The sequence below is a fragment of the Pithys albifrons genome, chromosome 1, assembly GCF_047495875.1.
Source record: "Pithys albifrons albifrons isolate INPA30051 chromosome 1, PitAlb_v1, whole genome shotgun sequence".
In the NCBI taxonomy this organism is placed as follows: domain Eukaryota; kingdom Metazoa; phylum Chordata; class Aves; order Passeriformes; family Thamnophilidae; genus Pithys; species Pithys albifrons.
The window spans coordinates 21,457,142-21,601,320 of NC_092458.1; the positions used below are offsets into that span (position 1 = coordinate 21,457,142).

At 41.5% G+C, this 144,179-nt stretch overlaps 1 protein-coding gene and 3 long non-coding RNA genes across 13 annotated transcripts; 2 read left to right on the top strand and 2 right to left on the bottom strand.

Annotated features, from left to right (window-relative positions):
- The first annotated feature begins 17,818 nt into the window (after positions 1–17,818).
- On the top strand, positions 17,819–26,996 carry LOC139678767 (uncharacterized). Of its 4 annotated transcripts, none has more exons than XR_011699102.1 (3): positions 17,819–17,838; positions 22,690–22,802; positions 26,547–26,996. It is a non-coding gene; the product is annotated as an uncharacterized lncRNA (long non-coding RNA). The 4 variants fall into 4 exon arrangements; XR_011699103.1 differs by lacking the exon at positions 17,819–17,838 and adding an exon at positions 17,863–17,918; XR_011699101.1 differs by lacking the exon at positions 17,819–17,838 and adding an exon at positions 18,202–18,443.
- A 1,734-nt stretch (positions 26,997–28,730) lies between these two features.
- On the bottom strand, positions 28,731–34,526 carry POU3F3 (POU class 3 homeobox 3). The gene is made up of 2 exons (XM_071577197.1): positions 34,269–34,526; positions 28,731–34,170 (listed from the first exon to the last, which is right to left on the bottom strand). The coding sequence occupies exon 2, from the start codon at positions 33,385–33,387 to the stop codon at positions 32,068–32,070; it is 1,320 nt and encodes a 439-aa protein (XP_071433298.1). The 5' UTR covers positions 33,388–34,170; positions 34,269–34,526; the 3' UTR covers positions 28,731–32,067.
- Positions 34,527–36,556: 2,030 nt separating this feature from the next.
- LOC139682744 (uncharacterized) lies at positions 36,557–76,267 on the top strand. Of its 7 annotated transcripts, none has more exons than XR_011699681.1 (6): positions 36,557–36,785; positions 52,440–52,521; positions 61,393–61,478; positions 70,543–70,666; positions 73,477–73,701; positions 74,547–76,267. It is a non-coding gene; the product is annotated as an uncharacterized lncRNA (long non-coding RNA). The 7 variants fall into 7 exon arrangements; XR_011699694.1 differs by lacking the exon at positions 73,477–73,701 and having other exon boundaries at positions 74,547–75,234; positions 75,691–76,267; XR_011699690.1 differs by lacking the exon at positions 73,477–73,701 and having other exon boundaries at positions 74,547–74,699; positions 75,141–76,267.
- On the bottom strand, positions 38,415–40,057 carry LOC139682929 (uncharacterized). The gene is made up of 3 exons (XR_011699697.1): positions 39,881–40,057; positions 39,372–39,513; positions 38,415–38,638 (listed from the first exon to the last, which is right to left on the bottom strand). It is a non-coding gene; the product is annotated as an uncharacterized lncRNA (long non-coding RNA).
- Positions 76,268–144,179: the final 67,912 nt, after the last annotated feature.

Here is a 144,179-nt window from a genome sequence, read left to right on the forward strand (position 1 = left end):
GGGAGAGAAAGCAGAACAGGTCCCAGAGCTTCTCAAGCTATAGGAGTGGAGAGGAAGAAGTGAAACATGTCAGAGAGCCATACATGGATGTTGCTGTCACTAGATAACTGAGGAGATGACTGCTGATCCTGGGAGGAGCAGCAGGTTCCCAGACACATACTCTGACTTCTCATTTTGTAAGCCTGGCTTTCAAGCATGCAGGACATCAGTTAAAGGGTATTATAATAGCCCATTATAACACAGACAAAGGTCAGTCTAGCCACTGCTTTCATTTTGCTTATGTTAACATTTGGCCCTTAACAGAGCTTGGATTTGTCCACACATACTGCCTGTCCACTGACCCAGCAGTTTGAAAATCCAGCCTAGAGAGTGGCATTCTGGCTTTAGAGATCAGCAGCAAGTAAATTCCTGAGCTAAGGTATAGGCAATATACAGGTAAGATAAAACTTAAATTTCCTTGACAATAACTTGGGAAACCCAGCGCTTGGAAAGTAACCATGTAAAAATGTGTGTAGTGAGACCTCTGTCTGCCCCTGTGGGTACCCATATAGCTACAGCTCTGTACCTAAACTCACAAACCTTATTTCCTGGAACAGAATGCCATAAATACATTTGGCCTGTATCACAGTTGGAGAAGGGCTGTTGATCCATACTCACATACTCACCAATTTAAATATATCCTAAACATGGGCACAGCACAGTAAGGGTACCACCAAAGCCAATATGAAATCCCAGTGAGGGGAGTTTTTCTCCCCATCAGAGCTGCAGTTGTTTGCCTTTGAACACTAGCTTCTGAACTGGGCTGGGCTCTATTTAGCTACCTTAGATGCATATTTGGAGACAGATGGCTTGACTCTTTTCTCCTTTGTGATGAGGTTCATAGTGATATGCTTTTAGGTAATACCTAGCTGAATATGTGCACCAGAAGTGGGACTCCAGACCTGTCTCAGAAGATTTAAAACAGTGTAGAGAATGTGGTTTGATCAGAAGGATATAGGTGAGAGTGGGAATAGTGATTAGAGAGTGCTTCTGTTTTCTCTATGCTAGTTGGATCACTAGGCAGCAGAAAGCAGAGCGCATAAAGCCAGAGGTAGCAGAAAGGAGTGCTGTGAGTGGTGCATGTAATGAGTATTCCCACTGAGAATGGGAAGCTCTGAACCCTGGGGTTGGGTCTATGCCTTTCCACAAGCAGTGCAAAAGCAGTGCCCCATCTTTGCTCTATTTATCTCTGCAACTTCTGACTTGTCTGCACCATGGCTTGCCTCAGTGCAAAGGGGAATGTGATCCTTTCCTCCACTACCACTTCTTCCTCAGTGAGAGTCTCCTTAAGGAACCTTCAAACCCATGCCTTAGAATAAACAGAAGTGAAAACTTTTATTTTCCAAAGCATTCCAGCAGCCAGGCAATTGCACAAAAGGTAGACAGCAGTTATCACATTTGAAAGGAAGTGGCTGAGAACACTGAAACCAAGAGCATATGAGACTATGCTGACATAGTCTTTTACAGATGGAGGTGAGTCTATTTTGTCCTTTCTCCTAGCCAGCTGGGAACTGCTTTACTTTAAGCTGATTCTGAGTAATGAAACTATATGGCTTCATGTTCAAAAGCTTCTAGTTAGCATCATGTGGCCAGAAAACAAGCACAGAAGCTCTCAATTGCTATCAAAAGCCAGAGTAGTATTATATTATGGTCCTGTAGACCTTTGGGGCAAATCTTGTTGGTTCTAACCCAACAGGTATGAGGTAGGGAGTGCCCAGATGGTGGAAGGAAATATGAATTGTTCAGCTATGTAGCCCTGTAGCAGGGCCAGTTCAATATGTAAAACAAGCAGGCTGTTGTTTTTAATGCCTTGGGTTGCAAAAATTATCTCCAAGCCCAAACCAAACCAAAAAACAATAGTACCACTTTGCTTCAGTCAGAACCCAGGAAAATGAGACAGAAGGCTGCATCTTGGAACAACAACTGATACCTCTGATTCTTTATTTCTCTGGAAAGACCACGAGCCTTGTTCTCCTAAACCCTCTTGTCCTTCCTCATGCTCTGTCCTTGCTTTTACTGTACCTTAGCATTTTCTGATGCACAATAAAAGAGGCCCCAACTCCTCTGCCTCCAGCAAGGCTACACTACTTTTTACCTTAGCTGACTGTGGGGGGGAGGGGTGGGACACAAAGTGAAACTGTACCAGGCAGCTAAGGAAGTGCCATCAAGTAACATACAACAGCCTGGGAGATTCCTAATCAAGCTTGGTGGGATTTTTTTTGTGATCTTCAGCATGCACCTACATTCTGCATAAGTTGTATCTTAGGCACATAAAAGATGACTTGGGATCATGCTCATGCTCATCTCATGGTGCCCTGAAGAAGTTCTGCCTGCTTACCTGCAAAAAGGAGACTTTATTCCACCCCCTCCTCTCTCAGTGGGGGATCCAAGGAAGAAGGAAGTATCCTGTGTGTCTGGATAGTACAGCAGAACAAGAGTCAGAGAAACAGAAGGCAAACTGTGTGGGCAAAATCTCAGCCCCACTGAAGTGGCATCAACAGCTTTCTATTCTATGGCTGTATGTTCTTGTGTCTGACTGCAGACCCTTTCAGTGGTACAGTCTTAGGAAGTTGTATGAATGCTACAAAGGGTGGAACATGACCTTCACCATTTTTATTATGACATTACTCTGAGTAGAAAGCAGCATCACTTTACATCAGAACTTGGGCATCAGATAATACAGGAAGACTACTGTATTATTAAGGAAGTGTTTATCTCACAATGTAGACTGACCGACATTAAATCTTTTCTCTTCCTATTCTACCATGATCCTCTCTGCTCTCTTGCATTTTCGGCCATAGATATGCTGCATTCACTGAATATTCCCATATTCAGCCTCACTGACTTCTGTTTCAGTGCATCACTAGAGATGCTAGAGCAGGAGTGTGGTGGACTGTATTTATAATCACAGCTCTGATATTTATCCATTCAAAAATAGCACAATAAATTTTTGAGCTAAAATAATATTTGGTACTTTGCCAAGAGAGACTATTTTTTTTTCTGGAGTCACATGCCAGCCATTCCTCAACAAAATTCCTCACATTATTTTTTCATGGGTTCAGAGGGCAGTTATCAAGTGTAATTTCCACCTGTAGGCACTGATTTAGTTTTCTTTTTATGATTCCTCTTCCAGATTTGTAAGAGAATTTAATTAGGCGTCTTATAGATTTCTTTGGCAATTTTTGAATATATATATCTATCTCCTTCGTGATTATGATCCCCTTTAACTCACTGGATGTCCCAAATTATAAGCTTTGCATGGAATCAGTTGCCTTTGGCTATGTTTGGTATTATGTTACCTTCTGTTCAGTTAACGGTGTGGAGATAGGCCATAAGCACTGGAAAAACCTCAAAGCTCTTTTCTGCTGTTTTGAAATGAAAGCAGAAACATAATTGCTTTTGTTGGATCACAATCCTGAATAGCAAAAGACTTTTTAAACATCTGCCCTTCCTTTGATTGGCTTTACATCTTCTCTCTTTTTTTGTCTACAGTTCATTATTCTGCATTTTATTCACTAATGAAAAATTCTATCCATGACAATATTTTCATATACTGTAAGATGACCGGGATTCAATGCATTTAATCTGATCTAGCCCTACAGAAAACCTTAATAGAATGTGACAATATATGTTAATTCTGTGAGGTTTGTATTTCCTTCTTGCTCATGTAATATCTGATCTGTCCTGTCTACAATCTCAGAGCTATCTCCTGCAACCCTGACTTTTAACAGAGCCAGAGTCTAACTCCCAACACGTATTTGCAGCACCTATTGAAGTCAAATAACATTGCACAGCTATACGGGAAACAAATTTTGCTTTCTTTGTCACTGGGGCCCTGCTCTCATTCAGATCTGCAGCAAATCAGCACTGATGTAAATTCCACCAAGATCATGTTAAATTTTACATGGGATTCGCTCTGAAGTGAGAATTTGCTTGTGACTCCACGTGCTGATCTCCTGCTCCCTCTTTATCAGTAATCGAATGACTTGATATGTCTCTCTCTCACTCTTTTTTTCTTTTTATTACCATTGTCAAATACCTGTCATGATATTAGTATTCATTCCCAGGGAAATGTAGCAGCCAGAAATAATGCTGATCTCTGAGTGGACCAGAATAATCTGTTCATTCTGCAGGGAATAGCTATCCCTATTCAATAATAATATTGAAATTAAGAAATAACATTCTGTCTTTAACATGGTAAGACAATACAAATAATTGGGAGATTTCCTAATGAGTCTGTTATTAAAACAGTATCTAGAGGAAACCTGAGCTTTCAGCCAACTGAAATGTGTCCCTTTCTTTTTTTTCCTGGTTTGAGCATAATGCCTGACATCAATACCACAAGTATTTTCAGTCCTACCTGGGAATAAGGGGGAATGAAGGCAGGAGGCTTTTGAAAAGTCACTTCTGATTTTGCTCATTTAAAAGCTACGTATTTAAAAAGCAATGAGGGCCAAATTTTCAAGTGCCAATAGTCCCCAGTTGGATCCAGATTTTCAGAAAGATTCCATTCTCATTTACACTTCTCAATAGAGCATTTTTCCACAAGTGCTCAGCAGCTAGCAATTCTTTCTGGCCAGGAAGCCATTGAGAAAACTGGTCTTTTTTTTTTTTTTTTTTTTTTTTTTTTTTAATTCAGTGCCTAAAAGGGAACGGGGAGTTCTTTTGTAAATCAGGTTCTTCAGACAAGTTATGAATGATGAGCCTGGCTCTGAGGAAAGAAGTGAAGTACAGCTTTCCTCTCTGAAACCTCCAGAGGCTGTGGGTGCTAGAAGGACCCCAGTCTACTGTTGGGCAGAGATAGTTCTGAGAGAGCTAGCTTGGAGACTGGAAGCAATGGAAAAACCCATAATTCCTCCTGGAGCTTTGCATATGTGAGGGAACAAGTATTTCCATGAATAGCAGAATTATTCCAGAAGCCTAGTTTCCAGTGGAGTTAGTGTTTCATGGGTGACTGACATTTTAAATGAATTATACTATTGCGGCAGTGTGAATTCTGCCCTTATCAGACACTGGAGAATCCATAGGGGAGAGAAGTCTTGGTTGTAGAGTGGATTCCCTTATATCTAATAAGGTATAAGCTCTGACTGAAGCTTTCCTTCACATACATCCAGTCTCTTTCCCAGATGGATTCTCTCCGTGTCAAATGAGAACTGAGTGTGGGCTGCAGCCTCTCTGTCAGTAGAAAAACTCTTCAGTTTTCTATATTCACAAAAAATTACCAACCTGACTATCTCTGAAACTTCTGCCTTTCTGCCAGGTACATCTATAATTGCCCAATGGGTACACAAGGGCAAAAGTTTGTAGAGAACTGTACATGTGCACACACACACACACTGCAATTATATGAGCTGTGTTTCCTCGTGGAGCCAGGCTAAAAACATCCACTGATAGACTCTGAATGACTGAAGCCTGTTGTGTCTCTGAGCGAGTTGGGAAGGCTGTAATAAAGAACTGAGTGGAAGGAGAAATAAATTATTCCAAATATCTCCTGTCCCATGTAGCAATCAGGCACATGTCTCTCTCCATTGCTAAACATAGGGTCTCCCTGTCAGACGTGACCGCTGCAGAGCCCCTCTGGCATGGAGTGCACTGGGGGGGCTGTCAGGGGAGCTGGAAGTGTTCCTGGCTGGTCTGCCAGTGTGAAGAATTGGCAGTGTTTCTTGCAGTTTCCTTTCCCATGAGCAGCTAGCAGCAATCAAATACAATCTAGCCCTTATTATTTGCCGTTAGTTTCTTTGATTGTGATTTGGAAATACGTTGCTAAGGAAAGCAAAAACCGTGGTTAACTGATTGATAGAAAATAAGAGTCATAGAAAACATCTGGAGAGCCAGATGAGTACAAGCCATTGTTTAGTTTAATACTCTTATAATATTTGCTACAAACAGCCAAGCTGAAGGGTGGATTCTTCATCATTTTTATTATGTGCTTATTCCAAAATATAGTGAAGGGGCTTTGGCAACAATGTTTGATCAGCACCCTTTTGCCCAGACATTACCCTGGGTTGGCTTTGTGAGGCTTTGTAGGGCTGAATTACCAGAACACCATATCAAAATCTAAGAATGGTAATACTGGATCATACTAACATCCCTCTAGACTCTTGTCTCTGATGGTGAGTAATAGCAGATGTTTAGGAAAAATTACAAAGTCAAAAAATGCAGCCGTTGTTCTCCAACTTCTACTGATTAGCAGGTAGAGAACAAGCTAAGCCATAGGTAGTATACTTGTAGTCAATGTGGATAGATGGAATTTTTTTTCTTCTGGAATCCTTCCTCTCAGCCTTTAAAGGTAGAAAGTGGTAGGTTGTGTTTTGTCTAGGGAAAAATACTGAGGGAAATCCTACAGCTGAAAACTTTCAGAGGTGCTTTCAGGAAATGAACTTCATCAAGCTGCAGGGGTATGTCCAAGTCTAAGTTAAGGGAAGAGAGGCTCAGCTTCTGATTTGTACTTTTGGTGTTTACTCTTCAGCTTAACCATACAGCTGTTGGACAGTAGAAAGTAGGAGGAAACAGGATAAGGGTGAAAGCAGACTGCAGTTGTCCAGAACATCCCTTCAGTCAGGAAAGGAAGAGGGAACAGAGAAGACAATCACATCCCCTCGCTGACCATACAGCTCACCAGTTGCAGCCTTGGGAGCCAACAATCTTTTTGAAACATGGTCTTCAAACACCTTTAAGCAGAGTGGTCTCTGAGTACACAGACATAGCTGACTGAAATGTGGTTAATGGCTAACTTACTTTAAGTCTTTCCAGGTCCATTCCCATGCTGATCAGAGTTATTCAACAACTGTGCTTTACACCTTTGTCAGCGCATTGTGGATTTGCAGACCCAAAATGACAGATAAATGTTCATATTTCTGACTTTACAGATACTGAGACAGAGTTGAACCACTTGTCTGAAGTTCAGAGTGAACTGGTAACTGGACCAGGTATAAAGAATACTCACTCCTAACTCTCTCTTTTCAATGGCTAGCTATCATGTCCTTTCACCTACTTTACTGTTAAATCTAGAGGCATAACCCAGAGATACATAGACACATATACCAAAGGGGCTATTTCCTCACAGAACATTACTCACTATTGATAGTATATGCTTATGATGGTGATCATCTAAAATACTACATTGTTTTGACTCTTTAAGTGGTATTTTAACTAACAGGAATTGTTGTATAAAAAAATGGGCTGGCATTTCCAGAAATACCATGTTTTTTTCTGAATTCACACATCAGTTCTGAATTCATTACAATACAAAGCTGCTTATAGTGCCAATACATTTTTACACTTCATTCAATCAAATTTTCCTGTGAGTTTTGATCAACCATGTCATCTCACATTCCACAGAAATATGAGCCTTTTAGAAGAGGGGAGAGGGGGGAGAGGGGAGAAGGGGAGGGGAGGGGGGGGGGAGAAGGAGAGGGGAAGAGAGAGAGAAGAGAGGGAGAGGGAGAGAGAGAGAGGGAGAGGGTTAGGGTTAGGGTTAGGCAGAGGGAGAGAGGAGGAGACAGGAGAAGAGGAGAGGAGAGAGGAGAAGAGAGGAAGAAAAAGAAAGTGTGGAAGGGAAGGAAGAAGGCAGAGAGGCAAGAATGAAGGGGGGAAGCAAACCTTGGATGTGTTTTGTCTGCCCAAGTGTCTACCTTACTTCTTCAGGTTACCTCATAATTACTTTTGTTGTTTTCTTACATATTTGCCATTGTTATGAAGTCACTCATATTCTAACTAGGTTTTTTTATAGTCTAACACAGCCAAAACATTAGCTTGTCAGAAATGGCTGCTGAGCTTGTGTTGTGACCATGGCTCAGAAACACTGACATTTGAGGAAATTCTGTGAGCAAAGAACACTCATGAGGGCATCCTCGGTAGTCTTTTTTTAATTCTGAGAGGGCTGTTCCTGCTTTTTCTCACATCACATTCATTTCTACCCAAAACTGATGTGATTCTAAAGCCAGCAAAATCACCTTCCAAAGCAGAACAGACACAGAATAGTCCCTGCTCTCTGCTATTTCATTAAACTTTGTCCACTACATGTGAAAGGTTTTCCAGCAAACCTACAGTAATATAATGCCAACAGAAGCACCTCAGTGGAACCATTTTGATGAACAAAATAATAAACCAGGAAGAAGACTCTTTTTTTCCCCTGCTATGGTTCTGTCTACCTCAGGCAATTGTTTTTATGCTTCTGACTGACACAACAAGGATGGCAAAACTCTCTGCATAGACAAGAAATCCTGAGAGGACTGTAACAGAATATTCACTGCTGGTTGTGGTTGCAGCTTAGTTGTCTCTCTGGACTGGTTTCTTGCATGAGGAAGTTTACTTTTAGAACGATTACTGGAGATTTGGGATAGATGCCATTATATTTTTTAATTTCACTTCATAATATTGCTTATTTAAAGGAGCACCAGGATCTAGCATTTACTGGTGCTACAGGAAATAAAAACTAGGCCAAAACCAAGAGTACTTTAAGGAACATTGACCCATAGCCAAAGGACTGGCAGTGTTTGACCATTGGAATGTATTTCCTGAAAGAACACCCTTTTTGAAGGACAGACTCTGCCTGAGCAACTGTGGAAACAGCCTTCTGGAAGCAAATCTGGCAGAACTGATAAGCAGAGTTTTGAATGGAGAAATGAAGGGTACAGAGTCAAAGACTTGAATAATCTCAACATGCCCACAGAACAACAGAGGAGAAACCCTAGGTACACGAGGGTATGCCAGAGGATAAAGAAATTGAAGTAATCAGAATGGCAGGGAATAAGAAGAGAGAAAGTACAAACTGTGAAAAGAGCTGCTTCCAAGGTGGAAACACAGTGACTGCCAGGTGCAGGTCTTGTCAAAACTGTGGTTATGGGGTAGAGAAACATGTACCAAAAAAAAGGAAGAGCATAAACTAGGCTGGCAGGGCATTAGACAGGACAGGTATACACTGGAAACAGAACAGAATAGCAATCACAGTTGGAACACTGGTCTCAAAGCACATGCATTATTCAAAAAGACAGAGATAAAGGTGAAGGTGGTGGCAGAGAACTTCACATTTATGATACAAAACACTGCGAAGAATGATGCACAGAACAGATAGCATGCAAAAAGCAGGATTTGTTCCAGCTAAAAACACTGTGTGGAAATATGGTAAAGTACTTGAACAGTGCAATCCCCCTGATTTTTCTCTGGTTATGGGTACAGTCATCAGTAATGTCAATAGAAAGGCAAGTTCTATTGAGTTTGTATCATTATATTTTTACCTTCATAAATGTGGATGAAAGAACAAGCATCACTAGTGATGACAAAATCCAGATGTTGTCATCAGCAAATATCTTAAAATTCTCTCAGAACCAGTAAAAGGTGATGCTGATTGACACTTGGTTTTCGTAACCAATGGCTTCAGCGAAAAGAAAGGACCTTGGCTCAAGTGATCAGAGACTGACACTTCCTAATTAAATGGAACAGATAAATGAGTCTGTTAATAATATTTTGTATTTCAAAAGGGCGAAATTTGGTAAACTTGTGAATTTGATTAGTAAAATCAGATAGATTGCAGAGTTCAGGCATTAAATGTAAAAGAGGCCTAGAGCTTCTACAGGTCTGAGCAACTAAAAGTTTTGGGAATCTGCATACCAGCAAAAAGAGAAAGCCTGGTTGTGTAACCACATCAAGAGACATACTGGCACATTCACTTACGTATTTTAAAAGATCAAGCCCTAAATAAGCAATGGACTTAAATGTGACAGAAAAGATCACACCAAAGTCTTCCTAAACTTTCTTGGAAAAACTAACATCCTACACAGAGACAGCAGGGTGATACTGTCTACTGGGTTTCACCACAGTTTTGGCACAGAAGCACAGAGGATGTTACTTGTTAGCTGGAGTCTTTCTGCAAAAAAACTGTTTGTGTAATAAGGGTCCAGCTCACAGCATACAGGCAACACTGAAAAAAAGCATTACAAGACTGGACAGAAGTAACTAGGAAGGCACATCAAACTAAATGTTGGAACCAATCTTGTTTAATATTTTCATAAATGATCATGATACTAGTACAAACTTCTAAATTTTTAATGATGCAGCATTGAGAGGTGTCATTAATGCAATTAAAAGCATATAAAGAATCCAAAAACTGGTAAAGATTAAACAAAAATGTAAATGCAAAGCCAGGACTAACTACAATTTTCCCTAAATGCTCCAAGTTTATAAGTGAGCAGCAATACCTGGCCACACTATGCAAAGTGATTCTTCTGCTACAGTATGACCCAGGTATCAGAATGGATAACCAAAATCCAGTGAGACAGCGACTGGAAAGTATTAATGCTTTAGCACAAAACCTGATAAAACCTTGTGTGAAGATCTGACCACCCATAAAAAGCTCAACTTCAGCTGTACAGAAGCAAGATTATACCAAAGTTGCATGCTTGATCCCATATGTACAATTCACATTAGAGTTGGACTCTCTGATCCTTGTGGATCCCTTCCAACTCAGAATATTATGTGAATGACATAACTTAGAATCATAAGATCATCATAGATCTTGTGATTATTGTCTATTCAAGGATCATTGAAGTCCAACTCCTGGCCCTGCACAGGACAACCACAAAAGTCACACCACATGCCTGTTATTCAAATGTTTCTTGAACTCTGTCAGGTTTGATGCTGTGACCACTTCCCTGGGGAACCTGTTCCAATGCCCAGCCACACTGTTGGCAAAAAACCTTTTCCTAATATCCAACTTGACCAAGAGGGAACAAGAGGCCTAAATAACTTGGCTTATTAAGTTAGGGGAAAGAAAAAAATAAAAAAAAATAAAAAATAAAAATTATAACAAACTAATAAATAATAACAAACTAATAGGACTGAGAAGAAGCAAGCCAGGTACAAGAAATCAGCAAAAGCAGAAAATATTTCCTAGCTCTTAGAGTCACCAGTCTTGCTGTGATGGATAGTGAGCAGCAAGAGTCTAATGGCATTTAAGGCTGAACCTGACACATTGTTGAAACCAAATCTATGTGTTTGTGATAAGAGAAGGTCCTGCTAGTCTGAGAAGCCTCTTTAAGTCTTGTGGGCCTAACTGTGGCTGAATATCTGAGGGAGAGATTAAGAGGAGAGATTTGTGTGATGAAAGAATACTTTAGGTCTCCTTCAGTGTTTGGCAAACATTTTCCCAGCTTTTCAATTAAAAACTATTGCTAGTTTGCCAAACACTAACTGAAACAGAAAGAAAAATCTTGAAGAAAATTTCATTTCAAGTTGGAGAATATGCTGAAGCTTGAGTCATGTAAAAGGAAGAATGTGGGCTTCCACGGAAAATTTAAAACATTTTTCTCAGACTTATCTGACTACTCAGCTGAACTTCACCATCTGAAATAGTCAAACTGACTATGTCCAACAGAGACAAAATGTCCTATTCACTACCTACCTGCTGACCAAACATCATCAAAAGTGAAAACAAAGTAGCCTAGGATATTTTTCTAATTTCTATCTCATGTCTATGCAGTGTTGCTGTTTGCAGTTTGAAGCTAAAACCTACTAGCAGAGTTGAAGACCTTTTGCAAGAGGCCATAGAAAATTACCCATTGACTTCACTGGGATCATATATATGGAGTTCTTATAACTTAGCAGGTGGATATTCTTTTCCACAGAGTCCATCTGCTTCTGCTGTTTCTCCAGAGAGAGGTCCTTGGAGTGAAATTTTCAATAAAAGTGACAGCCTCCTTATTCTTTCCCGCAAAATATGTTCTTCTGAAGGAAATGGTGCTTGGTTATTCTTCCGCTTCTGCCAATGCTAATCAGCCATTCTCTGTGTCATGCTTTACTCTTGGGATTCACCTGTCTAGCCTCCATCTTGCACCATGACTGGCAACTTGCTGATTTCCATCCCAGTGCTGGAGGCTAACTCAGACTGCTACACACCCAATCTAAGTGTGATTGATCCCATCACCAAGTGGCTCTGCTTGACATATGAACCCTTGGAGCATAACACCCACAAAAGGCTTTGGGATATGTATGTCTCTTCCACCTCTGTCCAGCCAAACAGCTCCCTTTCCTTCATAACTCACAGTTCATGAGGTCTTGCTAACTTGGAAAGAGAAAGAAAAAATATTAGTTTATTATGGTGTAGCTCCAACTCCGTACAAAGAGTACATGCTAGGCATGGGTAAAGAGGTGCATTCCTATATTGATTTCTTCCTGGTTTTAGTTTGGGTGTTGGAGGTCTTTGTTCTGTTCAATGCCTGTCTCCTAGACTCAATTGGTTACGCAGAAGATATTTGGAAAAAAAAATCACCCTGTCATGAAAAAAATATAAGACCTCACACTTCAGAGAAGTACTCTGGTCTGGATAGCAAATAAAGGAGTGTGAAAATAAAAACGCATGTTAGTTGATATCACTATAAATTGATCAAATGAGCAGCAGGCTGGGGTCAGTTTTCCTGAACCTGTTCGATAGGTATTGTTTGTTATGGACAAAACACATTTATACTCAGGAATAACAGGTCCTCTTGACTAGTCCTGAGCCCTGAGCCAGTGCTGAACACTGTATGTCCTTATCTGCAATGCCTACAGAGAGGTAGGACAGGACCCACCTACACTAACTTCAGCCATCTGCTTAGGTATGATATAACTAAGCTAACTGCCTGTCTGCCTCCTATAATCGACTGAGCAATGCAGGCAACTTCAAAAGGTGACTCATCTCTCCCTTTAATAGGTGCCTCAGATGACTGGCATGGATTGCCCTCCATCTTTCTCCATTGAATACAGAAGGAGCACAGACTTGGCCTACACATTAACCAGTATATGGCTAAAGTTAGTGAAGATAAATCCCATCTGCAGCTGGTGCTGGATCTGATAGCTCAGCTGGTAAAACTCCACCTGAAATGCAGGCATTTCTTTCAGAAATAGGTGTTTGTATCAGATGTTGTCCATAAATGGGCAGTTCTAAAGGGAAGCTGGGGTAGGGGGAGGGATAGTAACCCCTTGATTGTGAAATTACATGATTACTAAATGAATATGATTCTTCAGCAGGCTGTTTTTAATGTCAGGGTTGTGTTTCTAATGAAGGAAAACATGTTGTATCACTGATCCATATCACAGTGCTCATGATGTCTGCTATCAAGAGAAGGCAAGGTCTAAACACAAGATCTCTCAGATTTTTATTCATACCTGCAGAAATAAAACCAGAAGGTTGTTCTTTTTTAAAATCAAAATAGTCTCTGTGCAGTGTATCTGATTCAAACCATATTGCTAACAAGGTGGAACCTTGAAAACATTAAAATTTTTCTATGGTAAAAGTTAAAGATTAGAGGGCCCTGAGGAAACAGAACACATAGGCCAAAAGTTTTAAACTCAAATATTCAGGATATTCAGCCAAGTCAAAACATTGGCATCTACATGAAGGGATCATGAATTACAGAGAAACTGAGCACCCGCTGAGTCTACTTATTCCCTAGCACTTCTGAAAACTACTCCAGTTTTAATTAAATACTTTTATGTGGATGAATGCTTCAATTTTGTACAAAGGAATACATGTGCTCCTTGCTCTGCTAGAAGAACACCAAGAGGGTTTGGCCCCTTATCTTTCTACATTGGATTGGGAAGAATGATGAGAGAGAAGCCTTTGGTGCTGATGGGTTTTTGAGTTGAATCACAACTAACCCCTCAGAAAACTAAACAAAACCAACCAAGCAAGCAAACAAACAAAACCCACAAAACCCAAAGAGGTCTATCACATAATTCACCAATGGCTCATCAAAAGGATTTTGGAAGAACAGAAACCTCAGCAAGTTCAGAACTAAAAGCTTATGATGGACTTACTCCCATGAGTTGCACAGTGAGAGGTACCTTTGTCATGCCACAGCCAATCCTCTGCCTGTGGCCCTCCTGGGACTGACCTGGCAAATGCATTGTCTTGAATTAGCTCAAAGAGCTGTTCTCATATTTCAAGTATGAGGAAACTCACAACACTGGAGTAATTTCAAAACCAAAGCTTAACTCCTTTGAATGATAAAGAAAATACCAAGATGCTCTAGATTATATAGTAAGAGAAAATAGGTGTCATGTTTTAGGCTGAATTACAATCTTCATGTCTCATCACAATAGAAACTATACTGTACTGTACAGCTGAAAGTTGGTGTCCATCACTAGTGTCAGGAGGACCTTTCCTAAAGTGGAAGTTGTGACAGAAAAATGTGCCATCTGCCATCCTTTGGGTTTTGCACTCCTTGTGGGATGAACAACCATGAGGAATCCTCCATCTGAAAGACATTTGACAGCTGTCCTTCCATTGCTCTTCCCATAAAAGTGGAGGAAAACCTTATCCTTTCTTAGTATAAAAAATCCTCTCAGCTGAGACCAGTAATTGCTATTTCCCAATGTAGCCACAAGCCTGGACTTCTCTGCTGTTCCTGTCCTTTGCTGGACAATATGGCTTTGGATAAGGCACAAAAAAAATGTCTGAATGCACCTCCTTAATTCATAGTATTGCCAAACACAACATCAAGGATGCCAGTCTTAGGGAAATGCAATTGAAAGTTAAGTACTGAGACAACTAACTTTTAAGACGTATCTTTCACTGCAACTATCCATAAACCTCTCTAGCCTAACTCTTCATAGGTGGCTAATGAACTGGATTGTGTCTCATTTTTCATGCCTACTCTGAGACATCCTAGCCAGACTGTCAGAGGTTTTCTATTGCCTGTAAACTCAAAAATTCATTTTTCTTTCAGCATAGACAGAAATTGCTCTTCCTCACAGTCACTGAATAGGAGCAGCATTCCCAGACTCAAGAATGAAAATCTGTTCCTCTCTGTGGATATGCACACATTAACATTTCTTGACTGTAAAACCAGTTCAGTGGTGGTATTCTGTTTCATTTTTATCATGTGAGGCTTACTCTGTATTTACAAACCTTGTTTTGATACTGGAATAAATTTGTGCTATTTGTAATTGTTGGTGTTCATAAGGTGTCAGAAAATTAGATGGGACAAGGACTGTGATCACACTTTCACCTCTGAAAATGCAAAACCTCATAAAATTTGACCAAGCAGCAGAGTATTGATCAAGCAATCCTTACTGTTGCTTAATTGTTTGGTTTATGTAGTGGCTTGTGGTGCAGTACAATTAGGAAAGATAAAGTCCTGGTCACCTTGCACTTCAGATTCCTTCTGGTGTGTAGGAATGATAAAGTGGGAAAGAACACCTAAAATGTTGGTTTCTGGCTATCAAGGGACTTCAGAGCTGAATTTTAAGATGTAGGTTTTTCAACATATTTAGTCATTCTGTTCAGAAGGGATAGGGAACCTAGTTGGATGAATCCCAGTTTTAAATTATACAGGTCCCATCAAAGCTGTTTCAAGATATTACGTCAAAATAAAGAGGGATGTGGTAACTATTTTTTTCACTATGGGCTTTAAGAATGAGATCTTTAATACACAATGAATAATTTTGAGCAAGTAACTCTAGTTTGAGCCTTTATCTCCCTATTGGTGTCTGGAGGAAATCAGGATCTCAGACAGGAATTGCTAGCCTAAATCTTTTGTTTGCGCTGGGCCTTAGGGGTAACATATTTCAGAGTCAATGGATGTCAGTGCCATTGAGGTACTTAACCTGCCAAAATCACTTGGGTAAATGTAACCTGGCCATCTAAGTAACACAGAATTTGCCACACACAGAAGTGACATCCAAGGGCATTGGACAACCTGGGCTGAAAAATAGATACAGCTTGAGTGGCCCATGAATATACAGTTGTTGTCAGCCAAAGGCTACACTTCCATTTTATGACTTGAGGTATGAACAGGAAGATTGCTGTGCTTCTTTGGAACTCCCTGCCAACATGCATGTACAGAAGACCTCAGTAAACAGTAACACTGGTATGTGGATTTGAAGACTTAGCTCATATTCTGCACCTGTAACAGAAACACAGAAACAGAATAAAACAAAACTTCAAACCTAAAGAAAATTTTCTATCCTGTTCATCAGAAATACCTGTATTCTCTAATTCTAACTTCAGCCCTTAGAGATGGCAAGAGTTCCAGCAAGGCAGGCACCTGTAGAGTTTAGCTGTGACTTTATGAGCCCAAACATGTTATGGAGAGTCTGCTTCTTTTTGCTGCTCATGCCATGGGCCTGGAGTGAGCAGGCTCCTAATCTGGGCAACTAATGTGGTGCCTTAACAGAACTGGGGTGACCAAGTCAGAAACCTCCCATCTGGATGTGGACAGAGGCATTGCTGAATTGCCCTGTCAAAAGGGCAGCATCAAAATTGAAGCATAAAACTTAGCATGGGCCCAAAAATTTTGGAAACAGAAAGCTTCTTGCAATACTAAAGAAGCAGTAGAAATGGGGGTCCTGCTCAGTTGTAAAATGCAGCGGCTGGCTGGGGTCCTCCCGGACCTCCCAGAAAAGTGGAAGAAGTCAAACCTGCTGGGTTGGTAGGGCCTCTTCCTTTACATCCTCAACTCTGTCAAGCTCTGCTGGGATTTATTCATTCCTCCTCCCTATCCTGCCCACCCCCAGTACCTCCTTAAAAAAAAAAATAATTCAACAAGTTCTTCAGAGTTACAGTTTTTATTTTAAAATAAATAACAATAACACCACAGAAGCTGGGGCAAGCTCCTGGAGGATAATCTCTAGTCGGGTTACAAAGCACCTTTCAGGCAAGTTTTATGCACAGGATCAGTGCCTTTCCTCATGCCAGAAGCACCTCCAAAGAGCAATCCCACCCAAGCCCCCTTCTCTGTCCTGGGCGGCGTGGAGCGGACCGGCCTCCGCCCCCCGTTAGATGGCGCTACAGACTTTACAACCACGTGTATAGACGGGAGCTAAAACGAATAATAATTTTGAAACCCCCACTGTTATTGTCCGAAACGCGGGCGGCCGGCCCCGCGAAGCGCCTGGGGGAAGCGGCGCCCGGCGGCGGGATGCTCCTTTCCCGCGGGGAGCACCCGGGGTCGTCCGCACCCCCTCGGTGGCTGCCGGGGGCCGGTGCCCCGGGCCCCCAGGGCAAAACGAAGGGCAAGTGGGCGAGCGAGAGCTCGGCGCAGACGTCTCTCCTACCGGGAGAAGATCCTGCCAAGGGCGAGGAGGGGGTCCAGCCGGTTCCCGACGGGGGAGTTGGGCGAAACCCACAGGCAGTCTCTCGTCCATCCCCCGCGTTACTTCTCCTTTCCAAAAAACTGCTCATGCAATCTCCGCAGCCTGCCTGGACTCTACTGGCTCGGTGTTTAATTAGTCCCTCTGCTTCCCCCCGATGCTTTTTCTTCTTGTTTGGAGTTCCGCGTTTCGCCTGTTTGCAGAACTCCGCACGTTTTCGGGCAGCCGGTCGGTGGCTGCCGCAGGGGTCCCCCGAAGCGGGTCTGCCCTTAAGTGGGCAGCTCGGCCTCTCGCGCACCCTGGCCGAGGACAAGAGGGACGGTGTGTGAAACCGCAGGTCCGCAACTCACTGAGACCGTGACCGACCCGCCAGCACTTCTCCCCGCTGTCCCCAGCCGAAGGGCGGGCGAGTGCCCTCAGCCCTGACGCTGAACATGTAGGCGATCACCTTGAGAAGGGGTTAGGGCAATCCTGGCACAAAGGCCATCCCTGGTCCCCCTCGCCATGCCTGGCGTCGGGCTGTGAACTTTCTAGTGGGGTAAGTTCTCCTTTAAGAAAGCGAACTGTTCCTTATGCATATTTAAGGTTATTTGTCTGCAGCGCCCAGCTGACGCGGGGCTGGAGGCTCACACCCGGCACCCGAGCTCTGGGGCAGTAAATCATCCCAGTTTAAACGCACCCTCTGCCGGGGCTCCAGTTGGGAGCTCCTTGTCATTGCTCTAAACACATGTAAGCCAGAACGGGGTCGAGGGCGTTGGATGGCTGGGAGCAAGCAGGAGAGGGAAGACTGAGCCTAGTTAGGGAGATGGGTAAGGTATTTTGGTCATTTTCATCACTGACATCTCGCACACACACATGCACACACAAAACCAAACCAATAAACAAAGATAAACCATTTAGGCAATAAATCTTGTCCTTGAATTTCTTATTATTATTATCATAATTACTATTATTATTATTATTTCTTGTTCAGCCTAGGGGTTCCTGCCCCCCTTAGGACGTCTATATCCTTAAGGCAGCCGAGCGGTGGGGCTTCGAGACTCCTTCCCTCCCTTTGCCCTTCCCGAGAACGCTTTTATGGGCACACAGGTGTGTGTGGGGGAGTGGAGAGTAGCACCGGGAGGGTAAGTGAACCCCTTCCTTCAGCCGGGGAGGGCAGGAGCAGACCTCTCACGTCACCCGCGGATCAAAGGGCTCTTCTGCCGCCCCGGGGTGGGATCCCGAGCAGCGTCTTCAGCCTGCAGCGAGCGGGGGAGCCTCCTGGGGTTGCAAGCGCCTTGGAAAAGCCCCCTTCATGGCTAGGCACTCTGCTACCTCCGCGCGTGTGCACTTCTGTAAGTGTGTGCGAAACGACCAAGTGTATGTGAAGGTCAGGAGGGCGATCTTCCACTGCCGCTCAAGTGGGAAGGAGCAACTTTCAGTGCTGTGCTCTTAGCGGTTTCCTGCCTTTTAAAGTGAACTTGTTCGAGTGTGTTATTCAAAATGTGGTTCAGTAGTTATGCCTTCAAATTAAGTTGCTTCTCGGTCCTCATCGGGAAAAGCAGATATGTGTCCTCAATTGTATAGTATATATATAAAAAAATCTACTAGGTACTTTATGATTCCATCTGGAGAAATTAAAAGCCCAGAGCTGTAATGTTTATTCTTACATAGTTTACAAAAAATGGGGAAATGTGTGAGACACATGTCTCCAAATATAACCAAAGTGCTTTCTCTTCTGGTTAAAAAGTTGCATGCGAATGTTTTCATTTTAACACTCCCTGACACCTGTGTACTTCCAGGGAAACTTTTCTTGGCCGTTAGTGGTGAAGAACCAATTGTACCTATTAATGAATTAATTATTATTATGGCTGCTGAATTGACTTAAAGTGCTTTGGAGGCCAAACTAATACACGTTAATCAGTTACAATTAATTGTGTTTCAGCTGCTGTTTTAAACACAAAGGCGAGGAGGCTGTGTAGGGGATATAGGGCAGGGGGGTGATCCAGAGACCCTTTCTGGCCCGCGGCACCGAGCCCCCTTGATCTGAGATTTCCTTTTGGGTTGTGAAACCGGCACAACGTTGTCCCGCCTCGCGTCACACAAAAGTGTGAAGGGAAAGTTGGATGACAAACTCCTCTTTTCTCCCTCCGAAAGCTGCAAAGATTAAGGGAGTCCCGGACATAGGAGCCCAGCCCCGAAGGGAAGTTTCCCTTCGGAGTTAGCGTTGAGGGGAGGGCAGCGGGCGTAGACTTTGCTGTACTGTCTTTGCTTGGCCGCTTTTGTGTTGGCGACGGAGACAAGGAGACAGCGGTGGGCAGCGAGGCTGAAGGGCTCCGTAGAGCCCTCTCGAGAGGGGGGCGGCTGCAGCCCGTGGCCAGGAGGGTCTGGGAGGAGGCAAGAAAAAAGGAGGGGGACAAGCGGCAGTTGAGCTGGGCTTTATGCGTGCCAGGGAGGCCAGAGGGGCGGTCGCAGGGCCAAGGGAAGGAAAAACTGGGGCAGGCAGACAGGCTGCCGAGATGCCAAGGGCATGGTCATCCCCTGCCCTGCCGCTTTCCTCCTGCCCCGACGCCGACAAGACCTGTGTGGCAGGAGTGCCGAGCTCAGCTGGGCTGCGGCGGAGAGACCTGGGGAAGAGTAAGGCCGGGGAGAGGAGCTGAGAGTGTAGGGCAAAGACTGGGAAAACCCCCACGGGCGATGTGCCGCGGGAAGGCCCGAGGGCCGCCGTTTGGCCAACTCGTCGCAGGTTGTCCCATGTTTTGCTCAGCACTACGACTGCAGGGCAGCATCCCCTCACGAGGGGTGGAATACAAAAGTGGAGTGGACACTGGCTCAGGTGAACGGGCCGAAGACTGGAGGCGACTCAGGGACACTGGGGGTCGCGCACTGATTGCTTGCACTCCCAATGGCAGTTGGTGGCGGGAAGCGGCTGGAACTCAGCTGCCCCTTTTTTTGCCAGGGAAACGAACTTTTCCTCAACGATAACGACCTCTCTTCACAAAGTTAGGGGCGGGAGAGAGGGAGAGCCAGTGGTTCCTTCTGGACTGGGCGCCGCGCCCGCGCCTTGCCTGCCTCTCGGTCTCCCGCGACCCAGAGGGACACCAGACGTCACCAAGGATTTCTCTTCCTTAGAAACTTACACTCACAAAAGTTAAGCTCTCTCCTGATCCAGCCTTCAGTGCGGGTTTTGGTTTGTTTGTTTGTTTGTTTCTTTAATGCCAGTCGGGAGAATAGCAATTGGAAAAACTGTATGCTCGTTCTCCCGTTCTCTCTGGGATTGGGTTGCTGGGATTTTTTAGCGAATTGAGGGGTTTTTTTCCTTTTCTTTTGCCACCCCAGCTCTTTCTCAAAGATTCCTCTCCTTTCTCTCTCTCTCTCTCTCTCTCTCTCTCTCTTCCTCCCTCCCACTCCCTTCATCCCATTGACTCTACTCAGCTTTTGCTTAAGACAAAAGGACATGGAAAAAAGCAAACAACTCTACCCCTATACGTGCAAAGAGACCTTTCGTGGAAGGAAGTGAAACAAACAAAAAAACTTTTACCTGCAACAGAAGAGAGGGTACAAAATTATCCCCCCCCCACCCCCACCCCCATCCCCGTCCCGTATCGAATACAGCTGTAATTATTGGAAAATTGAGGAAAGAAAAATGTTTTCCACGTGGGAACATAGTAACTAAAGTGGTAGCTGTCGGTCGGGTAGGTAGGACACTTCGTTCCTGCTCATCATGCGTGGAATCGTTTTATCCATCTGGAATGGGTGCTTGTGCAGGTCTCGCAGAGGTGCAGGAAGCAAGTCCTCGGCTCTCTTATATCAGAAAACCACGATGCTCTGGATGAAATACGCGTACTAACCAACTTTCTCCCTCCCTAGTTTTATTTGTTTCACTTGGTTGAGGAACCTAGATGGTTAAAAACAAACAAAAGCACTTGAGTTTGTGTCGGCACTTTGTCGTCGGGGCAGCACACGCGCATTAGATTATTGCCAGGGATTTATTTGCATGCAGCTGCAAGCCCACAACCCGGTTGCTGACCGCTGCGCATAAAGGGCTGCCGGGGCCGGCCCCTGCCCGGCCGCCGCGGCTCCCGGCGGGAGCACGGCCTGGGGTCCGGGAGTGGGGGGAGTATTTGGGAGTCCCCAGTGCAGCCAAAGGCTGCAGGTGCGGGGGGTGGGGTGAGTCGGAGGCAACCCCGGCCCGCAGCCCCCCTCCCCGCCACCCGGCTCTCCCCCAAAGACAGCCGCAGCTCCGGGAAAAGCTTTCTCTAATATGTATGTCCGGGGGAAAAAGGAACCGGTGGCGGATCCTTGGGATTTCCCAGAGCTATTTTCAGTGCTTTGAAATTTGCAGTAATGTTGATGTTCTTCTTCCCCCCCCCCTTTTCTCCTCTCTCTATGGCCCAGTAGCGTTTGGCAGCGTTTGACGAGGGAGCTCTTAACCTTTGAATCAAAGACTTTAGGTTCAAACTACCTTCTTCGCTACCCCCTATAAGCCTCCCCTCTCCCTCCATAAAGAGACTTTGGGAGGATGGATTTGGCTGCATCTGGGATCTGTCTCCTTAGGCCTCCCTCTACCTCGGGCTACGCCACTAGGTCTCCTTCATCTTCTCGCGAAGACTCAGGCAAAGGCGCAGGGTTCCCGGGACTTGAACTTGCTCCCCTCCGAGTGCAGTGGGAGCAAAAACTGCCTCCGAGGTGGGGCCGGCTCGGGGGCGAGTCCCACGGCAACGCTACCGTGACCTGGCCAGTCTCCCCTTCCATGCGGGGAGGGATGGGGTCAAACCAGCCCTCACAAACCTGGGGGGACCTCTCTCGGTCCCTCTGCTCCGACGGTCAGCATGGGACTGTAGGAGAAAGGGAAAGACAAGACTGGGTTCGGGGAACTTAAATATTTTGGCAGAGGAAAGAGATGCTCCCACTCCACCCAGACTCCTTTGACTGCACGTGAGCAAGGGTGGCTGCTCCGGGCTTTTCTGCCAAACACAGGGAGCAGGAGCTACCAGATCAGGAGGGCCCCTCCGTGGGGAAAACCATTCCAGGAGGGCGAAGCTGGAAGGACAATAAAGATACACAGACACACACAGGGACACGTGCGTCCCCCGCCTTTCTCGCATCCCCGCCGCGGTGCGTGGGGATGTCGCGCTGGCCTTTGGCCAGGCCGCGCCACCGGGAAGGGGTGAAATCCTCCTGCCTGCTGACAGAGCGGGGCGGGCGGGCACGGCTGGGGCGGTTGGAGGGCAGCCCACCCCGCCGGGCCGGCCCGTCTAACTCGAAGTCCCCGGGTGCGGCCCGGTCGCCGAAGGGCTGCGGCTGGGCTGAGCAGGCACAGGAGCGCGCATCCCCCCTAACTGCCCCGCATTGCACAGAGAGGGTGTCTCCAACCCCATTCCCCCTGGAAACTGGAGAATAGGAGGCTACGGGTGCTTGCGCAAACTGGGGTACGCCTGTGGGGTACAGCGGGCAGCCCTTGCGGAGAGCGGGTCAGTAATACGAGTGACCAGGAAAAGCGCGGGGAAAAGGCAGGAGAGGATGAAACCATTCACAAGCTCCTTGCGGAGCGGGCGTGTGTTGTAATCTTTGTTTTGGTTCTGTTGTTTTGTTTTCCAGGAGATTGGGACAATAGCTGGAGTGGATTATGCATTCCCGTAGGCAATACTTCCCTGTATGGGCTTCAGGATGCAGTTGGAAGCTCGGGAACAAAGCGGGCATCGAATATCAAGGTAACTGGTCCCCTTCCTTTGTTTAGGCTATTGTTAATGACGGGGCTCACTCAGCCCTGGTCTCAGCCGTGCTGTATGGCATTAATATTGACTTGAGAGAATAGACAGGGCAATTAAAAAGCAAACCAACCCCAAACCCAGAACAACAGCAGCATCCAGCTCAAGCCCAGTTCTTCAGGTAAAACACGCCTCTTCTGGACTATTGAGATTGATATTGTCATCTCACCTGGTATTCACAGAAATGCACATACTGTTTGAAAAATTAAACATATCTGTACCGATCATTAACACCCAGGGGAGACACCGTAACCCTGTTTTTCAATCCAAAATAAAAAGGGAAAGGACATTATTTTCAAATACCCACTATTACAGCATGAGGGAATTCTCATCATGGTAAAAAAAAGAAGTTTAAAAATCCAATAAAATTTTTCTTTTAATTATGATACTCTAAAAGTAGCAGAAACCTGAGTGTTTATTGACTCGTTTTCTTCTTCTTGAGCTAGTGGATGGTATTTAAAGTTCAACATTTCACACAGCTCCTTGTTTAGTTTAATTTCCTCGGCAATCTATGCAATTTCAGCAAAATGAGTTAAAAATTTTGGTACACATCTGAGTATGGATCTGCATAAAAAAGAAGGGTGACAGAACTGGGGAGAAGATGTCTTATTATTTTAGGAAGAGAAGGGAGAGTATGTTTGTATGTCTGTGAGGATGCCCATGCGTGAAAGAGAGAGAAACAAATTTAGAGATTTTCACCTTACATGTGGTTTGTAGCTTTAGTGTGGACTCTGGAACAAATATCTTATTACATTTCTCTGAGAAATGTCCCACTGGGGTAAACAGACCCCCATTTTGAATGAGAGCTTCAGGAGATAAAAGAAATGTATGTTACTCCAGAACAATTCTTTACCAACCCATTTTTTTCCAGAAAGATTAATTTCAGCTCTGCTATCCTGGGCCCATTTTCCGTCAGGGAAGGGATATAATAATGATCAATGCCTGGCACTTCTCATATCTTTTGTACTTGGTAAATATTCGCAATGTCTTGAATGTGGAAGGGAGGTGAAGAGATGAACCCAAAGTCAGCTTCAGACTCTCTGCATTCACACAGAGGCAGGAAAATTCCAAACAACCAAACCAACCTTTCAGAAGACCCTCCAGCCCACAGGTCCACTACAGCCACACGCTAACCTTTTGTATTTTAGCTGCCTGCTTGGTGAAGTAGTCTCCACACATCCGGATACCTGGGTTTATTTGACTAGCTCAGGCTGTACATTAGTAGTCCAGTTGAAAATGGAGCCTGGAGTTGTTAAGTAAACAGTTCCTTGTCGACTGTAGTGTGGACTGAATGCTGTGTAGTCAGCTCTATGGAGCAGTGGCAGGGAAGTAGCACCAAGCATTTCCAAGACTAATAACAAAAGGGTTACTATATATAAAATGTTTATACAGCTCACATTTCCTCAAGTTATTTAAATTTTGGTTTGATGCACATAAATATAGCAGCCATACCAGGTTCCCCATTAGCCAGTCCCTGCTTTTTCAATTAATTTCAATTTGAAAGAATGGCCTCATACACAAGACAGTCCAACAACTCTTTGACTTTCTCCACTCAGTGTGGACCTCAGAAAGAAATAGCATCTGTCTTTGTCATTTCACATGCGTATCACAGTGTCTTGACATTGTTTTTTAAGAGCAGGCCTACTATCAGTGAGGGTAACAGTCCCCAGCTGGTTCCCCTTTTCTAATCCATTTTTCTCCTTCTCATCTGAAGCTCATTTTGAGGAAGAAATAGTTCTGCTGAGTCCCTGTGCCTGGACTTTGGGGAGCATGGTGCAGTGGTCTCATATGAAAGCGCTGTCCCTGTGGGTAGAAACTCTCCTCTGTACCATGTGCCTGCAAAAAAGGCAGTGAAGGGACATTTGGAGTAACCAAGCATCTGGCATCAAGCAACAACAATCCACTTCAAGCAGTAGCGGAGGAGTTTGTTCCCAACCCAAATACTTCGTGGTGCTCAACACTGGTGTCAAATTGGTTTGAACTGTCCCAAGTCTAAAATAAAGATCTCCATTGTGGTATACCAGTGAACTTCTCTTGCTAAACCTTCCCTTTTTGTGTTGAAGGTATAGAGCTGATACAATGCTGTCTTTTCACCCCACAGATAGGTGCAATGGGAAAAATTCAGAAAAGTTCTGTTTAGTTTTTTTTCTCTTATAGTTGAAGAAATGCAAGCTATCAGAAACAAGCTTAAGTTTGAAGGTACAGATTTCAACATGTGAGCTGGAAACATATATACTGGCACTATTCAACAGCTCTGTAAGGGCTGTGCTCTAATTCTGGCTTTTAATCTCATCTTTGTTAAAGAGAGATGCAAAATGGAATGGAATCTGTTTATTTATGCTGTAGCCTTGTGATACTCATCCTATAACCGTTGAGGAGAGAAGCAAAACACTCTGCTAAAGCTTTGGATGAGCCTGAGTTTCAGGGCGACTCTACTTTTCACAGGTGCTCACTTCACTGCCTTTCTTCCTTTAGTATTTGTTGTATGGATTTTTTTTCCTGCCATTCTACATTTTAAAGTGAGTAAAGACTAAATCCTGCCGAGGGGGCAAGCTCCCTTCATCACAAACTCACGTTTGGAAAATGCCTACCCCTTTTGACTGCCCCCCTTCAAGTCATCATCTCCCTTTCAGGGGAGAAGAGAATACCTTAAAAGAAAAAGAGAGAAGCAGAGGTGGGGGGCGGGAGGGAACCCCTGATTCCTCAGTGATCTGCGCAGCTCGGACAGACCTCCAAGTTCCCTTTACCTCCAACAGACGAGCCCCATCAGAGAAAAAAAAACCAAAACAGGCCTGAACTTTTCACGTGGGGGAAAAAAAAAAGGGAAAATAAACTTTGGATTTAACTCTTTGTTGCAAAACCCACCACAACCAAAACCCTAGCCAACAGCAAAAGCGACCGGCGACAGCCAGCGCCCGGTCCCGAGGCGGCCCTCACCGCCACAAAACGCCCCAGCCCTAACTGCCAGCACCCTGCGTGCAGCCGAGCCCCGGGGCTCCCTTCGCTGCCCCGCGGAGAAGGCCACCCTCCCTTCGAACACTGCGGGGGAAGGCAGCCCTGCCTGGGGTCTGCGGGGCTGGCAGGGAAGTTTTTTGGTACTCCTAAAGGCATACGCGCGCGCGCGCGCGCACACACACACACACACACACACACACACACGTATCTATCTATATCATACACACACATCTTTATATATAGATTTATATGTAGGTGTCTAGTCTATGTTTAAATTATTCTATCTATACACACAGTCCTCCTCTGATGAGGTCATTCTCCCATATATACGAGACTAGCTGCATGGTGCCAGAATCTAACTCCAAGATCTTATCTCTGCCCATATAAAAGCAATATAAAGTAAATGTTAGCAGAAGGGGAAATAAATTTTGGTGAGAAACATTCAACAAGGTGTCCCTGAAGGCTTTTCCTCCGCCCTCCCCAGCCGATGTACCCACGCACTTTATGCCAAAGAGACCCATTTCACAGCAAGAAACTCCTGCTTTAGAGCAAGGGCAGGCTGCACCCTGCATCGTGGGTCTGTGCCTGACTGGGGCTGCACCTTGACATTTTTAATCCCCTCTTCGCCTTTCCAAGCGATGCTCTCCTCTCTAATGCGCTAATCGGTTGCAGCTTATTTATTTTTATATTTTCCTCTGTGGCTCCAAATGTCTTAATGTTTTTTGATTTCAGGAAACTCAAAACGGAAGGAGGGATGCTACTTGAAAGTGTGACTCAAAAAAAAAGGTTTCGCTTTGCAGCCATCAGTAGCACCAGGAGACAGCTCCATTAAAAAAGTAGTTTTCCACTGCTCTTGAAAAGCCGTTATTTTTTACATCGCTTTTAGGAAGATAGATTAACAAAACATCACATTTCAAGCCACTCTGATCTGTAATTAAATGGAGGAGCCGGTTTGTATTCTCCTATGGCTTTTACAGAAGTTGCAGTGATCCAAAGTCAGGTTGCTGTGTCAGAGTGGCATTTTTATTAATGAGAATACAAAAAGCTTGCATATTCTTAGCCCGGCTTGAATTTAGTTGCTAAGCAACCGCTGTATGGTAATTCATCCGCGAAATTTAAATCTTGGAGAAAGGATCCTGCGTTTTGCTGAATGGTCGCCACGAGGAAAACAACTTGTGGGACCCGCGGCAGCTGCCGCCGCGGCACCGCGCCGCCCGCCCTCTGGCTCCCCCGGGCCGCCCGCCGGGGAGGGAGCGCAGCCGGACACCTGCGGCCGTCCCGTCGGCGCTGCCCCGGACCAGCCTCCCACGCGTGGGGAAACGCGGCACCACCGTTTCCCCGCGCTTGGCGCGGCTCGGGCCCCGCCGCAGCCACCCCGTTGGGGAGCGGTGAGGAGGAGGCAGGTCTCGTCGCGACCCCAAGGGCGAGGCCCCGCGGGTGCCTCCGCGGACCCATCTGCTCCTTTGGTGTCGGGAAGGATGGGATGGGCGGTGAACCTATCCCCGCTCGGCCTTCACCTCTTAGCTTTTTGTGTCGCCAAAGCCTCTCAACCAAAGAACTCCCTACTGCTGTGTCATTGACACTGCGGGGCCTCTCGCCTCCCTCCTCTGCTCTCGCTCCCACCGCCTATTGAGGGCTGCGCCCACTCCATTGTGCCAAACTGCAACTGAAAACACCGATGGGGCAATAACCGCCTGCCTCCTTGCATCTCCTCCACTCCCTCCATCCATCCATCCATCCCTCTCGCCACAGGTGACCAAGTTTCTCTCCAACCTTGGTTTTAGCAAAATGGGTCCCTGTCCTCAAGCGTCGTCCCACGCCTGCCTCCCAGACCGGGACTTGTTGCATCCCTTTTAGAGTTTTATTAATTACCCTGGAACTTAAGCAAACTAAAGTTTGGCGAAGAAGCTCACGCCTACAGTTTGGTCCTGCAGCCTGCCAGTTACAGAGGTAATCTTTACACTCTCTTCCAAATCGGAATGAGCATCTCTGCGCTTCAGAAAGGTATCCTTGCACAAATATATAGAAGTATCGATTTTGCTGTAACTTGAAGATGTTGATCATTTATTACAAAAATAAACGAATAAATACAACAATATATTGTTGCTTTCAACAGGATAAATATTTTACAAATATATAATTTAAAAAACAAATTGAATTGTTAAAATTATTTAAAATAGTACACTTATTGATAAAATTATCAATAGTATATACTGCATTTCATATTAGAACCAATTATTCTCTAAACGTTCCAGTTAAAACCATTCATACAAACAAGTTATGAGCATGGTGATGTGCAAACACGAGTCACTACAGTAAAGCAAAGGTTTCTGTAACGATCACTTTCTGATAGGAACCGCTGCATTTTAAAACTGAAGTAGAGCTCTTTGCTAAATTTCGGAAAATACGTGGACCAACAGCAGTGAGATGACTTTTTGAATACACCTGAAAATGATTTATTGTGTACAGACTCGACGGGGGAAGAATGGGATGTGAGAAGACTGGGATGTAGTGGAGGATCACAGGATTTGAAAACGTAAACTATAAATAATCACATCTCGGGATTACCCAGTCTGATCAAACATAATTTTGTAAAACATTTGGCTTTCCTTTAGGTAGAGGGAAAAAAACCACTAATGAAAACTATGCCAACTCCGTTACCAAGCACAGAACACTGATATTTTAAATGAATACAATTACTAAATTCATTAAGAGATCTGGCGATATATAACAATATTTTCATTATTTACACGTGTAACAATATAACCCTTAGCGCAAACCCTCTCACTTATTATCTACCTCTTGCTATCTCAGAGACTCACAACCCTGAAATTCCTAAATACATTCAAAGGATTCAGTTTCTCGGGGGGGGGGGGAGGGGGCGGGAGGGGGGGGGGGTGGCGGAGGCGGGGGGAGCGCCCATGGCCTCACTTTTTGTGCATGACAAGTCCACAGAACGGGCATATTTTGCCAGTCCCTTCGACCACACGTTCCTCCTCCAGCCTAACGCCCAGCTTTTCGGAGGCAGCAACCCGCAAATGTTGCCTTTTAATAGAAAGCAGCGTGAAGCCTAACGTTAGCTCTTTGTTGCCATCCAAATCAAGTAACCAAATACCGCTCCGAAATTTAAATAGACTTTCTCCGCGGCTAATAAAACCGTTCCCCTTCGCGTGTGAAAACAGGATCCCACCTGACGTGTCGGTGGTACCCGGTCCCCGGAGGGGTGCCCGACCGGCCCGCCTGCCCGCCGGCCCCCGCCCGACCCTTTTTCCCTACCCAGCAGCAAAATCAGCCAGCAGCTTCTGCTGAAACGAACAAAAGAAAGAGCGTCCTTTACCCCTTCGGGTTCTCTTTGCCTTTGTTGAGTTGGCTTCTCCCCCCCCATCTCTTTTTTTTCCTCCGTGTAAGTAGGGCCTTTCGGATTACACAAATCAAACCGACGGTAACATTTACTACGAGGTGGTGTTAAAATTACGCATCCTGGTGCGCTGCTCTCAGGTTGGCTTTAATTTATAGACTGACACAAGGCCTATCTGTTCCTGCAGCAGTTTTCTGGGGGTTTAACCCCTACCTCAATAGCGCTTAGAGAAGCAAGGCGAAGGAGGGGGGGCGCGGAGGAGAGGAAGAAGAGGAAGGTGAGGAAAGAGCCACGGGCGAGCTGGATCATAAAAGAAAACCTTATTCTCCAGCAGACTATCAGTGGAGACGGCTGGATGCAGTAGATGCAGCTCTCTACTTCCCATAACCTCCCCGCTGCAAAATAAAGAGAGCTGAGACGGGCATTCACTTGTCCCTATATTGCAATAAATTATAGCGGATAAGTATGACAGGTCAGCTAGTGCATCTATTGGCATCTCCAACGTTACTGACACACGCGTGTGTTTGCAAAGAAGGCATGGCAGCGCTATGGCAGAGTGGAGGAGAAAACGAGGCTACATCATTTCACACCCCACAGAAAAACCCTAAAACAACAACAACAGTCACAACAACATCAACAACAGAAATGGTGAACTAGGCAGACCGCACGTAGGATGCTGAAAGTATTATTATTCTATGTATTCCGTCAGAAAAAAATGGGAGTACCTTTTCCTTAAATTATAAAGATAAATTAAATACAAATATTAATACATATGTAAAATGCATAAAAATAATTATAGCTTAGCCCCCCTTCCCCTTCTTTGGCCCCCCAGGCCTCAGTTTGGAAAGAGCGGAAACAAGACTGAACTTTTGGAAACATCCCTCTCAGCATCTGCCACGCGGGACCAGAGGACGCGCTCAGGTATCACCAACGCCCAAGTGACAGCCTAAACCGAGCCGACACAGCCCTTTCTGGGAGAAGGTGGCCTCTGGTCATCTCTAATCTTGCAATCCTTCCCGATGACACAGGGTCCCCGGGCTGATGAAGGGGCCGCGGACACGGGCTCGGCGGAGGGGCGGGCAGGGGATGAGCCCTGCGCCGGGCCGGCAGCGGCAGGGGTTCGGCGGGGCCACTGCCCAGGAGCATAGGACCGTGTAGCTGGCAGGTCGGACCCTCGGTATTTCTCTCACTTCAGCAGTATGTCCCTTCAGAGAACTTTTTTTTTTTTTTGGACACAGTGTTTATGCATCAGACACAGACTATTTCATTCTAACAAATTTATTTTCTCAATCAGCTCTTACGGAATCACTACTCAAATTAAATTACAATCAAATTATCACATCAAAAGATACCCTTATTACCTAACAACTGTCCATATTTTCATTTCATTTTGATTTGTGCTCGTCTGAAAAAAACACGTAATACAAGATCTGGGGAAAAAATAAATTACCGTTTTGCAGCAGTTCATAGGTATTCTGAATAAAATATTAAAAGAAGTCATTTAATGAAAATATAAAGCAAATTTTTTTTAGATCAACAACGGATCTAACAATTCTATATTGCCGTCTTTTTGAAAAGTCTGTTTATTAAAACCTACCAAAAACACTGCTTGGAAATGGCAGTATTATATAATCACATCCACAGCACCCATTCAATCAAAGTTGGCAACGGATTTAGGAGAGAAGTTCAGATAAGTGCAGCTGCAGATGCTCAGTCCTTCTAAATCCCTTTATCTGAATCAGTCCAGAAATAAAAAATAAAAATATTAATAAAAAAAATATTAGCAGTGGATTTTTTTATGACTCTTCCATGATGATTGGCAGCCGTCAGGAGCAGGACTTTGACAGCCCTAAATTATTTCCCTTTCTCTCGCTGGTTCCCTTAATTCATGCAAAGTCCTTCTACAGAGCTTGAACTTTAGGTACCAACAACCTCTCCTTCTCCCACCCTCCCCTCGGCGTCTGTCCCTCCCCCCTTTCTCCTCAGGGTCAGTTTTATTGGTGTGTGGGCATTTATTTCCATATTTTTGTTCTATAGCTATACCTATATATATAGATAAATATATATATATGTATTTGCTTCCCTATTCAGTCTGCTTGTTTTTAGTGCTGTGTGCATATTTTTTTCCCTGGAAAAAGTGGACCCTTTCATTAAGCAGAATATATAGAGATATAGATATATATGTTTTCAGTGTGGATGTCTGCCTTGCACCAAAATTCTACGGTTTGGCCAAGAAAAACAAGGTGTTGGAATGCAGCAGGCACCTCTGATTAACCAGATTATTTTACTTCTGCTTCCCTTTTTTCTGATTGCTCCCATTGGAAAAAAAAATAAAAAGAGAGGGAGATAGAAAGGAGAAAAAAAGTTTCTGTGATTCAGAGAAGAGAGCCCTTCTGGGGATAGGGGGAAGAGTGCGGGGAGGGGGGAGGAGGGGAGAGAAGAGGCGCAGACAGTGGTGTCCTTGCTGGGAGAGGGGAATAATTTGGAGAAAAATAAAAAATATAATTTAAAAAAAATCCCAATCCCACCCATCCAAGCCCTCTCCCCACAACCAACTAACCCCCCGGCACATCTGCGGTTTTGGTGCATTACGCATCTCCACCCCGTTTTCCCAACACGGTCTAAACGCTCTCGCTCGGATCGACCTTCTCCACCGCTCCCTATTGGTATCGATCTTATATATATATAGATGCACGCATATATCCATATATATATAAACACAAGCAGTCTGAACGAGCCTGGATCGTGTGTGTGTGTGTGTGCGCGCATGTGTGTGTGTCTGTGTGTGTGAGCGTGCGGCTGTGCGCGGCGGTGCCGGTGGCGGTACCGGCGGCGGTGCCCGGCCCGGCCCGGCCCGCGCTGTCCCCGCGCTCCCCGGCCCGCCCGCGGTGCCCCTCACTGCACGCTGGTCTGCAGTCCGTGGTGAGGGGGAGGCGTGTCGGAGTTGACGGTGCCGACCTGGGAGTAGACATCGTCGGGGGTCTGCTGCTGGATCCCTGGGGGGGTCATCCGTTTCTCTTTCTGCCTCCGATTGCAAAACCAAACCCTGACCACCTCCTTCTCCAGCTGCAGGCTGTCCGCTAGGTTCGTAATCTCCTGGGCGGAGGGCTTGGGGCATTTCAGAAAGTGGCTCTCCAAGGCCCCCTTGACACTCACCTCGATGGAGGTCCGCTTCTTCCTCTTCCTGCCCTGGGCGGCGATCTTGTCGATGCTGGTGGGGCTGCCAGTGGAGGAGTCGGCTTCCTCTAGCCACTTGTTCAACAAAGGCTTCAGCTTGCACATGTTCTTGAAGCTGAGCTGCAGGGCCTCGAAGCGGCAGATGGTGGTCTGCGAGAAGACGTTGCCGTAGAGGGTGCCCAGCGCCAGCCCTACGTCGGCCTGGGTGAAGCCCAGCTTAATCCGCCTCTGCTTGAACTGCTTGGCGAACTGCTCCAGGTCGTCGGAGGTCGGCGTGTCCTCGTCGGAGTGCGGGTCGTGGCTGTTGACGCCGCCGTGGTGCGGCGGGTGATGCCCGGGGTGCTGGTGGTGGTGGTGATGATGGTGCCCGGGGTGCTCGCCCAGCTCCGGCGTCTCGCCGCGCACCAGCCCCGGGTGCACCAGGGTCTGCCCACCGGGGGGGGGACTCAACATGCCGTTCACCGTGAAGCCCCCGGGCTGCGAGTAGAGGAGCGACTGCTGCTGCTGCTGCCCGCCGGCCATAGAGGGCAGGTGGGCGGCCGCCGCCGCCCCCCAGGCCGCCGGGTGCCCCTGGTGCGGGGGGCCCAGGTGGGGCGGCCGGTGGTGCAGCGCCGCGCCCGAGTGCAGGTCGTCGCGCCCGCCGCTGCCCTTGACGTCGGGCGGCGGCGGCGGCTGCTGGGGGCTGCCCGTCATGCCCACGGGGCTGCCGGACCAGGGCGAGCCCGCTTCGGCGGCAGCAGCGGCGGCGGCGGCGGCGGCGGCGGCGGCGTGGGGCAGGGCTGTCACCCACTGGTGGGCATGGCTCAGCATATGGCCGCCGTTGCTGGCGGCCATGGCGCCCGGCATGAAGTCGCTCTGGACCATCTTGGCCGCCGGGTCGCCGCGGTAGCCGCCCGCCACCGAGGTGACGGCCACACTCCCCGGCTGCATGCCACCGCCGCCGCCGCCGCCGCCGCCGCCCGAGTCGGCGTGGACGATGGAGCCGGCCGCCAGGATGCCGTTGCCGGGGAGGTAGGGGTTAGAGGTGGCCGCGGCCATCCCGCGCCTGCCGCCCGCCGCTCGCCCCCGCCGCGCCGCGGCCGCCGCTGCGCCGCCGCCGCCGGCTGCCGGGCGCCCGCCGCGAGCGCCCTTGCCCGGCGCTGCCGGGGCCGCCGCCCGCGCCGCCGCCGCCGCCGCCGCCTTCCCAGCCTCGCCGGGGCGCCGGGGCGCGGGGTTCACCTGCTAGCGCTCCGCGGCGCGCTCTCCTCCGCTCGTCCGCCAGCCGTCCTGCCTCCGCTCCGCGGCGCGCTCGTTGCGGTCGCCGGCTCTCGCTTCGCCTTTTATATTTTTTTTAGCCTTTCTTTTTTTTTCCAAAAACCCCAGAAATATTTAACTGTATATATATTTTTCCTCCGCCGCCTTCTCGCCCGGGTTTGCTGCTCGGAGGGACGAAACCAAACAAAGGCTAAAAAGCAAAAAAAGGGGGGGAGGGGATCAAAAAGCCCCCGTGCCTTCTCCCCTTCGCTCCCCTAGGAGTACATCTCCTCCTCTCAGCCTTCCCCTCTCAGAGAGAAACTTTTCCTTTTCTTCTTCCTTTAAGGCTTTGTGTGTGGGTATATTTTCCTTTTTTTCTGCCTCTCTCTCTGTCTTTCTCTCCTCGGTTCCTCGATCTCCTTTTGCTCTTTTATTTGCAAGTTTTGTTGGTGTCCTAAGAAAACTTCCTGTGATGATGGTGGTGGTGATGGTGGTGATGATGCATTTCTCAAAGTTGTGCTGTTGCTGGAGCACTTTGTCCCCTTTGAAACAAGAGTCCTGCCGGAGCCTTCTTGCTAGAGTCACGCTCTGCATAAGACATTTTTTTCTCTCTACCTTTCCTTTAGGCGGTTGGGAAAAAAAAAAGTAGTAAAAAAGAAATATAAAAAGTTGAAATTTCTCGTTACCTCGCGAATTGTTTCTTTCCCTCTCCCGCTCGCTCTCTCGCTTGGTTTGTTGTCTTTTTTTTTTTGTGTGTTTGTTTTGCTTTTTATTTTAATTCCAGCAGTTGGTCGAGGGAGGAGGCGGAGGAGGAGCGCCTTGGTGGAGAGGTGTGTGTATGTGTGTGTGCATATATGGTATCCTTTATACACTAACTCCAGCGGGGAAGTTGGCTGCCGGGCTGGCAGCGCGCACTGGCGATGCCGGAGTCCCGCCGCTCGCCTCTCCCCGCCTCCCTCTCCCGGGCCGTGCCCGCGCCCGCACCCTCCCTCCTTTCGTCCGTCGTCCCTCCCTCTCTCCTCCCTCCCTGCCGCCGCCGCCGCCGCCCGCGCCGCCACCGCCCAGCCCCGCCGCAAGGAAGCGGCCGCGCCGCCCCCGCCGATTGGCTGCGAGCCCCGTGACGGACAGCCCGCCGCCGGCCGCGCGGCCCCCCTTCCGGCCGTTCCGATTGGCTGCCTTTTAATTTAGGCAAAGTGGCGTCGGAGATGGAAGTTGCCCCCCTGTTCCCTCTATCCCTCCTCCCCTCCTCCCTCTCCCCTTCCTCCTTTCTCCTCCCTCCCTCTCTCCTCCCTCCGCCTCTTAACTCTTCCTGGCCGGCGGATACACGCACCTCGGAGCTCTCCCGCCGCCGCCTCTCGGGCAGCGGCGAGCGCAGGCGGTAATAATTAAAAACAACAGTAATAACGACAGTAATAACGACGCCGCAGCCGGGCGGAGGTCGGAACGGCATTTGTTCGGAGGTGCCACTGCCGTGCACGCACACCCGTCTCCCCATCCCCGGCGGTGCCCCCACGGGCACTGAGAGCTGCCCCCCCGGCGCTCGGCCCCAGAGGCGCCCGCCCTCCGCCCGCTCCCTCCTCCCTTTGTCCGGCCCCGCACCCCGGGGTGCGCCCCGAGCCCCGGCAGCCCCCCCGCAGCCGTCACTCTGGGAGGCCGGCCCGGCAGCCCCGGTGAAGGGCCGCCCCGTCGGCGGGGGAGGCGGCGAGGGGAGCCCCGGCTGGGCTTGCCCAGCGCGCCGCGGTCTACTCGCAGGGAACCAGCCCCGCGGCATTAAACGCTGTAATATTTCTCGTCCAGCGGAAAGAGTTAAGGGGGGCGGGGGAAGGCGGGGGAGAGATGCGACCGAGCGGAAATGCTGCGCGCAGGCAACCTCAGTGAACCACAGAAGAAGAGAAAGTGGTAACAAAAACAAGGGCAAATTGAACGCTCCTCAGGGACTGCCGGTGCGCTAACACCGCTCGGACACGGAGGGGACACGGCGCTGCCAGTGACCGCCGCGCCGCGCAGCGCCGTCCCACGCGCTCTTCCCGGGTGGCGGGGACCCGCTCGAGGAAAACACGCGCGATGCGGGCATGAGCATGGGGAGCGTCACCCCCCATCTGGCCCTGCCCACCCCGCTCCCCTCCTCCGCACGCCCGGGAGGCGGTAAGCTGCGTCCCGCTGGCAGCGCCCTCCGCGCCGCCCCGCTCCCGCCGCGCTCGGCAGCCGGTGCTCGGGGCTCTCTCCAGCCCCCGGCTGGCACGGCACAAAATACCATGGTACGTCGGGTTAGAAAAACCATTCAAGTGAAGCGTACGGATCTGAAGGGCGCTGGTAACTAAACACCAAACATAATGATTTTACACATATATATACATATATATATATATATGTGTGTGTGTGTGTGTGTGTGTGTGTGTATTTGTTCCCAGGCGTCCTCCAAAGGTTTCTTTTTTATGTAGAAAAGATGCAACACAGATTTCATTGAATAAATCTGAGATCTCCAGGTGCAGACGTTTGAATAGTCAGTGCCAGAACCCCATGTTTTCCTTTCCAGCCGATTTTGCTTGGATCAGGCTCAAAAACCGAGTGAGTCTCGTGGTTTTGTTTACACTGAATGGGGTGGATAGGAACGGTGCCATGGGGCCGTCTTTCATTAATATACAGTGAGGATTTTGTCTAAATTACTGCTATGAATTTCACAGTACACGCTTTCAAAAGCCGTCTCAGGTGGCCTGATGAAACGTGATAGCGCCTCTGCAAACAGATCTACTTTCTTCATAAAAAAGGAAGGTGGGGGTGTGGAGAAATCCCCCCAAAATAAAAAAAATGTACATCCTCATAACAGCGACAACAAAAAAAATAAAGCTTGAGCTGGAGTAATGTCTTTTATTTTTAAAAAATATCCTAACAAAAAACAAACAACCAACTTCGTTTCCCAACTCTTCCCACCCCCTCCCTTGCAGAGTGAGATTGTTTTGTCTGGAAAAAAATCCAAAGTATAACAAGGGGAGAACAGTTAGTGCTGATTTTCATTTGCATAAATTTTCATATATTTTGGTGAAAATAATAGACTAGTGGAGAGCGGGGCTTAGTGGAGTCAGTGCAAAGGAAAATCTTAACATGGATCGTTTCGCTGGAGTTGAGAACATGCTTTTTTCCCCCTGTCACCTTATTAAAATCAAAAATTAAAAAAAAATCTCTAAATCCTGGAAGTATGATCGGTAAGTGTTTTACATTTTTTTATCTACTTCTGTTTTCTTTAAAGTCTTCTGGATATATATTTTCAAAAGCTTAGGACAAGACAGGGAAACCTATGGCAACTGCCTGGAAGGAAACAGGCTGGATGAAAAAGCGAAAGGAAAATAAAAATCCCACCAAGCTACAAAAAGCACCTTAGTGAAATGTTACATAAAAAACGTGGATTCATTCCAAAGCTCAATGCAGTAAAGCAATTCTTCAGCGCTGGAAAGTCTTTCTGGTTACTACTTCACTTTTCTGGGCACTGTTAATTATTGTAACACCAGGACTCGGGGAGGCTGGGGCGGGCGAAGGGGGGCGAGGGATGAAGCGGCGGGGAAAGCTCTCGAAAATATTGCAGATTTGTAAAGGGAAGGTGAGGCAGAGATGCGAGCTGTTTTCAAACGCTGCTTCGCGGGGGAGCAGGGGGGATCTTCTGGCGGGCGGGAAGGGGGGTAGGTCGGTGCAGCGGGCGGGAGAAGGGCCAGGGCAGGGCCGGGGCGCGGGTGACCCGAGCACCTGCCGGCGCAGGGCCGGGTGCGAGGGGAGGCAGGAGAAGGTGCGGAGCAGCGGTGCGCGCAAAGGGTTAATATTGTAACTAGGGAACAGACGGTTAAGCACAACATCTAGAGCTCTGTAGTGAAAGTCCATCAGAAAGAGTATAATCAATCAAAACTAACCAGGACATCCCTTCATTTTATTCTCCGAGGAGGTTGGGACTGGAGGATTACAGACCAGATTTCACTTTCTCTCTCCTGACAGTCTTGCCTGTCTCTCCTCTTTCCCTGAATTCCGTCCAGTTGAAAGGTGTAGTCTAATGATGTGAAACTCTTTTATAGTGTTTGGGTCCGTGTGATAAATAATGTGATAAATAATGTAGGATTAAATTAATAGGCCAGATACCGCTCCTGAAAACTTTATAGAAGCTTAAATATCCTATTATGTGACTTTAATTTATTTTAATTTTAGCGTGTTATTTGCATATTTTTCTTTCCCTCCTCTGTTGCTGCTCTTTTGGACACACAATAGCTGGTGATCATTGTAATTTCCTAGAATTAGTTACTTCTTTGGAAACGGTCGATAGCCGAATCAATAAAATGGCTTGTAAAACTAGGGAGGTATAGTTTTCAATTTGGGGTTGGGGGGAGAAGAATCGCTCATTTTCCACTTCTTGTTGACGTGCCTAGCGTCTCTTTTGACTGGGGTTAACTCTGTGTGCTCCATCGGAACAGATGCCGTATAGAGCTGCTCCCTCAAGATCATTTGTTTCCTTGATGGGGGAACATTTCTGAGCAGAACATATTGGTTGCCATAGAGAAAGAAATAAAAGGAAGAACACTAGTCACATTAAGCTATATGTTTGTGCACTGGGCTTTAGATAAAAGGACCCCAGTTCAAGCCAGAGAGAACGGGGCCAAACCAGAGCTTCTTAGCTTCACTAAAACTAGCTTTATTTTGTTTTGGACTTTTACGGTTGAAACATGTAAGCTAATTTTATTGGCTGTCGTTAATTTCATACGATACGGCTTGTGAGCAAAATCAACTTCGGCCGCGCTCCGCCAGACACCGGTCGGCCGCCAGGGGGCGCCCTGCAGCGCACCCTCCCGCCGGGCCCTGTCCCGTCCCCGCACGGCCCCGGGGCGGGGGCGCCGCGGGCACCCCCGGGCTCCCCAGCTCTGCATAGCCCCGCCGCGGGGACACCCCTGCTGAGGAGGCAGCCCCCGAGCCCCCGGGGCCGGCAGGGCCGCGGGCAGGGAGGGAGGAGTGCGGGGCTGCTGGTTCAGAGCCCGCCGCGAAACTGTCCCAGTTGATGCGGTGCCTCCGACGGACCCGGGGCCTGCGAGGGAGGGAGAGCGGTAATTAAACACAGGCACGGGCACCGCGGCTTGGGGCAACCTGAGTGCCACACTTTTTTTCCTTTTTTTCCCTATTTCTGTTCGAATAAGGCGCTTAAACTTCTGGAGATGCAATAAAACGACTCGTGGATTTTTTTTTTTACTTAATTTAATATTTAACCGCCATGTTAAACCTGGAAAAGTGGCTTCTTCCCTCTCTCTCTCTTTTATTTTTTTAATTTTTCCCTCCTCAAGCTAGCCGCTCCTCCCCCCTGCATCCCCTCCTGACTTCTGTGTCTACGCGAGCCAGCGGCAGAGGCAGCGCCGGACTCCCCCTGTCTCCCGCTCTGTCCGCACCGGCCGCACTCCGGCCACGAGTTGTCGCCGTCCAGGACACTCGCAGACGTGATCCTCAACTAAAAACAACATCGACGGCGACCACAGCTTAGTTCGACAGAGTTCGGCTCTCAGCCCCGTACCCCTTTCTCCACTTTCCTCCCTAAGTGGTTGCAAGAGAGGATAGAAGTGAGAAATGGAGTCTTGGGGTTTGGGTGGTTTTTTTGTTTTTTTTTTGTTTGTTTGTTTGTTTGTTTGTTTTTTGGTTTTTGGTTTTTTTTTTTTTTTTAGTAGTAGTATTCCTGCCTAAACACGTACGTTTCTCACCCCCGCTCCCCGTTCGCCGGCAGGATGCTGGGCACGGGCGGACCCGCGTGGCTGCAGCATCCTTTAACGCACCTGCAAGCGGAATGTCCCAGGCAGCCCCCGGGATGGGGAGGGGGAACTGCGGCCACGAGGACGGGGGAGGTTGAAGCCACTTTGTTCTCTCACGCTGGAGCCCCAGTAGTTTCCGTGCGACTGGGAAAGTTTTATTTCTTGCCTCCATAAAGGAAAGACCAATTAGAACCCTGGAAATCACACAGCCCAGACCTGTGATAGAACCTGGCAAGATGAACTCCCCGCCTAAAAAGGTAACACATGCACACACACACACACACCCAACCACACCCACCCACACCCACACCCACACCCACACCCACACCCACACACACACACACACACACCCTCAAAAAAAAAGAGAGAGAGAGAGAGAGGTAATCACAGAGTGAAAATGACCGACAAGAAATTACATTTTTCATTTAAAGTGTTTGTGGATATTCATTTGGAAAACGCAGTCAGGTCTCCGTGTGTACAGACCGTGAGGGAAAATGGTTGAGATATTTACATGAACAAAACTTTCCACCTACCGTGTTTGGCCCAATAAGCACTAGCAATATTCCAGAGTAGTAAAGCACATTTCCAGAGCGCAGTTCTCAGAAACGTGGTCTATTGCTTGAGATTTGCTGTAGTTTAAGAGTTTTGGAGGTGAAAGACCCCAGCAAAACTCAGAATTCCGAGGTCGGGATTGAACGGATTTCTCCCTCAGCTTTCCTCTCTCCTCCCCCCTCCCCCCACCTCCCAGCCCCAACCCTCCAAGCGTAACCTGCGTTATATTTTAAACTAAACAGGAGTTAGCAGCGCTCTGCTGTATGCCCACACCAGTTAGCAACAGCAGGCTGCGAGGTACCGCAAACGGAAAGTAAAACTAACGCCAAAAAGAGCAACAAGTTAATTCGGCAAAACTTAAACTTTGCTGGCTGCCTTTGGAAGAGTCCGGTCTGGCCAAGATTGCTGCCTCCAAGTCTGCAGCGGCATCCCAATTGTAAGAGTGCTACAGAGAGCATTTTTTCACCCTCTTCTTTTAATAAATGCCTATTTTGTCCTAATGGATGCCTTTGGAAAATGAATGTAGAAGCACTACTGTCGTGGAGGTAGGGAAAAGAAAGTGTTTACCGTATTTAGTATTCATTTACTTTTAGTGGGAAATGATTAGGTATGTACTAATATAACCGTGGAGACCAACTGCCTAATTAGCATTTACAAATTAAAATGTTAAACATAAAGACATATTCCGTATACAGTCTGCTATATGTAAAACACATTCGTGCATAATACGGCAGTCAGCTGCAAACGTGAAGTTGACTGGCTTCCAGATATGTAGCGTTCTTGGCTAATGTGATCTGCTCTGGGTTTTTCAAGCTTACCCATGCTGTAGTTCATAGTTCTTATGACCAGATTGTTAGCTGCACTAGGGATATTACACTAACCAGTCTGGACAAAATAGGAAAATACACAGATTATTTTTAAGAGCCGATGATAATAACGATAAACACAATAGGCGGACAGATCATTTATGCATACCTTTTATTCTGAAGGCTTCACTCGGAACCTTATTTATTGTTTTGAGCATAACAAAGCATTTCGGGTCCTGTAATAAATTAGAACAATAATACAGAACTGCACATGCAAAGCAAGATAGCTTTTAAAATAGGGGTCCTTTCTTTCCCAGCTGCATAATTTTGATATTACCCAATGTGTCGTGCTCAGGGTTCACCTCACAAAGACTGTAATGAGAGTTGTGAAATGAATGGAACAATCTATCTGTTGACTTGAGCTCAACGTAGACATATTACATATGACGGAAACCTAATGCTCCCACCGATGTTAAAATCAGAGGGATATATAGTTCGAATCCAGACCCTTGAACATGTAGATTTTTATTTATCAGAATAATTGTGCACGTAGCGACATAAAAAGGGGATTTACAAGTTGCAGTCTTTTAAAAGAGACTGTGAAAACCTTAGCCCTGCTTTTATTAGACATGATATCATTCCGATTTGCGTGCCTGCCATCTCAATGGCTTTTCACATGTGAAAAAAAAAAAAGAAAAAGATCCATATGCATTACATAGATTTTCTTTTGCGTGCATAAGGACTGGCAGTCTTTTAGTGGATAAGAGGGTGAATAATTGTGATACACCAGAAAACAGTTCGTGCAGTTTGGCAGCTCTGGTTATTATTATTAGATTTTTTGACATTTGAACTTGTCTATTGTCTAAGGAGCTCTGTGCAGATTGCAGTAGGTCAACCTTAAGGCTGCTCTTTTTGGCATTGCACACAAACATCCACACGCTGTCTGTTCTTCTTGTGTGAATGCAGCAGCTACGGTTTTATCGTGCCTTTTTTTAATGCACATCTATTTATGTTTATCTAATCCTCTTGGGGTTTTCACGGTCGTGTGATTAGTTTGTACGTGCCTTCATTTTACACCCATTCCTTCAATCTGTATATTTCCCTGATGTTGGATACTTTAAAGTACTCAGTTGCCTTTACAGCAGTATAATTCCAGCATACCGACGTTTGATAAAAGGGACTTCAGTAGCCCTGGGATTAAATGACATATTTCCCCGCAGCTTCGCTCAACTCCATCATGACTCCTACAGTCAAAAGTTAACGTCATTCATCATCTCCTTGCATTTATTCCCTCCTCCCCTCTCTAAATTCAGCCCCGCCACCCTACTTCTGAAACAATTTCTTGCCGTCTGCTAAGAGCTGGCGGGGAGGATTGTGGAGGGCGGAGGCTGGGACCCGAAAGCCCGGTGGGGAGCCCACCGGCACCTCCTGTCCTTGGGGGCAGCCCCCGCTCCGCCGGCGCGGAGCTGACCGCGGCCATGCCGAGGACCCGGCAAACTCCCTCCCGGGTGGGGCGAAGGGAAAGAGGGAGACTCTTCAGAGAAGGAAAATACGAAATAGGGATGGATCCCCCCAGGGCGGGAGGGGGAAGGGGAGCGGGAAAACTGGATCAAACCCGGTAGGAGAGTCAGTTTTGCACTGGGAAAATCTAGAGATTGCGCCTAAATAACTTTTCTCTGGAGTGATTTGTGCCTCTTGCTTTTTCTTCCCTCGTTTGGTTAGTGCTATTTTAAATTGAGTCTCTTTCCTCATCTGCCTGGATGAAGGCATTCGGGCCGAACAACAGCCCATTTCTTCTTCTAACAGTTTGTCATTTAAATATGTATCTATATGCATATATAAGTGTGCGAATATATAGGTATATGTACATTCAGGCATGCACAGAAGCTTATACGTCTGGATTTGTTCCTCTCTTTGCTTCCCTTTTCCCTCTTTAACAAGTGCCTGATAATGCGTTTAAGGCTTGTTATTTGAACTCTCAGATCAGCATGCAGAAATGTAATTGCAGCGTTTTTCATCAGGAAAGAAAAGAAGGAGGAAAGGGGGAGGAAACCTCCCCCCAACCCCCTCACACACAGACATCTAGTGCTCGGTAATCGCTGAGTCACCGTATTGGGGATCAATGGGTAAACACGAAGGAGAAAGAGACCAGCAGCGTATTGAAAACCGCGGCGCAAACCGCATCCCTCCTCATCTCCAGCCTCAAGATCCCTCCCCTCCTTTCCCCCCTGGATTTATTAATCTGGACTTGGGATAAAGCGGCCCAAGTGCGGCCAGAGCCCTTTTTTTCTTGAGGCTGGATGTCCTCCTCAGGCGTAACGGGACTCATTTCATTCCAGTGGGGTGGAGGGAAGAAGTTAAACGTCAAACTGCTATTTGGGCTGCCGGTGGTGGGCGTCGTTTAGTGGGTCAGAGGGGAGAAGGAGGAAAGGGGAAACACCAGCCAGTTCACCTAAGGATGTAAAGAAAGGGAGAGCTTTCTCTGGGGCTGGACTCCGATCTGGGCATGTTTATTCCTGTTTAAACGCTATTGTTCCTGCCAGCCTTTGACACAAACAGAAGGGGCGGGAGTGGTGATGGAGGGGGGCGGGGAGTGGGGTGGTGGTGGCTGGAACAAAGCTGCTGAAACCCCAGCAACCCCCAAAGGTAGAGAAATACTTTCTTCCCTTTAAAAATGTATGACAAGACTTTGAGTTAAGCGACTGTTTTCTGGGTTCTCCCACTCTCCCTATGAGCTGAGCATAGTGCCTGGTGGTGATTCACTTCGTTTAGAGAGGTATATGCCCCCCAGGTGAGTGCCAGGGACCCTCGTGGGGACAACGTCTTGGGCTTGTGCACTGCCAGGGGTTTGAAGGAGCAGACTTGAAATTGGTTTGTGGTAAGGCCTGCAGTGGGAAACAAAGAGGCAGAAATGTTGGGAGCCCAAGGAGAGCCTGAAATATAGAGAAACATTGAGCTTCCCAGAGATGCTTCAGCTTCTCAGTGGGGGACATAGCAGGATCGTTCTTGGACTGTCTCTGTGCATTTGAGGGCTGGACTGTACAGTCCACATTGAATCAGAGGCATTGTGTGTAAATGAATAAGTGCACATTGTTTTGAGATGCTGCTATTGTATTTGGGGTTGGGGGGAGGAGAGGGTCATATTTCGTGTGTGTGTGTATGCTGGTTTGTGTGCTTTCGAAAGGTGAGTGCAGATTGCAATAGTTGCTGCTCTGTTTTTGTTTGTCAAACAGGGCCCTTCTCTTGGGAGAGGGGCATGTGGCGGATCCCAGCCCAGGATTACATTAATCAAAGCATTATTTCCCCAGGGATGTGCAGCACAAATGATAGTAAATCCTAATAAAATTGGATCGCTGAGAAATTGAACGCTTAAAGTAATCTGCTCTGCCTGATAAAAACTTCAAATTTATAAGATATTATGCATCTCCACCTCCAGACACCTTAGGTATCATCACTTTGTGTGTATTATACATCTGTCTGTAGGAGAGAAATCACTGCTCAGTTTAACAAGCTCATCACTATTGAATATATAGATAGACACAAATGTATGTGTATGTGCATGCACAAATACATTGCACACACACATGCACTCATGAGCGGAGTCATAAAATAAGCTAAAATCTATATGCACATAACAATAATGACTATGGTCAACATTTTAAGTACTTTGCATGCAACACCTTTGCTGTGGCAGGTGTTGTAAAAGCCTTGGACGATGCTGTATGTAGTTGTGCACCAACACTTTAATCTTGCCTGGGGACTCAATTCTCTTTTGCTTTTTACTGATGCTTACCATGGGCCTCCATGATGGCACCTGTGATCTTAGCCCACCAAGAGCTTTTTAAACTTGAGACCACAGGGATGGTATGGAAATAATTAAAAAAAAAATAGTGAACATGAGCATTTGAAGCCTTTGAGGAGATGAGCTTCAGAAGGAAACTGCCTTGGACCAGGCCGGCATACTTGAAAGAAGGAAAGGTGTTCCCAGTCCAGTTAATTTATCTCAAACATGCAGAAGGCTGCATGCACAGTCTCAGAGCAGGGCCAGGCCCCCACCTCCCCTGCCCCTCGGCATGGGCCAGTGAAGGCCAGGGTAGCTGCTGGCCATTCATGAGCTTCAGACCCTCGGTCTCAGCTACTTCCTTTCTGCAGAAGGAAAGTTTATTTATAATTGCAGCCATAGGACGTGACAATAGGCTCAAAGAGTTCCACTGTCCAGCAGGAAGAAGGAAAAAATTGCTTTCCCCCTCCTCTTCCCCCTCTAAGACCGCTGTGGTCCCAAATGTGAAAGGGACAGAAGGCATTTTCACTCACCCAGCTGAAACTCTGAAAGGCTGTGAGCCTCCCCTTCGTTATAAATGCCGATCATTCCTTCTACCCCCGCCGTCCTGGGACCCCGGTACCCCCGCGGGAGTCGGCCCTATTCGTGACCAGTCCCGCCAGCTGCCCTGCGGCTGGCGCGTCCCGTATGCCTTTCCCTACCCCTGTCTTTTCTGACATTGCTAGACAGACCGAAGGCAACTTATCCCTTTCCCTAACGTGGGGCTTTCCTGACCCGTCCCGGCCCCGGGCACTTGCGGAGAACGGCGAGCGGAGGTGGCCCCGACCCCACAGCGCCCCGCACCCTGCCCCGGCCTGCCGCTCTCTGTCCCCTCTACCTACAGACAGGGAGGCGACGGGCGGGAGCTGAGCCCTCTCCCAGCCCCGAAATGACGCAGCCGTTGCTCTCCAGCATCGTCTCCCGTTTGGGCTGGCTCCATTTCAGGAGCTCCGTCTCCCCCCACCCCTTTCTTCCCAGCCTTCCTCCTTCCTCCTCCTCCTCGCCTCACCGTCACTCTCAAACAACCCCCCCTGCCCCCCACTCCTCGCGTCCGCTTTCCCCCGCCGCCCCAAACTCCTTCCTAAGGACCGTAGGATGCTGGTGAGCTCTGGTGAGAGTTGCCGGTCTCCGTTTCCAAGCGGGGAGCCTCCGGGAGCGGTGAGGCAGCCGGGCCGGGGAAGAGTGGTCGGGGGGTTAGGGAGACGACGAAGGAAGAAGGGAGGGGGGGCCGCGCCACGCACACCCTTATGCCCCTTTTTGGCGCACCCCGCTCCCGGGAAGGTGCAGCCCCGCGCCCCGCCCGCCTGGGCCGGCGCTGTCAGCCCCGCAGCGGCTCCGCGACCCTCACTGAGGGCAGCGCTGCCCGTGCCCTCGACGGGGCTCTCGGCGCGCCCCGCACGACTCCCTTCGCCCTCCCCCAAGCGTGTGCGGAGCGTTCGAGGACCCACTCACCTCCCCACTGACGGTTCCACTTTTCCTCTATCCCCCGTCTTTTCCTAACCCCCAAACCGACTCCCCCCCCAAACCTAAAAATCCAAAGCAACACCCCCCACCCCATCAACCCCCCCCCCCCAAAAAAAAAAAGCCATTTGCATACCTTTTGGAACCCTTGCTCGGTGTTTCCCCCCAGCCCTCCCTTTTTTTATACCCCCTCCACAACCTCCCCAACCGACCCTTCTTCCCCACCCTGATCCCCCACACTCCGGGTGCAACCGGGTGGCAAAAATCAAAGCTGGCTTCAATTTACCCCAGTTGTCTTCCTTTGAACACTCATAAGGTAGGTATGGTGGGATGCTACGCTCCCACTCCCCATGTGCTCAGTGAGGTGCCTTCCTCTCCACCCTCTTTCTTCCCCCCCTCCGCAGCCCCGCTCTCTATTCCTTAATTGGCTCTATCTTGATGTGCACTTGTTTTGTTTAGCCTATTTTACCATTGCGGACGACATAGGCAGAAAAAGGAGCGTTTGACTTGGTATGTCTCTCTGATTTTTTTCATTCCTCTCCCCCCTTCTGAGGTAAATTTGCATTCGAGGTCTAATTCATATTTCAAAATCTTGGCACTTGAAGACCTTACAGGAATAAGACATTCATTTCTATTTTTGAGGAGGATCCTTTCCTGCATTTTCTTCTCTCTGTATAATTTCATTGTGTTCACAAGTGATAGGAATTTGCATCAATTATTTTGAAATTTATTTTTTGAAAGAGTTGGATCAAATTTAAGGAAAAAAAAATCTTATTTTAAAAATTGCCAAGGGGCTGAATACCAGGCATTAAAAAAGAGCATACACTATTAAGTTGCAAAATTAAAGTTTAAGGCACAGACTATATATTCATATACACATATGAATCTACATTCCTTGGAGTTGAATTTCTGACTACTGAACATCTGATTTTGATAACAATCAGAGAAAGTGGACTATGGAAATACTGAGGTGTGTTTAAAGTTCCTCACATCTATTTACAAGTGATTTTACTGCTGTTTGCTACTCTTGCTCCAGCGCTTTGTAATTATTTTGCTCCTGCAAGGCATTTCATAGGATTAGATGTTGCTTTACTCATTAAAGACTTTCAGCCTATCCAGCTGTAACTTTCATCCACATCTTTGGAAATAGTTACATGGCCATGTGGACTTCATGGAAAGACTACAAAAGATACATGGACATATAAAATATTGGTTTCTATCCATGGTTCTTTCAGTTCTTTGGATGTGATGAATCCATCTACATTTAGGCCCTAATAGGTCCTTTAAGGATTTCTTCCACATATTTTATTCATGTCTATTAAATGAATTTTCGTTATGTATGTAGAAATTACATGAATCGCATATATTGCATAATATGCATATGAGGCCTTTCAAGTATTTCTGCATGCACAAAAATTAATTTTTCACAAATATATGTGTGTGTGTATGTGCATGTTTATACGTGTGTGATGAAAAACATACTGGAAGAGAAAACTGCCCAAAACAAAAGGTGTTCATAAAGAAAAAACTGTTAAGGTAGTTCACTGGGAGTTTGCATCTGGTGCCTTGCAAAAGTCACGTAAGTTACAGACTTTACTGTAAATACCTGCATACACCCCCATCTCAGTATAAAAATTTGTCTGCATGTATTTGCCCTTCTATAACTAACTAAATGGGGCTATGAATGATGCCTAAAAAGATGCCACCGATATAAAAACTTATAAAATAGTAATGGAATATGGAATTTTATATAATGCTGACAACTTTAGCATGATTCTTGGCATAAGTAATTTAGTGCAATTTCATTTGTCTGAACCAGAATGATATTACAAAGTGAATTAATAGAACATTAGTACTGAAAAAAAGAAACACTTCTTCCTTTGAAATATGAAGTGCCACTAACTTGAGATGAAACCTGAAAGTGGGTGAATAATATATGGGAAATATTAATATTTTAAATGTATCATATTTAAAATTGCTGTGAACTTAAACAAGGTTTCATATCAAGAAAAAACAAGTAATTCATTTAAGGTTCCAATTTTGTATGCAACATCTTAAAAATGAAGCAATTCACTAAAGAAGGAAAGTCAGGTCTGTAAGCATATTTTGTTACTCTGCACATGAAATACGGTCATTATGGAATATGAATTTAATTTGGGAAATGATAAAAAAGAACATTTATTTTATTTTTCCTGCTGCACTGCAAGGAAAACATTTTTAAGTAGCTGATTAAGGAGATGAAATGAACTGATACAGCCCATAATAACTTCATGGGCTTTTATACCTTGTGAAACCGCACCACAACGGGACTTTTATAAAAAGTATGAAGCCAAGTAATGCAATCATATTTTATATTTAGAACTGGAGTTGATATGATTCAGATTAATATTGTAAAAAGTGAGCCCTCTGGCACTTGACATTATATTATTTTAAAATTACTCCTGTAAGGAAAGTTAGTAGAAAAAGTGTAGCAGACTTGAAGCCTGGCACTGAAGTTCAGGGGCAAATTGGGGTGCCACTGCCTGCCTTGCCGTTGGTTTAAGTGGGGACAAAGTGTCACCCTTGGTCCTCTCCTTAGTTCAAGGTCTATTGGCTCCAGTGTTTCACTGCCCTGCTCCAATAAGCAGGTACAGCTCAGCCTTTGGAAGCCAAACCTGTCCTCCCTATGATGGGTCAAATCCTCCTTGTCCCATTCATTGAAGACACCTGGAGTTTTGTCTGATTTGAATGATATGTAGGATATGTATGACTGGGCATTTTGAACAATTGGAAAAAAAACCAAAAACCAAACGTGTCTTTGCGTCAATGGAAAGTGCTGAATGCATCTGAGCTCAGTGAAAAGGGCAGTTGTGTGTTCTGGGAAAGACTAAGGCTGCCATGACTGTCAGCGCCTATAAACTGTCTTGTTGAAGGACAGAAAAGTCTAGTTAGTCCATAGCTTGGTTCCCATCCACCTAGTTCCTCCCACTAGGAGCAAGCTGCAGGTAGCCACAGAGGAAGACAGGTTGGTTATGGGTGGGGAGGGGACATGGTAGTCACTTGCCATACAAGCAGATCTCTTTCTGGCCACTTATGCCCAAAGCCCTGGGACATTTGCTATGGCTGTCTCAATTATCTCCCATTAATTTCAGTAGCTTGTGTTTTCATTCCAAATGCCCAGTGTCCTTTGGAAGTTCTTTACAGATATTTTAAATTCAGAATAACTGTGATGGGGAAAAAAAGCATGCTTTCCTTTTTAATAAGTTTTACCACTTAATCAGAGTTTGTTTAAATATACATTTCTCTGCTGTGGAATTACTCTTCTTTCCACATTTATACCCATGTGCACAATGCTAACGCATAGAAGAAAAAGCATTTTAGAACACTGTGTCATGCTTATAGGATAATTATTAATCTTGTCAGAATAAAAAGCATGCTGAAAGTATTCCATACAAAGGTTTGTGCCTTAATGTTTTTGAAAGTTTTTTTTAAGTAATCAGAGATGTCATAACAGAGGGAGAAAGCATATGATATATAGCTTGTAGTAAAAATATATGACTCCTACAGAACTATTTATAAATATACAAAGCTTATTTTTTCTCCTTTTGGTTAGCAGACTACTTGAGGAAAAGGTATGTTTTTATTTTTATTCATGCTTGTGTCTTACAGTTCTATGAAGACAATGGGAAACTGCAAATTCCAAATTTTAGTAGCTGCAAATGGTGTAAAAAGAGGGAAGAGAAATGTTCATGATACATATCTGGAGGGATAAATACACAATAATCATGCAACCTGATAGTAGAAAGAATAATTATTTGACTCTAAACCCTATGCTAAGTACAAGCAGAATAATATTGTTCCAGCAAGGAATAGAGCAACTAAAATGATACAACAAAAAGGTGCTTTTGAAACTCCCTCTATGTTTAGACCATTTCCAATTGAATGTACCTTTTTAATGTTTGTGACTGCTGAGATATGGTTAGTGAACAAGCCAGTCAAACCTTTTCTGTCTTCATTTTCTTATCCTATATCTACAAATCAAAAAAAATGTAACCTGTAGCAATTCCACTTGATGTTAGGAAGGTGATTTGCCTGTTTGTTGCTTAGGTTTTGCTTAGGGCTTCATTTTAAATACTCTTACTCATGTACTGAAATTTCTGGGGCATGTGAGAAGTGTTTGTAGGATCATCTACTTATTTTGTGTGGGAGGGACAGCTTTTTCCTAGTGGGGGTTCATTCAGGAACAGGAAAGGGATACTGCAGAACAGGGACTATTTTTCAAGGGCATTGAACATTTACCCCCTCATTTGACTTCAGTGAGAACTCTGAAAGCTCAGTATTAAAAAAAAGTGCACAGTTTTCTTTAGAAAGTAAAATGTGGATATAGAAGTCTGTCTTCTTTTATCTCTAACTGAAAAAAAGGTAAAATGCTATAGCTGAAAATGTTTGGTTTTATCTTTGTATAGGTTTAGTGTCAGTCCTTTGAGTATAAACCACAAACTTACCTTTCCCTATGTGATAACTGTTTGCTTTACCTTTTCCTCCTGAAGTCAAAGAAGTGATTAAACCACTAGTTCTCTGACACCCCTTCCCCCCCTCCCCGAAATAATCAAAATTAAGAAAATAAGAAATCTGGAATCTGCATAGGGTGAATTATGACTTTATGTGCTGCTGATAAGACTTTCTGAAATTAGGATCTTTATACTGAACTCATCCGTCTAGTTTCATTACTCTTAGGAAAGAATATGTTGCAAATTTCAAAGACCTGTTAGAGGGACATCTTTTTGCATGTGATGCGCTGAAACCCAGAGAAAATATAGTAAATGTTTTGAGAAGCAGCCAGTGTCAGGGGAAAGGAAGGTATCCATAGGTACCTCTGGATTAGTGAACCCTGTAGCAGGCCTTGTGCACCTGGGGCTACAGTTTTCTTTTCAGAAGAGGAGTAGCAGGAGAACCAAAACACAACTGGTTATTGATCAAAGTCCCCTCAGTGCAGCACTGTCAAGTTTTTGGGATCAGTTTGGCTAGATGGTGTCAAGCTGCAACTGGGAAAGGAGCCCAATCCAAAACTCTCTATGTCCCCAGTGCCCACACTTGGGGGATAATTTCTTTGTCTGCAATTGGTGGTTGAAGCCATGACCCTCTTTCCAGCAAAATCCAGGACAACCTGGGCCCATGGCTCCCAGAAGGATTTGTGGTCCCTCGCTTGGGAACAGTGCAACACTTTGTTGTGTGGAACCCACAAGGACAGGGCTCCCCTCTGCATCCTGATGCCAGTTTTGCTCTTTGGTTTCATCTCTAACCTCTCTGGTTTTTGTGGTTTGGTTTTATTTTTTTTTTTTTTTGTTATTTTAAAGCCTGGTTTTGTCTAGAAATGATTGGGCTGTGTTCAGTACCAGCTGTATTGATAGGTTTGAAATTCCTGGGAAACCTCAATACTGGCATTTTCTTAACACAGCAATTAAAACACAGTGGAATATTAATGGGTGAAGCACATTTTAAAGGGGCAACACCACTTTGTAATTTTGTCTGTTAAAATATATCAGTTAGGGGCAGCTTGGTGGAGTTGCAGCACAGCCACAAGTGTTCTACAGTATTTAAAGCTTCTGTGTTTTTAGTTTTTTCTGTTTCTCTGCCACTGTGAAATGTCTCTGGAGACAATGGGGCTGTGACACTGAGTAACATGTTATCCTCATTGCTCAGGGAGCACCATAAAAACCACAAAACGAACACACAGAATAAAATACAACACCCCCCACTGTCCCTTCCCAGTTTGCCTATTTTCTGCTGTTACTGTAGTTATGTTGCATGAGCAGTGGGTAAAAAGGAAAAAAAAGCCAGATGGAAATACGGTCTCTAAATTGACAGAGCCTCTGCAAATTTGCTTGAAGAACTGTCTTAAGGAAAATAATAATAACAGTAACAACAATAGTAGAAATTCTACACTGTTACGGATTTTATTTATTTGAACACAAATTTATGGAGCTGGCCACACACTAAAAATTGGAGAGTTTAGTACTGCAGTTGCTTTGGTGTATTTTTCAACATTGTAGTGGGCTACAGGGAGACAAAGAAGAATATGAATGCATGACAGTTGGTATTTAGATTTGGGTGACATTTTTGCTTGTTGTAACTGTCTTTTTAAAAAGTCTACTTTCCTTCTACCATGCTATTGAATTGCAACAAATGTTGATATAGAAAAACTGAAATTATTTAATAACCAAAATTAGGAGTGATTTTTGTAGTATATTTCTCTTTACCAACCTCTTGACTAATAAGAATCCTGAGGTCTGACTTTAACTCACCCATGGGGTAGAAAGGGCCATGAAAGAGTGAGATCCTAGATGGACATATTCTTCACCTTTCAAAACTGATTTCTTTATAAAACAGTGGAAAACAAACCCTTTCATAGAACATCGAAAAGCAAGCTCAAGCATGACACTACTATCCCACTTTTCACAATATTTTTTTCAGGAGTCTGCCCCTGATTTTAGTCTAAAGGAGCTGCTTTTGGAAATGGCGTGTCCGGCTTTGGCGCTTGCCGTCTGAGGAAGAGGTATGCCCTTTGTCCCTCACCTGCAAATGGCTTGGATGCTTTTACTTTCCTGAGTCGAGCACTTCCCAGTGAGCTGCATTCAGAAAGTGCTTTTCATAGCATTAGTACAGAACCAAGTTACAAAAGAATATTAATCTAATACATTCCAAAATTCAAATATGTGTGATTAATAAGCATTATTATCTATAAATAAGGCTCTAATGATACTTTGGCAGTGTTGTAAACACAAGAATCAGAAGCAATTATTGTCATTATTGTTCTGCAAGTACTTTACATGAATACCAAATGGATATTACTGTCCAGCTCCTTGGCACATAGAAATCCTGTAAAGAAACAGTTGTCAGTCAGTAAGGCCTGGCCGGCTGCTGTTTACTACATTTGTCTGAAATGCAGTGTACCTAAAGACAAAGCCATGAGTTATTGAAAGCAAGATGGTTGATTAAAAAATTATTCTTTGTCTTTTGCAATCCCCCAAATGATGTTAAATAAAGCCTATGAAAAAGTTTTCACATCCTGTGAGATGAACTGTTTGTGTGATGGCTGTGATTAAAAATGGAAATAGATTCTCTGAGAAAATACCCTACCCTTCTTTATGTGAAATGCATGAAGGTGAGAATGTCCCAGCCAAAAGGTGGTGTGTAAGTAATGACATATCCACCCCCCAGCTGTCAGAGGTAGCCCTTGGCTAGTTTTTAAGGGCGTGGGATGAAAGGGGTGTTTATCCTCAGCACATTTACCTCTCCCCAGTTTGTACAAGTCCTGTAGAATGGAGTCACGTTGTCAGTGGGGTCCCACTCTCTGTGACACCCCCACTTGCCTGCCTTTGGCAGTCTCACCTTTCTCATCAAACCTCACTGCTTTAGACGGCGCCAGCCAACAGCAGCATTTTGTGGTGGGTGTCATGTTGTTCTTCAGATGCCAGGGTGTCATCGCGAGCAGGAACAGTGTGGGTCTGACTCTCTGAATATGGAGAAAGAGAAAGTAAAAAAACTCCAACCAAACCCCAAACAGCAAGCTTTACTTTCCAAATGTGTTCAATTCTTCTTTCCTCTCCTTGATATTTGGGGCGTGCAGCACCCTAGACCATGTGGTTTAACATTTTGTTCTCTATTTGTAGGTCAACATTTCCATGATTAAACTTCATCCTTTATTCAGCCTGCTCTGGCTAGGCTTTGCAGCACATGTGATATAAGCTGTTTTCACAGCTAGTAGGCCAAATCTTACTCTGAATAAGGGAGCCAAACATATGTGACTGAGTCAGACACTTAAATCAACTCCCTGGTAAATGGGAGATAACTCCAGGTGCAGTGATGAACACTGAGAACCAAAAAAGTGGGAAGGGAGGCCAGTGTTTCTCCATGTAGGAAAAGTGATCCTATGCACATAGGCAGTAAAATCATAGTCCTGCCCGAATTTTGCTCTCTCACATTTGCCTAAGGATACAGAGTCCTCTTCACTGAAGTTATTGGGAATTTTTCCATTCAGGGTCAGACCAGCCAGGAATAGGCTCAGCTGCAGCTGGGCGTGGGACAGGCTATGCAGGAGGGGGACAAGGTGGAAGAAAGTCAGCCCTCTCCTGAAGAACCCATCTTGCATTTGCAGCACTCACAAGGAGGTTGCTGGGGGAACATGGAACACTTCAGCTATGGCATTATGTTTCTTTCACTTGCCCTCTTTTCATTGCCTTTACCTATCTCATTTACTGACCAGGGTTGGTGTCTCGTCTTTCACATGGTGGCAGGTATTGGTTGCTCTAAGTCCATGGGGTTGGACTGGGTGACCTATCCACATAAATCAGTGGAGTAATTCCTGGAAGCACTGGCCACTCAGAGTGAGTGTTACCCAACCCAGTAATCCTCAGTGCAGAGGATTTGTGTTAAAGGACTCTTTCTGGCCGTGTGGCTAGCAGCCCTCCTCCTGTCCTTCTTTGCCATTGCCTGGTAACTATTAAGTGCTGGGAAGCCTGCAAGGCTTGTCAGGCACAAACAGAAGTGCCAAAGGAGTAGGCGAGTGTCATATGTGACCCATACCTGCTGCGTTGTTGCTGTGTGACATTCCTACCTTCACCAGGGCTGGATTGGTCTGAGCTGTCAGGTTATTATACAGCAGGTACCAGAGTTGACTATAGTGGACAGCAAAAGAGAATTCCTGCAGTCACTACATACAGAGAGGACATATTTTCCTCTGATGGACCTGGCTGTACCCATAATACTGCAGAGAGAGGACTGCGCTTCATCTATACATCGATAAATTGGTGTTGAGCTGCAGCATCACAGAAGAGAGTTGGTAATGAACCATTTCCCTCAGGAACAAGCCTTCCAGACCTCCACTTGGGCTGCCTCCCTCAGCTAAAGGAAATACAGGCAATGTAGATAGCAGGACTTTCAGTGACTAGTTTTTTTATTTTTTTAGGCACCTCTTCTTTAGCTTTTTATTCATTTACTTTGATTTTTTTCAATAGCTTTTTTCATTTAAGAATAAAATGTATCCTGTCTAAAGCTGCTAGATCTGCAGTGGATAAGCTCAAATAATGACTACTGTGGCTGTGTGAGTGCTGCATTATCCACAGTTTAAGAAGTCCTGTTATGATAATGCACACAGTAGCACATAGAATGAAGTGTATGCACTAGCCTGAGGCTTTGAGGACCAGCCTCATGGTTGGGCAAATCCCTGGACATGCATGCAGGCATCTGATCCACTTCCCTGCCATTGCATTGGGAAGAAAAGCTGGCTACAAGAAGTTACTGAGGGCTTAAGAGAGGGCAGGTGCCTTCAGTGCGTGTCATGTGGTGAGGGGATGCTGTTATGAATGAGGCACAGAAGCAGATGATCTGTTCTGGTGTGCCTGGGGACATGAAATGGTTCAAGGTAGGGGGAGGATGAACTGCATGCTCCTGGAAAGCAATAGGGAGAGTGGCACGATTTTGCCCTCACTGGAATGAAATTTAATCAAGAATATGCTGGAATAAATCCCTATGTGCATCAAAGATACATTGGTGTCAAATTAGTGGAAAGGAGAGGGGAATTCAGGCCAGCTAAGATCTGTTGATAGGGTCAAGTGGCCTCCCTGTCCTTGGGTCTACCTTTTGGAAACACAAACTGCACTTTGGTTTCACTTTTAAAAGTGAGCGAAATCCTGATGCTTACAGAAAGCAAGAAGAGCAGAAGGTGGGGGAAGTCCTGTGATCAGGATGCGAGAGGATCACAGCATGGTACAATGACCTGAAGCTGAGGAAAAGAAAATTACAATTTTCATATTCAGTTATTTAGACAAAAGAAGTTAAGTCAACACTTTCATATGTTTAAATAACAGTCTCTCTCTAACTCTCAGTGATCTCCGGATCACACAGGATTGAATTAAGACTGCAGTACCAGGCATAATTTCAAGTTAATGAAGAGACAGTGTGTTTTCTATTATCTTTTCTCTTGTTTCTGATTGTCTTTTTTGGGGGGTTGATATTACTGTAAGTAAATACATTTGTCTTTTGTTTCATTTTCCCCCTGTGACCTATTTCATTTAATTAGAAGGAAATGTATAATAGGAAATGAGTATCATCACACTGGGCTCCATTCAAAGCCTGTGAAATTACCAGGAACCTTTCCCAGGCTTTTCACCAGCACTAGGTCTGGCCCAGCAGAAAAAAGGGGTGATTTCCACCTTATCTGGAAGAATGTGTGCTACCAGCATAAAAATATTACAGTCCTCATTTTAAGATGTGGCCCAGATACTAAGGAAGGATTTTGCTACTGCATATGCTTCTCTGTGCCACATGTTTCACATCTGCAGCAGCACATTAAAGGATAAAGGTCCCTAAAACTTTAACTCTGAATATACATATAAAAAGAAGACACAAATTAAGGAAAAGATAAAAGATATTGATGGAAGTACAGGAGATGCTCTTTAACATGCATATTATTGACTCAATAGATTGTTACGGCTTCAGAGCTATTAGGGTCTGCTGTGTCAATGTGTACTTAGGGACTGTTTAATATGCAGATGGTTGACATGACAGACTGGAGCCATTACAGTCTATCATGTCAAGGGGGGAATACATGAATACACACTTTGCCAACACTGTAAAAAGTCCCTCTAAAATGCAGGAGCAGTTTTTAAAAATAATTTAATAGGTTTGGTTCTTTGGATGCCCAGAGTCTGAATTTATCAGCAACAAAATTTATTTCCAAATTAAGTAATTTTCCATGTGGAATGTACAGGCAGGAGGACATGGTGTAATCTCAGAAATGCAGCTCCTATCAAATCTTGTAAAATTAGCTACTGCACTTGTGCATGTGTAGAAGAGATCAGAATCTATCTGTCGGCATGTGTCTTTTTGAAGAATATAGTTTTGTCTTTTTGAGGGGTAAGGAAAAATGTCGTCTTTTTTTTCATTCAAATAATCTTCAGTAGCAATTAAATAGCTTATGCTACCTAAGAGATCAGTTATTACAAGATAAGCAGCATGACAGTTTGGAAAACTGAATAAGTCTTTGATTATTTACTAAGTTTTGATATCTGCTATTTGCCTCAAAATGCTAAAAAGTGAAGTATAAGATACAAACATGAAAGGCTCATTTGATCATCATAAGGAAAGGAATCAGTAGTTTGCTTTTCTTTTCCTCAACGACTTATTTTTTATTAAAATAGCAAAGCCAAGTGTTGTGTTTAATAAGATACATTTTTTTCATTTGAATATCAAATGGAAAAATACAATTAAAATATTTCTGCTTTTACATTAATCGTAGGCTATATATCTAAGAAGCTCAGCATACACATTTGGTATATATTAGATGCTTCTAGCAGATGCCCAGACCTCTTCTCCTGATTTTTAATGTTCTTTTTTATGGCAGTGATCCAAGGATATTTTAATTTGCAAGCCTGTGAACTTGGAAATAATACTTCTAGTGGGGCATTATGTCTAGTCCATTCCGTCTAAGTTTATTGTCCTGTGTCACCTAGCTCTGATTTTAGCTGATTTGCTTGATTGAGTTGAACTGTGCAATTCCAGCACAAAATTCACTGAGCAAAAGCACTCTGCCTTGCAAATAATAGTAACTGCACAATATTATGAAGACCTTTCCTCTTATCTGTGGGACAGCTGGGGGACAAATCTTGCAAAGAAGTGCATTTTCAGGCAAATGTGATGGCTGATTTTTGACAGCTCATTTTACTAAGTGGTGCTAACAGAGAGACTGTTGGGGCAGTCAGGATGTGGTGGTAGGTAGGGCAAGTGCCAGGAGGTACAAATGGACATTTCCCATAACCTGTTACACATGTGCTCCTGGATCTTCTGTGAGATTTCTGCAATGACAAAGGAAAGGCAGGTAAAGCTTAGGGAACAAGAGACGTCTGGGAAACCGCAGGAGGTAGCTTCTTCTTACAGGTGAATGAATTCACCCTATGCTCCAGGAGAAGTCCCTAATGGGAGATGCCTCTCCCTGTGCTGAGTTACCCCTACAACAACAAAGGAGCGAGCAGCAGGAGGCTGAACTGCTGGAAATGTATCATGGCCTCAGACTGCAACAGTGTCAGTGGGAAAGGAGTACTTAGCTCTCCCCAACTCTGGGACAGTGGGTACATCCCTGTGACTGCTCTTGGCAGTGGGTGGTGACCATGGCTGCAGGAGTGGCTGCTCCTGCAGCCCTTTTTGCTCCACCTGTGACCATCATGGTGGCAGGAGGGTGATGACACACATGTGGCTCTCCAGGGCTCTCTGCCCTTCTTCTTCCCCAGACCAGCCCTGGAAGCTTCACATCCCTCTCTGTGTACCCATGTGCAGGGAAACATCATCAGCTGAAAGAGGCATGTATGAGGGTGTGATGTGGAGCGCTGTGTTACCTGGTGCTAATCAATAAAGCGAAAATGTAGCTTTTTGACAGCACTTGTAATTTTGACTATTGCAATGGTATGCCATTTCTTTGAATGCAGTATGCTTCTGTGCCCCATTAAAGCATGGCTGGCATCACTTTCAACTATTCACAAATGCTGAGATGTTGAAAAATGTAACATTTACAAAAGATACATCTGGTGTATATTTACAAGGCTCAGGAATCATTTAAATAGTGCCTATGCCATCACCATATTAGGAGAAAAGTTAGTCCCAGCCGCATATGTGAAATCAGTAGTCAAATGTGTGCTGGTTAAAAGTCCACTGCAATGATAGAGTATTTTGGGGTATTAAATGTGAACATACCAACCTGGGTGTAATACCTGAATGAGATACAGATAGATCTCATAACACATGTGATAACTGCCTATGAACACCTGTCTCAAACAGTGTGCTCAGAAGAGGGTTATGGATTTAGAGGGACAACTGCTTAAATTTTTTTATTGAAGAGTCGTCTTTGGCTTCTCATTGTGAGATGTCATCATACCTTTTTCCTGTTTTTCAATGAGAATTGTAAAACCTACCTAGGAATTGAGGAAAAAGCTATTGAACACCTTCCTTTATATCACATAACATGTCAAGGACAAAAAGGTGTTTGTCTCCTCCTGCCAGTGCAATACCACTTAAGTTACATTTGAAAACTATTTTTTAATTAATTTGATGGGTCATGTTTTCACCACACTAAGGCAGGAAATTCAAGGTAAACCAGATACTCCCTTTCTCAGTCACACAAACATGAATTAAGCATCTAGCATCAGGCTTAATTTCAATTTCTATGTCTGTAATTGAATCTACCTCAATGTGAACTTTTTTTTCTGTACCATCACATTGATATCTGGATGTTAGTGACATTATTTAAAGCAACAAATCAACCTATAGGACTGTGTTCAACTATATGTCATTTGACAGTAAGTGGAATAAAAAATGTTACTTTTCTCTAGGGGCAGATTTGTTAAAGGATTTTCATCTTTTGTCAAGATATTTAATCTTGGAATGTTACAAAAAGAAAAGCACAGTTTGTACAAGTGCAGATTTCTGCATGCACAGTTTGCTTGATTGCTAATTTGGCTGGACACACTTAGGCTTAACAGAGGCAAACGAGAGAGGAAAGATAATTTTTGCATATATCCTTCTGAGTCAAGTGTGAGTCCCTGGACTCTATAAGGGAAGCAGGTATCCGCTTTTGGGGCTGAACGCTGTTAGTCTGGATCACCCTGTACATCAGTGTCAGTTCATGCATGCCAATGAGAACAAATCCTAACAATGAGCTGTTGCGTGATGCCAGCAGAAATGAACGTTTCTGAAAGCATCAGGGTTTTGAAGAAAGCAGCTGAAGCTGACTCTGTGGCACTCACCAATGCTGCCTAACTGAAGGAGGGCTAGATTTTGGTGCAATCCTCCCAAATAAAGGACAATTTTGAACACACCTCTGTTTTTCAGCGGGATGAGTAAAGCTGGTATGGGACTAGAGATTTAAGCCAAAATGGGCAACCATGTTATTTCCTCAGAGGGATTCACTATAGAACAATATAACCAAAATTATTAGTGCTACTAGTAATTATTATTATTCATTGCTTTTGGTAAGCCTGTTGCTCCATCACAGTAGCAATCATGTGCTGGGATGTGCACTTCTTAGGACACCATAGTCCTTTGGAAGTGGATGATTGTTTAATTGATAGATTGTAAAGATGGGCTGACCTATTGCCTTTTCGTGTTTTCCTTTGTTTCACTTGCCTAGACTCTCAAAGTTCCTTAGTAGCTTTTCTGTTTCATCATGTCAGGCTGGCAGCTGTGCCTCTGCATTCTTCCTGCCTGCCCACCACAAGCCAGGTTTCACCCTCAGATGACTGGTGTTCCCTCCTCCCTCACTGTCCTCTCACTGGACAGCAGATTTTGCCTGCACCTGTATTAAATGTCTTGATCTTAATGGGAACAACTGCTTTCTCCCATGGGTCCTCTAAATCCAGGGCAGTAGGTGTGCAGGGACACAGAAGAGCACATTCCCAGATGTCCCTAGGTATGTGCTGTGCAGAGATCAAGCTCTTGCCTGACATCTGTGGAGTGAGCCCCCCACCCATCCCAATGAATGGTCCCACTCAGTACCATGGCCATTTTAGTTTGGAGATACTTCCCACAAACTGTGTAACTTCTGCTGTCACTGTGGGCTCCCCACTTCTCTCAAGCTTAATTTTCCTGTGTCATGCAGGCCCTCAAAGGATGGTGTCTTGCATGAATGAACTCCATTTTACATTGGTCCACATAGAAAATTTTCCTCAGAGGTTTCCATTCCCTCCCCAAAGCTAGGAAAAAAATAATTGGAAAGTGGTTGAAATTTTACAAGCAGATTTTCAAGCAGGAACAGATTTTTTTTTTCACTGCCAAGCTGTATAATAGGTGTTTTGGAGAGGTCGTTAACTTCAACAGTATAGTCAGAAACAGTGTTACACCCCACACTGCATCCATCGTTAAGCAATTAAGTTACTGATAGGCTTTTACATTTATTTACCTTGATGGAAAGATATGTTTACTGAACCTGAGTACAAATCAACATGAGGAGGTGGAAGTTCAGAGTAAATTTGACTAATGATGTTGTGTTTTCATCCTTAAAAGAAAGAAAAAAGGCTCCCTGCTTTTGATGCTATTTTATCTTCATTGGAAGGGATCCGAAATGATCCCAACTGTCATGTGAGCACTCAGCAAGGCTCAGATCCTCTTTGATTGTAGCTGAATATCTCTTTCTGTTGGCTCATACCTACCCTTATATGAATACACTGTACAGCACTGCAGGTAGTTTATTGAACAGTGTTTTAACTCTTCCACTGTGGATGCTCTCACAATTATATCTTTAAGCGAAGTATGGGTTGTGGGCACCTTTGGCTGATCACTGATGTGAAGGAAGAATGTCCTCACAGTTTCAGAATAAATTCTGAAATACAAACAAGTAATATCCTTTCAGTGAAACTTAATTATCTCTCCTTTTCTTTAGGCCCACTCTGTTCTTCAGTCTTGGTACGTGGATTTTTCTCTCTCCAAGTAATTCCTCAGCATCCCCCTGAATGGCATCTACCACACGTGAGCATCCTCCACAGCCTCTAAGATACTCTTGTTGTTTTTCTTCTTTGAACATTTGTTTTAGGTTTGAGATGACATTGACAGACATGAGGCCTAAGTCTGGAGATGTTCTGTGGGTAGAATTCACATTTATTTCAGTATGTTGAGCAGTTTTAGGATCTGATCCATATTGAAGACTAGCATGGTGTAATGAGGCCTGGGCATATAAAACAATATGTATTCTAACACAGCTCATTCAAAACAAATATGTTCCCTTCTCCCTGGCTGATATAAACAAACAACCTCCATTGTGTTCCACACGGCTCTACTGCGCCACCTCGCACATGACAAGAGCTTGGCTTCCTTGCTCATGAAAATGGCATCTCCATCATGCAACATGGAGCTTCCCATTACACAGACAGACATCTACTTTAGGATGCTTTCCCTAAAAAATGCCATTAACTCTGGTGTTAAGTTCTAAGTGCTTTGTGGGTGATTTTTTCTTGCTATAGATATGCTTACAGATGGTCTTGTTTCTGAATCCTGTACACTTCAGTCAGGCAAAACTGACTTTGGATGGCACAGTTGGAAAGCAGAGAATCAGTGTAATAGTTATTTCAATATTCCCTCACACTGACCCACAAAATCTTCTCCAATATCTAAATACCCTTGTGATAAAAATCTGCAGCTGTGTGAAAAATTCTTGATGACTTGAAGTGGAAACATTAGCAGGGGTGAGTTCAAAACTCATGTGTGAGATCCATTGTCTGTGTGAAGTGCAGTGAGTTTGAATCCAGGTGTTCCTTCTGTGTTTGAACTCAGACTTTTATGCCATTCTGCAAAGCCATTACCCTCTCCTGTAACTTGTGCTGGAAGCAGAGTGAGCTGTTTTGGCACTGACATGATTTCATTGTTAGGCTAAGTGTTACACAGATGGCATTCTTAAATGTAAAATTCTTTTTATGATTCTTTCTATTTCATATTTATTTCATTAGATCATTATTTATGTTAAAGAGTCACCATTAATCTGAAACATGCTCAGCTTGAAAGAAAATGTTGAGAGGAGTTTCAGGTATCAGATCCCCAGTCCTTTAGTTTTTGTGTTTTGCATTTTTGTATTTAAAATGGTTTTTTGTGTCTCTAGGTGCTATGTGACAGATCCACACAAACAACAGAGAGGAAAGAGCCTCACTTAACTGATTAGAGGAGTGAAGCAGCGAAAGGGAATATGCACAAAGCACTGCCAAGTTCACAGAGCAAAGGAAAAGATAAAAAAATAGAATAATTTCACCAGCTTTTTTTCTTATATACAATGTGAGGTATTTCTTATACTAACAGCAGAGAAACAATTTTTAGACAAAAATGTGATTTCTTAATCAAGGGTCTCTGATTCAAAATATATTTATTTAATAAAGAGTAATTATGATAGCAGTAACTACTCATTCATATCAATAATTCATTCAGAAGTAAATCATATCAACATATTAGCATGTATTTTTCCATTTAATAGTCTGCGATTTAAAATAAATGTAAATCATCATAATCATTCAGCTCCATATGCTGGGAAAGAAAAAGTCACCTTAAACCAGATGCATATTGTGAAAAAAAAAAAAAGGAAAAAAAGGAAAAGAGGAAGACAAGTTGTTCTAAAGAAACAGCATATGGGAGCAGATCTTAAGCAGGGGTAAAGATGCTCTGCTTTGTAGATGTCAATGTAGTTTTAAACTGAAAGAGGGTAGGCTTAAATTAGATATTAAGAAGAAATTCTTCACTATGAAGGTGGTAAGGTACTGGAACAGGTTAATCAGAGAAGCTATGGATACCCTATTCCTGGCTTTGTTCAAGGCCAGGTTGGATGGGACTTTGAGCAACCTGATCTAGTGGAAGGTGTCCCTGCCCATTGCAGTGGAGTTGGAACAAGGTGGTCTTTAACGTCACTTCTAACCCAAACAATTCTGATTCTATGATTCTATAACAGCAAGGCTGAGTTATGCCAAATAAGATTCTAGTCAGTAATTTTCAAAAACTGAGAGTCATATAGTGATTTCTTTCTTTGAGAAAATAGATAAAAATTATTTCTCTCAGGAAAAGCCAATAAGTGTGACCAAGAAAATTCTAGTTTGAAGACATTTGTATATGGAAACAATAAGCTGCTTGCAAGTCCCAAGTTGGCTCTGCTCTTATACCTGCTCGTGTGCTTGGAGCTGTATTTATTTTTCCTGTCACTAATTATTTAGCCAAACCCTTTCCTAACTTGTATCCCTAACTAACTATGTCATTTTGTCAGCTGACAGCTCTTTTTCATCTTCCTAACCCATCTGCACTCCTAGGGAAGCTCTATTGAAAACCTTTCTTTCTGTCCTGTCTGAGATCCAGAGAGTGGCATTTGGAGGGTAATGGAGCAGAGTTCTACTTCTTAGAATAATTGTGGTTTTTTGCTTTGGGCATAGGGAAAAAGCAATGAGAAGCACAAGGCCTGGTCAGTTGTGTGCTACTGCTGCTACAGCATGTCAAGTAGTTGATGTAGATCTTGTCTTGTTGCTTTTTTGCTTGCTTTTGCTTTGAGTCGGTGAGGCCATAGCCCATAGTGCGGAGTGAGGTGTCACTGCTCTGCTTGTTTTGCTCCCACATCCAAACTAGCACATTCTTTGGGCCTTACCACAGCCTTAGGGCCCTCTTGTCCTCTGATGAGCTGAGCAAAGCCCTTTCTCTTCCTCAGAGCACCCTGTATTCTGGCTAGGAAAATAAGGCTTTGTATCCCTCCTTCCTCTGATTTCCTGCAACCATACTCTCAAAGGACTAAGGAGGGTGGTGGCTGCAGCCACAATGCTGTGAGCATAGTGCAGGTTCACTGTGTAAAAGAGTGTTTTCATAGTCTTGCAGGTGAGTTTGTCATCCGTGTAATGTTATCATGTTACTCTTCCAAGGCTATTGTTGCTTTCCCAGCAATGACCGCCCTGCACATGTAGCCTGCTGTGCATGGGGATGTATAATCCCAGCACAGTCAAGTTAAATGGTACCTGACTCTTTTTTTTTTTTTAACCAGTCTCTGCCATGCTTTATGCTGTTAATATTCCTCCAACAATTTTTAAGGGGAAAAGTGAGTCATGTTTGATTTTCCTTACCCTAACAGAGAGAAGCCATGCTTTTTCAACAAGTTATTGCATTATTCCTCTCTCCGGTGTGGCTCTGATTTAGTGCTGGATGCAGCTCAAAAGGAGGATTAGTGTAGATAGACTGCCATATGCTTGGACGGATTTCTGAACTCTGTACTATCCTCACTGCTTTTGATGGAAAAAGTTGGGCTATAAACCTGATGAGAACAGGCTTCCATGTAAGATGTTTAGTATTTCCTGCTTCCATTTGGTCCAGGTATATAGAACATCCATCCCCTTTTGGCCCTGCAGCTTTTGGTCATGGGCTTGCCTGAAATTTAGAAAATCAGAGAGATGGAAAATGAATGGGGGAGTGAAAGGAAGTTGATTTTTCTCCATTTTAACGTAGGCTAGATTTGGGTTTAGTTCCAGTTTTGGCAGAAACTTTGCTGGGGGATGGACACAGGAAAAATATTTTTATTTTAATGGAATTGGTTCATCTCTCTTTTAGATGGTTTCACTGAAGTGCAAGTCCATTTTATGGTCCCAAGTAAAAGAACTTGTGCTGCTTTTTAAGAGCTTCACATCCTGGGAAAATTAGAGCTGGCTGTAAAACTCTAACTGTATTGTATTCAAGACAATTTGGAGCATAAGAAGGAAGAAAAAAGAAGAGAAAGAGTGAAAGAGTGAGGGAGAGAGAGAGAGGCTTCCCAAAGATAATCTGCTACAGTGAATTGTGCTATTCCTTGGTAGCATGGGGGTTTCACTATCCCTAATACCTGATCAATTTTCTGGCTGGTAATCAAATTGTTAAATAGTGAAACACCAAGCAGCACTGACCTTGATCCTAAAACTGCTGTTGTACTACCATCTGGGGGCTTTCTTATTTAGCATTATTTTAAAAAACAGGATTTCCCAATAGTACTGTTATCAGTCGATCATTTTTGCTGATTCTTCTCTCTGTTACAAGGGTTTCCAAGTTTATGAATGAAAGGCTATGTTTTCTCAACCAAATCCTCCGCTCCTCGGTCTATTAGCAAACCAATGTTAACTTACAAGATTTGACTGAAACCTCAGGATCTGCCAGCTGGATGCTTGAGAAGTCCAAACTGGCAAGGTAAAGAAACACCTTTTTCACATGACCCAGCCCAGCTCCCACATTGCCCCGCAAGTTTCTATCAGTACAAAGGCCGACATTGTCTGCAAGAAGCAACTCAGATTACGATCCCTTCCAGCTGCATTGCCCCTGACCCCAGTACTGCCCTGGGCTGCCCATGCTGTGCCCTCCCCACATGCACAGAGACTTCAGCTGCAGCTCACTGCCTTCCAGCATTGAGTCTGGTCTTGAGGGTGGCCTTGGATGCGTTTTAAAAGGTAGCACAAATGCTCTGTGAGGATAACATGGAATGATTATTTTAGGGCAGATTTTTCCCTAAAAAAATAATAATTTTACATGCACGCAGTTTGATCTTCACACAAAGGATTTATATAAGAACTCACTTCTTTCTGTCAGTGAATAAAAAGGAAAGCATGTTGGTGGGATTTAGGGAAGTGTGCAGGCTAAAGGATAGCAGTAGACTAAAGGAAGTTTTTCTTCTAAGAACATCTGCACAGCTGGAACTCTGGCAGTGCTGTGGTTTGAAAGCCTATAGGTGTTGCCTGGCTGGTGCAAGGCACCTTCTTTACATGTAAATTTGGCCAGAGGTTCTTAGAACAGTTCTTAGCCCCATCCTTTGTTGTGTACTCCCAGAGGCATGCAAATTACTGTGCCATCAAAATGCCTGTTTTGGGGAATCTGCCACCCCGGAGGTAAACTGTGCACGAATAATCTAAGAGTAAAGGTGGAGGAAGAAACTCTGATTCCTTTTCATGCTAAAGTAGATATAAAACAAGCACAAAGTTCACCTGGACTCTCAGGATAGACTAGCTGCAACAGCTCAGAAACCGAACATTCCTGACTCCTAGATGCCCTGCAAATATGTGCCTATATCTTAGGGTGGAGAGACTTAACAGCAAGTCTGCTAGAGAAACAGACCTGACAGCCCAGCAAGAACCTAACAGGGTAGGAAATGTGGTCCCCATGGCACCTGTACCTCCAAAATTCTAAGATCAGGTCACCACCTATGAGTAGAGCACTGGCTAGCTCAGTCTTTGCAACACAAAGGAAATGTATGTGAGTCTAGAACTGCTCAGATTTTTTGTCTGTCTCAGACTGGCCCCATTCAGCCATCTCTGCCCTTCCCAGGGAGTGAATCTTGGATCCAAAGACAGATCCTAACAATACAGCCTGTGTGCTTGTTTCTAATATAGCATGATGCTTAAAACTGAATATAAGCAGGGATGAGGCTTTAGATCTTCCTTAAATCTCATTGTAACTTTGAGGTTGTCAGACAGTACTGAAGTGAGAGATCTGGAGTAGGAAAATTAGGGAACACAAAAGTCATGATATTTACTCAATTTATGCATTTTCTCTCTTTTTTTTTCATAAAACCTGCATAACTGGGGTGTAATTGTTTTGCTAAGTGAATCTTGAAAGCAAAAGTCTTGATAGCTGTCACATATCTTCTTTGTAGTACAATGTGTTGTCCTCTGAAGATAATCAGCAGAACTTGCTCAGAAAAACTTAATCAGCAGAACTGAGTATATTGTCAGTGCTTAACAAATAATAAATTATACTAATAGCAGCGGTTCCTTTTGACACAACCTATCAAACTTTTTCTTTCTTTCCAGGATGCTTGCTTTGCTTAACTCTGTTTAGGATTTAATACCTACTACAACTCCACTTTTTATGGTAGAGAGGACAGGCAATACAACCTAACAGGGTGGAAGTATTAATTGAAATGAAATTTTGACAAATGGCAGAGAAAACAATACCAAGAAAATTCTTCAGCTGTTCCTTTTCACTTACTTATGTTGCTTATAAGTCTTAAAAATTGAATTGAAGAATAGATTTGATTTGTTCTATTGTTAAAATGTAAAACACTATGCTTACAAGTTAATAGAATCACATTTAATTTTCCTGACAATCTGTTTTGTTTTTTTTTTTTTTTAAGACACACTCATTAGGCTTTCTTTACAGAAAGATGAATGTATCCAGAAGCATACCTATTATTATTAATTATTTTTGTTATGAGGAGCTTGGATAGCTCAGAGAGTTGTTAACATACCTGAGGTTATCACTTCTTTGGCACTATTGTAATTTGGCCTGGACTGGGAGTTACTGACAATCTTTTTTTGTTGTTGTTCATTTGGTACTTTTTATGCAATTTGTTGATGGTTTTTATTCACTTTCAATAAGACATTTATTCACGTTATGTAGAAAACCACCGAGTCAGCTCTAAACTGCGGCTAATTGTCACAGGCTTAAGGACCAATTTCACTTTAATCTGGTTGAGGATCTGACCAGTGATCACAACTGGCATTAATTAGCAGATGTGTTATCAGACTCCATTGAGATGTCCTGGGTTGAGTGACAAGAGAAGTCCTTAGCTGTGCAGCTGGTGAAGCTGTGTCAGTTTGGCAGCTGGCAGCACAGCGCCCAATGCTGGCAGGTGGAAAGTCCAGGTCAACCCTGATGGAACCATAGTGGTAGCTCCTGTTGCCAGTCTCCATGTAGAAGTAGCCCCAGAAGGAGCCCAAAGCACCAGGCAGCTGGTTGCATTAAAGCACAAGCAACACAAGGCACCTGGGAGTGGGAAGGCAGGGAGGGAGAAGAGGGAGGATGCAACACTGAACTGGCTCATCCCTGAAGCTGGGTAGGCACAAGAGATTGCACTGCTAGTGAGAACTGAAAGCCACTGGCAAATGTGTTGGGGCTCTGGCTTTCCATGTATGCCATATGAACTGATACTGTAATGCCAGTTGCACACGTGTGGCATAATGGTGGGACAGACATATCTAAAAAGAGGGGATCCTAAAAAGCAGTTGGATTTCACAGAGGCAGCTAATGACAGTCACAATGCTATTATGTTGCAAACTAGGGGTTTGGACCATGACTACAGGAGTGTCTTGAGCAGGTCTTGGGGGTGAATGAAGAACAGGAATGTGAAAAAAACGAGAGGCTGTACCTTTATCAGGAAAAAAGAATGTAGTACCCTCCCTTTGCCCTTGTCTGAGTGTAACATGCATTTAAAACCAAGCCAATAACCTGTGCAGATATTAATTGTTCAGTAGCAGCCACAATTTCAAAATTTGCTTCAGTAAACAGACCCCATGCACTTTGATGCATTGGGAAAAAAAATGTTTCCATTGTGAGTTCTTTTTATTGAACCCCAGGAAAAGAAAACAGCAAGAGAGGGAGAATTAAACAGTACTAGGAATGGAGAAAACAGGTCCTAGACCTCTGACCCAGTTGAGAGGAAGATGCAGAGTATTTGAGGAAGGTACCACCACCTGCAAACTCTGTCACCCTTCCTGCACATTTCTCCCATCGCTAAATGCAAGATATGAAAAGATGTTTACACACCTATTTTCTGTGAAAAATCTGTGTCGTTCTCTGAATAGCCATCTCTAGGCCCAAAGCCACAAATAGGGATGACTGAGACTCATGTGGGATATAGATGTCTAAGTCCAGATTCTCAACCTACACACCCTCTAAGTTCATCACCTTCATTTTTGATAAGGAAGATCTTAAGACATCTAAAACCCACCTTCTGCTCCTGCCTCTGGTCAGTCACCAACTCAGCTGAGTTGAACTTCCCACCAGTTAATCCTGATTCACCTCCTCAAACTATCCATTGCTTTGCCCATGTCTATCAAGACTGTCCCAGCAAAGCAGTGTAACACAGGATCAAGACTGAGCAGTACATAAAGCACAGCAGGTGTGTTCACTGCCATTCAAAGTAAATACCCTCTAAGATCACCCAAGCTTCAAGGGCTTCAAGCCTTTATCTCTTATCTGCAATGAGCACATGAACCCAAGCTAGGAAGCTACAAGCTAAATATTCATGGGGGAAGAGATTTTCCATACTTCCTGCAGAAGTGCTGCTGGTTTGCTTAAGATTCTTTGGGAGGAGTTTAAGGCAATAAGGTGGAGAATAACATACAATCTCCTGCCCTCCTCTGCTGAATTAGCTTGCTGTTTTGGATTAGTGCAAGATAGAGGATCTCTTTTGATATACTCGTTGCTGTGTAAGGTGTTTCTTAAACATTACCTTCACAGCCTAATGAAAATACAGTGATTTTTCAGAAAAATCAGTAGAACATATCCTCAAAGGATATGATGATTATTTGAGTTTTAATTAAAATAGCAGGTAAAATAAGTATTATGCTGTGCTATTATTTCTAAAATAACAACAAAATAAAGATGCCCATTTCTTTCTTGAGTGCAATTTTCTAAATGAAAAAGTAAACATGAATATCTGCAGAGATCTTACTGATCTTGTACGATAATTTAGAAAAATATCCCTATTAGAGATAGTTATACATGCTTTTTGTTGGAAATGCAATCACAGGATATGCACATAGCTGCAATCTGTAGATAGATTAAGTAAATTAAATCACTCAATGTCTTTTTTTCAATAGCTCTAAAGTTAAAAGTAATTTGCAAAGAAAATACTCAGTTTCAATTGGTTTGTAATATCTGTTAATGATCTTTGGAAAAATTTCTGATAACACACAGGAATTCCCTCAGGGATAGGGTTGTGAATAAGTGGATTTTTTTAAGTTTGAGATGTCATTAGCTAGTGATTTCTTTGAAGTAAAAGCTGTTACAGAATAAATTGCAGAGGTATACAAGTGAACAGGACAATCATTTTTATGAATAATATACATTATTTCCACTGTGCTTTCTGCCCTCCAAAGAAATAATTTACTATCTAACTTGCCATTATAAACATCCTGGAATCACAACTGCATGTGCATTTTGTGCTTACTTTATGTATATGCTCTGACTTTATATAAAAGTACAGCTTGCTGATGTAAAACCACTGGTGTAAGGAGTTGATTTGCTCCTTTTATTTTTGTTTTAACTTTTCTTTTTCCCCCAGCAGATAACTTTTTCAACGCACAAAGCTAAACCAACTTCCCTTAACTGAAATGACTCCAGAACAGCTATTCCCTAGAATACATCCTCCTTGATTTCTTGCAGGGCCTATAAGAAGGCTGAAGTTGTAGGTAAGTGCAATCATGGGAAAAAGGGCCTCTATTCTCTTGGTGCCTTGTTAGCATTAACATATTCTTAACAGTTAGAAGATGAATCAGGTATCTACAATGCCTTACTACAATAAGGTAACATTTCTCAGGACAAATGAGATCTCTTGGATTCTGTCCCCACCTTAGGACATCTGAAGTAGAAATAATGCCAGAGACATCATAGAACGCACATGCCCATGGGGAGCACTGTCCTGCTTCTGAGATTCAGCTATACAACTCAGCTGAGAACGGGCTTTCTGTCTCCACCGGCATCAGTGGGTGGATCTGGGGTTTAGATGGGGGCTGGAGACACTCTGAAGGATTGTTGGTCTGGGTAAAGGGGCACTAGGACTCCCATGTGTGCTGTTACATAGGCCAAAAGATACAGCTAACTGTAGCCATTGAGCTTTGACTTCCTCACTGTTCTTCAAACCTTTATTGCCGAAGACCTTATTGAACTTGGTCAGCCCTTTCCCGATCTGCAGACAGGGCTGAAGACACACCATGCTATCATGAATATGAGAGCTGCCTTCAGCATTCCCACACAGGGCTAAAGGAAAAAGCATTTGTCCATCTCTAGAAAGAGATGTGATAGCCACTAGTTTGAAAAACCTTCTAGATTTTCATGATCCTCTGAAGGCCCTGTGTAGGAATCCAAACTGGCCCTGATGATCCCTCAGTAGATCAGAGACCCCTTGTTTGTCATACATAGTTTTTTAATGATGCTCTGCAGTTACTCTGAGAGTAGTGTGCCTTCCTGGCTGCTCCTTAGCAATCCTTAGCGCTGATCAATCCTCAGATGCCTGGACTTTGGCAGAAACCAACACTAGACAATATGTAAGGAGATTCTCCCTCCTCACTGCGTGTTTAACAGGATAACAGTTTACCATGGATGAAGGTGCTGTCCTGACACCATCTATTGAGTAGCATATGCCATGAACCACTGAGATGATTAGACATTATTACATAATAGCATTTAGTCTAACTCACAAATTTTTTAAGGATAGGATCAACCATTATTATCATCTAGTTTGATCTCCTGCTTAATGCATGCTACTGAATTTAACCCAGCCTGAACTTTGTGTGAAGATTTGCTTTTATGCCTAAAAATGCCTCCTCATTTACAAATATGATGCTGTTTTTCTGAGTACTAACTGTGCAGCAGCAAGTTCCATTAATTAACTGTACATTGTTTGGAAAAGCAATACCTGCTATCTGTTTGAAATTTAATACCTTTTTGTTTCCCCTTGCAGGATGGGAAAGATTTTTTTTCCTTTGCTGCTAATTAAGTTTGAAGATCAGGAGCATGAAATGTTATTTATATTATAGTCATGCTTAAGTAGAACTCTGATGAAGCCTGGGGATGCCATCACACAAAGTGAGGGAGACTGTGCAAGTCCTTTGGGGCTTGGACTATTTTAATAGACAAAAGGCATATTTTTGAGTAAGATGAGTAATTTAACAGAAAAGGTTGCTAGTCAGTTCAATGGATTTGTACCTCTTAATCATCTATGCCCTTCTGAATTTTGAAAGAAAGGTGGGGAAAATTGAAGTTTCTAAAAGTTAGACCAAAACATAAGTTAGGGATATAGTCAGGTCCTGGAAAAGGACTTTTCACAAGGGCATGAAGTGACAGGATAAGGGGAATGAAGTTAAACTGAAAGAGATTAGATTTAGATTAGATATTAGGAAAAAGTTCTTTACTGTAGTGGTGGTGGGGCATTGGAACAGGTTACCCAGAGACATGGACTCCCCATCCCTGGAAGTGTTCAAGGCCAGGTTGCATGGAGCTCTGAGTAACCTGGTCTAGCGAAAGGTGTCCCTGCTAATGTGGGCATTGGAACTATAACTTAAGGTGCCTTCCAACTCTAACCATTCTATGACCTGATGATTTAATATAGGAAAAAAGGTGTTGCTAGTACATAGCTCTGTGTCCTGTCCACTATCCATAAGTCAAATTGGCCTCCCGTGGCTGAAAGTCCCCCAAGAGAACAGTGTACACTGAGGAAAATACCTTTAATATCTGGCTCATGCAAGGGCCCAGAGCCTTCCAGAAGAACTGTTGGGATTCAAAGACATCTTCTAGAGTATTTCAGACAACAGCAAGTATTCCAAGTTTATGGAGAGGGATCATTCAGTTCATGTATCATTTGAATCATAGATCATATAGTCCAATCATTAACCTAACACTGCCAAGTCCACCACTAAACCATGCTCCTAAGTTCCATATCTACAAATGTCCCATGAGGATAAATCTTCCCTGAGAGCCAACGTGGTGCTTATGTTCTATATCTTTTCTCAAGAAATTTCCCATCCTTTTAACTTTTATCATTTTTATTACCATTCTCTTGACTTGTTCTATTTCTACTTTCTTTATTCAGGGATGAGGTGACCAAATTTGAAGACAGTATTCAAAGTGAGGATGTGCCACTGATTTATATAATAGCATTATAATATTTTCTACATTATTCTCTAAAACTCTTTTCTTTGTACAAACCCCATAAGATTCTTCTAATTCTTTGAACTACAGTGCCTTTTAACATCTGTAGTTTACTCTGATCAGATTTTAACAAAGGAATAAAAGGCTCCATTTTTCACATAGAATTTTATTTACTGTTTGAACTTTATAGAGAAATAGGTTAACTTACAATGGAAAATTCTTGGCAAGGTAGACCATTGGGCAAGGATTTCATTATCAGCCCTTCAATACTTACAGTAGAACTGTGTGAAGCTGAAAGATGCTGTGTAAAGGTCTTGACTCAATAGACTTGTTTTTTGTTTTATAAACACAGACAAAGACCTAATTTGGAGCTGCCAGCATCCCCAAAGCTGTCAGAAATGTCATTCACCCATACACTCTTCCTACTGAAACATGTTGGAGCCATACTTTTATGTGCTATTCAATGAGGACCACACACGTGTGCAATCAGTACCTAACTTTTTCTGTCTGCTATTTACTGTACCACACACCTCCATGTCAGGTCAGGAGAAAATGAGGCACTTGATGGCTGCAGAAGGTAAGAACCTTGCTCTCATGTCACAGCTTGATGTTATGCCTTCATCAGGCTATTAGAAAAGGCTCAGGGAAAACGGGTTACAGCTATTCTATTGCCTAAGACACTTTCTGCAGCTACTGTCTTTCCTTAGAATTACCATCCAAGTGGTGATCCTGCCTGACCCTACTTATCTTGTAAAAGCTGACAAGATCACAGCCTGAAGCAGTATAGCCACAGGCTGAATACTGGCTACCAAAATGTCTGTTTAGTATTTTCAAGAAATGCTGCTCTAAAGATTTACTATACCAGCTGCTAGATATATAGACAACACCAACACACAGCCCTGACCCCTGAACATTCAGCCCCATTTACACAGAAATTTGTGTCTCTCAAGGGGCCAACACTGAGCTGCCACAAAATAGTGATTCCCTACCTGCAAGAAAGCTGGATTTTAAGCACTATTAGATTATATATATTAAGACATCAGGGAAAAGTATTTGAAAACTACCTTGAGTTCAGAATTCATTGTCCACTTTTTCATCAGTTGTATTACTGCTTTAACAACAGAAAAAGCTCTGCCATTTCTGTGTATGTCTTCATTCTTCCATGACAAAAGCAGTTTTTCATCAGAAGTTATTTTTAGATGGACTAAGTTACTTCCATAGGAAAAATTTTAGTTGCACTGTATAAAAGCAAACACACATTTCCCCAGATATCGCTAAGGATAAACACAGGTGTAAATATCAAAAAAGTATTAAGGGACCAATCTTGTTTAGTTGCATATACTTTCATACAGAGGATGCAGTAACATTTCTTGCGGAGTAGTGCGGGGTTTTTTAACTGTTTTTTGGTTGGTTTTTTTTTAGAACAGCAAAGACATGGAAAAGACATTGAGGTCCTGTTGCTCCTGTTGGAAACTTCTGTTGACTGCAGCCTGACTTGGATTGGACCCAGAGAAACCAAATACATACAAGTAATGAAGAGTTGGCCACACAAGCAAGGAAAATCACAGATAACAGGTGCACACCAATTAGCTACGTACCCTTTAGGTCATCCAATACAGTTCCCTGACACAATGAGATTGTTTCTTATGGCATATATTTTTTTTGTGCCTAGATTAGATGCCCTAAGAGATGCCATGTCTCTAGGGAGAGGTTGTGCTGCCCAGAGTATCTTGTCAGGAGTTTTTTTCTTTCTTAACATCATAATTTTTCTTCTTTCTATGTCGCTTTGCAAATTTCCTTTATTCCCTTCATTAATATCTTTTAACTAATGTCATGTTGTGTTTATTTAACATTAAGCCAACACATAGATATTTAGCTCTTTTAGTCTTCCCTAACCTAGAAATCCTTCAGTTTCCTTGTTATTCTTCATCTGTTCTAGCCATACTGCTGCCTGTCAGTATCTTTTTTAGCTATGAGATTTTAAAGATGTGATCCATTTCTCTAAACTAATAACAGATCTGATATAGAGCCGAGCACCCTTCAGGCCTTCTCACTGTGAACTCCTGGTGTGGCCAGAGGAAAGCTGACAGCACTCTGAACAGGCACACAGGTAGAGTGCTCAATTCACTTTCTTGGTGCCACTTACTCTACTGGACAACAAAAACCTACTAAAAGAGTTGACCCAGTAGTTAAAAAAACAAATGCATATCATTATGGATTTATTTTATTTCTCATAATGTAAAAGAGATGAAGTAGTACAGATAAAATGATCTTTGTTGCTATTTTTGAGATTTTCTAACTCTTGGTCATGGATGTCCCATTCCAAAATTATGGAAGATGTCATCTTCCCTAACTATATCTGAGTGCTAGGAGAGTACGCTGTAGAAAGTAATTATATACATAGTCACAAGCCTAGCTGTTCACCCCAGGCAATAAATTCTGATCTACAAACAACATTCCTTTAGTGCTAAATGAGATCTTGTTTGTAATTGACTGTCTCTACCTTTGTGTTCTGTTGGATTGGAGGAATATAATTTTAATCTGCTGTCTTTAAATTTTCATTAAGGAATGTTTCAGCTACCTGCAGCCTCATCTGATGATGTTTAATGATATCAGGGAGCTTGATCTTCCTCTATGTACCAGCAGAGACTTTTTTAAATTGCTCAACTGTATGCAATATTGTTTTCAAGTTTAATGTACTTGGAATCAACCTTTTACAATAAAAGTATCTCTAAATTCAGACTATGTATATAGTGCACACATACCTGTATGCATTTATATGTGCATGTCTGTGTATGACTGTATATATTTGTAAGTGCACATAGATGTATAGAAATGCTGATCCTATTCACCTTTTTGAAATCATTACAGTTAGTATTAGCAAGAATGTGCTGTTAAATTGGCAGTGTTATGCATTTTTGTTGGAGTTTTCTTCTGTAACAGAAAAGCAGAAAGATAAACTGTGAAACTCGTGCAGCTGATGACATAATTCTAGAATCTCGTGATGCTGAATCTCATATTTCTAGGAGTGTGGGATGGATGTTCTTTGCTGAAATAATTATACTGCCTATTGCAATATATGTTTCCTTGTTTCCATGTGGGTGCTGAGATGTCCAAACCATTAAACTTATACGGTGCAATGAGTCCTGTGTTGCTTATTTATTCTAAAAAGGCCATAAATATATATGGTTTCATTGTATAATGAAGCCAGTAACTCTAAGAATCTGTGATGAACATAACAATAATCTGTGACAATATGCATATTTACTTTTAATAGTGGTGTCCAAATGTACATTAAATACGTATATTTGTATATATAAACACACATCAAGAGACATACACAAATTAAACAGAACCAATTAGAAGGTGGCATAAATAGATTCAACGCTTACCTGTTATGGCTGTGTGAAGGGATAATTTGAGCTACAAGGACATGCAAGAAAGCATAGCTCAATATACTCCATTGGCTCATTCTCATTATGCTCAACAGTGACAGGCTGTAATGCTAAGACAGGGGTACCAGCAGACATTCGTAATGACAGCTGGTTCAAAAGAGAGCTTTCAAAATAGTGCAACACCCTTAACTTCCTTCCAAATCTTGGTGTTTGCCAGCACTTAACTGACGCTGGTTCTTAAGGTCAGATGTTCAGATGCAAGTTATTCATAAAGAATATGGTTCTTTATGTTTCAACTCTATATATATTCAACATATAGGCTCTTTGTGCCCGTGAATTTGCACTTGAGCTCACACTTGGATTATGCTTGTCTGCTACTTCGAAAAATGATGGATGTTTCTCCCTAATACTGTACTCTATTTGCCTGAGATGTCCTCTGTTGAGTTCTCCATTCTCTTGTGGGCTATGTAAACTGTGATTCAGATAGGAGTTCTTTCTTTTTACTGGGACTGTAAAAAACCCTTAGCCTCTCTGTTGAGAAATGGAGGAAAAGTGGCCTCCGTTTAACGTCACCCACATCTTACCCACTATGCTCAGCAAATTAGGAAAACAGCAAAAAAAACCCCCCAAAATACCAACCAACCAAACTTTAGTTGTCTTGTGTGACTTTTTCTAGCAGATGTGTGTAGAATCTGGAAGTAAACATACTTCTGCTTTGGAGGGAAAAGCAAACAGAGTTTATCTATTCACACTTTAACTTAGTGAAAAATAACCAGGCACAGAAAGCACGCTTGAAGGTAAGCCATGAATATAAGCAAAGCTAAATTTCACTAAGCCAAATTCAAGTGAAATGTGCCACATTGTTATAATTGCTACAGAGAACATGCACTAATTGTTATGCTGTGCTGGTGAAGTAGTTAAGTATTCCATAAGGCACAAGTAGAGGAGGTTAGTGATGCTATTGACTTTGCTTACAAGCCAATATGTAGGGAGCAAGCCATGAACAGCCTCATGAAAATGAGGCTGGCAAACTGATTTGGTCTTAGAAATTACTTTTCAGAGTGGTTAGAAAAATATCTTAAATCTAAGATAAATTCTAGTTGTACTGGATTACTGGACTGCTAAGTGTGTGCAGTGTGTTCAAAGACAGTTTTTCATTTGCCAGATCACTTGGGGACCCCAAGTGCAAAGCGTCAGACCTTCAGAGGAATTCAGACAACTAATAGTGCTGCTGTTTGGGGATCTTCAGAGCTAGAAACGTAAATGAAATCAAGGAGATCTGAACATCAGGGGGCTTCAGAAAAGCATTGACTGGGTGACTATCAGTCTCTTGCGAAGCTGCACTAATTCCTGGAGTGTTGACCCTGCTTTAGTTAGAGGTGCATCTGGGAAGAGGCTGAGGGAAGAGGATGGATCTGTGCTCATTGCTGGAGGAGGTATACATCTCCTGCAAGCCAGAGGCCTGAACAGGGCTGCTTCCCTGGAGCAGCCTTGTTTGGCTTACAGACACCCATCCTGCTAGCTCCTCCAGCATGGTATGTGTGAGCAGCGTTGGCCATGCACTCAGGCTGGCGATGCTCCTGTTTACCATCAGCCTTCCCTCCTGGATCAGGGCTGTTACCGATTGCTGAGGGGTGGCCAGGAGCAGCTCCCTCTGGTGAACCTCTTTTGTGCTTTTATCTTCCTCTTCTTGGCAGTAAGCTGCCACTGGCTTCCAGCCATGGCCCTCTCGCCCTCCCCAGTGCCCAGCTTGCATGCTCAGCCAGTGCCTACATCTCTTCCAGCAGCTGGCCCTACATTTCCTCCACAGCTGGCTGCTGCCCCCTACTGTGGTAATTAATATTTATTATGGATATTCAGTGTACATTACATGTCCAGAGTCCAGTACAGTCTGAATCACTACCAAGGTCCCACTGTGTGGGCAGACGCAGTCATACACAGTTGTTGCACACTGATAGCCACTCAACTTTCGGGCAGGGAGAGACTGAGGGGAAAGGAGTGAAGGTGACTGTTGGCATCTATTAGCACTATCTGATATGACACCTACTCTGTCCTGTGTAAGGTGACTCCAGCAACAGCACAGCTGAGGGCAGAGCTACTTTTTCTCCATCTTGCTATCAATAGCAGGACTTCTGCTATTCCTGCTACTTAGCAGGAGACACCTGAAGAGTTTTCCAAAAGTCATGGTTGCTGATCAATCACAGTTTAACTCCCTGTTGCTGTGAATGTGGGTGTTGCTTGGTTTTCAGTTTCTATCAAGAAGTATTGCTATGTGGGACATCATCTTCTTTCCTGTTTCTCTCCCCCACCTTCTTCTCTTGGGTTCTTTGTTCATGTCTGTTCCTTTGTGCATGCATCTTCTCTTTGCATTTCAACCTTCCTCCTCACCCTGCATTCCTGAAGACATCACCCTCAGTTAAAAACAGACAGACTGTAACTCCCACAGCTTCATACACAGGCAAAAGCACCTGGAGGGACAAGCAGCATCTGTACATTCAAAAAAATACAGAATCCTAAACATATTTCACACATATATGTACACATGTGAAAGGCAGTTTCTCAGTTGTGCTGGATAGGGTTAGATCTGTTCAAGAAGATAGAGCAATACTATGTGGCAGCTGAGATTCTGTTCCAGTGTGTAAATATAAATATCTATTTTTACGAGCCCTCCTATAGTTTGCTTAAAAAATTTTTTTCAGACACTGAAAACATACAAGCCACTCAGAAATGTCCCACTTTCTATATTTTGTCTAATTCCTACCCCTGACTTCCTCTGAAAGCTTTCAAAATCCAATGAATTCAAGAGACAAAGTGAACTAAAACTGAAGCAGCTTTGCCTTCAGTATACTCTACCTACAGGAACTAAAAAAACTGTGAGAGAAAACAGAAGGATACAAAGATATATAGATCCAGATAGTTTGAAATATTTGATAGTAAGTGGACTCACCAAACCCAGCAAAATTCCCACTCTCCTATTGTAATCTTTTGCACTTTCAGCTAGCTGCAGCAAGTTAATGGCAAGAGCAAATGCTCATATAATGCAGTCTTTACATCAGAGCACTTTTGGCCATGAATCACTTTTTAAATTGTTTTGAGTTTACATTTAATTGCTTCCTTTGCATGCTATGTGTACACATGCACTCCTCCTGCCCCCTATAGTTCATATGTAACTGTTGTGTAGGTGGGAATCTTTGAATATGGAGTATTCAAACCTCAGAGCACAAGGAGTTTCAATCCAGGAACTGATTTATCCTCCTTTAAGATGGGAACCACATGTGTGACTTGGATCCAGATCTGGGGTGAATTCTGGATAAGCTAATTTGAATCATTAGGGGATTTGAGATTCAAACCAGTTTCTTCGTTATGACACTAGTTCTGTTACCCACTACTGGGTGTTCCCCTTTACCTGCCTCAATAGAAAGAGAAATGTTTCTCATAATTGCTTCTTCAAGACTGATTTGTAGTTCATACCAGGATCAAATTACCTTCAAGGTATTTTTCTCAGTTTTATTTCTTAATATTCTCTGTAACAATTGCTTATATGTGACCTCTGTAAACACTTTTGAATATTTGGATCATTTTGTCACCTTCTTCTAAGAAGTCCCTGTCATCCCACTCTCTCTGAAGGCTGCTTCAGTGGTTTTCCAGTGTAATCTAATCTCACACAGAGACACTTTCCCCCCTTGCAGCAGCCTTAGTTTGGGAGACTGAAGAGCACCTTCATAGGAAGTTCTTGTCCAACAAACTTTTTCTTGAGCTCTTGTTCAGAACCAGTTTCTTGAGCTCCCTAAACCTATGTCAAACTTCAAAGCTCTGCTAGTCTCAGGATTTTCCTCATCTTCTTTTGAAGGCAGGCAACACATAATAGGGCTTCCCAGCCTTCTTGTGCTGCTGCATTTTTCAAGGGAAAAAGGCATCCCCTTGTCAGTATCTTGGCTTTTTCTCACTTTATTTCCCCTCAGAACTCCCAGATGAACACCATCCGGTTGTGGTGATTTACTGCACTTGAGTTTCTCAAGTTACTCTACGACTTCCTCCTTAGAGACTTCAATCTGTATAAAGGCCACACTCTGATTTTCTTTGTAAAGTGCCTTTGGCACAGGAATTTCTACATGACTCCCAACAGGAGACATGATGCAAGAGATTCATTTAACTCTGCTAACTTGTTGAGCTCTTTTCCTGATCCACTGCACATGGATTTGTGGGGATCTCTGCAGTGCTTTGATGCATAGTCCAGCCTAAGATATATTCCTCAACAGGTGAGGCTTGTCTCTCAACTGCTATTCCCTTGCTTTCTGCTGGAGGATATTTCTGTATGTTACTACAGCCACTCTCAACACATGTGGTTTATTAAGCCAAATACCATTCCTCTGCACTACATCTGCTGCAGGTGGGTTAAATTCTCGCTGATGCAAACTGTCACTGTCGCTAGGAAGAAGGTGAGGAGCTGGTCCTGCAGGAGACCCTGCTCTAGTGCTATGGCAATCGACCCCCTGGCATGTCACACTAAAGGGGCAGGCTGAGTGCTCAGCACTACAGCTCAGGAGGAGCTAGGCCCTTATCCTAGCCCACAGCCTGGTCCTCCATCAAAGGAAAAGTCCTTTGGTCTTTTGCCTTTGATAAAGGGAAGCTGGAGGTCTGTGGCAATCTTTTCTCTTTTCTGCTCTTTCCTTTGTATATCTTTATTTCTGTTTCTTCTCACTCCCTTTCTGGTTTGAGAAAGACAGAAACTGCCGTATGGCAAATCCAGTCTTTAATGATTTTGATGGACCAAACTAGAGCATCAGAAATACTCTTCACATTCTGTTTTCTTCTCTGGCCAGTGTAGACTGGCCTTGAGTCCAGATATTTCAAAAGAAGGTCAGTTTTATGAAAGTGCATACTCACAAACGCTACTGAGCTTTGTGACTTAAAACTTATTTCAATGAACTTTCATGACCATTACTTTGTCTGTTTACAGAACCAAATCCCAGATATTAGCTTAATTTGTATTGCAGTCACTAAAGATAAATACATCTGATTTGAAACACTGAAAAACATCCCTTTGATATGGTATGGATATGAGGCCAATGTTAACTATAATTGCCTAAGACACAGACATGCAAACTATCTGAAACCAGTTCCATGACTTCATCCATAAATGAGAAAAATATTCATGCTGTTGTTGAGGCTGTCTTAGCTTTCAGAAAGGGTGGTAAGTATCCTTATTTCACTAACTTTCTTATTTCAAATGAAGAATTAAAATCTGATAGCAAACAGCTCTATTTTTCAACGGCTTTTGTGAATAGATGAAAGACTCTGAGCTTCCTAACCTTCCTACATTGATGTAAATTATGTCTCAAGATTCATAACTCTGGAGCTGTGAGTTGAAGTCCAGCCTGTGAAAACTATGTCAAGATACAAAGAGGCATGCTCATTCCTATTACATCTGTTTAAATAAATTAAAAAAAACACAACAAAAACCAAAAACCAAAAAACACCCCTTATAAATTATTTGGGCCCTTAGTTTCCTAAAGTTTGGGAATTCATAGAGCAAGATTCATTACAATTTGCTGTAGATGTCTTAGCATTAGCTATCTACTCTCAGGTAACACTTTTCTTTCCCTGTCTGTTGTGGGTGGCACCACCAGATCTCACTCTATTCAGCTATTTCATATGACCATTTTAGGATGATATCTCAGAGTGGTATAGGAAAATAAGTCTGTGTTACTGGTGGAGTTTCTCTTTCTCTCTCTTGACTACAGAAGGACCATGGGCAATTGCCTTAGACCAAACCACTAAGATGATATTATCTCATTGTTAATGTATTGGTTGATTAACATTTTTAATTTAAAGTAAGTAATTCTGATGTGATATATATTTTTCTTTTACTGTAGTCCACAATAATTGCAATGCCTCTGAAATATTCCATTTCTAGTCTGTTTTTACTGAAATGATTTCCAGATTTTCTGCTTTATGTGAGGTAAAGAGAAATGCTACGTCCTTGGTCTCATTTTCATAACCTACAGATATTCTTATTTTATCTTGCAATATTTTGACTGAATGTAGTGATATATGAGGATCCCACTTAACAGTGCATGAGCAAAATCTTAGCAAATGGCCTTGTAGTGCAGTTCAAAGTTGATACAGGGAATAAGCTGTAGTGACCCAACTTTTAAGATGTTTTTCCTAACTGATATAACCAATCTTGTACAGTGGTAATATTATATTGACAAAATATACCATAATACATATTTGAATTGCTTTTAAAATATCATCTCAATAGTCAGAACAAATATAATGTGTTGATATTTATAAAATATGGCTAGCACTAACTAACTGAAGTAATTGAAATCATACTATACAGCACTCAAAACAATTTCTATTTCTTCATTTTTGCACTCTGTCTTCTTGCACAAAGAGCAGGTTACACAATCCCCTAAAACAAGTTTCTGGGAGATCAGAAATCTTTAAAAGACAATTAGGAAGAGACACCCAACAGGTGTACAAAGCACAGAAGACAACAATCCTAATAAAAAAGCAAGGCAAATCTTGATCCTTTATTTTAATAATGCTTCCAGACTTTGAAAAGCCTGTTACATGTCCCTGCTGGTGAATGAAGAGTACCTCTCATTGTCAATAATGTTGGCAAAGTGCAAAAAGTACCCGGTCTTTGCTTTGGCTTTTGGATTACATTTGGAGTCTGCTTATCATGTAGAACCTCTGTTCCATTAGGAACACAGACTGGTCCCTTCTCAAAAACTCTGCATTAGCAATTAATTTTCTCTTTCTCTATTGTCTCCCTCTTGAGGATACTGAAATCATTGTTGCTGGTTCAAGTTCTGCTTCACCTGTCAATGACGTGACCACACTCACCATTGCATCAGCCCGCCTTCTCACTACACTTTACCCAGGAATGTGCAACACCTTCCAATCTTCTTCATGGGATTTTTGCCAGGACTTTACAAAGTCTTGCCTGCCCACAGGACAAGGCAGATGGTGCCTGGAAGTGCTGCTTCCTGTGTCAGTCAGGCTTCTAATCTACCTACTCTACAATACCTCCGTGCACCCTTATGGCTTACTGCACGTAACTATAAGAAAGCTAGACAGATTTTTTTTTTGGCAGTTTTCTTTGCATTGCCTTCCTTGCACATATCTGCATAGTTCGATTCAGTAATCTGTATTTTTGTTAGGATGTATAAGAAGTATCCACAGACAAATAACAAATAACTGCTCTCATCATCTTTGTTAGTTTCAAATAATGTTGAGTAGGTGAAGCAGGAGACAAAATCTATTATAAAGTGTAAATCTATTAAAGAATATGTTGAAACACCCCATATTTGAGAATGTTTGCAGAGATGACTACTTCTTCACTTCACAGTACTCAGTATATTGCTCACTTCTCTCAGTAGGAGGTACTTTCTGAGGGAATACAACCAAGAGGATGAAATCTGTTGCATGGATATGACTGTTGATCCAAAATGAGTGATCAAACACAAAAAAGGTTTGTTGGTTAGTATCCATTCTACTCATGGAGTAATTCAAGATTGTCTTGTCTCTGCAGAATTTTCAACAGTGAAAAATTTTGCTAAACCAAAGATGATGTCAAGACTCTGGCAGAAATCTGTTCCTTGATCATGCATTTGAGTCTAGTCAACAGTTTCTCATTTAGTCAGAAAGCATTCTTTAATTTTTCCATTACTTCTGAACACTTTAAGATTTTAAGAAAGATCTGACACAGATTTGGATGTGGAAATGAGATTTTAATGATAAATGTACATAACTCTGTGAAGCACCCCCAGCTTACAATGGTTGGTTTTAGGAGGAATTTTCATTAATGTTCAGATGTGAATGTCATGGCTTAGGGCCGTTTATAAAATCTGTGAGCCTTGTAACTGGCTCTGAACACTGGTGTACTTGGGGAGACCTATGATGCTCTGTGTGATCTCAAAGTAGCATCTTGAAATAGCAGCTTTTGTTCTTTGTTTTTCCTCCTTATAGGTCCTTAAAAATATGCAAATCTGTACGATCTGTTTCTCATACAAAGAGTTGCAAATTCAGATATGGATCAAAGATTAGAGCATATGCCTATTATTGTGGCTGCCAGTTAGTGTTTAACTCTTTAAAGAAATAGAGGGTCAAAAGCTTTCTGAATAATTGTTTCCAGACAGTCTTCTGTTGGATTTCTATATCACATTCAACTTTAATTGCTGCTGTAATTTATCTCCACAGACTCTAACTTTACTAAATTCACATGTTAGTACTTGAACCACTTATTCTTAGACAAATCCTGAGCATGCTCCATGATCATCGATTGCTTTTTATGCTGCCTCACAGATTAAATGAGAAAAACTAGCACCATCCCAACACCTGCTCCTTGTCTTTTGTCAGCTAGGAAGTGCAGAGGAAGAAACTGGGCCAAAACTGACTCAAAAATAAAAGAAGTCAAGATGTATACTAACCTTTCTGAAAGCTTATCTTCACTGCAGTGTTGACAGTCAGAATGGGAGGTGTTTTGTTTACAGCCACGGTTGCCAGTGTAGAGCCACATTTTGAGAGAACACTTTTTCACTGGGTCATGCTTCCTTGTCTTTCAGTCTTGTCTTGTCCTCATGAAGAAAAGCACTACGGAAGTTCTGTGATCAAATCCTTTGTTCCACTCTGGTGGGCACTCCTCACCCTCAAGCCTCACAGGGATGGGATGTTATGTTGGGGTCAGCATAACCAATCAGATCTTCAGTGCTTCCTGCTGGACAGTCACCAACCACCGTCTGCTGCAAGCTCTCATGCTAGGTCAGTGTCCTTCAGCTTCCTTTTGTGTTGGTGCAGTCACAAACCAAGGAGTTGTTATGTAAAATGATGCCAAAAATGGTATAGTCATTTTTCTTGTAGCTGATCATAAACTGAAAAAGAAAACACAATGCAACTCTGTTCATATTCCAGTTTTGGTTTGAACTACTCAGTTCCAGCATGCCCTACTTCATCAAGTAACCAAGTCTCAAGCAAATATTTTCTTCAACAGATACTTGATTTTGAGGAAGAGAGCAAATGTGTGAGTTTAATCTAAAAAGGGCTGAGGAGATGAAAGAGTTAAGGACATGGTCTAGACCCTTTGCATCTTCTCAGAAGAAATGATAAACACCTCTCTTTGTCCAGGTCCACTTTCCTAAACCTTTTTGAGGAGAAGTAGTGGAAAGTGCTATTTATTATGTGTTGGGATGAAGTTAGGGAATGTTTTCCACCATTTAAAAAATAAAATCCAGAATTTATGGGAGTTTGAAAAGCAATTTCCTTTTAAGGTGCAAATTCCTAATTTGCCACATAAAAGTACAGGAATTAAGTGCTAAATCCTTCTTTGCCAGTGAGACCTGTGAAAGGAGGTATGAAAAAAGAGTTACTGTTAGGGTTCTATTCATGTCTCCTGAAAGCCAATGTATGCAAAAGTGCACTGAAATAGCCTTTTTTTTTTTTTTCAAAGTCTTCCTGTCTTTTCTGACTGACTTTAAAAATGAACCCTTGTCTAGTTTTATTTGTGTGGTGGGTTCTGATTTTGTTCTGCCTGCACTGTATCACTTTTCTCTCCTCACCATTAATCTTCCATGAGTGTTCCCTGGGGCACAGTTCTCCCTTTTCTGCATGGAGAGTTTCTATTGAAATTAATGGACTTTCTTCTCATGGGCGGAAGGAAGAATACACCCTTATATCAGCCCTGTTGCAAAAGAATATTATTCATTGAAAGGAAGTGTTAGCCTCACTCCTGAAAGCCCAAGGTCTAGTCAGGCAGATTATAGTGGGAGATCCCAACAGGAGGTCTGGTAGAGAGGCAAGAACTACTTCTCCAACATGAAAACAAAAGCCAGAACAGAAGACTTTTTAAAAGTTGAAACAAAACCCTATGGAAAGTCAGTGGTTTTACCACGTGATGAAGTGTACTGGCCAAATCTAGTTCTAGGGCAGATCCATCTGGTGGAGTATGGTGCAGTGAAGATACCCACAAGCAACCTGTAGAACCAGGCATTGTCACAAGAACCGCAAGGCGCCAAAGACTAATTTCATCTGCAAAGAGGCATTGCAGATTGGCCAGAGGTGCTGGGCTGTGCAGATTAAGTGGATATTGTGCTGTGCCTATGTATCAACTCATTTGGAACTTGGGCTTGGGACCTGGGGCATCTGTAACACAATTCTGCGTTGCACAATGTACACATGCTAATAAGCATGTCTACATGCCCTTAGAGGCTTAGATGGAAAAGTCTTATGTTCCTTCACAGAGAACCCTTTACTTAAATAAAGAGGGTGTTGACAGCCTTCAACTGAAACTGCATAAATTCCCATAGAAAGGATAGTAGCTGCTATGTGAGGTCTTGAGACAGGCCAATGACTGTATAAAATATACTACAGTATCTAAGTTTAGTAAAACAAACACACTATATTTAAGTAGGGTATGGAAATGTAAATATGCTTCAGGACTGGCCCCCACCAGTTTATGTTACTATAATGTTACTGTTATGTTTTGTATGATGATGATGGCTCCACTTCATGAATGAAGATTTGGAAGAGGCTCAACCCATGTGGGTGTGTCCTTCCAGCCTCCACAGTGCATTTTTTAGGTGAGGCACAGCGTGTACAGAACTTGTCCCACCCTTTAACTCCTAAGGTTCATCTGCCATGGCCAAGTGAGCTTGGATGGTGACAGTGAAGTCCTCAGGACTAGAACCTACAGCCCCCGTTATTCCCAGGAGGTCTCCCATCCAAGTACTTACTGGGCCTGACCATGCTTAGCTTCCGAGATCTGACGGGGTCGGATGTCAGGGAGGCATTTAACTGCCTGTGTTTTGTATAGATCATTACTGTAGATACTAAAATCTAAGGCTAGGCAATAGAATTTAATATGCGTGGTATAAATTTAAATAGAGGATAAAAAGCCCTCTTTCCTCAACAGTATATTTAAGAAAGAACTCTCCTCCACCTTGTAGTCCAAAGAAAAAACAACCTTCTCTAAGGAGGCATTACTGGGATGTACCAGGCCACTCCAATATTTTTAATCCTGTGGGGTATTTCACAAGAGAGTTCTACTAGCAAGGACAGTTCCTTCCATGATGCCTCCTTGCTTCCTGTGATTCCTTGTTCCATGCAGTGGTAGAAAGAGTAGTAAAGGTTTGACAACCACAGTGGTGAACAAATAAGGATTTCTTATGTGTGTTTATGGTTTGTGAAACCTTGATAGTTGTATAATTAATATGCCAGTTACCCTTGGATTTTCAGTTTCAGCAACTGATGTGTTTTTAATGTTTATATTCGATTTGAGCATCTCTGGAAAAGCTCTGCTATTCATTTGGGTGTATTTGTATTTTGGTTGAAAATTATATACATATCTATCAAGATGATTATTTTAAACAGTGCTCTATCTTCTCCTTCCACCAGACCTGGAACGCTCGCTTTAAGATTAGCCTTGTCAAATTTACTTAAAGTGACCAGGCAAATACATACAACTAATTTTGTTATAGGCAAAATTAACTAATGCTCTTTTTCATGGTGAGTGCTGTAATGATTTTATATAGCAGTCAAACTATTTAAATACTAATGCTGTCTTCATGCTGTAATCACCATTCCAGTCAGATGTCATTTTTAGTAGCCTATAGGGAATTCCATCCCTTAATTATTCTTCAATACACAAACCAAGCATTCTTTAATTGGTGTAAATTGAACAGTGTTCCAATGCAAACAAGGAGAGGACAAACTAATCAATGATTCTGTGCATGTCTATTGGAAAGCTATTGCCATTAGATCAACTAACGAATCCTCGACTCCATTAGCTTCAGAGGAATGATGGGGAAAAATGCTGCTAATGCTGCTTCTTGTTATCAATCAGTGGTGAAAAGTGTGCAGCAAACCCTATAGCAGAACTCCAAATTTTCTTGAAAGTGCTCATGGAAATTTAAAATATGAAGATATTCTGATTTCAGGGTCCTGAGTCATATTTTTGATGGGGATTTGTATGGAAACAATGTGTTTTTATCCTCTGCTGACTCTAGTCATGTGGCTTTTTTTTATTTTTCTTTTTCAAGTAAATGACTCTTGAATGACAACATAACTTTTTTCAACTTGTCAGGAAATTTTGGGTGAATTTTCTGTCTCTCTCAGGCTGTGCTCCACACATTCATATGTATTCACTACTGCAGCACAACATAAATTGGTTGGCTCTCCTGTCTTTTGTTTGTTTAATGTAATCTGAAATAAAGGTGCAGTATTTAAGAAACAGATGAAAAATCCGTCTCATAAATGTGTCATACTCACTTTTCATTCTTGTCTGTTTTTATCAGTTCTCTAAAACTGATTATTTATCACTGGAGAGGGCAGGAAAAAATAGTAAAAGGCCCATTACAAACCTCTGGCCCAGATCTGCCAGTCTTACAGTTTTAGTTAGTGTGGAAAGTGAAACTCCCCTGGAAAGAAATATACTGGCTATGGTTGTTCACTTTTTAATCTGTTTGTTTTTGATATATTATGCTATTTACTGTTTCAGGACCTTTCATGTTGGTTTAAATTGAAGTTTTTAAAGCAAGTCTAGCATAAAAAGCTCTAAGTGACATAGACTGGGTAGAGAAATACAGAACCTTCTACAGACAGCCTTTGTTCCCCACATTACAGTTGAAAGAAGTGCAGAGCAGGCTTGGTAGATAACCTGCCTTCTCAAAACAAGAGGGTTTCTAATTTTCACACATCCTAATCACAGTCACATTACTTTGCTCTCTGTACCAGACCCCTTAGGGCTGGCTCCAGGTTTTGCTGTGAAGTCACATGTGTGGGGCCTGAGGCATTTTTCCACTTTACTTTTTTCTTTTTTTAATCCTTTTGCCAGTTGGGATTCTTTAACTGGCTCTGTTGTGGGTGGTAAGGAAGAGAGCAGCACTAAGGTAATCGCTCTCAAGGTTTCATACTTCTTATGAAAATGAAGATGCTGCAATACGTGTTTTCAGAGGAAAAGGAAGCTACTCTCTTCACCTCCTTTCCCAGGCCAGTGTGTGTTATTTCCAGGTAATTAATTTCCCTCTATTTTTCTACTTTTGCCTCTTTGCTGGTTGGCTCCTGTGTGGTTATACTATTTCTCAAAACAGTAAAGTGTCCCATATGACTTAAAGCATCTTTCTTCTCTCTACTACTCTTCAATGTTTTCAGTGATAGCTGTAAAGTGATGCTGATGCCTGCAAGTGATTATGAGGCTTAAAGTGGGGATTTTGGAGCACTGATTTTCAAGAGTGATAAACAACCCCTTTGCTCCTCACTCTGCTGAGAGCATGTTTTGAAAGGCAGTGGGTCCTCTGGATTATGTGTCTGCTTCCTTGTTTTGGAGATTGGTCCGCTGAAACAAAGGGATGCCTAGTATCTGGTGCTGAAAGAGTATGGGAGACACTCAAAGAGAGATTGTAGTGCTGCTGAAGAGTGCAGAGGGTATATGTGCTTTGAGATGACACCAGTGAGTCTGTGAAGTCTGAATCTACCTCATTATACAAAAAAGAGACATTGCCATACTGTGACAAAGAGAAAATTTTATCAAAGTAAAACTTTAGATATTTGTTTAAAAATGTTTATCAAATCAAACTTTCTTTTTGGTAAAGATTGTGTATTTCACTGATTTAAAAAAGACAATTGAACCATTGTTTATATACACACGAACAAGCCTTATCGGCATTGAAATCACATAAGAAAGGAATCAAGTCAACTTCAAAACTACACTTGGGATCCAAATGACACCACTGGGAGGATTTAGCATAACAAGTTTACCTGAAGTTGGAACCTGTATTTGCAGTTGTGTGCCAAATGTGGTTTAGGCTATAATGTCATCTGATATTCATGAAAAACAAAGCAAGCAATTTTTATTTTATTTTTCAAAAAAAGTCAAGTCCAGATGGTTGGGAAAGCTTCAGCAGAAAAATTTCTTTTTCACCTTTATGTTCTTAGGCATATCTGGCCTTCAAAGTCCATATTAAAACTCCCTAAGGATTTCCTTGGGATTATGCCCTTCAGAATGGATGACAGGAGGAACAAATACTCATCAAGCCTGAGCCATTGCCTGGCAATACCAGGGGAAACGCCCCTCTGATCCCCACAAGGCAAACCTCAATCACCGTTTTACAGGATAAGGAAAATCCCTCCATTCCCAAGGATGACAGAAAGAAAGACAGACTGTGTGAGGTGAGATGTGCTGCTCTCTGAGACAAAGAGAGAACACCAGCACATGAGCAGCCAAGGGAAGGGAAGATATCAGAAGGCTTTTGTTAAGCAGATAGGATATTTAGCATGGTCATTTCAATGTAAACATGTACAAATGCATTAATAAAATGACGTGAAATGTCCTAATTTTAGTGTGACAATATTTTAAAATTCCTTCTACCTAGTGACATACTTTAAAACTTATGTAGGTGACTTCAGAGATCATTCTGATTTAAAAAACTTATGTTTTAAACAATATGAGACATTAGTTAGTTTTTTAAAATGTAAGCTTGAAGTGAATGTTACTTCCTTTTTTCATCAAATGTACAGATACAACTTAGAAGAAATACTCTTTTTCACTCAAACTTGCATTATACTAGTTTCATTCTGAATATCTTTGCCAAATTACAATTATATCAAATCGACATTAAATTAGGACAGAAACTGAGATTTCTTTGCCTCGTACTTCTCTGCTTGGTCACAATTACAGTGAATCTGATTCTGAAAGCTGTTGAATAAATTCCAGCTTTAATGATCAAATTCTGGCCTATTGACTTCCTTTATACTATATTTTATAGTATTTAGTGTCAGCTTATTAATCACTGATGGTTTTGTTTTGTTTTGTTTTTTTCAACAAGCTCAACTTTGGTCATGCAGACCATTCTATCTGTCCTGCTTCAGCAGAAAAGCCCCACCTGCAATTGCTCTCACTCATAATTGCAGCCATGCTGGGCATTCATACTGTATTTCTTTCCCTAGAATAATTTAAAAGTTTATCTTATACTGCCACAAAAGCAGGGGTTCCATCAGCTTATAAAAATAAATAAAAATATTAATGTAGTATTGCTTTAATCTAAAAACAATGTTCACATTATTTTGGAAAGTAGTTTATGCAGCCTGTTATCAAAGGTCTTCAGATAGTGGGACTCCAAACTCTCCATAGACAATCCCTTCCACAGCTTCGATGTCTTCACTGTGAGAAAACTTTTATCAGCATTTGACCTGACTCTCCTTTGTTTCAATGTAGGACTGTCTCCCTCTGTCATTTAGCTGTAGTCCTGATATACAAACTCTTCCCTGCCTCTTTGCAGAAGGCTTTTAACATTGAAGGCTTTGGTTTTTATGTCCACTCATTTTCTTCTCCAGATGAAATAAACCCACTTCAGATTTTCTTGCAGGTGATATTTCCCAAACTTCTGATCATTCCCATTCCTCTCCTTCGGACAGTTTAAAGGCAGCTGTATCTTTTTTGAAAAGTGATGTTTTAATGGGGATCCATGTCAGTGCACAGCTGAACAGCATGAGCACTGCCTTATCTTACAAGAAAGCTTCTGTCTGCGCAGCTCCCAACTGCTCAGGCCTCTCATATCCAGTTTTATTTCTGATTTTATTTCCCACAGCTCTGGGGAGAAAGAAATTCTCCCTCACTCAGAATCAAGCTTCAGCCTTGTGTTGCCCGCTCCTACCTAGTGAAACCTTCAAAGTTCTTCAGATGCTGCTTAAGATGGAAAGAGGGCCCTGGATGTAATCCTTCAGAGGAGATTGGAAACCAAGCTTTTTCTGTGTAGGTGAGACACATACTTTTTCGCCCCATGCAGTTCTCCTTTTGTTTTCCTTCTGAAATGAAAATCTACTAAAAATACAATGTTTAATTTTCTCTTTTTCTGTTTTTTTTTCCTCACACAATTATTGGCATTATTAATTTAAGTAAATGTGATGTAAAAGTACCATTTTGCACGAAAAAAAACTTAGAAAAAACAGAACTTGACTTTTAAAAATCATTATTCCTTTCAAAGTGACTTGCATAGTTAAACGTAAAATAATTAGGTTTTCATCTTCAGGTCAGTAAAAATTTTGTAAAAAACCCTCATTGAGTTCTTGAGTGGTTACTCTCATTCTTGAATTTAAATAATCAAGCAAGTAAACTCTCAGGAAATTCTAGTGTAATTCTGTGACTTATGTAAATTCATTCACAGTTTACTTCAGGACAGCTGAATGACTTTGTTTATAGATGCATATTCTGAATATTTTTTAAAAAATTGCAGGACTTAAATCACAGAAAAGGTAGACTTAGGGGCTTTGCTCCCTTAAAGTCAACAGAAAATTCCCTTGAGCTTCTCTTGGGAAGGGCTGAGCCTTTAATCTGTGTTTGTTTAATAATAAAGTCCCTGAGACAGGCTGGTAGATAGGTTTCTTTGAGCCACACTAGTAACAATATTAAGCATAGGTTTTTTCTGATATACGCTGGTTTTTTATACTGCTTAAGCAGGTACTAGTGACTTTGCTGTGAAGATGTCCTCCTGACCCTCTGATTTGTCCTTCTGTTTCTATTTCATGTGGGTAGATAGATATTTTGCAGCAGAAGTGTGACTATATACATGTACATAATCTATCTATCTATCTATCTATCTATCTATCTATCTATCTATCTATCTATCTATCATCTATATATATCTATCTTTTTTTAAATGAGTGGCTCATCATTACTCTGCTGTTTTTTTACTCCATTAAATTCCATCCCACATGATCATTTCTGAACAAACATTTGCTGTCAATATTTGCTGAAAAAGTCCAACTCAACCTAGTAAATAAAGCATTAGAAAACATAATTTTGTTTCTTCACTGTATTAAATCCATTAAGACTTTAACACAAGTAGAAACGAAAGACAAAGGGAATTTCTTAGAACATTAAGGCCTGTAGCACATTTGTGTTTTGAAAGTAATTGCTGACCTAATTATTTGTCTGTAGTAGGATAAGTTAATCAAATACATCTTACAGTAAAGCTTCTAAACACCCGCAGGATTTTCTCCCCCAGAGTAAATTGCCATAGTGGTCCAGTCTGACAATCCATTCTCACTGTCATCTTGTGACCAAAGGAAGACTATCTGCGAAATGGTACCATATGGAGACACAAGAGAGAATGAAATACTTAGATCTCCTGTACAAAGGCATGATATGTTAACAGTCACCAGAGGAAGCCAGGAATGATGAAGCTTTGAAAAAAGAAATACCCTGCCTTTCAAATCCATTTAGATTTATTTTTATACACTCTCCAATTTGGAATAAAATACTCTGATATTAAATATGCATATAAAATAGGAATCAAACATATTGTGCAATGTTTCATTTCTACCATGTCTGTGGATCTGCGTTTCATGCTTAGCAATAGTTTGATGAAAAGGCTGGTACTTATAGGCAAGACTAGGACCTTTCCTTCTTCATCTCATGAAAACTGACTATGTTATCCCCAAATAATATGTTGCAACCAACCATTTCATGATCCAAGGTTAAGGATGCAGAATTTTATTTCAAAACACACTTGGAAACAAAATCTGACAAAAAGATTAGGTAATGTGGCCAATACACTTATTTAAAAAGGCATATCTAGGCATTTGAGTTAGAAATACCTCATCAGTAGCAATATGAACTACTTCATTGCTTCTGTTATTACAGTACTGCCTCTCTCCTGTCATCCGCTCGCAATGGCAACCCACAGTAAAGGATGTTTTTCTGATCATTTTGCACTCATTAAATACAGCTGTCACAATAGCGGATGCGAGAATGCATACAAAACTTTTATGCCACGTCAAAATAAAGCAGAAACATTTTAAAAAGATCTGAAACCTTTGAAGCCTTTTCTTGAGAAATATTGAAATATTGCTTTTTGTTGTTGTTATTTGCGACAATTGAAAATGTTCCACAGTGACACACATTAAAACTCACTGCAGAACAAAACATCATCCATCAAAATTAAAGAAAAAGGGAAAAAAAAGGAGAAAAAAATAAAACCAAACCAAATCTCTCTGAAGTGTTTGGATTCTGAGAGTCTGAAGTTCTGGTTCATCAGCTGATTTCTGGGGCTGAACATGCATTGAGTTTCAAAATCTCAAGGGAGAGGACATTTATTTCTGGAATGTGGATGAAATCTGCCCCATAAAGCTTCAAGCTGAGTGAAAGCATCTTCCCCAAGTTCTCCGTTCTGAGAACCAGCTCTCTTTCAGGCTAAGAAGCAGTAAATTCTATAGTTATTTGACATTATTGCTGTAAAAATATGTTTAAAAGGGCAGTGTGAATGACCCCAAAGCCATTCTGTGACTGGTGTGAACAGAGAATCCCTTATAAGTAGCTTGTGTTAATATTGCTATTTGTATGCAAATATTTTCTGAAATACTGTAGAGTCCAGGGTCACCTGTTGAAGACTTCTGTCACTCTGAGCTGGAAGAAAGCAATAACTTACACCTGTTTTGCACCTCTCCATTTTAGAATTGCATGACCATAAAAGAAAAAAAACAAGTGGTTAACTTGGAAACATCTCCTTGAGTTGATGACTACTGAGAAGCAGAGCCCTCAAGCAAAGATACAGGTTTTCAAAAATACAGAATTTTCAAATGACACCCACCTTGTAGGTAAAATAGCTACCCACAAGAACAAACTTAAGATATTCTGACTGCCTAGCTCTAAGCTTTAATCAAGAGACTTCTCCAAAGGCTGGATGACATGGGCATAAATCAATGACTTCTATTACTTGCAGTAACTCATTTAACAAAAATGGCATGAGGTCCATTTCTTTGTTGGAAGTCCTACCTTCTGTCTCTCCTGAAGATATTGGCTGGGCTCAAGTATGTGATTTACATGTTGTGGACTTTCCATTCGCTTTTAATTTTAAATTTTCAATTTTGCATGTGCAAACAATGATGGAAAAAATCTGCAAGTGCATGTGCATGTATACATCTGTGTATGTCTAAACACAACTTTAACATGCATCTGAAAAGTGTTTCACACTCAAAATCCTATAGCAGTAGGAACCATGGAAAGGAGGCCCTTGAAAGCCATGGCTGGGCTGGAGCAGCCCCAAGATGTCTCATTCCCCCTGCAAAGTGCAAGCATGTGATGGCCAATGGGAGACAACCAGCATCAGTGTGCTTGGCACCTGGGCAATGCAAGCTGCTTTCATTAGGGAAGCTAAGTGTGTCTTCATGAGATATGGTGACACAAATGTTGTGTGGAGATACACTCAACTCTCTCTCTCTCTCTCTCTCCCTGTCTTTCTCTCTCTCTCTCTCTCCCCTCTCTCTCTGTCTCACTTGTTTCTTCCTGATGCAACTGCTTCTTGCTCCCTTTACTTCCTTTTCTGGATACCTGTGTATTGTCCTTTACCTTTGTTGATGGCATCTTTCCTGAGATAAAAGAAAAATTGTGTTCCTGGCTTTGGGAAAGGAAGAAAGACATCATAAATCTTGCTCCAAGAGAAAATTCACCTAGAGCAACAGTTTTGTTAACAGGCATAGTGAAGGCATGACAGAATTTGTGGGTGAAAATATTAACACTGGGAAGAGCATTACTGAGCTCTCCTTTACCATTACTGCCTGTCATCAACATTTCTGGCTCATGCAGTCCCAAGGTCAGTTCATCTGAGGTCCCAGCTAGCGTCTACTCCCTGGAGTGCAGAAAACTTGCAGACAGCGCTAGACTCCATAAATCTGAATCTCAGGGCACTAATCCCAGCTATGGACATAGGGTCAAGTCACTTTAGGACTTAAGTGAATGGGGATAAATCACAGTGGTGTGACCAGTGGAAGGAAATACAGCCAGAAGAAATTTCAACATGTAGCTTTCGGATGAGTATGAACAGAAAGTAAAGATGAAGAATTTAGCATGCTTTACAGGGAAGAAAGGAGGGAGAGAGAATTTAGCTTAAGAGGCACAAGTAGTGAAATTGAAAACTATGAGAAAAAGGGAAGAATGCAGTACAGGGAAGGACAGTATATGAAGTGGGAAAAAGTTTATGGAAGTTGAGACAAAGGGGAGATGAAAACCACTTGAAACACCTACAAGTGACATTCTTTGTGCAGCCACACCTTTTCACCAGCCCAGAGAGTTTGCCTCCTCTCTCACCATCACAGCCCTCCTGCTGGCCTTGGGCCAGCCAAGATGTCCCCCTGATGCCCTGGCTGCTCCTGGTCTTCCCTGCTGGGACCTGTATTCCTCACTACTGCCATCCCATACCACATCAATACACTTGAGCTCCTGGCCAACTCCTCTCTTATGGCTTTCAAAAGTAATTTTCAGACTCGACTGTAATCTTGAAATCTGCCCAACAGGGCATGGTATAATCCCAGCTGTATTTTAAAGGTCAAGTACTGCAGGTTTTACTTGGGTTTGACTCATTCACACCTTCCAGTGATTTCAAAGAGCCATTGCCCTTGATAAGGGAGGGCAGAACTGTGGCCATAGTCAAATTTTGAGTATAAAAAGTGTCTTCATTTTCAGATGGCCTCACTGTATCTGCTGTAAGGTTTTTCTGTTCTATTTCTCTTATTGAAATACAGGGAAGAATCTGTACATCAAATACATAAAAGATTTGACTTTTAATTCCTATCATGTATTTTTTTAAGAGGAATTAAATGTCAAAACACAAAAGCAATTATACACTTAATGGTAAAAATCATATAATCAAGTAATTTTTTTTATTTTCAAATTGCAGGGATCGAAATAAAAGGGCAAGAGGGTCTTACTTTGACATTATATGAGATGGAAAGGCACATTTGTATCCTTTTGTACCTTTTACAAAATGAATATGCCTGTAATCAGACCCATTCATTTTGAAAAGGAGATAGTGCTTTAGAACTATAACATATTTGTGAGGGTGTTGAGGAAGTGTCTAAGTAAAATGTGCCATCGGAAATCAACTGTGAGGAAATGTAGTTATTCTTCATGATGATATACAACTAGTTTGGCATAACACTTGGGGTGAAACAAAGCCTGTTGGTACAGGAGAGTTGTTGCTGCATACTTAACTAACCGTCACTACAGCAAGTCAGGCAAATTCTTTGAGCTTGGGAAGTCTCCAAGTTTCAAATTGCTGGAGACTGGGACAGTGATCTGGGGCACTCTGCCACAAGGTTGTCAGTTTCTTGTCTTCAGTAGTCAGCTGCTGGTGGCCACTGTTGGGGTTAAGACACAGGTAGTTTTTTAGATCTGCCTTTCTTGGGGCAATTTTTATGCCCCTTTCCCCTATGTACCTAGCAAATTTAAAGGGGGAAGAAAGCAAAGTCCTGGTGGTGCCTCTATATTTCTATGATACTTGAAACTAGTGGTTAATTGCTGGTGTACCTGTACCATCTCTATCACAGTGAACCACTGCTCCTACTGCTAGGCTAGTAGCACTTTTTCATTACATGTGAGCAGCTCTATAGCACAGAGCTTATGTAGCGGCAGGTCTCACAGTCCTAGCAAGCTGGTCCTCCAAAGACAGGGTGCCTCACAGGTCTCTCTAGCCTGAGTAGGTGCATCTCTTTCCCAGAGACTGGAGATGACTGATGCATACTTGCAGCCTATTCTGTCATTTCTTTATTGTAAGTTCCTCTGTAGCTGAGACAGACTGAAGGTACAGAAATGGACTTACATATACTTAGTGACAATATAGTCCTAAGATGGCTCTTTTCCACCTTTACAGCAGTTTATGAGACAATAGAAGTCCCAGTAGTGATAAATATCGCTACATTACTGCAATACAGTAATTACTTATACTCAGCATCAATCTCTGTAAATCATTAGACCAACTTCATTTGGTCAAATGCAAAATCTATGAATGTTTCCCATCAGAAACATACCAGATGTATGGTGTGGGATCATTCCTCCATCTCACAGACTAGTGGACCCAGATTGTTCCAAATTGTAGAGTCTGATTCCTACTTATGATGATATTGCACTTCTGAAGCTGTGCAAAAGAAATAAAAATTAATATGGATGTACCTGCCAGGTAGGTAAAGATATACAGCTGAGTGGCTTTGGCATGAGCTAGTTGAAAGCTCCAAAAGCACAAATCTGAAAACACAACTTAAAATGCCCCAAAAATGAAGTTCAAGCTTAATTACCTATCAGACCACACTTTTGCCATTCTAAATGGGAAATATTTCTTTGGAGTGTGGTGATTCCCTGCGTACATAGATGGCACTCTGCTTAAAGCTTATCCAGGTAGCCAAGTTACAGGAATGATTTGCCTCCAATGGCATTATATCAGTAACCTTTTCCAGACCAAAAGTAGGTTATTTTCTGTGGAACTGGGCCAGCTGAAGTTCTATTCTAATGTAAGCTCTAATTATTCACTTCTAAAATTAATTTTGTTTAAATACTTAGGTGTTTTCTTGCTGCTTCTCTTATAAATGTATCATAAATATTAAAAACACAATCTTCCCCCAAAAAACAGGTAAAAATAATAATTCGAGGAAATATGAAAACATGGTCAGTTCATTTGGAGATCTCCTGCTTTTTTAGGCCACTTCTTGTGCATAGAGGTCTTAAAAAACTACAAAGATTTTAAGAGAATACTTGCATGTATATTTTATGTCTAAGAAATGGTAGAACATCTATTTAGCATGCCAAAGCACTATTATATAGCTATATTTAGCTTTCACTTTCAGTGGGTGTTATCTCCTAATGTATATTTTGGGGCGTTTGAAAATCTAATGTTAAACTGTGGTATTTTCAGTAAAGAATGGGCTTTTGATAACAAAAGAGGGAAAAAATCCCCCAACTTGCTAAATGGTACTTGATGAGAAATAGGTTTGCCTCTTTCACGGAGAAGGAGTCATCAAACTTTTAAATCCTACTTGCAGGCTTGCAATTTTATGGGGGAAAAAAGGATCAAAAAATCTCTTTTGTAAAAAAAGTAAATTTCTCTCAAATTTGGAAAACTTGACTTCCATCATGTTGCATTTCTGCACAGAGAGAATGCAATGACTGGCATAAGAAGTCACTGAAAACAAATTTTTTGATGGACATTTTCTGTCACCCTTTGCCATCACAGCATACATTTTCCTGTCACATAATATACGGTAATGATATGTATTTTCCTCTTTCCAAATCAGAGGAATGCCTCCTTACTTGAATGGAGGGGCCACAGACTACTAGTCAACCTAAAAATCCTGTTAGCATTACATCTCAGCATAAATAAAGAATTTGGATCAGTGCCTTGTTAGATCACTGCTATTTCTAGCTCGCTGAGTAAAAAGAGCATTTTTGCAGCCTAGTTTGATAAGTAAAAGGTGTCTTTCTCACCTGCGTGCACTCTGAATTGTCACTCTCATTCTTTGTTCCTTTGCATGTGGCTGTTGTCAGCTCCCGAGTCACAGAACCACTTGCAGTAACGGCTCAGGAGAGTTTTGGAAGAAAGGAAAGGGAAAAAAGGAGCTGCATTTTTATTTAACAGGAGAAGGAGAACATAAAGAAAAGAAAGGTGTTCTCAAGAATGTAGCCTGCAGCCTTGTCAGGTAGCATTTCTTCAGATGGTTTTTTTTTCTCTCCCCTTTCCCACCCCAAGATCTCACTTCATCATTTTTTTAAACATCTCTTCTGGGACAGAGACATGAAAGTGAGTTGTGGGTCAAAGGCAAGAATTAGGGGTTGCCAGGGCTGCTTTCTGATGGTGTTACTTTATCTTTGTGTCCAAGCTTTTGCCAGTTAGGTACTGTGGGTTATCCATTCCAGTCACATCATTTTCTGCTTGATGACAAGCATCACACCTTCATCCATCACATTTACATTTCAAACTGCCACACTGCTCTATTGATTAATTATTTAGCAGCTCTTGGCCACTTGTGAGTGTTTCTGTGCTCACGTTTCATGGAGAAGGTCCATTCTTTTTATTTATGTGCAGATTTGTAGAGAAAAAAAAAAGTAAAAAAAGTAAAGCCTTTAACATACACACATCCCCAAAACCTGTGTGTGCGTGCCTGTAATTATGCATATGTGTTTGCATATTTACGTGTGTGTGTGTGTGTGTGTGTGTGTACACTGGTACAATTAGGTGCACACAGGGAACAGAAGCAGGTAATCTGATCAATAAGCACATGCTCCCATTGACAATAGATTACTGAGTTTTCAGAGCACTGAGCAGCAGATCAATGAGACCTTGCAGGTGTGCTGGAGCTGGGAATTTCGTCGGCTACATCACACTCCCTACAGACCAGCAGGGAACACAGACATTGTCCTCTGGGCTTTGTCACTTTGAGCAAAAACAGGTGGAGGGTTTTTCAGATTCCTACTAATGGCTGTGTTTCTTCCATGTCACAGTTGGGAAAGGGTGGTCTCTAAACAGGACAGGAGATCTGGTTCAACCTAGGGCTCAATTTACCACAGTAAATCACTCCATCTCTTTTTATCTCAGTTGTCCCTTCTTGAAAGCAGAATGAGGACCTAATGTTATAGTCCTTTAGCTTGCTTGATTTTATCTGAGATAAATATCCACCAAAAGAATAGAATCTAGGTTAGCTCAGAAATCTTTGTTTGGAAGAGTGATGCTTGGCCTTGCTTCTGATCCCTGGGGTACTCCTGGACCCTCTGCTTTGGTGGGATGCTTTTCTGACCTATCACCACTTCCCAACCAACACTTCCCAGAGATTAATCTTTGGTGTCCCAGGTGGTGGTATACTCCAGACTACTCTCTGACAGTAATAACTGCTTGTCCAAACACATGTGTCTAGAAGGAGAAGCTGCAAGAAGAAAGTAAGGTGAAGTATTTCATGATAGAAAGAGAAATGTTTTAAATAAAGGCTGAAAGAGAAAAGAGACCGAAACCCCCTAGTTTTGTGAAATTTCTATTTCTGCTCTGCAAAGTGTTGTTTGCACAGCAAGACCACTGGACAGCATGAAGTCCTAGAGCCACTATGTTCAGGTACAAATTGTCTAGAGACCAGTGTACTATGGTTAGGAGTCATACATTAAACTAAGCTAGACATTTCAATAGGATGAAGTAGTAAAGAGACAAGATTTTGTAGAGTTAGAGCCAAGGTTTTACAAGTTTTACAGGTCATGTCATCGAACAAAGAAAAGGCAGCATTCCAGCAGTGATGAAGACGCTTCAAGACCACCCCAAGGGATGAAGTCAGGAGACCACTACCCAAATTCGAAGCCAAAAAGAAAGCTCTGCGCAAGACTCCGCCTAGTCATTAATATGGAAATTAGAAGGTGTTAACTATGAACTTAAGGCTATAAATGGCTTATTTTAATCAAGTTAGTCAAGTTTTAGCCCAGTATGAACTGGCTTGCCTCCAAAATTGTCAATAAATACCTTTGCTGCTATTAGAATGAAAATCTTCTCTTAGCAGTTATTTTTGCGACATTTTCGCTTATCAAGGCTTAGAAAAAATCTGGTGATCATGACATCATACACTTATAATGGAACAGAAAATTCTGTAATCTTGAATTTTAGAATAAATTTAATATTTGAATATGTTTTAATATTTTCTACTGTTTTGATTTTTTACAAGTTTATTATGGATATAACCTAAAATTGTAAACAGAGTGATTTTTTTCTGTTCTTAATTTTCAATTATTTTTGACTTATGCAAAGCCTACTAAAATCAAAGAGTATGTACCTTACCGTAATAGGCTGTGGTTGAGACTCTTGAAGAGCAGACACCACATGGTCCTTATCGCTCCATCTCTTGCATTTTCGTCTTTATCCTTCAAATTGTAAAAGTAAATGCAATACCACTGACTTTTTTTAATGGATGGGATTTTTGTTAGTATTGAGCTTCCTATACGAACAGTGTTAGGCTAAGGCTGGTCAACATCTTTCTGTCAAAATTACTTGTTTTATTGTAAAGTATATTGGGAACTTGGACAAGGCAAGTGAGTACACTATATTTACAGTAAAATATTACACCAGACAATAAACAAAATTATCTTCTTGGTGTATTAGTGCTGTTAGTACACTTCTTAGCACACAGAGTGTTATGGATTGGGTCCTTTCTATCAAAAGTATTGAAATAAAAAGTGAAGTCAGACTTAGTGCTGACTTGTGAGGGAAGATTTGGTTGTTTGGTCACATATAATCCCCATACTGACTGTGTTTAAAGGAAATATTTAATGTTTAATTTTTTCTAGTACTTCACCTCTGTGTTTGCTTCACTTCTTGCCTCATTTAGTCCCTTTCTGTCTCTATTCTAACAATAATGTAAAGTGTAAAAATGAAGGACAGAATGTGAATCTTTAACTTATACAACAGACTGTTTTTTCTCACATGAGTTAATTCAACAAGAAAGTGACAATACTAGTACTATGGCAATACTTGATAAGATCAAGGACATTATTATCTAGATCTCTCTGTGGTACTGTTCCATTGTATAGAGCCAAAATTAAAAAAGATGAAATGAAGCTCCCTCTCTAACATTGTCATCCTATAGGACCTGAGAATATATTGACATGACTTCTATTTTTTTTCCTTTATTTCTTTGTAGAATAAGAGTGTTCCCTTATATACTTACTCACTCATTGATCCTAAAACTGGGAACTGATACAGTGTCATAGACGATATGGCAGCAAAGCTCTTCACACTCTTTGTTTTTTGTTTGCCTCATCTCTTCACATTCACAGTTAACAGGCTTGCTCTGTATAAAAAAAATAAATAGAGTAATTGGTTTGCCATAGGTGTGTTGAATTTGTACTGTCACAAATAAAAAGGAAAAATTGCACTTCATCTTTTTTAGGCTTAATGAGATCAGGAAAGTATTTTCATAATTGAAAACAAAGAATCCTTTAAATAAGGTCTTCTATTAGGAAATGAGAACAATATAAAACAGACACCTTCTAGTGAACACTTCTGTAAAATGGTAAACATGATAATAAACAAAACCAATTAGATTATGAGTGGACTCCTTACTTTACATAGATTAAAATACATAAACATAAAATTATGAATATTTGATAGGATTACACAGGCTCTAATTCTAAGTTATGAAATTTCTGACTGCATAAATACTAGCCAGCATATCTACTGTCACTAATGAGAAAGGTCCCAAGAAATTATGAGAGACAAAAGATCCAACTAGATTGATAGGTGGTTCTTCATATTATCTATGGTTACAGAATGACTTTACCATTTTGAGGAGGAGCAAATATTCAGCTATTGCTGAGGACGTGCTCAGTTGCATCATCAAAGTTAGCTGGTTTGTCTTGGTGCCTAGAGTTCATTAAAGATGAACATCCACATCTTATTGTCAATCCTTTTCTGCAAAAGAATTATTGTTAATCAATTTTGATATAAAGGTCAGAGAAGAAGAATGCTATGTCTTCTGCTGAAGCCTGGTCATTCAGTCAACACAGAGAGCCAGTACAGTATTTTTCAGAAGAATTAAAAATACAGACAAATAAACAAAGCAACCAAACAAGAAAATGGCAAGTCATAGATAAAGTTAATAGTGCAGTGCTGCTGTCCATGGAGAACAGCATTCCTGCCTGACTTCCCAGCACATGGAGAGCTTGCCCTTACTTTATTAGCCAAGCAGATCTCACTTCTGCCTTTACAGTGCACCCAGAAGTCCCAGAAACACAGCACTGGTTCCATCTGTTATGGTAATAGCATTAACAACTACTCTTTCCAACCAGGGAACCCTATTTATCAGGTGGCCACCTGTAGCAGCAAATCCAATAGGTTGACCACAGGCAACAAAACTCATTTCTTTTTATTTCCTCTAAATTTACTCTGATACTATTTAACATCACCAACTGCCCTCTTGTTCATAAGTAATGTGATGGGAAAAAAGGAAGATCATGACTCATCGTTTAATTAATCACACCTAGTTAATCATACCTTCTCAAGTAGGGACAATATTGAGAAACAGACTTTCTTACTGTGCCTTTTACATGTAACATTGATCCAGAGAAAAGGGAGAGTGCTCCTGTCCCTCAGGGTGTAACTCTCAGCCATTGCTTTCCCAGACAATCACTGCAGGATTGAACAGAGGACAAATATTTGGGAAGTAACCACCCCACAAGACTGCACATTTCTGATGCGTTCTTGACTTTTCTATAGAAATGCTTGAAAAACAAGCAGGAGTCATTGATAAATAGGTGCACAAACACAGCTGTTTGAATATAGTTTATATTACCATTAATCTGGCTAAATGGGTAAACAAAAATATGCCTTGGCTTGTGGGATGGGCTCCCCCTAGGTAACTAGGTTCTGTACCTGCACAGCAGGAAAAAATAAATTATGGCATGTCTCTTGTTTTTTCCAGACTAATAAACCTTAAATTGTTTCCTAAAATATTTCATGCATCCAACAGAAAGGGAACATCCTGATTCAGAGCATTGTGTCTAAGAGTTTGTCACTGCAAGATGGCAGTGACAAGACTGACTGTCCCGAGGCTGGATAGAGAACTAACTTGGAGTGTCCTCATACACGAAACATTGCCTAAACCATTACTAGGCTGTTAGGTAAAGAATTAGTTTACAGCATCACTGCTGTGACTGTGATAATGCTGCAAATGACAAGAATGGGGTTATTGATTTATTTGAGCTGAATATTGTTAGTGTCAGCTTGAGGAGAGGACTCCAGGCCTCCAGCTGGCTAGGGACAACTTTGCTGAAAAGGGCTATGATTACAGATATGCGCTGGAGCTGTAGCATGGACTTTCCATGTCCATCCATTTTGCTTCCCACTTTGAGATTTCTGTCTTTCCCTGCATAATGTTCAAAAGACAGCAAACATCAGGGAATGCAGTCCCTTCTGCTAGCTGATGCTTAAAAAACATGTGCAATGCTGTGCCTAGACCTCCAGGGAGCTGACCATTAGGCTCTCTTTCAATAACCTCTTTTGGGAACAAATAAAGAGACTGGCACCATGGTTAGAAAGGGTGAAGGAGACATGGATGCTAGTTTCACTTCCCTCTAGTTTATTTATCTCTAGAAAACAGGAGCTCTTAAACAGAGGAAAGTACTCTAGACCCTTGTTGTAGTTTGGAATTATTATGTAAATTCTCTCCCCTGCCACTAACTGCCTTTGCCAGTAGTTAACAAAAAAAGTAGTTAACTGCTGATCACTTTGGTTGGGGCAGGTTTGATCCTTTTGTTCTTGGGGACTACACACCCCTGGGAGTTGGGTGTGTGGGGGGGGTTGAGGAGAAGCCGGCTCGCTGCTGTTGCCTGCCACAGGACTGCTTCTGGCCGCTCGCTGCTGCTGCCTGTCTGCCCCGGGACTGCTTCTGGCCGCTCGCTGCTGCTGCCTGCCCCAGGACTGCTTCTGACTGTCTTGCTGCTGCTGCCTGCCCCGGACTGCTTCTGGCTGCTCATGTTTCTGCTTCTTGGACAAGGAACACAGGGGAAAGAGAGAGAGTTCATCTGAGAGCTCACCACTCGTCTGTCTCGCTGGAGAGGGACTGGAAACTCACTCCGCAGCCAGCCGGGCAGTGACACTGACAGTGCCTAAGTATAACTTTCCTCCCAGAGGAAAACCTGCTGGGTTTTGTTGTTGTTTTGTTTGTTTTTCCTCTGTGGTGTTGGGGAAGTGGTTTGCTCTGGTCTGTTTATAGTTATACCTATACCTACATATATAGATATATATATATATATTTATAGCTGTTAGGGACAGTTATCCTTCTTGTATTAAAATTCCTTTTTCTTAAATTTGATAAAGAGTGGCATGATTATTGTGGAGAAGGCCCCCTCCCCCCTCTTGTGGGTAAACATTTTGTTTTTTTTCCCCTCAAACCAAGACAACCCTACTGGCTCTAGATGTCATTGTCTTGACTTGAGAAGGGACACATCCCTGAGTCCAGTATTCTGGTGGCATGTGAGACCTTTGTCCTCCTCAGCTGGAACTGGAACTGAGCTGTGAGCTGAATTTCATACTCAATTCAGCAATCCAGTAAGATAGTGACTTGAAGTCTAGTGTTTATCTTGATTTAGTATTGCACTGGAAAACTTTTCATACTTCACATAAAAGACATAGGCACAGCTATTTGAAAAATGCTACAGGAGCAGTAGCAACTGCATACTTAGCTAAGGATTAGCTGCTTTAAAAAGTCTTCCCTTGCTAGATTGAGAACTGATTGCAATACCTTCTTGTCTCTTTTTTACCTCAATCAATAATTTTAGGGTTCAAAATAATCAGAGTGCAATAATTTCTCCAGAGGAACAGTCATACAGTGATGAATTGCATATTCCAGTCTGCATACTTGTTAAAGAATAAAGGCAAATCTTGAACAGAACTTGCTATATTGTGGCAAAATTTTTGTCTCTGCAGCTGACAGGTATGTGTCTTTACTGCTTTGCAAAGTTTAATACTTAATGGGAATAAGCTTTGGTAACAGGAAAAACTTAAAAAACCTGACAAACTAGTCAAAAACTCAGTGATATGTGTCCTGCGTGTGCCTTTAAATACTATTAAAATTGAATTTGACTAGACTTGTTAAAATCAGACCTGTTATCAACAACACATTGCCTCAGGAGACCAACATTTGTCCAGTTAGGGCTTCCTTCATTAATCGTCCAGCATCAAGCAAGTCAAATCCAAATCTGTGGAGAAAAAGCAATTAGATATTTTAAGTAGTGATAAGAACACCACAAATAATCAATTTCTATGGCATTAGCAGCTACCTGGCCCAGAAAAAGTCTATAAAAGCTAGAATTTATTGCAGAACACCAGACAGCTTACAGAGCATTGATTCTTAGTAGTGTGCATAGATTGCTGAATTTAAAGAGAAATCTCTAATGGTTCTTACCTTTAATTTTTTTCCTGATAAAGAGAAAACAAGGATATGGTGTTCATAAGGCCAAACTGCAGCAAAACCAATGTTTAGTGACTGTTAAACAGAATTTGTTTACCTTTCAGATGAATGGAATACTACCACACTGTTTGATGGCAATTATATGAAATCATAGTATTCTATGGTTAGAAAATATATTAATTGTGTTATTTTAAAAATATTTATTGCACCTGAGAAGCCAACACACTAGAAATCATTTTTGCATTTGTTCTGCTTGTGAGTCTTTGGTCTTTAAAGCCATCTATTTCTCCATAGTGATCTCATAGTGGAATATTTTATTCTGCATCAACCTTTGTGATTTGTAATGAGTTATAAAAGCTAAACAAAAGACAGTGGGAAAACCTAGCAGGTAAAATATTACATTGTCAGCAGCAGACAACAAAGTTTTGAAATGTATTTAGTCTCAATATTCCCAAAAGAAAATTTCTGCATGTAGATGTTACAACTGATCTTTAAAGGTGAACCAAAACCTACCTGAACTCAGATTTAGGCCAAAAGGCTGGGAAGTCAAAAGGGTGATCATCTCGTCTGACCTCCCATACACGTACACTAGAATCTTTCTCCAGAAGCTGGATTAACTAATGTCTTTCAGAAAGATGTCTAATATTCTCAAATCTCATTTTAAAGACCCCAAGGTATAGTGAGTCCAACTCCTCCCTGGGAAAGCTCTTCCAGTGTTTAATTACCCTTACTGCTAGGAAATGGTGTCTTATTTCAAGGTTGAATTTGTCTAACTTAGCATTCAAATACTGAAAATACAGTGTGTTTGAGAGAGAGCAAATATAAATGGCATGATAGACTTTATACTAATCCTAAATCAAAAGATTATGGAAATATAGAAAACATGACAACTAAAGCTCTATTTTGGCAAACATTTATGCAAGAGGGTATATGTCTGCATAGGAAATGGTTTTCTTTCAATTCTGCAAGCTTACACACATGTGTAAAGTTACACCAGGGCTTCCAATACTATTCAAAAAAAAGGCATCTGGAGTGAACTTTACTGCAAAAAATATGAAGCATTAATTAATAAATACAACTTCCCTCCATCTCTGTCCCCATTCTAAGCACCCTTTGTGTCTGTTTATAAGTACTAGAAGAAAAAATGAGAAAACTTCCCATTGCAAGAGTCTGATTTGCTGACATAGGGGGATGATTGCTGAAATCCAAACACAACCCAAGAGGGGAGAGAAAAAAAAAGAAAAGAAAAGAGGAGAGTTGTCAAGATAATTAGAACTTTGCAACAATTCAGTAGTGGTGCTGATAAAAACAGCACTGCTGGCTGAATGCAAATAAGATGGTAAAGGCCCTGTTTGGATTATGGTAATTACTCAGTCTGAAGTTAGCTCCAGCCACACACACACATATGAGCACACACATACACACACAGCAGTGGAGTGGAACCTGACAACCATGCTTGGCGTGCGATTATAAAATTCCCTGGCACGCTCTCAGGATGCCATGTGGAGCTATTTGTACAGTTAGGTACAGGACTCTGCAGCGCAGGAAATAGCAGCGGAAGCACAGCTGACCTGCCTGGCCTTCAGTGAGAGCCTGCCCCCCCTGCCTATCTCTGGCCTTGATTCAAAAGTGATCTCTGGAGAAGGCAAATCAATCGAACACATGTTTGGTCTAAAAATGTCATTTTGGAATATGTTAAGATATTTCCTTACATTAGACCATTTTGTTTGCCCCAAAGATTTGTCAAGTGCAATTGAATGCATACACATCACAACGCACACCAGTGCCAGAACAAAATAATTTCAATGTGTCCTTTAGTACTCTGATAAAATGCAAGCAGTCGGTGTTGAAATGAGATGCCCTGTGAAAGTCTTTTGCACACTTACATTCTGCATTTCTTCCAAGAACTTATTTCTTTAAAATTTGGTATCCATCCAAATGAGCAGATTTTGTGTAAGAAAGAGGAAGAGGACCAGCTCAACCTCTCCTCTTGCCTTCTAGACGAATAAGTTGCAGCAGGCTAATTTAGATGATGAAAATTCATTAAAGAAATTACAATTTCCAACTCTGATTCCTAAATAATAAAGCCTTTATGAGGACAATATCAATACAAATAACCCTATTAATCTGTTAATTCAGCTTTAGAGCCAATTCTGATATATGACAAAGTCATGTTTCTTCAACAGTTTTCACAAGTTAATATTAAATAATATTGGCACACACATAATTTTTATTACTAAGTTCTTTGATTTGTTCACCTTGCACAGTCTCTGCAGCTGTCTGTTTTATGACCTACCCATCACAAGAGAAGCTCCCATTAGCACCAGCACACAGGGGAGGAGATGTGAACTTTGCAATCAGCCTCCCCATCTTCACTGTTTTCGGTTAGTACTGAAAAGGCTGTTTCGAGCAGATCAGAATAGTCGCAGCCTGATCTCTGCATCTGAAGTGCACTCGTACTGTGAAGGGCAAGCTTCCCTGCCTGGCATGTTCAAAGTCTGCAGAGACTGTATGAAATCCAGATTTATACATGACTACGGATGTCAAGATGCAGTCCTCTGACCAGCCGGCTCCTGAGGAAGGCACCCAACCTCCCCCTTCTCTCGCCTTCCTCCACCTTCGCCCTTTTTCTTTCTCTCTGCATTGACCCAGTATGGTTGCTATAAAGCACACACACAAAGTGTATCAGCCTTGAAATGCTGCTAGATGCTTGGGTTGATGTACTTTAAGTGAGACACAAATTAGATCTGTTTTGATTTGCTGTGGGATTACTTTCTGGTGTGGTTTTTTTTCTTTTAATTTTTTTTTTCAAAAAATACTGCTTTAAAAGAGTACTGTATCACTTGACAGGCCAAAAATCAAAATTGTGTGATGTCTCTTCTGAAGTTATCTCAGGGAAGTTATCACCATATTTTGTCTGCCATTTTTATCTTTGTAAAAACAAGTATGAGAGGGTAAAAAAAAAAGGAACATTAAAAACTGCCAAGCTCTCAAGTCTTACCAATCATCTGACAATATTAATCAAAGACTTGTGATTGTACAACAGAGGAGAACAATTGGTTGCAAATACATCATTTCAGCTTAGAGATTCAGTTTGATGGGGTTATCATGAAAAGGGCGGTCAATACAAATTACACATATGATCTTAACATCACCCTTTCCACTTTCCTGTATTTTGCACATATTTAATCACCCATGGTTGCCTTTGACAAGATGCAGAAGTTGGGCTGTGATCCTAAAGCAATCAAGAATGTTAAGCAGTTCAGAAATGGCACAGCATTACTTTATCATAAAGTAAGAACATTTATGAAGGATATAATATTGCATTATAAAGGGAAAAATAAAAAAAACCTGTAAAAGATTGTTAGACGTAAAAGGAAGAGTGATGAAAATGTACATTTATTAGTTCATATTAGACAAAAAGCACTTTATAACTATATAGTGTTGCTATTGTGATAAGTGCACTATTTGTACCAAAATGTTCAGTACTTCTCACTACTTAAAGATATGGGATTATGTGTCTTAAAATTGAGGAATAATGATAAAACTTAAAAGACAAATTGAGGACCCACAGAATCTTGAATTTTTGTATAATATATAAATTTCCAGAATGAATAATAAGTTTCTGGACTCTTTAGTGTTTTGTACTGCATGGGTTTTTTTTATTTATTTTTTTTATTAGTGGGGACAAGTAAATTTTATTTGATAGCTTGTTGTATTTAAAGACAGTGTAAAACTCTCATTGCAAACAGTTGTTTACAGTGCGCTTTTCAGCACAAAGCTGTTTTAAAGCTCAATTGTGCATTTTGCAGATAAAGTGGGAAAACTAACTGAAGGCTGTATTGTAAGCAGTGGTTGCCGTGGAAACCCCAGTTTCAAGAGCTGGTTCTCCATTACCACTTAATTTAGGCTTCCTAATTGCATTCCACTAAATCGGTAGCGACAATATCTGCAGAGCAAAACTGCATGCCCAGTCTAGCGCAAACCTCTTTGAAACAGGCTTTTTGAAAGCCAGGAGCTATAAAAACTCAGCATGACGTGGAGCATATGAGAAACCTGTAGTTCAAATGTACTGCTGCTTGCTTTCTCATCCTTAGTAACTTCAGTGCGCTCCACACCAATCTATTAGTTCAGTCTACCTTAAAGATCATAAAGCTCTGCCATGTGGAAACTCATCTGTCCACCAGCACATCGGCGCAAAATAGATTTAATTGTACTCCCAACCCAGTATCATGTCCATCTTATTTTACTACACACCAGCAGGTAGCCGGTGCAGAGCCTTACTTTCCTTGAACTGCCCTTGCTCCATAATACAAGGAGAACAATACTTTCTCAGTTTAAATCATTTGCCACTGTTCAGCTGTGCAGCAAGCCAGACCGCCCATATGTGACCTAAAGAGAGCCTTGTCAGAACCACTAGACATAAAAGCATTCCAATTATCGACCATACTGCTTTAATAGAGGAGGCAACTAATATGATAGTGTAAGTGATTCTGCCACTGAGAAGCTCTTCGTCACTGTCAGATTAACACTTGAGTTAAACTCTTGTAAATCAGTCACATTATGCCATTGGTCGAGAAATAAACACAGACCTATTACTCTTAGAATTCCAGAGGGCTCTCCCTGCCATCCAAGTTGTGCAGGATGCCCTATTAATCTGAATTTTGTCATGTTTATTATTTTGCAGTTACTAATGTGGGTAATGGAAAGATTTAAGTTGTCTGTGATTAGTTTGTGGAATGGATGTACATGCCTAGCAAAGTGTTCCGTGAGGGAAGAGGAGAGAGAGGAAGAGAGACAAAAATAGGATACTGCTTATGTGTAACTTCTGACTGAAAAAATCCAGCAGACCACCAATTTAATTAAATCCCTTGATTTAAAAAAACGTAACAAACACAGAGAATTTAAAAGCAAAATACTCCAGTGTCTTCAAGCACAGGACCTCCCACAAGCTCATAGCAGATCGCACCTCCTAACCACTAAAGTAGTTGTGTTTCAGCCCTCTTATATGTATCAAAGGAATGCCAAAACTGAAAATTAGAATTAAATAACTGTTCTTGCAATGCTTCTTTCCCTCCACAGTGTTCTTAAACGATGGTAAAATACCTTTAAGTCATGCAATATCAGTTTTTCTATTTCTCCAGAATTTTGTCAAGTTTCTTGTCTTTTTGTCAAGTTTTCTATCTTCTGCTCCACCTGAGCTACTTTGAAACCAAAATGAACACACTTTTTTTTTTTAATTGGTGTTTTAGATGTGAGAGAGTGGACAGATGAAGATTGCTAACACAGGTTGGGATTTATTTTCAGAGATTCAGTTCTGCCTGTTCAATGGAGCGCTCTCAAGTGGATGGTGAGGCTGGGTGAGAAGAAAATGGGACCAGGGACTAGAAGACTGGCCAATGAGTTTGTTTGGACCCAGGTTGCTTTAGCCAGATGGACAATCCTCAAAATTTCTTTATTTCTGCTCTTTAGATATTAGAATATTTGTATGGAGCCAAGGTAGATTCTCAAATTAAAAATGTGTACAGATCTTTCTATAAATGCTGATCTGAGGTGATATTTCAGTATGTCCCAGGTCAGAAGCAGCACAAAGAGATTTTAGCCTAACTATCCATTTCACACTATCATCTTTCTCCAGCAAAGTAGAGAAAACAGGCTTCTTGTCACCTTTCTTCTCCATGAGTTTTTGCAAAGATCTTCTGGGAAGAGAGGGAGAAAATACTGGAAGGAAAACAGGAGGAGTTGGGAGAAATGGGCACCACTGTTCTAAAACTCTGCAGAAAAACAACTTGGAAGATAAAGTGGTTTGAAACCATACTAATCTTTATATTTCACTTTGCTTTTCAGAAGGCTCTTAAAAAGGGACAGTGGCAGAAAGCAAGGGAAGACAAGTAAAACTATGTTGTAAACTGAGGAAAGCCAGAAAGAACACTTGGACACTTTTTCACTCTATCCTCTGTCCCTATGTGGAAAAATGTGGCCTTGAAAAGGCTCTGTGGGAACTCAAGGGAGGAAACACTTCACCCCTTGTCTTGAATGAAATGAATCGGGACAGAACTTGATGAGCAATCTCTAAAGTGATAACAGATTAAAAAAAATTTAAAAAAAAGAGAAAATTGCCTGTCAAAGACACATTACATTGGATACAATGGATAAAAAATTCTTTTAGGTTTTTCAGTTTAGGTAATTTATGTCCTAGAAAACAACAAAGGAAAATTAGAAAATTCTCAAGAGACAATGGGATCTATTCTGTCCTCATATACATGGCTTAGTTACAAGTGGGCTCTGAGCCAACTTCTGTGCTCAGCTACACACGTGCAATTTCCTTTGACTTAAAGAGAGTTTATATTTATGTGGGCAGAATCTGGACTTTTCATGTATGGAATTCCTATTTTTTTTTAATTATCTGTATTATTATAAGGATCATGGCCTTGTTTTTCAGAGCTTTGGGAAAACAAGGCTCTGTGTTCTTTCCACTGGAGGGTTTACAGTCCAGAAGAACCAGCAGCATGTAAAGGGTAGGAGCAGTCTAACTATCAGTCCTCTACATGGTTATATCTTTCTCAATTGCAAATAAATATATGTAAATTTTAGTCACCTAGAAAATAATTGGATTTCTTGAAACTGATGGTTTCAGATGCCTGGTGAATTCTCTATGTCTCTCTTCCCATCCCTCCCTGCACCCAGCACAACACTATTTCCCACCCCAAGATTGTTGAACTGTAGTCTTCATCCTTAAGGCTGGTTTACACTGGAAAGGTACTTGGTCTTGCTTCAAGCACCTGCTTTTAACAGCTTTTGCACACCACTGCAGTCAGCTTCTGTGCTCAGCCACATATGTGTGGCTTCCTTTGACTTAGAGTATGTATTTTTCTAGGCAGAGCCAGTTCCTTTGGGGTATGCCTCTACACAGGCACGGAAGCTCATTCAGCTCACCTTTGCCTGGGGCTTGTGAAGATGATGTCAGAAGACAGAGAGTGGAGGAATTTGAAAGAACAGAGGGCTGTGGCTTTTCTGCTCTGTTTGGGGACCACATCCAGCATCTGCCATGGCACTGGAAGAAGCAGGAGGACATTGGTCGGTGGGAATTACACAGATCAGCTCTTCCTCTGAATACATCTCTGTATACAAAGCTTCACAGTTTAGAGATCAGCACAGTGAAAGCAAGAAATCAGACAGACTTAGGGACTTATCTCTCCTCAATGGAGGTAGAAAAATAGGGATGAGACAGGGGACTTTAAGCCCTCAGAAAAGAGCCAAACCAGTGTGTTCAATCTCTTCTGTGCACTGAATGCCTGTTTGAATGCCGACAAGTGCAGCTGGGGTTTTGCAGGTTTGGAAGGGAAGGGTTTCAGGGCAGGGAGCAGAGCCAGGGAACAACTGCTCTCTATCCTTTGCCACCCCTGGCGCCTTTCCCAGTGGAAGTCAGAGTGGGAATTAACACACACGGAACTGGTGCTGTTCCAACTCCCCAAGAGGAAAACAACATTTTTTCAAGCTATATGATTCTTGTTTGTAGCTACGTGACACGTTATTTAATGACTGTGAAATACTGCATTGGTCTGATTTTGAAGATGTGTACATCTTTGGAAGACCACTCTCATTTTTCTAAATGCTTTGTAAATGCAACATTTACAAACACCTTCATTTTCTTGTTGCTGCTGACTCACTCATTGACATTTTAAGCTAAACAGCATATGGCTTATAGCTTTGTACAAGCAATTGTATGCAATTCATACATTTTCTGGAATTAAAAAGCCTTGGAAACATGATGACAATTTTCAGAACTACAGGTTTATTCTTGAGACTAGAAGATCTGTGAGGTCTATTCTTCATTTTTACAGATTTTTCCAAGAGATCCAAAAAAGAGTTGCTCAGGGCATTGTAATTTCCTGGCTGCAAAATAACTAAAACAACACAGGTGGATATTTAGATGTTTAATTCTCACATGTGTTCAATGTGCTTTGTGGTCTTTAGATGGAAGTGTATTACTGGAGTGTAAGGTATTAATTATTGTTATCAGCATCTCAGACATATTTTGCTGAAGATTTAAATCAGCTTTCCCTGGAAACATAGGAAATAGGATTTAAAAGGACCTCCTGCATCAAGTTCAAACCCTAGCTTTTGTTGTCAACCACACATCACATAAATGGTTTCATGAAGTGCTCAAGTTTCATTCTGTAACCAGTGAAGTTTCTTGCACTCCCTGCTCCCGTTGGAGGACTGCTCCAGGATATCATTCCAGTGCTTCCTACTAATTTCCTGTTGGAGTTTATTCACGGCCATTTTGTAATCATTTGTTCTTATGTCAACATCATCCTTTAAATAGCTCTTCTCCCTCCTTTTGTATTTACAGACAACAGTTATGTTCCCTGTCAGCCTTTGTTTTGTTTTTGTAAACAAGTCAAGCACTTTTAGTCTCCCATATTAGATAACCCTTCCTCCTCCTCCCAGTACATCTTCTTAGTGCTTGTCCAATTTAAGTTAATTTTATTGCACATGGGTGCAATAAAGTGGGTGACCCAAGTTGTACACTGTCTGACTGTATTCTGTCAGAGCAATGACATTCCAGTGAAAAACAGAACATCCCACCCCACCATTTCCAGACAACTCTAACTCATCACACTTTTATTTAGTATAGGAACAACTTATCTAAGGCTTACAGTCAGCTTTTATAGGCAAGCAAAATGACATAAATTATTTAAGTACTCAACTTGCACCTCTTCTTTAAGCCAGCTGTTGAAGCAAAGCTACCCACCCAAACTGGGTTCCTGAAACCACCGCTTCGTTATGTGTTCTCTGAAGCATCCCATCTTGATGCTGTACTCGTGGATCTCACTCATCCCATCTCATTCCTTTTCTTCTTTTTGCTTGCATTACTACATATTATTGGTATTTTTTCCTAGCTTTGTGTAATCAGAAAATTTCAATTTCACATACTGCCTTTTCTGCAGTGCGGTTACTATTGAAAATATGGCCCTACAAAACGATCAATACAAAGAGCAATATTTGTAGGACTAGACTAATGATCTTTGTTCATCCCAAATGGGTTTGTTTTCAGCACAATCCACAGTCACTTGTTCTCCAATCAGTTCCTCACAGTTCTTCCAACTGATGTCAGCTTCCTCTAGTTTAAATAATACCCCTCCCCCTAAAATGCCCTACAATATGATTTACGGATACCCAGAGGAGTGAGATCTATTATATTTTCTTTCTTTAGAAAAACCTCATTATTTATGAAAGAAAGTTTTGAGAGCGATATGGCATGATCTATTTTTGGAAAAGCCTGACGTGTTTCAACACATTTCTTGTTTCCTTCAAAATTAATTTTAAAACCTGGCATGCAATGAGAATGCATTATGAATCTAAATAAATGCTGCAACAGTCACGTACTTGGTACTATAATGGGTTAATTGCTGCAGTTCAGGAGGCTGATAGGGAGCTGCAAGAAGGTGCATGCCTTAATGAGGAGCTAGTAAGGAGCCCTGGGGCATGGAATAGGGGCTAATATACAGGAGAAAACAGGATAGAAAGCTGAGTAACCAAAATAAAGATACATTTGCTCTTCACTTGTTTATGCTGCAATTACTGTCTTGCATGATCACCACCAAAACTTAGAAACACTAAAGTAACTCAATGAGATGGGTGTTTGCATGGAATACTTCTGTCCCAGACTGTTTGCTATGTTTTAAGGGTTCACTGGCACTCCTGCTATCTTTTCTCAAAACAAAAGGGAGCTACCAGTTAAAAGAAAAACTGGAGCACTACTTTGATGGGTGGACATCCTATTCTTACAGTCAATAGTTTTGATTTCTGGGGAGGGGCTCTATTTCCAGCCTATACTTTTTTTAAAAGAGTAATTTTTTAAAGGCATCAAGTTCACTTGGTCTAAAGGACATTCCACCAAATATTGGAAATGAGTAACTCTGTCACATGGATGAGAATAACTCCACTGCAAATGCACACTATACAATGACACTGATCCACTTTGTGACACTTTGTTTAGGCTTCCAGATAAAACTACACCCAATTACAATTTCAGATGGGTCACTAACATAGAGAATATTAACTTTGCCTTATTATTTTGGACTAAGTCAGTTCTTTCTTTCATGGGGGCTGGCTGGTCAGGGCGATGGAACCTTGGAAGACACAAGAATCAAAACCAAAGGAATGTTGTTCAAAACTCAGCAAACGTTTAACCTAATGTCCAGAATGGTCAATCAATCTTTTGATATCTCTCCCACTTTATTCATTAGTTACATACCTTTGAGTTGTATTTTTCCAATAATATTTTTTCTAAAGTAGATAGTTCTTTTTGTTTACACCTGGTACACAAGTAGTGGGTTTTATAACATGCACTTTCTCTAACTAAGGCAGTTAAATGCCTCCCTGACACCTGATCCTGTCAGATCTTGGAAGCTAAGCAAGGTCAGCCCCGGTTAGTACTTGGATGGGAGACCTCCTGGGAATACCGGGGGCTGTAGGTTCTAGCACTGAGGACTTCACTGTCACCGTCCAAACTTGCTCAGCTGTGGCAAATGAACCTTAGGAGTTAAAGGGTGAGGCCATTTCTGCGCACGCTGAGCCTCACCTTAAAAATCCACTGCACAGGCTCGAAGGACACACCTATGTGGGTAGAGCCCTTCCCAAAATCTTCATTCATGAAACCTAGCCATATATACACTTTCTCTTATTGTAGAAGCACATGGTGTCTGGTCTTCACAAACTGTCAATTGCCAGACATTCCTTTCTAGGATTAATAATTGTAGTAATAAATCAGTATTACTGCAGATAGAACTAGGAACAAAGTCAGACTTACTGCATATTGATAATCATCCAGGTAAACACTGTAGGTAACTTCCAAGTCAAATAATAAGATCCTCAAAAGCATGCTTCTATAAAACAAAAGTAAATATATAGTCTTTAATAAAACATCTGGATATCCCCACAAAATAATTAAACTGGAACAAAGTAGAAGAGAATTTGCCTAAACATCATCTCAAGCCTTTTTCTTTATTCCATTCTTTTATTCTCATTTTATTCTAATGGATTTTTTCCCCCTGCCATGCTTTTCCTCTTTATCCTACAATCTTCTGCATCTTCCTTGCTCTCTTTACAGTAGAAATTTCCATACAACCAGACAATAAGTCTTTCAGGTCTAATATTCAAACTCTTTGAAAGAACCAGTGTATCAGGTCTCCCCCTTGTCTTTAACAGAGACTGACCTGAGGCCTGGGGCTTGTGATTAGTACCCCTCTTACAAAATAGCTAACTACAAGTATTTGGTACACTCTGTGTAACTGCCTTACAGAGTACTTGGCCTCAGTGACACAAAAGGGCAATTATTACCACAAACTAGTTATATACTGTGACTGAGGAGGGAAATATTTTCTTTTCATGAGTTTCCAAAGACCAGCTTTTACTTTCAGGCAGTATTTCTTTACCCTTATGTCATGATAGAAGAGTAAGGATGAAAATTCCTGATTGACCCCTACTATTTTGGAAATTTTTATCATGTCAGCTGATTTCGTTTCCTTCCTTTACTTCTGAAGTCTCCTATTCATTATCTGTTACTATCATTTTTATTGCTATGTAGCCTTGGTTTCACAGGGTCTGTGCACCAGCTTGCTCTGAGCAAGATGAAACATCAACAGGTGAGGGAAGAAGTAATACAATCATTAATGAGCTGTTTTGCTGGAAACATGGCATGCATGTGTGGGTGTCCTTCCAGAGAAGCAGCATCAGTTTTACATCACCCCTGGTGATATTCCCCATCACAGACACATTGTCATGCAGTGCTGCTGTGCTCTGTGTCCTGCAGTTTGAACTGAGTAGTCTGTGGGTGGCAGGGATCGACAGGGAGTTGGCAGAGTTGCATGGTCAGTTTGGAATCTCTTGTAGCCCAGAGGCAGGATGCCACATGAGCCCCAGGGACAATGACCCCAGTGCAATCTGCTCTCTTGCTCAGGAGAACAGGTCTTCAGAAAGTGGAGGGAGATAACTGCCATGGGAAACTCCTGGGGGAGGAATAAAGAGGAGGAGTGTACTGTGTGGTTCATCAACAGAATGGGAAGTGTGGGAGAGTGGAATCTGGTAGTAAATAGTAACAGATGGCCAAGTTCACAGGAGAAGAGGTGGAAGAAAGGAAAAAACCAGACTGTCTTTGTAAGGATGGTGGGGATGAAGGCTGGGAAGCTCAGAGAAGGAGAAGCATCCTCTGTCTTGTCTCTAATAAAAAAAATCCAGGAAAGGTAGGTCGGTCATCAGCCCCTTGAAGGTGTCACATACTAATGAGGTAGAAAGAATGACATGCTTAATTTTCCACTAAGGTGATAGGGGATAAAATAATGTTTTTACAGTGGTGTATGTTTATCTGATTGTTACACACCAGATCAGTTATTATTGGGTCAGGACCACTTTGTGGGGGTTCTGTGTGCATGTGTGTGTGGAGGGGAAAGGGATGGGTCAAACCTCATGGAGGTGAGCTGGCATCATGTCCCTCATGGCAGGGCCTGGAGCATGTGCAGAAAAGCCCTGGAGCAGCTGCAAGTCACAAACAGTCGAAGAAAACTATAACACCCCACAGCTCCTGGAGACCCTGACCCAGCTCAGACTGGCAGGACAGCAAGAACACTGCTCTTCACCCCAGCCCAGAGTACCCCAGAGAGGCTGGTGGGTCAGAGGCCCAGCCTGGAGGGTTTGTCTGTAGAGACTAGAGCAGACAAAACCAGAGGTTTTGGGGTGCCATATGTCACAGCCCTGCCACCTGGGCATGTGAGAAGCTGGTCTTTCACAAAGTCTCAGGAGTAGCTGTCTCTCCCTCTTTTTCTTTCTTTTCTTGCTCCTTCTGTTTCCTTTTCTTTACTCCTTTTCTTGATGCTTCAGGTGGCTTTGGGCTGGAGGGATGGGATTTAACTTAACTGTGGTGAATTGTTTGAATATGCCTTGGATGTTGTTGATTAATATGTGCTGAGTTGATATTGTGGTGGAGTATTTTATTTAGCTTGTGTTTTGCCCTTTTGAACCATTGCCAAGTTCCCTTATTTTCTCCCCCAAATTAATAAAGAAACTCCTTAGAAACAAGCCTATGGCTTATTTTTGGGATGTTTTCTTAAGATATTAAAGAACCCTATATATATAAGTATTAAAGTAATATTCTTAGCAGAGCCTGTGAGCAAAAAGCCCAAAGCTGGAGTGTTACACTGATCTCCTTGTTTTGATGGTACTTTCTAACCATGTTCATCCCAAACTCAACCACATCATGCCTCATCCTCAAGAAAGCAGGTAGCCCTTGGTTACAAGCAATAGAGAATGGTCTAATTGCTGCAGCCTCTATAACCTTGAGCTATGTGCCAAAAAACTTTAGGAAACTCTAAGCAAACAATCTACATAAAATTGTGGAAACAGTAACTGTGACTGTTATTGAACAGAGAATCAGTTCCTCTCGGGACTGAGATGGGGACACACTCCCGAGATAACTGACACACACACAGTTTTGGAGAACATATCGAAAGTGATTTATTTCTGGCTGGGGTCTGCTTTACAAAGGGTCCTGATAGGGGCGGGGTTTGGAGGGGATTGGACAGCACGTCTGAAGGCAGGGTTAGGAAGGCAGAGCTGGCAGACGCTCAGGTGGCTGCAGCAGGGCAGGGAAGGGGTGTAAAAAACACACAAAGAGGGGGAAGGGACATGGAGGATGTAAGCCTAGAAGGCTGAGTCCAACAAGTTCCCAGAGAAACATTTACCATAAAAAGTGCTACAACAAAAATCTTATAAAATTATTCTAAAAATTTAATTTGGCTAGAGTAGATCTGTCTATAAACTTTTGAAAAAGTTATTGGCATTATTTTGCCATAGAAGTCTCTTCCATTGATTTTTCTTAAATGATTTTTTTGGTATAAACAGTTATCTTTACTGCATAATAGGCCCAAAGAGGAACTTGAACATATGACAATAGTAAAATAAAAGTCTATATCATTAACTTGCATCGCTGTGGAATGTAGAAAAGTTTCTGCAAATTCACACAAAACCCCCTTATTCCTGGTCATATGCAGATGCTCTAGAAATGGTACTACTGTTCTGTTCTTCAAAACTGGAAGTGTACCACAAGATGATTGCTTCTCTTGTAGGCTCTCCTCATCCCTGTATGAATGGTAGAAAAAAAATGGATAAGGCTGGATACAGTGTTAGGGGTAATGTTCAAACAAGAAAGTAATGTACATCTATTACTCTGAATCCCATCCCATAAAAAAACTGCTGAGACCTCTAATTCTCATGATGGTACATTTGGGAGCTGTAGGCATCTTAAAAACAAAGCTGCATGTCACAGTGATTCTGTAGCAGCATGTGAATCAAAGCACTAAGTTGCAAGAATAACACAAGAAATAATTAATGTAGTTGACCATTTCCATTTAACAAACAATTTTTTACCAGATACAATTGTTGCTGGGAAGATTCCATAAGCTTAAATTTGAGATGATACAGTAATTTAAAAGATTCATTTTAAACATCAACTAAGAGAACTCATTGGAATACTGAGACATAAATAAATCTGCATGGAAACCAGGGGAAATAAGGAATTAGTCTTAATTGGCATTGTATTTAAAAACACAAACCAAAAATTATAAAACTTTATACAAATATAGACACTTTTGCCCAGGATGCAGATGACTCAAGTTCCTTGTGATGAAAATTTTCTTTTCATTATAATTATTTTCTATTATTTGCATTGTGAAATGCTTTCAGGCCCTGAACTAGAAACCAGGTTCTGTTATAATGGATATTAAGCATGTAATGAAAAGAATGCCTTCCCCCCCCTCAAAATGTTCTTAAGATAAATTTATGTCTATATTGCAGTCAGAAGACAGAAGAGACTGCACATATCATGGAGATACCAGAGTCAGTTCTAAGTTATGCAGCTTGGTAACCTAGCCTCAGGAACACAGGCTCAGTGAGGGCTAATTACCCTTCTTAGCAGATTTTGCAAAAGTGGCAGGGAAAAAAGCAAAAAGTGAATCTTGAGGGGAAGAAAAGAGATTATGGAGAAGGAAAAGTTAGTAATGTCATAAGATTTTATATGTAAACAAATGGCTCAGGAGCACATACAGGGAAGATTGTGAGGTTACTCCAGAGAGAAGGAAAGTTAGAGGTAAATATAGAGTTTGGATTTACACCTGGTCGAGTGGCAAAATCCTTGCTGGTGGGTATTTGTGCTAATTTGCCTGCCATCTTTGTTGTATACAAACGGCTTCTGGTGGAGAAACACACAGATAGTTTCCCTCAATGGCACTAGGGATTAATTGAGCATGTCTTTTGGAAAATAGCAGCATTTTCTTGGAAGGCATCAAGGAGAAGCTGATAGTTTTGCTTTGTAACTGAGATTCATAATGAAATGTTACCATGAAGGGAATTCTTGTTGCCACATTACTCTTAAACCTTTATTAAAAAAAAAGAAACACCCCAACTTTTAAAATGTATTACTTAGTTCTTTAATTTGGCAATCTTACTGCACAATTCCGTAAGAGTTCTATGTTTGGCCTGTCATAGATGAGCCAGTATTAGTACTTAGAAGTCAGGAATGTGAAAGTTAAGGTTGAATGTACCATTTTGCCTCCTTTCCACAAACACCTTGTGACACAGTCTAATTATATTGCCCATTACTGTTTCTCTGTTTTGGCATTTTAGAGATCCTCCAATAAACCACTTAACCCATGACATTGATGTAACCATAAGTCAGAAGCCATTACATTATGTTTTTCTTTAGCTTTATTCAAGATCCAAACATCAGAGAATGCTTGAATAAAACTGGAAATTTTTAAGGTGAAGTGCCACAATTGTACACAGCCTTAGGAAAAAGTCTGTGGCTAAAAGGTTAAAAAAAAGAATTTTCAGCTTAGGGTGAATGGTAACTTCTTTTCAAGTGCCTATATATGGCTTATTTGACAATGGGTAGGTCTAAAGTTAGGTACATGAAGAATATTATCAAAATTTAAGTTGTTGCCCTATTGTATTCAAATTTTGTATTCAAAATTTAAGTTGTTGCCTGAGTAAGGAGTTTCAACAAGTTTTAATTGTGCTTTAATTTATTTATATATTTATATATTTATTTTATTTAATGGCACACAGTATCCAGCTAGTGTTTGAACCTATACTGACTGAAAAATTAGACTCATTGCATTTGAAAATGAGATGAAACACGGAGAATTCAACCCTGTTTCAAAAGATGAAGAGCATATTGAAATCATGACTTACAAAAGGAAGGAATCTACATATTTAGAGCAACTGTTCTGTAATGTCAATACCTTCTCTTCTATTAGATTTCCCTGTCTCTTCTCTTGTGAGTCTTTTGACTTACATTTCTCTGGCTAATTTACCTTTCAAGGACTGGGCACTTCAAAGCTATAATGTGCTTCACAGGGAAAATATATGTGGATAACAGGAAGAAGAATGATAATACAATAGACTCCAACCTTTTCAGACCCTCCAGAAAAATTCTGTGTGAACACATCAGGCAAAATTTTAGTGCCACTGACACAAATGAAAATTCTGCTGTGGCATTTCATGAGCCTCAGTGTCTAGAGGTATCTAAGAAATTATAGCCTTGCAGGGCATTTCTAGGTAAGGCTTAGCTGCCTGTTCTGTGTCTCCATCAGTACTGATACCACTGATGAATTTAAAATCCATTCATTCAACAATTGTTCTCAGGCTACTTCTGTAATTCACCACAAAGTAGGAAAATTGCCTGGCTTGAGTCCTGCCAATATCACTTGGTAAAATGGAGGTGACAGAAGAGAGGAAAACAAAGATAAGGAAGTTTTGCTAAGAAAGGAAAATCATTATTAATCTCTATATCCATTTCCTCTTTTGTATCCAAGCAAAATTTGAAAAGTTTTCTTCCTATTCAGTAGACCAATCTACCTCTCTCCTAGTTGTTTTACAATTAACAGATTTATATAGGCTGGGTTAATTTGTCTTAGTTATTAATAAGGTTCTTATGCCTTCGTTTTACATTAATAGCTACTACATTTCATTAAATAAGTGAAAATATAATTTTTCTACATCAATAGAAATGTTTCTGTATTTGTAATATAAAACTGTAGAAGTTAACCTGACCTAAAATAGTAGGTTTCCTCAAGAAGTTTTCCTTAATAGTGGGTTGATGGACATATCTTTCTGATGTAAGAGATTGTTCTGGTTTAAAAGTAAACTGACAGGAGAAATGAACCCAGCTTAAAAGAGATTACAAGTCAGAGTCAGAATTTACTAAAAAGATTACAATAAATACAATGATACAGATTGAAACTGGTTTTAACCCACTAAAACATGTATAACGCAGTGTCCTGGGACACAAACAGAATGGTATTCATTAGCCCCTGTGCTGAGTGCCATGTGGTCCTCCTGAGAACAAAGTAAAAGGAAAGGAACCCTGTTGGTGAGGATGGTGGTTGCTGTTCTGTCAAAGTAATGATCACAGTCTTGTTGAGAGCAGCATTCACAGTCCTGTTGAGGTTCTTTGGATCCAACGAGTGATACCAGAAGCCCCCAGACCTCAAGATTGTATGTGCTCAGGTTCAGATGGAAATGCCCAGTACCTCCCCCAGGACGAGTAGTTTCATGATGGATGATTTAACTCTGTGAGTCAAGGGATATTTTTGGAATCTTTGATGGTCTAGGTCATAGCAGCTGTCTATCATGCCAGTCCCTAATGGCCCATTAGCAGACGTGACCCCTCAGGCTGGGTGTGAAGGTATTAATGCCTCCCTGGAGGGGAGTTATCATGGCTGAGTCATTGGTGTGAAGACAGAAACATTCCCGTACCTTGCAGGGTTCTTTAACACCCAGCTTGTAGCCTCAGGTGTCAGGTGTGCACTGGGCAGCTGCTGAGAGTGATCTGTTATTACCAATTCATCAGAAATGATACAGAGGGTGTAGAATACACAGTTTTTGTTATATCCACATAGTGATAAACTAGTCTTGGCCCCTGTAACTAGGACAGAGATATTTACCCATGTCTAGCACAGGAGTTATTAATAATGATAAATTTTTCATGTTTTTTTATTGAACTGTTTCTGAGAGGCTTATATCAAATGATCATAGAATCATAGAATCGATTGGGTTGGAAAAGACCTCCAAGATCATCGAGTCCAACCCTTGGTCCAACTCTAGTCCATTTACTAGATCATGACACTCAGCGCCTTGTCCAATCTGCTTTTAAAAATCTCTAGGGATGGTGAATCTACCACCTCTCTGGGCAGCCCATTCCAATGCCTGATTAGTCTCTCTGTAAAGAATAATTTTCTGATATCCAACTTAAATTTCCCCTGGCAGAGCTTAAGCCCGTCCCCCTTGTCCTATTGCTGAGTGCCTGGGAGAAGAGACCAGCCCCCACCTGGCTAGAACTGAAACCATTGGTCTTCATATAACTTCCTGTTATATGAAGTGACCTCAGTGGACAAAATAACACATTACTTTTTTAGTGTTTATCAGATGTATTAATTCTTTCCTGTCAATCTTGTTTAGTATTCACATTACAGTAGTTCCTATTATTCCCAGTCATGGACACCACTTTGACAGATGGGGTAGAAAATACAGAGCAAAATACAGAAGCTCATTCTGCAAAAGCTTGAAAGCAATACAGAAATTCACTTTCCATGAACTTGAAATCTAAGATAGGCAAGGACAGTCAAAGAGGCAGATAACTGAGGCCATATCAGAAACAGGTAATACTGGTCAGTATCGTAGGCAGTGTTCTCAAGGGTCTGAAGAGTAGTATAAATTGCTGACTGCTCAAGGTAAACCAATCCGGTTTCAGTAATAACTGATATTCAAATAGAAAATAAATAGCAAGCATAAGAGCATTATGAGTCTATAATCCATAAAGGGTTGAGGTGATCTCATGATGGACAGATCAGCTTTGCACAGATAGTTACTCTGATAGGTACCAGCTCTCTTGCTGCAACTAATAGAAATTACCTGCAATCTGTCCAAGATCCTCAGCCCTGGCCTGTGCCAGTGAAATATTTGGTTTTTTGTTCGTTTGTTTTTTCCTTTACTAAAACTCCTCAATGAAATGTTAGCTTTTTGTACGAGCACACTTTCCTCTTATTTATGTGTAAAACCAACTGTACTCTGCTATGTACTACAGATTCTTCCTTTGACACCAATCTTTACGTACCTCAGGCTTTAAAAACTTCCTACTAGTGAGCTCATATCTCCCAAGCCTTGGTGGTTCAGACAAAGAATTTATTGTAATTCTTCCCTCTTTTGTGTTTGGTAGACTTGCTATTCTATATGAAGTCATACCTAAACTACAGGCCTTTTTCACAGGGATTAGATACTGAACAGAGCATCACATAAACTGTGCAGTGCCTCTTTTTGAAAATTTGAAGAAGAGAACTCTGTGAAACATTTATAATGGACCTTTGTATCATAGACAACTGGTGTTGTATGAGATTTCAGGCAACTCAGAAATTTGTGAACATCTCTGAGAAGTCTGCACATCAGCATGCAAAGTTCAGGCAAACTTTCAGCAGTATGTGAGAAGGTTCCTCATTGTCCAGCAAGTTTGTAGGAAACCTCAGTCTGCAGCGGACCTTTCTCAAGCAACATGCAAATAAGCTTCACTCTTCCTGGCCATCTCCAGTAGAGAGACAGTTTCAAGCACAGGGTTTTCTTGAAGAAGGATAGAAATGGAAATCCAGAGGTGTGTATATACTGCCTAGATTTTAACCCTTGACAATTCATGGAGGGAGAGAGTCTCTCATCAGGGATGATCTGAAGCAGTATCCATTAACAGCACAAACAGCTTAAGGAGACAAATCTGAATAAGTATGTGGCTAAATTTGGGTAGTGTGTACACTGAGTGCCATATGTTTCAGACTTCCTTCCACATGAAAATAGTGATAAATAAACTCCTGCCTCTTGTTCCTAGTGGAGATGACATGAAATGTTAAAATATTAGGTGAGGGGCAGCAAAGAATGGGAGAGAGCTGTGAGTTAATTAACTGACATGTCTATGAGAGCTGTGCCTGGAGGCCACTGCCAGGACCGGCAACTTAGTGTGCAGAGCACAGTACAAACACATAGGAAGAAATAGCCGTCAGCCCAAAGAATCTGCTGTCCAAATAGACAAGAAAGATGAGAAGAACAGAGAAAAGTGGAAAGGTGTGCTATTTCTGAGGCTTGCTTCAGTTGTCTACTCCCATAATCAGCAAATCCTGAGGAAAAAACCCAAACAACCCTTTCACTCAGCCAGAGCCCTCAGTAGATATTTTCCAGTGCAGTTCTAAATATCTTCCAACAGCCATCAGGCAGCAAACTCTTTTAATGAGAGGATGTTGACTCCCTCATCTTTGTTTATAAGTTCCCAGACTACACGGTTATCAGTTAGCCTGGCAGAGGCTGTAATTCTGACATCAGTGCTACCACTTATTACCATTGCCTAGGTAGCAAAGAAGTCTAAATTGCCAATAATAGTTGTGAAGCAGTTAGCGAATAGAGAGTAGAAGACAGGCAGAGAGATGCAGTGAGGAATTGTACCAACTATAAATTGCCTAATTTTATTATTTTACATATTCTTTTTCTGGTAAAAGTGGGATAGTATACAAAACAGGCCAAAATGGGATATCTAAAGTGACTTAATCTGTGGTAAAATAGTAGGTGCACAGGAATTAGTAGCACAGTAATGAAAATAAAATTTCTTAAAAGAAAAAGCTATGAATTAAAATGCTTTTAGCTTTTGAGAAAGGGAATCCCATTGTATAATTAGATAATGAAATAAGACCTTTCACCACTGCAAATTCATACTGTATGCTATTTAAGTGCCACCTCTTGATTCTCCTACAGCAGCTTCTAATATCAAATCCTGTGCTATTTCTCTTTGTGCAAACCCAATCACATCATATCAAATTATACAACTAATTAACACAAACACCTTAAAAAATTGCATATTATTTTGGCAAGCCAATTAACATCAGTCTCCTGAAACCATGTTTAGTAATTCCCACTGACTGTAGTAACGCCTACTACTGAGAGAAGGACTAATCAACTACAGGCTCTCCTGCTGATGAGCTGAACCAAATAACCAGATGTTTCTGCCTTCTAGGCTAATGGAAATGTCATGCATGTTTCTCTCCACCTAGATGAAGAACTAATTCCACCATGGCCATGGTCTAGGTAGTTTGATACTGCTTCTGACAGGTCCTGCTAGTTAATCCTGAGCAGAAAGGTACAGCCTTCCTGAAGGTACTCTGGTTTAAGCCAGCTAATCCAGCCCATCAAGGCAGCTTGTTGCCAAGCCTTTCTCAGTCAGGATATGGACAGCAAAGAGCAAGTTGATGAGCATCACTGTAGAAAAATGTATATCCCTCATACTGTACTGTATGTAAAATCTGGGAAAAGTATGTTTTTGTGTGTATTGGTAAGAGGTCCCACTGGTATTAAATTACTTAATGGGATGTCTATTGCAATTAAAAGAATCATAACATTTATATTAACATTTAAAAGCTTGCTTATTTCAGGAATGTCAGTTTACATGAGCCTAAATAGGCAATAATGAACATGATGAAGTATTCCATATTAAAACTGAGTACTATGTAACTGTCTAGTAAAATGTTAATATTAAACTACAATGTATAACTTACAGGGCAGTATAAAAGCTTCATATTTAGATGTATCCCATCTTGAGTCTGAAATAATGAACTTAGTATTAAATAGGAATACAAAATTAAAAAATGCATTTATATGTAACCTTACAAAATATATTTACATTATACATTTATTTTAAAAGCTTACAGTATACTTTGATGGATGACACAGTAGTTTTCAGAAACAGTAAGCCATAATTTAATGACATTGTGAAATTATTTAGGAGCAGTATTTTCTAAGTATGCCTGACTTGTGCCTCTTGTGCTCGATGCTAGCGCTAGGTTGAAAAACTGTGTATCAGTAAGACTTACTATTCCAGAGGGTTACCTGGTGTAGGAAAAAGATATGTGGTGCATTTAAAATGCTACTTAAGGAGGAGGGTAATTAGGCCTACTCATGCAGCTTTAGTTTGAAAAATGCAGTGAATGTATTAATTTCAGACCCTACCCCTGCAGCTTAAGTATATTCTTTATTATGTTTTTCAATAAATCTGCTGGGGGAACCAAGTTAGTCTTTTTATATTTTAAATTTCCTTAACACACTCTTTGGTGCACTAACATCTGTTCTGAAACTTCCACCACCGCAGCAAGGAGGCATCAATTAACATCAGTTTGGAAGTGATAGATATTCAGTCAAGGAGGAATAAAACTCTACAGAAATTTTTTGCCAGCAAAATCTCATCATGTGTGCAAAGAAGCAGTCTACTGGTAGCAACAGTTTAATATTTGAGGGGATGGATCACTGAAAGAATGAGGTTTGCCTCTCATGAAAGGAGACATGCATGAGCCCTTAATTGTAAATTCAAAGATAAGGCCACTGAACTGAGAGTGACCTGGCTGTGGTCCCAGAAAGTAGTGTTTCACTAGATTTAGTTTCTATGGCAGAAAAATCTAGCAGTGTGAGAGGCAGTCTTTCAGACAGCTAGACTCACTAGTGAAAGAAATGTTGGAAAACTGTTACTGAGCATGGTGTGGGTTACTAGAATGGACCATAGACTACCTGACACCTGGTCATCTTGTATCACTTAATGTGCAAGCTACTTACTGAAACAGTGGAGCTTTCTGGCTGGATTTCAGGGCTGTCTCCAAGAATAGTGGAGGTGAAAAATCCTGTTATTTGATAATGGAAACAATACAGTGCTATGCAAAAATCCATGTTCAAAAGATAGAGAACAGCCTTTAACCAGTACAGTTTTTTCAGCAGCATCCTTTAGTTTTGCATGCTACAACTTTACAAACTAGAGTTTTGTTGGGTATTGTTGAGAAATCAGTGGAAAACGAAGATTGAAAAATAGTGTATGCACAGTTAGGTTCTTGCTTTCTTTGACAAAAAAGAAATAAATTCTTAAAAAGCAGAGAGATATAAAGAAATGAAACTAAATATAAAGTACATGTTTTTATTTATTTGGAAGATGAGTATTTTGGCTGGAAACTAATTTGAGATTTTAGAAGTATGAAAATTTTCAGTGAAACATTTCCCTTTCAAAAGGAAAACTGCTAGTCTTTTAGTGAGGAAAAGGTTACTTTCATGAAGTGCTTTCTATTGATCTAATCAACATCTCTGTGATGGAATGACAAGAATTGAACAGAGGTTGCTGAACTGTGAAGAACTTTGGCTTAGATCAAATAATTTTGGGGCCAAGACCAGCTGTCATAAAGGCTGAGGGACTTTTCTGGGGAAGCCAATGGTGGTGTATATCTATACAGACAGAGAGAAAGAGGAACAGTGTAATAGGTTTAGACAGTTTTAAAAACCTGGGAAATTAAATATGTAGTTGGAGTTAGTATAATTGAATATTCTTCATTGTCTTGCGGATTCCGCAAAATGAAGGAGATTTTGTTTCCTCGCGGAACCATTTCCCTATACACTGGTTTGTATAAAAAAGACAGAAAGAAAAATCACCTTGAACAGTTCAAATTAAAAGCAACAATCCTGGACAAAAGACTGCCATGACAATCACAGGATCACACTAACATGACTTTGGTTCTTGCACTTTCTGTTAAGTAAAACATCATTGGCCTCCCTGTATCCTGCTCTGCAGATCTAGATTTTTTGTTAATATAAGGTTAGAGAAGTAATAACAAAATGTTGTCCTATGTACATCCACGAGAACTAAGTTTATATAGCACAGATGTGTTCTGAATAACATTTTCAATTATCACAACATGTAACATGTTTCCATGGATCTTTTGGGTAAAATCTGGAGAAAAAAACATGAGGATGATCTGTCCCGCTACAGAACTGGGAATGAAATCAGACTTCTGACCTATAGGTGTCTGTTCATATGTTGCTAGCTCCTCTCTGACTAACTTCCTATCATTCCCATACTCATCAGTATCATAAACTTTTCTGTGAGGTTACTTGCCTCGGCAGCAAAAATAAAGAAAGAAATATTCACAACAAAAATAATATGAAGGGAGGACAACTGAGAAAATCAGTTCTTGGAGAAAGCAAAATGATGTAGGATATCTGTTACTTCCTGAAAGGTCTCATGAGTTTATCCATCATGCTGAATGTCTTCTAGCATGAAGGAATCCTGTGGCATTCAGGATCACAGGAATGTTAAGTTGTCTCACACTGGAAGCCCATTTGGTCCACTGTCCTGTGAACAGTGATCAAAGCCACACACTTCAAAGGAAGGTGCAATGAAGTATGAACAAGACACTTATGTAAATATACAGCTTTTGATTCTTCTTTCTTATTCCAGACAACCATTTCGTTGTGAAGGACTTATGCTTTGGAGCTAGGGAATTTCTGCTTCTTCTAGCCTTAAAATTGTTTTAGTATCATTTTGTACCTTCTTTTCACATACAAAAAACTTTCCACTTCATTTCAATAAAATTGAAATAAAGTGGAATTTACTGAGGGAATTTCTTCCCATTTTATCAACATTGTATGATTAACTTTCCGTATTCATAATCACCTATCTCAGTAGATAAAATACTCTTTTTGGCAGTCCAGTAGCCTTTGAAAGACTTAGGTGAGCAAGTTATAGCAATCTGTGCAAAGAATTTCATCCCGTTTGCTCTTTGCAATGCAAAAGCTTCAAAGGTCAGTTCAGATAGACTTCACACACTGCAGAGGTGTTCATTATTTAAACTCATGGATACATTTCTCATGGGGGCATATGAGCAGCTTTTAAGATATATTTGCTGTGTACGTATGTTTATTCCTTAATAATTGAGCAAGATGATGAAAACTCCGGTGGAGAAAGTAGTTGCTAGGAAGGGATCATAAGTATCCTGAGAGAGGCAGAAAGCATTTTGACAGACTTGAAATTATACAGTAAGGTAATTCTTTCCCTTTCTCTGGTTGTTCCAAGGATAACAAGCTGTGTTGAATTTTTTCAAGGAGGAAAAATTTTTTTCTGCTTTGGGCACTGAAGCTCCACTAAACTTTTGGAGGAAAATGTTTCTTCTTTCTGCACTTGCTCTGCAGCTGAGGATAAAAAAAGAAGAAATACTTCACTGATGAAACCTTCAGACCATCTTTCTGGAGAGTTATTTTATTGCAAGAATGCAAGGTAGTCTAAGTACTAAATACACCTGAATTTAAAAATTGTTCTCAATTTCAAGTGTGTGGATGATACTGACTGGCATATGATGTATTCTTTAATGGGGACAAGATCAAATAGTGTCTTGACTTGTGCACCACTGAATGTTGATTTTTGTTGTGCAGACTGGAAAGAGTTTTGTTAGTGGCTTGTAAATTTTTTAAAAGGAAAATTTGTGACCTGACAGTGATTGTTGATTTTTTTCATGTTTGAGCCTCGAAAAAGAGCTATATTGACTCCTTTGAGTTGAGCAGATATTTGAAGTGTGAACTAGGGCACAAATGAAAAGCCATGGCAGAAGTCAGATTTTGTACTGGGGTATATGCCATGAAAATAATGAAAAAGGGAATTGGAAAGGCGCTGAAATAAAAGACTGTGATCCAGTTTAGGTCCACACATGGTGATGCATTATCAACCAGTTGTTTCTCTCAGTTAATCATTATATGTACTCCTACACTCTTAAAAACTAATGTGAGGAACAATTTTTAGATAGAGAAGAAAAGTACACACAATGGATATGTGAGTAAGAAGTATGTGAATCAACAAAATAACAGGTCTCTGTTCTGTACAGCTCTATATTCCTTTACAACTAGGTTGTTTCATTAATAATTCCAGAGCATTAGTATGTATTGTGTTGTTCTGTACAGCTTGTTGTACAGAAACAATTCAGTAAATGAAAAGTCTGAGTTCTAAGTATTATTATTATTATTTTTGTTCAGATTTCCTTTGTGGTGCAAAATTCTTTTGATTGCTTCAGACCTACAACAATCCCCTGTTGTTTATCATAAATAACAAGTTGTTTTATTTCTCCAGGCTTGCAAGTTTCATTTTCTTCTGTTGCTATAATTTCTATACATTTTTAACATGAACACATTTTCCTACAGAAGTAGTCTTGTATCTAACTGCACCTTGTGATTTTTTGGCTGTGAAAAGCATTCTAGTTCATGAGAAAAGGGTGAAAATCATTCCACACCCACACCAGAGTGAACTGAACTTTCTAAGGATATATTTTTGCCCCTTTTTGAAAGGGAATAGGTAATGCCTTCACTTCTGACTGCCCACTTGCTAGACATTTTTTATATTGAATTCAGAAACAAGTCAGTGGCGGTGCCATTAACTTTATTTTGATAGAATTCTTATTGTATAAACTTGAACCAGCAGTGTCATGAAAGATTATAGTCTTTGTACAAAAAGCACTATTTAAACCACCACTATTGACGTTCATTTTACCACGATCACCAGTTTTGCAAAATTTTTGAATCCTGTACTGTCTTTGATCTTAACATATCTTTTCTGTGATGGGTAAGGAGAGGGAATTATGGCCTCCATAATAAATTATCTCATATTTTTGCTTCTCTTTCTTCCCTACTGAGAGCATTGCATATTTTCCATACTGACAGTTGAATAACAAAGCTGTCTAACACCAATACTGTAATTTTTAACTATGGTCTTTTAGTCACTTTTTTTTTCATGATCAGAGCCCTTTAGAGCACATAGTCAAGGACTCATTGGTTTTATGAAATCAGACAGACTGGATCATGCTGCTCATCTGTCCCCTCTGCCATTCTCACTAAACAAGAGAGCACACGTGATTTACTTCAATGAACTCTGACTCCCACAGTTTCCCAGTGTCCCCCCTGCAATCCTGAACAAAGATGTGATCAATCATTTTGGTCTTCATTCAACCAGGAAAAATGTGCTAAGAGGTATTATAAGATGACCAGAGCTTATATTTCTGCCTAACATACTGACAAATCTGCATAACCAATTTATACAGTTTTTCTAACTGCACATGAAGATGAGGTACAGCTAATAGCATGCCTCTGATAAGAGTCTGTTGACATTTTAACTGCTGAAGATCCATTTTAAACCTGCAGAATCTAAATATGCTGGGGGCGGGGGAGCTGAAGTGCTACATCTGCCTTTTCTTGTGGTTGAGAATCCCTCTTCCACAACCACAGGGCCAACCTTCACATTCAGCGAGGGTGAATTCACAGGCCATATCTTTATTTTGCCATCTCTCTGCAATGCATGACTAAGATGCATCCTTCTTGTAGCCTCCATCACTTACCTACAACTTGCCTTAACTTTTATCTGGAGAACTGCATATTTTTTTCATTTCAAGCACTGACGGCTGCTGTTGTTTCCTAATTATAGCTGTTGAAAATAGAACAGCAACAACCATTTTCCAAGCTCATGGAATCATTGCCTCAAGTCCTTCTACTGGGTTTTTCCTTTTCCCATCACACTGAATATTATATTTCTCATCTCCTTGACTTATCAGTACTATGTGATGCTGTTACTGTCAGAGCCACTGGCAGACATCCATCATCTACTGGTTAAAGTTCAGATGGAATATCAGTGGTGCTGTCCTCCTTTGGGAGATCACCCCCACTGACAATTCCGAAAGCCATTTCATTATCTTCTTTCAAATCTTTAAATCTCTCCATCTGACTGCTTGGGACCTAAAGAGAGCTTTGTCCTACTTAGGTAGATTTCTTCACCTGAACTACTTTTCTGTTATCTTCAGCAGAAAACAATACTCCTTTTATGGTGTGATTAATCTCACTTATTTCAGATATCTGCTATGGGGTGACATGAATCTTGCTTTACAAGTGATTATTTCTTCTTACAACTGCCAGGCAAACACATCAAAACCAGCTCAGATGCAGAAGATTTTATAGCTATTCCAACTAGCCTACCTAGTTCTCTAACTCTCGGTAGGTATGGACTATAGCTTTACTCTAACCTGTGGATTGAAACACCCAGGTGGTTACAGTGTAGGTGTCTGCATGTGATGCAGGGTCTCTGTTATATCAGTGGAGATCTAGCCAGTACAAGTGATAGAGCCTGGAGAGCAATTCAGCTGAGGTGAATCCAAATCCTTCCCCAAGACTGTTATATTTAGTTTCAGAAAACTATAGCCATCTAATTGGTAGGTTACTGGCCTATAGTGGCAATGAACCTATCGTGATTATCTCAGTTTATTTTAACACTGGATCAGCAGAGTCAGTTAATGGAACTGCTTCTCCTAAACAATCAGTTATTTCTTTGATCTTGATGAATTTTGATTATTGGAAGTATAAAAATATGAAAAGTATGAGCTTTAATGCATATAGAGTACTTCCAGAGACTCATAAGAGCAAATGCAACAGTATTTGGGAACACTGCAAACAATGACTTGTCTTTCTGGGAGTAGAATCCTAGAGAGATATTACAAACTTGAAGCTGAAACTGATTTGTTCTGTAAGAAAAAACATATTCATTAAATTGAATGGTGAACCACTTTCACTCATGTATGAAGTTAAAGAAACAAACTTTCCTCTAAGAAAAGGATATTAAATCCTAATGCTAGTTAATCCAAATTTGCCTGTAGCACACAAAAGAAATGTTGTTGCCACCCATGCTTCTGCACCCAATTTTATAAAGGATCTCTTCTCTTAAAATAAACATTCTTATCTGCTTGTGCTTGATTCTCCTGCTTACATCTGGTGTGACCTCCCATAATTTGCAGGATGTAAGTCTAGCTAATGACATTCAAAAAGGAACCATCGAGAGAGAAATACATCAAATATCTTTTCCTTTGGACAAATAATATCTTTCAAGGAATTTTTGAAGGAGTTACAAACTTTTTCTTGTATATTATATGATATGATTGTGACTTCATATTCATTTATTTTTCCCAAACAAGAAAGACACCCACCTATAAGCTTGAAAACTGCAGTGCTTGAATTATGTGCTACTTTCCTAAAATTTTCCCAGCTTCATTAAGTAGGCTATATATTTTTCCTGTCCTGCTAGATTTTGGGGACCACCATTGACATTCTTTGTATGAAAAAAAAGTTGGGTTTTTTTTGTCCCGAGGAGCTTTCATCTCAGAAAACTCATCCTTTTTAAGGCAGAAAGTAGCCATTGGTCACTTCCCCTTCTTTGGTGGTGGCACTGGCTAGGGGCGAGAGTGCACCTGTGTGTTTAGTAGTCATCCTCTGCTTTATCTGCATTAATACTGTTTGGGTTTGTTTGTCTTTTTTCTTCTTTGTTTTTTGTTTGTTTGTTTTTTTTTTTTTTGTTTTTATTTCAAAAGCAAAAGAAAAGGAGTTCAAAAAGTTATCCCAATACAATGGGTCTTTTGTAACCCAAAAAATATCATGTACCCATCACAGGATAGTGGGGATACTGGATGCTTTACTACAGCTGGAGAGACATACTCTGCTTGGAAGAATTTTGCTGGTTTTAGCAGCCACCCAGAACAATATAATTCCTAAGAAATGTGAAGTTAAGAACAGACAAATAGAAAAGAGGGCAGTAGGTTACAAACAGAGCATGTTTAAAGCTTGACTTTAGCTGACATTATATATCCTTCTCTTTTTACTACATATTGCTCACAAGGCCTCAATAATATTTCAAGTATGTAGTATAGACATCACACAAAACTTCTGCTGTATAGGCGCACACACTCACTCCTCACTTGCACCCACTGCACCCGCACGGACATGTACAAAGGTAATGCCATAGTTGTTCATATCTTTTATCAATCATAAATGGCAGTTTGCATAACAGAAAAAAATCTATGTCCATATTAGTGGATAGTGAAGGGTAGCTTTACTTGGATATTTTCAATATACCCTGAATTATGAGATATTGGATATGGTCTGCTTTATTCTGGGTCTTTACTAGCTTATATGAAATCAATTGAAAAAATCCTACTAAATTAGGTGATACATGTTCATAGGAAGAGGGAGTTGCATAACAACATATATATATATATATATATATACATTCTACATTGTAAAATGTCATTTTTATATTTTCTACTCATTACTTGAAACAATTTTCTTTACAAATCTGAAGAAATTTTTCCTCATAAGTAAAATAAAACTGGTATGAATTGTACTTTTCTGAAGACAAAATGAGAAGTTAAAAAGAACCTCCATTACAGGTTTGTATATATGTGCGTGTGTGTGTGTTTGCTAATATTTTTAGAAGAAATTTATTTTGTGTCTCCTTTATCTCAGCAGTCTGTCTGGTGTGGGATGAAAATATTGTCATACGCACATCAGACATGGGGAAAATACACCCAAATGGCCAAAGTTTTCTCTTCTGTTACAGATTTAAGAACTTTAACTCCAAACATTTCAAATTTCTCAAAACTTTAAAACCAAAGAGCAAGAACCATACACAGGAGAAAATCTTTCATCACACTGAGATTATTTTTCTATCCCAGGTGCTTGAGCCTGGGCTTTCTCTTAGTCTAATTGATAACTATCAGGCTCCTCCCCTTAACCCACTGACTTTTGTGCTTTCCCTTCCCAAGTGACTACTGTTTCACTGTTCTACCTCATTCACTTATGGTTGACCTGGAGCTCCTGGGTTAAGCTTCCCCACTGGTATTCAACCTCAGACCTTATCATTGTTCTACTCGTCTGACCTCTGATACACTAAATTCTAACAAGGTGATCTGAAAAAAATCACTCATTTTTTTCTGTGTGGTTTCATGGCTCCTCTTTTTACCGCTCTTGGCTGATGTTCTTTTCTTCACTTCAGACCACCAAGTGCTCTGCTTTAGTTTGTCAATTTATAGTGCTGTCATGGTTTCAAATGCTGTGACCATTGTGTAGAATATACTCTCCTGACCTCTGAAGCAACTTTCTGTATTTCAATTGTTAAACTCATTAGAGTTTGGAAGAACAGCTGAAAAGAGAATGGTTTTTTCCCACAATTACTTCCAATGAGATGCTTGAAGAGTCATCACAGTCCACGATTAAGAGAAATCAAGAGGACACTGCTAGAAATGAACTCCAGTTATTTTACATTCTTGCCTAAAGGAAACAAACAAAAACTCTCAATCCCAAAGAGTACTGGTGTTATCTTCATCAATTCACCACCAAGATGCAAGAGGAAGCATATTAATAAAGCTACTAAGGAAAAGACAATCTTCTGATTTGGATAATTCAAGTACTTTGCCAAAGTATTCAAAATACAGACAAAATATGTCCTTTAACAAAATTTTTATATTTCATTACTTTCACTTCTCTCATCCTGAAGTCAGCTCCCTCTCCAGACAAGAGAGCAGCCATAACAGTATTTCCTGCAAAAAACCCTGCCACACAAACTCATTGCCTTCCTTCCTTTTATTTAAGTGAGGAAATCATCTTACTCACTGAGCAAATCCAGAGGTGCTTCTGTCATTTATGGACAGTATTAAGGCAATAGAAAGATGTTAATACTTTTCACTCTCTGAATTTTCAGATTGATGCACATCTCATTTGTAAGGTTTCTCTCAGCCACTAGTTTCTAAATAGCAAAAGTAACCTATGTTTTTGACATTTAAAATAATTTAGCACAGTTTAGTACTTAGCAGTTCTAAACATTTATCATCTTGTTATATGTGCACAATTAAAAAAACCCCATCAAACTATCATTTCTCCAGCATCACAGGTGTTTAGATCTACCACAGAATTTGAAATCAACAGAGAAAAAGAATAAGTATTTGGACCTCATGGGAACTATGTTGAGTCTTTAATAAAATATTTAATTTTGAGAGACTGCTTGGTAGAATATCCTCCCAGATAGCACTAGTCAAGGCTGCACAATTTTCTGATAACAGGAAACACTTGAATGCTTTTTTTTTCTTTTGTGTGTCAGAGAATCATTGTAACAATCTCTTGCATTCTTAGAGGTCTCATCACAGAATCATAGGATATACTGAGTTATAAGAGACCTATAAGAATTATTGAGTTCAACTCCTGACCCTGCACAGGACCATCCCCAGCAGCCATACCATGCGCTTGAGAGTATAATCCAAATGCTTCTTGAACTGTGTCAGGCCTGGTGCTGTGACTATTTCCCTGGGGGACTTGTTCCAGTGCCCAAACACCCTCTGGGTGAAGAAACTTTTTCTAATGCCCAACTTAAACCTCCCCTGACACAACTTCAGGCCATTCCCTCTGGTCCTGTCACTGGTCACCATAGACAAGGGATCAGTGCCTGCCTATCTTCTGCCCCTCACGAGGAAGTTGTAACTGCAATAAGGTCTACCCTCAGTCTCCTCTTCTCCAGGTAAAATAGACCAAGTGATTTGAGCTGCTCTTCATGCAGCTTCCCCTCAAGGCCCTTCACAAACTTCATTGCCCTCCTTTGGATGCTCTCTGAGAACTTAATATCTTTCTTATACTGGGGTACCCAAAACTGAACACAATATTCCAGGTGAGGCCTTCCCAAAGCAGAGAAGAGTGGGACAATCCCCTCCCTTGACTGGCTGGTGATGCTGTGCCTGATGCCCCCCAGAACACAGTTGGCCCTCCTGGCTGCCAGGGCACTGCTTACTCACATTCAACTTGACATTGACCGGGAGCCCCAGGGCCCTTTCCATGGCACTGCTTTCCAGCCTCTCATTCCCCAGTCTGTACATATATCCAGGATTGTCCCATCCCAGGTGCAGACTCTGGTACTTCCCCTTGTTGAAATTCATATGGTTGGTGATTTCCAGACTTCTAATCTGTCGAGGTCTCTCTGCAGGCCCTCCCTGCCTTTGAGGGAGTCAACAGTTCCTTCCAGTTTTGTATCTGCTGCAAACTTGCTTAGTATCCCTTCCAGTCCTATGTCCAAGTCATTTATGAAGATCTTGAAGAGCACAGGGCCTGAGATGGAGCCCTGTGGAACCCACTAGTGACAAGTCTCCAGTATGATATTCCCCCATTCACTATTACCCTCTGTGCTCGACCCGTGAGCCAGTTGCTCATCCGCGACTTGATCTATTTATCTGGCTGTGGTGGACATTTTGTCCAGAAGAATCCCATGAGAGACAGTATTGAAAGTTTTACTGATATCCCAAAAGATTACATCAACTGGCATTCCTTGGTCATCTAGCTGTCTCACTTTGTTATAAAGTACTTCAGAGTACTTTGTAAACACTAATTAAAACTTCAGGATTTCCCAGAGGACAAGGCTGATGTGGGTGTATCTCTATTGATTTCAATTAACATGATATAGAAATTACATTTTTCCTTTTGATACTATAATACCCTTTTTACAGATGGGTAAATAGAGGTATTGGTTAGCAACTGTCATATCCAAAAAGGACAAATTGAGTCAGTACAGGCAATGAAATTGGTATATTATTTGTGTTTTTCATCCCTCTAATTTACTTGATAGTTCTTTCATCATACATGAGTATTTAACTTTTAACAGTTTTGTTCAGTTTTTCACCTTCTTCAAAAGACTCTCTTATAAACTGTGCGCCTAAACAATATCAGCATGAGCTTTAAATAATTAAAAACCCCAGAATTTAGTGACTATTTTAACAGAATTAAAATGATGACATTAAGTGAAAGGAATATAATTATTGTAGAGATCATACTGTCTAAAAACTGTGGATGCATTTGATTGCCTATGTCAAACACTATTAGACTTTTACTTTAATAAAACAGTAAATCCAATACTATACAGCAGCTTAAATCAATTTCCCTAGAATGATATTACAGCTGCCAGATCTTCCAAAGTTGCAGAATATTTCTTTTTCTGAAAAAGTAAGAAACCCTCAAACTTTATTGTTCCATTTTAAAAGTATATATTTGTACGGATGATTAAAGGATACCAGAAAGTAATTTGTGTTAGCGTTTGTACAAACACTTGTGAAAAAAACCAAAAGTCAAGTCTGGCTGATTGTGTTGCTGTGCTTCTTCTGCACTATTGTTTTTAACAGATGGTTTGCTACTACAACTGCCTTTGCTTCAACAAGACTATATAACCCTGGAAGTTTGGTTTTTTGTTTGCCTTTTTTTTCCCCTTGGTGTTGTAGTGCAAATTCACATATTAAAAGTTTATATGGGTTACTTTGTTAGTCCTTGAATCTCAGTTAATTTTGGTCTCTTATGGTGCTGGGATAGTAAATCTGTGCTTGATCTGGACCAAATGTATTTTGATTGTAAATAGAAAGTCTTCTTTTATGAGGATGTTCACTTCACAGCTTGAACAGTGTAATTTTTATACAGGTCTCCGCAATCAATAAAAAAGCCACAGGAGGAATGATTTATCTTGTTGGTTACAGAGACTGTCACCAAGAGAAATTGTAAAAGATCAATTTACACAACCTGGTGTGAGAATGTTATTGATATAACACGGCTGATCAGTTTCTGGTAGTCTATGGGCAGACAGAGAGAGAGCTCTGCCCTCAGATAGGCCTCTCACCAAGATCTTAATAGACTCGCTGGTCCATAAAATGGACATGAAGCCAATGACAGGCAAGATTCTGTGTGCTCATGGTACACTGAGTGGCCTGCAGGAAAATGGATTGGCTCAGCTCCGATTAGTTAGTTAAGCAGTGTCATGCATCCTCCCTTTTTTTTTTTCTGTTTTCTGCTTCTTCCCCTTTCTCCCCCTCCTACTGTGAGAACTGTTCACTTGGAGGCTCACTGCCTTAATTACAAAGGGCCCTTTTAACTACAGGTCACAGGAGTTGGCTCATTTGACAGGAAATAAGGAAACAAGCTACCTTCCTGGAAACTTAAAAAAAAAAAAAAAGAAAAAAAAAAGAAAAAAAAAGAAAAAATAGAAAATCAAACTTCCACTCTTCAAATTAGTTAAATGAAGCTTATCAGCACTTGCTAGTTGATCCTTTGGCAGTCTTTTAATTGCAGCTGGTACATTAAGTTATGTTATAACCAGCAGGACAGATGATTAAAAAATAAATAAATCTATGAATATGCCACATGGCATGTGTTGGTGGAGACAACAAAGTAAGAACAATTTTGATCTTTGCTGTAAATATCACAGCACAAAAGACATTTATAGGCTATTTTCTTTCTTATCCTGTAGAATTAAATTGCATTCTAACTGAAGTGGTTTCTTGGATCAGAAAAGAAGTTCTCTATATAATGAGGTTAGAAAGGTTTTCATTGTGTCTTAATAAATAGCAACATTGGCTACTCTGTCAGTATAAGCAGTCTGTACCTATGGATATTATACATACAGCTTTTAACATACTTTTCTTGACATATACTCTCCATTATATTTTTTTTATTTACAGACAAAAATTTCTTACTGTTATTACTGGAGGGAAAGAAAAGAATATTAACAGCATTAAGAAACCCCATGGCAGTTGTTTCTCCTTTGTAGGAAGTGACTCTACTGTATAACTGCTAGCAAAATAAAGGATCCAAAGGCACATCAAGGGGAAAAACTGTTTTCATGTGTTTAATCTGTTAATTATAGTAATCTACACTACAGTGTAAGTATTGTAACCTGGAATGGGAAACGGGTGTTTGAAAGAATGAGCTGACTAAGACAAAAATGATTAAATCCACACTTTGAATGGATTTTCATATGTAATTTGAGCTACACATCCTTAAGTTGTTTCATTTTCACATTTCTGTACTCATCGGCATGTATCAAAGTGAAAGAGTAGCTGAAATGAATGTTTTCTTACCTTCATCTGCTGAAGTATTTTAAATACTTCTCAAAGACTGAAAGATGTGTTCTCCTGGACCCATATGTGCTTTAAGATGTGTTTTATGCTTAATATGAAGTCACATTTTGAAATCCTAGGCATCCCAACAATATTGCTACTTTTTTATCTGCAGAAGAACACATATAAATGCAACATTACTTTCATACTACTGAATATTCAAAGTTCCTATTAGTTATCATTGTCTTTTCATATGATTAAATTATGCTGTGTTCATGATAAGTCCTGAGCACAGACAAATGTGTTACAATCCCCCTACCCTGCCCTCCACTCCTGCTCCGGTTTCTTCAGGTCTGAAAGTCAGATTCTTTATTCAAGTCAGATTCTTTATTCTGAAAGTGGATGGGGTTCAAGTGCTGTCCCTCTGCCTATGCCTTTCTGTACTCAGAATAGAAAAGAAATAAAGGAGAGCAAATAAGTGAAGCTTGTGAATTCCAGGGAGAGGAGTGAGTGGGGGATGATAATGGTGGTGGCCAGATGGGGATGATGAGACCTAGAAGACAAGAGTGTTAGTGGAGAAAGAAGGAGAGGAGGCAACCTGCTCTTAGTATGTTCTCCGCATGCTGAAATGACTTGATATTATTCTACATCCGTGTGTGCTAGTAACTCCTCACACACACAAGAGTTCTGGAGTGAGTGGTAGTCTGTTTGAGCCGTGGGTCTTGCTTCTTTCCACCCACAGAAAGAAGTAGCTCCTACTTCTATGGATACCTCATGAAGCGCGAGGATGACCACAGTGCCTCTTGCTTCATCTTACTCATCCTTGATTGTGTTTTAAGACAAATTTGATCATGAATTGGTTACTGTTTATGATGTGTTTTCAAGTGATGGGAGAGCAGAGGAAGAGTTGCTTTCTCTGTGCAGTTTCCAAGCCACTCACTGCATCAGGCAGTCAGCAATGATTAGCCAGACATGTCCCTCCCCTGCCCTTCTCATAATGAACTTGGGCTCTTCCCAGCACTCAAACAAATGCTGTCCCTCTGTCCAATACATACATGTTACCTGTGCAGAGCAAGCCTGGGAATGCTGCCACAAGCTGCCTCATGTATGATGATCATCTTCCATTCTACTGTGATTCCTTTTTTGTTTCCCTTCCCTGCTTTCAGGGCTGCTACTAAATGTACACCATGCTGACAATTCCAGTGACTACCCCTCAAATTAGTAACTACCTGGTATTGAAAAAAAAACATATTGAGGAAGCCCTTCACCAAGATTTTCCCTGATTCATTGGAGGGGCATCTGGAAAGAGCACCCTGTCGTTAAAGCCTTTCTATTATAGAAAATCCCTGTGACCT

Excerpts from the sequence above, each read along its gene's own strand:
- POU3F3 (XM_071577197.1), bottom strand. The coding sequence starts at position 33,387 with ATGGCCGCGGCCACCTCTAACCCCTACCTCCCCGGCAACGGCATCCTG.